Source organism: Glycine max, chromosome 5 (assembly GCF_000004515.6).
Source record: "Glycine max cultivar Williams 82 chromosome 5, Glycine_max_v4.0, whole genome shotgun sequence".
NCBI lineage: Eukaryota > Viridiplantae > Streptophyta > Magnoliopsida > Fabales > Fabaceae > Glycine > Glycine max.
The window spans coordinates 1407959-1549237 of record NC_038241.2 but is presented as its reverse complement, the minus strand read 5'-3'; the positions used below and the strand labels follow the sequence as shown (position 1 = coordinate 1549237).

The window sequence follows — 141279 nt, the reverse complement described above, 5'->3', positions numbered from 1 at the left end:
ACGGAACTGAAATGAACCACTTCTCAAAGCATTCCAATTTTCACGAAAAACCTTTACATTCCGCTGCATATTACAGACACCTGTGACAGGACCTTTTCCTTTTAATCTACTTAAGTAACTTAACCTATCAGGTAAAGGAATAACAGGAGATGACAGGTTCTGTTGTAAAGGAGATGCCCTTGGTCTATTAACCACCCGGCTGCCTGTTTCCCTCACAATATCAAAGATATTGATGGTTACACTTGGCTCAGCTGTTGGCGCAAAATTTTTGTTGGTCTGATTCTTCATTGATATTGGTCTCCCGGGAAATAGCACAATCGTGACAAAACCAATCACCATCAGAAACAGTATAGCCCAGGCCAACACAGTATGTGTGCGAAGCAGTATCACATAGATCACAAAGTAGTAGAAGATGCTCATCTGTTCCAGCATGACAAACACCACATTTGGTTTCAGTATAAGAATCAGCCGGACCAGTTGCCATATTTCCATGAGGATGATAAACCTACAAAACATAAGATATCATTTGCATATTAACATTAATGCATATACTACATAAATATTATGATACGAGCAGAGGAAAAGAGAGTTTCGGATAATGCCTTGGATTCGAGGTCAAGGTGGCCTCCTTCTAAAATATGTAAGTTTACTGAAATTTTCACTGATTTTATTATTGATGTTCCTCATGATTATATAGACTGCGGGGATTACAAGCACAACACCAATTTACTGCTAACAGAATTTGTGCTCCACTACCACACTACTAACCAACTATTCCATTACTAACAAACTTTGTCCTGTAGCTAACAAACACACTAGCTATTCTGGAATTGCTAGGTACCCATTATACATAGTCTTTGAAATGTGCTGGTTTGCTGGTGTGTCTCTTGGGCCAGCTAACACTGCTATCTTGGGCATGTATGTTCGTGTTGCTATCATATTAGCTCTTCCATTCTTTAAACTCATTGGATCACCAGCGAAAACTAATTTATAAATTAAGAGAATTATGATTTCTTTTAAGTTTGATACCCTGTAGGTCTAAATAAGTTTTATATCATCATCCAATTATATGTTACTACTTGTGACATCATTTAATGAGTTCGACAATATGAAATGTTTAACTCATTAAATGACAAGGCAACACATTACTACTTATTAGATAATCTAAAATTGATAATGCAACAAAATTAAATTCTACAAAAAAATTGATATGAACAACCAACTTTTGGTGGGCATTTCACAGCCACAAACAAAAAGTACACGGGGGTGGAATGATGTATAAGGACAGTGGGGCAATATCCCTCCCAAATTTCATGTTTGAGTACATACGCAACACAACATGGCATCAGTGGAACGTAATATTTTATTAGTGTATTTTAAGCTTTTTTTTTCTTTCTTATTCAAGTCACTTTATAAAGCTAAGATTATACTACCTCCCGTTCCTTTTTATAAGAAATAGGTTATAGTGTAAAATATACCATCACTAGTTTCCTATAAAAAGGAAAGGAGGTAGTATCAATTTCAAGAATAGGATTTGTTTCCAATTAAGGTTTAATATTAGGGGTTTAAATTTTAATAGCTAACTGATTGTGAACTTCAAGAACAGCTCTCTATTGATTGTGAAGCACATCTTTCCAATCATTCATCTCCTCTCCGATCCAGCATCAGGAACCCTCCACACTCTGTTGACCTTAGTTAATGTGAATTAGCATTAATCAATAATTAAAATACTACTATTATGCATTTCTCTCAAAATAATAGCTCTTCTCATACAAAACATTTTGATACTAAGTACCTATTTGTCAAAGAGAATAATTAAGGATTTTCAAACTCGGAGTGAGCATCATGCTGCAAAAAACAGCTGTATGAAAGCAATACTCTAACAACTGAGTTAAGTAGGTCATTTATCATCAACACCCCCCCCCCCCCCCCCAACACAATATCCATTCAAGGGATTGGATCATGTAATTTTCATTTTGACAATCAATTATCTACATACTATGATAAAATATGTATTCAAAGCACAAGATCTATGACCCAAACTGTAGAGCACCTCGGATACACAGGCACCAATATTTTTTACAGAGGAGTTACAAATCCACTTGCATAACCTTAATTTTTTTTTCTAATTTCATTCTTATGAGATAGAAGTATGAGCTGATTTGACTTTATTACCATATTTCTTATAGCATTATCAGATGCTGGGAACATTCTTACATAGCATATTTCTCTAAATTATTTATGCTTTTCCATATTCATTAGTCTTACGAGAAGTGGGGGCATGTAAGATCTATGATCTAATCCATATCGAATATCATTTCTACAACATTAAAGCTTATGTGTTTTAGATTGTTGATCAACACATGCTTTGACCATAATTGTTATTCTAGTTAATGAGTAGTTTTATGAATATTGTAATTGGGTATTACTTTGAGTAGTCCATTATGGGTTGAGTCCTCAGTTTTAATAGGTAGCCGAGATGTTCATATTGTCACCTGGTCAGTTACAAAAACTACCTTCTAGTTACACAATTTTCACACACAAACACACACTTATGCTTGTTAGGTTGGACAGTTCTCTCTCACAAACACAATGGTTTCTCTTCTCCTTCAGTTTTCATGAATTTTGGGATGAATTCATGTATGTGTCCTAAAATTAATCTATCTCCGTTACACAATGATGCTTTATATACTACAATTTGTGCCTATGAGTAATCTGATTGTTCTAAAATCACATTAAATAAATTCCCTTCAATTTAACAAAATTCCACCAACTCTAACAATGTTGCCGAGTAGTTAGTGTGGGCAAAGCACTTTATCATCCGCAAAGATGTTAATTTAGATTTCAATTTCAGTTGATACAACTTAAGCTGAGTTATGGAGAGAGATGAAAAGAACATGGTCACGATGAGGGACCTTAACGTCCCTGGAGGAAGAAAAGACGCCATGCATAGGGAGCCAGCGAACGTAGGAGAACCTTTGGCGGAAAATTGGGCCTATTCCATGATGCAAACGAAGCAGAAGTGGTGGCTGCAGCAATCGATTTCCCCTGTAATCGAAACCCCACGCTCAGCGTAGCAAATCCCGCAACAAACGACCTCTTCCTTATTCTCTTCTGCTGTTTGGGATCTCAGCCGCTTCTTCGGGGAACCCAACGACGACATCCTCGTCGGAATCCGAATCACACACTGTTCAGAACCAGGCGATAGTTCTTATACGGTGAAGACGACAGCGTCGGCTAAGTCCAACACTTGGCTCTGAACCAATTCATCATTATCTCGAGTACACTCTCGGGAATGGGCCCAAGACCCAATTTAACTTGCCCTAATGTAAATTAAGTCAATTCTTAACCTAGATAATATTTGATTTTTGTTAATTCAATTGACCAATTATAGCATCATAATTCTGTCCATCTTACAATTTCACATAAATTTAAGTATTTTATATAAAAATTTATTAAAATACTAAAATTATTAAAGTGAATATGTAACTTAATTTTGCAAATCTTATAATAATTAAAAAATATGTTATTTATGATATAAATTTGTTAAGAAATAATTATTTATATAAGTAACATTATGTCATATGTTCAAATGAAAAAAAAATTAAACAGATCTGCATTCTTATTAGAGATGTTTTTATAACTATTTATTATATGAATTATTTATGTTAAATCTTGACAAATTTTGGTATTAATATAAATAATTTTTATTTTCATTTTTTTAGAAATATACATGGTTTTAATTTTGACATATTAAATTAAATAATTTTCAATCAATGTCAAATTTTATAAATATAATTTATAAAATATGGTAATTTTTAATCTAGTGATGAAATTATTGCCGTTTTCAAATATATTTATTGAAATTATTTAATAACGTTAAAATTAATATAACTAGTTCCCTTGCATAATGTGTGTATAATCAAAATTAAAAAAGAAAATAATGTCTGTAGTTCCAAGTGGTAAGAAGCTTAGCTTTCCTTTAATATAATCTTGGATTTAAGCTATGTGAGCTGAGAAAATAGATACAGGAGAATTTTATCCCCTTAAATGAGTTCACTCGACTTAAATTATATGGAGGATTTAAAAAATATTACAGAATTACAATGAATTTTATTAATAACATTTAAATGAGATCTTAATATAAACGGTACGTAGAGTTCTTCTTTAAAAAAAACAAATCGTAGAGAACTCTCTTTGAACAGTAGCTGAGTTCACAGTTTAAAGTCTCAGTTTACGTACAAGTATAATTACCTGTTCTTTTGTGACTATCCTAAACAGTACGTAAGCACTACAAAACTGAACAAATACAAAGGAAATGGTTAGAAGTACGTAAAAACTAACTAACCAAGCGAAAGCAAACTACATATATATGCTTAAAACTTTGTACGTGAATCAGTTATTCTTGGGTGGGTGAGGTCTTGGAACATAATAATCAGCATTCAGAGGCACCAAACCAGACATCTTCACTCTCGTAGAACGCCCATTGCTCCTTTTACTGTCTTTATGTTTCAGACCCAAAATTCTTTTCCCTTTTTCACGGTTGCAGTTTCCAATCAAACAAAGCGCTTTCCATTTGGTGGTTAAGCCCTTTGCCATATTAGTTCCATTCTCGGACTCTACCACATTCAACTTCGAGAGTACTCCTCTAGACATCATCTTCCTTCCTGGAAGAAATCTTATTCCTTGATTTGTCTCAGCAACTGCAGGAACACCATGATAAATCTGCTGAAGACAAATTTTTGAATGATTTCATATATAAGTATAACATATACATGTGTCGCAAATAAATTAATGTATTAATGTATATATATATATGGGGACACGTGTATATTCTTACCTCTACGTTCACTGGACATCTTGGTGTTTCAAGTTTTGCTACCACCAGTGTCTTCTTACCTGAACAATATAAAGTTTAACAAAAGGTTAAGGAAATTTTTGCAACAAACACAAAGGTGAGGGAAATTGCATGATTGAACACAACACAACATTAATTAGGAACAAAAGAGACGGGGAAAGTGAAAAGTTAGTGAACCTTCTTGGTGTTGGGTGTGTGCGCTGGAGAATCTTAGAGGAAGCAAAATGAAAACTAGGAGAAAGGTGGTGGTGGACCTTGCCGACACCATTATTGCGAAGGGAATAACAAATAAGTGTGGTAAGGGTATGTCGTTGAACAAAAAGAGGAGAGGAATCGTGAGAAAGAGAAGTGGGTCTTTCTTTATAGGGGTCCAAATTTTAACCCATGTCAAAGCTTCTAGCTCTTGGTGCTTTATGAACAATTTAATTAAAGAATGAATATTTTTATTATTAGTATTTAATGTTGAGGGTTTCACAGTCTTTGCTTGGGAAAAGTAATTAATTAGCGATAGTAGCGAGAACAATGTTGTTGAAAAAGGTTTTGTTTGCGGGAGTGAAGTCAAAGTGTTGGAAGAAAAAGGTGTATGATCGCGTGAAATGGAAGATACGAGTTGTTCAGTGCTTGTCGGCCGTCATGCATGCAAACGAGGAAAACTTGTTTGGTCCTTCTTCCATGATGCTCCAGTTCCTATGAAACTACTACTTCATTTACCTTTTTCGATCTTTGCCAGTACTTTGAAAACGCATTTTAGCTCATTTACCTAACAAACATGTACCTAAGGTTTGTTCATATTTATTAATATTCTATAATTAAACAGTGATCTTAACTTAAGTTTTAAAAATTAACTGAAATCGAGTGGGGATAGGAGAAATAAGTTAGGGCGCGCTTTGTGGTAGTCTGTGTTGAATATGCATAGGAGCATAGAATAAAATAATAAAGGTAGTTGGTATAGACTTACAGTTGTATCTCATTCTTGGGGTTCTGAGCAAGGAGCGACCATATATACAGCTTTAAGCCTAGTCTCATTTTAACCGAGATTAGAGGGTACTTCGATACAAGTGTTTTGGTTTGACCATTACGATTAGCGAGTAATAATGTTATAATTATAGTACAGTATTTAATTTATTCAAAATGTAACTAAGTAGTCAATAGTCAAGTTTTTTTTTCAAAAATTAATAAGTCAATAACATGATAACAAAAGAAAAATATAACTAATAGTACAAATGTTTAAGAAATGAATGACATCACAAATTTGGTGATGATAAAAATTTCATTATTAAAGTAATTAATTAAATACAAAATCCATTTATGTCATTTTAAACTTATTAACTAGTTTTTTTTTATCATAAAGAAATACATTGAAAACAAACAAAAAAAACTAACACAAACGACTAAATATGGTGCCTATAGCATCCACACAAATCAAATGAGTTAACCCATCTCCTAAATAACCTTTGTTCGCCGGGCAGTTCGCGCAAGCATTTCCTTCACAAGAGTGTGTTGAAGGGTGATTTTCTAGGCTTTGGCAATGAGAGCTTTAATGGCATCAATATAAGAGGTGTATGAGGATGAAAACGGTGCACACCTTGAGAGATCATAGATCATGTGGAGAACACTTGTTAACTAGTTTAACAACTAATTTCACTATTTTTTTTTAATTTAATAATTGAATGTATCTATTTTTCAACTTTCAACATTTCAGTTTTCAATTAAATTTTAACTTTCAAATAGTATTTTATTTGTTAGTTTCCTAAACACATCCTAAAGGTATATTGCCATGTTAGTTAGGAGAGGCATGCATTAATTTGGCCTGTCATAGGTGCCCTTTATCCACACAAAAAGGGTCAATTGGTGCGTTAAACCAAATATTCTAAATAAAGGGGAAATATAAAAAATTAAAAGAAAACAAAAACAAGAACGATGCATACGTTGTAAAACTTTGCATTTCTTAACATTTAAATTCCCATTTCTTCACGTGTAACTTGAATTATAGTATAGTGTTTAGGTTCTTACTCATACCAAACATTTAGGTCAAATCATATTAGGAACCTTAATTATTACATTTATTTCTGCCTAGTTGTCGCTCGATAAGTTTATTCATACTTGTTCACAAACTCTTTAAGTTCAAAGCAGACCAAATGTTCGTGGTTGTCACATCACTTTCACAATGACAATGTTCCCTTTTTACTTGTCTATATTTCCCATACACGTGGACTTAACAGGATTATTTAATATTTTTAAGACAGAATAATTATTAATGTAATAAAAATTTAATTATTCATTTGATTTTTATAATTATAAAAAAAATTCTTTTACTTTCTATATTTAAAAATGTTCTCTATTGATAATATATTTTTAAGCTTTTTTAATTCTTAAATATATTGTTTTAATTTCTTTTAGTTGTAGGATCAAATAAATAATTAAATCTTTAACAAATACTAAGAAGCTAACCCATATATATACGTTAAGTAAATTATTACTCCGTACTAGTACCTCTTACTAAATTGTCAAAACCATTTATAATCCTAATTCCAAGCATCAATTTTCATAAATTTTGAAGAACTTATATGTTGTTGTTCCCTCTCTACATATCATTTATGTGCTGGGAAGCAACATCTCATATTTATTTCACGGGCTTCCATGTTGTTTACTATGTAGATTTATTGGCCAAGATTTCAGCTTTCTTCCTTTACCTTCTCGTGGCCCATAAGTCAAGTTTTATTCCTGTTGTGTTCCTTTATCCAAGATGCCCGTGGGGTGACCTAGGTCTCGCACTAAGGCATTGGTATGCTTGAATTACTTTAGCATCAACTTGACTTCATTCATTTAAAAAAAATTGACTTCATTTTATTTTGAAATTTATTTTTGAAAATTTAAAATAAAAAATTACATCCACCCAAATCCTTACAAATTTAAGGCTTACTCATATATTTACTAACTATTATTCTAACTTAATAATTACGTGTTTTGTATCACCTCCTTTTCCTTCCAGCTGTTATCCTTTTCTTTTAGTAATATTTTCCCTTCTTTCTCTTAACTACCATTAATTAGCAAAGGCATTTTAGTTAGGATATAAAAATATTTTATATTAATGAAATAGTTGTATTTCTTAATTTATAGACATTAAATTTGAACATAATATTTTTGAAACGAGAAGAGTAAACGGGGGAGTAGAGTTGGTGGCAACAAGATTAACAATAGCTGAGATGTATCGAATAGGATATGGCTTTGTGGGCTCAAACATGGGGTAAAGCCCACAAATTAGGCGAACTACAAGGGGTTGAGCTTTCCATGGGGTAAAATCAACTTTTGGGTTGGAATAATACGACCTAGAACAATTTTTGATTCATTCGTTATGCGAGGAGACCTTGGTTAGTATAAATCGAAAGGTACGACTTAGAAGTTAGAACTTCAAATTACATGAAATGAATAAAAGAAAATTACATCACAGTTAAGAGCGAGGAAGAACTAAAATAGAGTGAGGAAGTGTTATTTACATTTGTTCGGACTGCGTGTTTCGGAATATAAATTTTTGCAATCCGGATTGGTAATTCCAGATTAAAAAATATATGTTCCAGATTAGATCCATAAAAAGGGTAAATAAGACGGCTAGATTAGGCAATTTTTTCTGTTATCTTGTAAGAGCATCTGGTGGTTCTGGAACTTGATGTTGTAAATCTCCTTTACAGCATGACAAAAAAAGTGGGTGAATATCTCACATCAATGTTATTGAGCTGAGTGATGTTGAGTTTAATCTCTTTAACTAAAATCTCAAGACGTAGTATTATGGATTAAAAATATGCTGAAAAATAAAGATTTCACTAAAGTCACTAATAAGATTTTTTGACTGATATTAATCATTAATAAAATTAATAGATACTTTTAATGATAAAATAAATATGTTAGGTGAATGGAGAGTGCCAACAACCAAAGGCGCGACTTTTTTAGAATAATAGGTCTATATGACAGTTTAATGTTATGACATAAGTATTAAGTAATATAATTAATTTTTCAAATTTCATATTGAATATTATGCAACTTCCTAATATACCCTTTATCTTTTTAATAACTACTCATACTACTGCACAATACTCCCATTAAGTGTAACAGATTCCCATAATAATTGCTCATGTTACATCCTTTCATCTTCACCTAATTGCTGGCTTGAAGAATAAAAAAAAAGGCTTTGAACAGAGAGAGAAATGGTTTAGGAAAGACAAATTCCAAGAATTGAAAAAAATATTATTAATGCATGGAGTAGTATTGATTAAGAGTAGTTTTTTTAATAAAAAAAAACTTAATGCAACATTGGTTTTGTAAAAGACCTATAATTTGGAATAATTTTTTTCTCTAAAACGGAATGGAGGGAGTAATATGGAAGAATTTAATTTGTGCTAGGAAGGGAGTTTGTGTGAAATAAATCATGCTTTAGGTGGTTTTCTTTTGTATATCCATGTTTTGACATAAGGTTTTGGGTGGGAATAACATTGTATCAAGCTAGGTGAGTTCTATTATCGGTTTTGTCCGATATATCTTTTGTAAATCCTGTTTTGGCTTAGTTTGACGCACTTTGTGCGCAAACCTTGCTCTTATTTAATAAAATTATTTTGGCTGTAAAAAAAAGGAAAAAAAAACTGCTACATTTGATAAATCAAGAGTTGCTATATTTGTCAATCTCCGGAGTGAGCTGTTAAATAACAAACAATCCATTTAATCCTTGTTTTTATCACATTCACACTCCAAATCCTTGTTAAAATTGTTGTTCCTATAGTGTACTCTATTAATTTCCGGATAAGCTACTGTGTAATAAGGGGTGTGAAGGAGTCCATTGACTTAGGGGATAGAAGGCGAGACAGGAAGTTATAATAAGGTAAGGGCAACATGGAGATATTCAAAATTTTGGGGGTGCAAGAAGCAATTCTTGGAATGCAGGAAGTAAAGGCCGCATTTCAGTCCACTATACTAGTTTAGCGATGACCCATACCAAAGTCACTTGAGTCCATTGAACACCGAACGTGTTGTTTTTTGTTATTTTTACAAACCGAACGTCTTGTTGAGCAGGAAAAATTTGAGTTGAAAAAAAGGAAAATTTTAATATAAATTTTTTAAGTAATTAAAATCGAAATCTCTGCAGAAAAATGTTACCATAAGAGAAAAAATAAAATTAAGAAGTTGATTTGTTAAACAATATAAAAATAAGTGCTGAATAGTAAAGTACTTGTTATTAAGAGAAAGATAACACAATGAACAATACATTACAATTTTTTTTTTTTACAATTTAATGAGTGAAGTATATGTCAAATTTATTTGATAACTAAATTTTGCTTAAAAAATATAGATTCACTACTTTTAATAATATTTTTTCTCTTGATTTTTTTATTCATAGAGGTTAGTATTGTTAGTTTTTGTTATTAAAATTTAAACTCATAATTTCTTCTTTTTTTATTTTCATTTATCACTAAACCAACTTTATATTTTTCCTGGTGTAATTACATTTTATAATATAAAAAATGAAGTGCGAGTAATTAATTTTAAAAAATAATTTGAAGTAAAAGTATGAATTAAGAAACAATAAAGTGAAACCATAACGTGGCAAGCTTTTATGGATCGTAAAGCTTTTTAATAATATCCCATTCCTTTTCAGCTGAAATTTATTTTCTTTTATGAAAGAAGCAAAACCATAAAACAATTTTTAATGTTCCGTGAAGGGAAAGGAAGAAAGGAATGGAAATCTTCCTCCCTGGCTATTTGAGTACTTCCATTTTTTTTTTTATTAATTTTCATTCATCATTTCTCTGCTCCCACAATAAATTGACCATTTAAATATCGGCCAACAAATACACGTACTTGCAATATCCAACACTAGTATTTATTCCGTACCAAATGCTAATAGAAAATTTTGCATGATGTTTTTACATTCTCTTATTATTTGCATAATAATTTTTTACACACAATCAGAATAAAAAGATCTCGAAAATTATTTATATTTTTTCTGGGGCACAAGAAACGGTGTGTGGGTTCCCCGTAATCCAGAGGCGACAAGGAACGGACATTGAATTGCGACAGGGGCATTTCCGTCATTCCACAGAGCAACCCGTTATAGCCCCAAACCCCACACTTTCCATCATACCACACTTTCTAACCAACCAACCATCAATGGCAGATGTAACCACCTACCTCCGCCACCACCGCGACCCCGACCCCGACCCCGACGACGACGACCAAACCCTAATTCCATTCCCTTATTGGGATTTGGACTTTGATTTCGACCCCGAATTCCCCACAAACACTTTCTCCTTCACCGACCGCGAAAACCAGATCAATTTCGTCATGGATCTCTTCCACCAGCGCGTGGAGCAGTCTCAACTCACCGATCCCCTCTCCAACGACGCCGTTTTCGGCGTCATCGACGGAATCGACTTAGGTTTCCCCGCCGCCGACGACTTCTTCATCGGACGGAGATTCTCCGTCGGATCCGACGAATCCGACGGAGGACACTCTCACTCGCACGCGGGGATTGACGACGGTGTCCTGGGGTTCTGCGCGCATTCCGACGAAGACTACAACGAAAACGACGACGTTGCGAGCATCCCTCTCTGCTGGGACGCGCTTCAATTGGAAGACAACAACAACAACTACGATGACTTCGAGTGGGAGGAAGTGATAGACGAGAGAGACGTTCTCAGCATGCTCGACGACACCGTTTCCGTTAACCTCGGAATCGAAGCAGAAGCAGCAGCAGCAGCAGCAGAAGAAGAAGAAGCAGAATCAGAAGCCAGCATTTTGGAGTGGCAAGTTTTATTGAACTCCAACAATTTGGAAGGACCAAATTCGGAGCCTTATTTCGGAGACAACGAGGATTTCGTTTACACCGCGGACTACGAGATGATGCTCGGGCAATTCAACGACGATGCGTTTAATGGGAAGCCTCCGGCCTCCGCCTCCGTCGTGAGGAATCTTCCGTCGGTGGTTGTGACCGAAGCTGACGTCGTTTGCGCGGTTTGTAAAGACGAGTTTGGCGTTGGGGAAGGGGTGAAGGTGTTGCCGTGTTCGCATCGTTACCATGAGGACTGCATTGTGCCGTGGTTGGGGATAAGAAACACGTGTCCCGTTTGTCGCTATGAGTTCCCCACTGATGATGCTGATTATGAGCGGAGGAAGGCGCAGAGATCTGTTGTTATGTGATAATCATGATCATGGTGTTATTATTAGGGTCAGTTTTTTTTTCTTACTTTCAGTGATAGGGTATAAAAAGTATAGATTTTTTTTTTTGCTGCTGAAGAAAATTGTGCTTGTTGATTTTCCGAAATTTGAGTTTTGGGATGATGCTTCTCTTCGAATTGTACTTTTGGGATACATCACAGAAACGATTCATTTTTCCATCATGGAATCTGTTTATGTTGTGATTTCTTCATGTTCTTGTTCTTGTGGATTGCTCTGCTGCTATCTTGTATCGTTCTGGGTTACGGCCAGATTGGAATTCTGTGAAAGTCTTAGCTGGTTCCTTTGACGGATTTTATATCCTCTCATGTTTTGAATGTGTGTTTGCATTCACATTCGATGATCTATAATGATGTAGAAATACCATTTAAGTTCGTTTTAGGTAAATGTTCGTAACTTCGTGTGTTTGGTTCTGGATTTTGAATCTGAAATTGATTTTTGAGAAGCAGTTTTAAGTAGCTTTTTGATGGTGTTTTACAAGCGTAAATCACTTCATTTTGAAATTAATTTTGCGAACACCAGCCCAAACACATAATGAGTAATGTGATACTGTACAAGGTTTAGGGCCATCTCTCATCTCATGACATGGTCATGTTTAAGAGAAAAAAGATTGTTATAATTTTTCTTAGAACCTGTTAATAATTTGATAAAAATTATTGTTTCTTTGTGCATGATTTAGCACTTTGAGTTTCACATGTTAATAATCAATGGCCAACTTTGTTGTGGTCTCTTATCCTTTCAGCGCGTAGTAAAAAATCTCTGCTGGCTTTCTTTGTCTTAGGAAGAAATTTCTTATCTGGACCTTTGTTTGGCTGGACTGTGTTTTCTAAGACTTTTTATTGCAGTACTAAGCTTTTACAACAAGGGTTCAGCTTTATGGTGTCCTTTTATAGTTAAGGACTACACAGGATGAGATTTTTATTTGATTTTTATTACCACGATGAGATTTCCATAACAATGCCTCGGCCACTTTCTGATATAATTAGCATTTTCTTTGTGACTTTCTTAATTGTAATTCTAGTTACGTACAAACTCAAATTTGGTGTAGTTGCCTGAAAATGCAACAATGATAGTTGCTTGAAATTTGATATTTGTTACGGAAAATATTATTTTGATTGATAGAAATGTAGGTATTCTTTCCTTTCTTAAGGGTGTTCTTGTTGAGTTTCTTGCCGAAGATTCATTTGTTAGGGGCAGTATTCACTTCATTCTCACTTTTGTGTGTTCAGAAAATTGTTTTTAAATGATTTTTTTGTCAAACAATATTGTTTCATTTCAGAATCAATTCTAGATCCAAAATTAATTGAGTTTTTTTCAACGTGAAATTAAACACATAAAAATTTATGTAAAATCAATTTTGGATTCAAAAATAATATTCCAACATAAAAGAAAGCATGCACTTAATGTAGGTGATTATTGTCACACACGCCTATGCAAATTAATTTTTTTGTAATTATGTTATTTGTATAAAGGATCTTTGTCAATAATATCTGAAAAATCTGATTAACTACCTCTAATGAGGTTCTCTCCTCCTAATTGAATTTTTTTCATCCATGAGATTCGAATTGGAGATTTTACTTAAGAAAATCAAGTCTAAATCAACCACTTATTAATATATAATTTGATATATAACTTTTCTCTATGTGATAGTTTTTGATATGGTTTTCTTAATCTATTAATTTGATTTACAAGAAAAGAATAAAATGAACTCAATAGGAATAATAACAGTAGATAAGCAAGTTTTAAGTCGCTTTTTTCTCATGTATATAGCATATGATGTTACCCTTGGTTTTATCTGATAACATTGAGCAATAACAAACATATGAAGAAGCCTGGTTTGCAATGCACTAACAACACCCGAAACTTTCCTGTTCCATTAAGTTTTTGTCTTTTGCCAGACGACGCACTTTCTCCTTTAGATTAATGAATTTATAGTTGATTAAAATGTGTACCAAAATTAATTTCAGTCAGATCAAAACGTGTTATAGATTTTGATAAGAAACAGACGTGCGAGTTGAAGATGCACAGCACATATGACGCTGGAAATTTACTGATTTGAAACTCCACATGACAATGGTGGCAAAAGCTGGTGATTTCCTACGGATGGGAATCCTTATCGAAATTTATCATAGGCAATATTAGACTTTTAATTAGCATCTCCGCTATAGAAGCGAAATGAATAGGGAAGAAAAGCCCTTTGCAATTGCAAGTGAAAAATACTTTTTATATACGTATTAACCTTGTAAGCCAATGTCTTATTGTCATCGCCCACCAGGGAAAGTGGAAGACATTGTTTAAAGCGAAATCAATAGGGATGAAAAAAACACTGTTTAAAGCGTGAAGTTACTCTAAACAGTGTTTTCAATTTTGGAGATGTCCTTAAATATCACCAATTCTAATATATATTATTCATTAAGGTAAGTGAACTTTTCTTCAGTTTTTAAATTTTAGCTTGAAATAGATGTAGTTAAAGTTAACGCGCATTGCCATTTATTCTTGGGTAGATTACATAATTAAGACCAGAAATAGAAAAAAAGAACTGTAGATAGAGTCACCTAGCCAGCATTTTACTAAATTGGGTATGCGGCTATGCACTTATGTGGCATGATTTAATCCCCTGGTTCTTATTCAGGATAGAGAATCACTGAATTTCTTGCTTTCTACCATGTTTTAGGCATATTTAGTAAAAAGTCAATGGCATTGCCTTCCTAGCTATTAAACCACCTTGCTTCTCAATTTTCTTGTCTCTGTCAATTATTTCCCACCATTTTGCTGAGTAAAAGGTTATCTAACCATTGTTTGTTATTAATCTTGATCACATTGTAATCTTAACTTTCCTAGTATGCAGAATCAAGATGATCTACGGAACTTAGCACATCTATAAATACATAAAGCCAACTTAAATGCCCAGAAACACCCTTACCTACTTGTGCTCTATCTGCATTATGCATTAACTATCCAATCTTTTTAAAACCTGTAAGTCCATTAGTTCCATCTCTCTCTCTCACTCACATGAAAAATTGAGAAATGGAATGCAATGAAGATGATGAACTCCATGTAGCACCTTATGCTTCCTTAACACAGCGCCTTCACTATCATTCTCCAACCCAGAAACCTATCTTTACCTCAACAAACCTCTTGAACGTGGAAGCTGGTGAAGGCCATAATTTGAACCACATGGATCCACCTCATTGTTTGCATCATACTCCATTTTACTGCTCCCAATTTCAGCTTCCTAGCAACAGCAACAACCCAATTCAAATCCCACTCCATAAACCCTCTCCCAACATATCATCAAACAACAACAACAACAACAATTCTGACGAAGCAAAGGCTCTCCTTGATGACAGAAAGAAGAAGAGGATGTTCTCCAACAGAGAATCCGCTCGAAGGTCGCGGATGCGAAAGAAGCAACAAATTGAAGTCCTGCAGTACCATGTGGACAATCTGCAGACATTAAACCATCAACTGTCCCAAAAGATCATTTACTTGTTGGAATGTAACCAACAAATCCACCAACAGAATGCTCAGCTAAAAGAGAAAGTTTTCTCTCTTCAGGTAGCACTCTCTGACTTGTTGGCTACTTCTGGAAGTGCTGAGCAACCTCACCTCATCCCTAATGGCTTCCTAGCCGAGTCTTCGACTCGACCAATTGCGAGTTCCAGAACATAGCCATTTTGAGTACCATGTTGTGAGGTAGAGATACATACATATGTGCTCTAAGAAAACTTATAAGCATTTGAGTGTTGAATTTGAATCTGATGTGGAGACATTTTAGCCTGAAGCTGTGGTTGGCATCAGTGATGCAGTCATAGAAATTTAGCTCACAGGTAAGCATTGAACAAGAATAAGAGTTAGTGTGTAATATGATATTGATTAGATATATACTATACTGAATTTCTATTGAATGAATGGTCTCGACCCAGTTCTCTTAGCTATATACAAACTTTACCTCTCTTCAACCAAAAGAAGGGAAAAGATGAAGTTATAGTACACTGTCAGAGTATGAAATAACTAAACTTTATTTGGTGTTCTTGGATGCGAAGGCATGGTTTACAGTTTGATAGAAGATACACTGTTCTGGTAACAGTTACTATTTAATGCATTAAACGTGAATTTTTAATGAAAATATGTTCACAATCTTCGCGTCCAAAAATTAGGACTCGTCCGGCAGATAAAATGTCTAGAAAGCCTTTCAGAAGAGATGGGGGATATGCAGGCAATTTGAGCAGAGGTTTACGACTTTTTGATATAAATAATAACAAAAATTGAAATTATTTATTAAAATAAAAGTTTATGGGATTGTATTTTTGACACGTAAGATTCACGCCTAGTATACCTCTATTAATGTGTTTGAATTTACTTCAAAAGATACGTGTATGCTTCTATTTTCACATCCATTTTACTAGAAATATTAAAGCTATGATATAGAGTTCTAATTTGATGAGGACCACTGGGTTGAATTGCCCCCTTGATGGTTTAGAAATATCTATTATCTCCGTATATCCATTATGCTGTTGAGTCATATCCAAGGCATTAAGCATCTCACAGGATAACTTTGATGCAAGATATTTACAGACTACAGGGATAACCCACCAATCAATTGATATCAATATTATACGTTCTGATACAAAAGATCCTCCAAAGAGACGAGTGTAGAGCATGCTAGCTGGTGAGAGTTTCAAATGATAATCATTATATAACTCAGAGTTTCAGAGATGTTTAGAAAAAAAGTCATTTTAGTAAGAAGAGAGTATTATTTGATTCTGTGTGCCTCAACATACAAACTTATCCCCTTTATGGGAATGAACACTAACATACAAAGTCGTATCTGGGAAAGGATAAGATTATTACAACAAGAGATAATATAGAATCTACTTTATCAAAGATAAGATAAGGCTGAGTAGACTCAAGATAAGACAACTTCTAAACGACTGACACGTGGAACACAATGGCGAGGATATGATTATGTTGAAGATTACTCTCTCTAGAGCACACCTTTATACAAGATTTCTTCAGCAGTCACTAGTGTGAATTTGGTGGATAATGACAAGTTGTAATGTTGTACCTCTGACCTAGTGAGACTTCCGTACACTGGGTGATGATAAGGATATCGCTTTTTGTGTAACAATTTCTCCATCAATTGAGCATTGTAGTCTTCCTAGTCTTGTCCTAATGCAGAATAGTCATCAACCAAATCTTCTACCTTTCAAAACTCAGGTTCTCGGACATGAATCTCTGTTCGAATTTGACCTTCATTAGTATTCTGAAGTATTATCCTATCACTAGGATAACTATCCCTTGGCCTTTGGGATGAACTTGATAGATTTGGATCCAAAGGTCTGTATGAGTAATTGTTAACTTAACAGAGATGTCTTGCCAGCTGGTTTTGATAGTTTTCTTCTAAGGGATATGCTTCAAAAGTTCCTTACATTTGAGCTTCATTTCTAGATCAAAGTTGTCCTTGCTCCATAGGACGGTGAATAATCACAATATAAACTAGTTTTCTTATGTGATCTTCTGAGATTCCTCTTTGTCTCTCAATGTCTAGAATCTGTTTCAGCTTCATACACCACCATGCTAAAGGAGAAAATCACTCTAACATTGTTCATAAAAGATATTCATCTTTACATGGATCTGTCAAGATGTTGTATGTCATCAAAAGTTTTAGGGCGATGGGGATTGAATATTGTATTGTATTACACCAAATGACCCATATGGTTGGTTCACACAAATCTCATCCAATAACACAAATCTCAACCAAATGGCCCATATGGTTGGTTCACACATATGTATTGTATTGAATTTCAACGTTCCAATTTGAAAATCTTATTAGTAGGAGATTTATAAATATCTTTTTGTAAGTGCTATTTAAACCAAGAGCCGAGAAACATGCCCTAGTTATTTTTTTTTGTTTTTTTTTTCAATTGACAAATAAGATCGAAATTATATATATAATCGGTACCAGTAGTATCAAGTTCAAGATATAAAAAGAGATATATAAGAACATGACTTTTGCAGCCTTACAGCCTCCACAACATCTCAACCGTTCATAATAACAAATACTAATATACTTTTTTATATTCTATTTTAATAACCATTAGATGCCAAAATTAATGAGTAAGATAATTGCTGTAGAGACAGTACCGCGGCAGATGATCCAAACACCTTCGCTAAATTTTCTTAGAAACAAAAAAAAAAAAAAACACACAAACAAGGAAAACTTTATAAATAAGTTAACTAACAACTACAGGGAACTAAAGTAATCTTTTTATCGATGCCAAAATGGGGTTGTCATATGAATATCCTTCCAATTTCTCAAGCACGATATCGTCCATCCGTGCTTGGACTCCATCAAGGAGCTATGAAGTTCCTTAAAGCTGGGAAAATCAGGATTTGGAGGTCTCATTCGCGATAATCATGGTCGTTGGGTTGTTGGTTACTATGGTTCTTGTGGCATTTCGACAAATACCAATGCTGAACTTCAAGCAATTTATCTGGTCTTAGTCTTGCTTGGTTAGAGGGCATTCGGAATCTTCATTGTGAGTCTGACTCCACTACTACTCCACTTCAATTCATCGCGGATGCTGTGGTTCGTTCTCACCCCTACTACCCAATTGTCCTGAAAATTCAAAGCTTAATCACCCTTCAATGGCAGCTCCATTTTTCTCACACTCTTCGTGAAGCTAATAGCTGTGCTAACTCCCTTGCAAAGACAGGTGCATCTGAAGATTCTCATTTGGTGATTTTGGGGAATGCGCCGTCCAACTTATCTACATCTCTTATGGCAGATGCTCTTGGTGTTTTCTTCACCATGAATAGATAGTTCCTTATTGTTTTTATTTTCATCTGTATAAAAAAAAAGTTCTTATGCTTGCGAACTTACTACTAGGTTAAGGAATTATTTATCACAATTACCACAATTTATTTTCAGTCATTTCTCTCTTTTCTTTTCCAAATACAAACCTAAAGTTTCAACAACTTTAGCATCTGAAAACATCTTCGCAAAATTTAATTCGAGTAAATCAACATATCTTTATTTGTTTTTTGGAATTAAATTTTCTCCAAAATTATACACACAACATAGTTCCCATTGTGCGGGAGGAAGTGGAATGAGATATTCACACATGGGTATGTGTTTTCAGCGGATTGCATGCATCATTATACAATGAAAAACACAAATAGAAGGAAAAGTTTATAAATAACTACAGGAAACTAAGATAATCTTTTACCAATGCCAAAATGGGGTTGGCATATGGATATCCTTCCAATTTCTCAAACATGATTCCATTCGTGCTTGGACTCCATGGGAAAACGTCAAGTCCTGTAGTAATTCATTTAAAGTTCTGTCTACTCCAGTGAGAGAATTACCAAGACCACTTAAAATCTCGGGCAGAGAAGGGCTTGGTCTCGAGAGCTCCACAACATTAACCTGGCATAGCTCAAGCATGATTACCAAAATAATTGTCTTCAGGTATATAAGCATACACAATCTTAAAATAAAGGTATTATCAAACCGACCTGTCTGCGGTATATTGGCCTTCAATTTTGCTATGGCAACAGCTCGAGAAAGGCCACCAATAGCATCAACCAAACCGTGAGAAGCTGTGTCCTTACGAGTCCTAACCCTTCCTTGTGCAACCTCTTCCATCTTGTCTACCTTGCAACAGAACAGCAACTGTCTGTAACTTGGATTTACAAAGAGGTTGAACAGAAGGCATGAAAAATAGATTATTGAATTTAAAACATACAGTCATAGATTTGGACAAAGCTGCCTTATCTTGAAATTGTTTATAAGCATGCTGCGCAGACTTGGAAAATAGCTCTGCTTCATCTAGTCAGTAGCAGAGAGAGAGAGAGGATGATTATGAGTACGAACCCTCAAATCAATCAAAAGTAAAAGATTAGTGCATAAATGACAGCAAAAGGAAGACATTAAAGACAAACAGGCTATATAAAAATAACTCTTAGATTAAAATCATCACCAGCATTAGAAAAATTATATTCCTACACTGCAAGCAAGCCCTGGGCCTGCTTAGGGTGATCTTTAGTGCCTCTCTATTTCCCCTCTATTTCTCACATAACAGAACGTAGAGGATAAAGGCAACAAGAATGTTCCATGCATTTCTCTTCTTTTGCCATAATCCGCTTGCCAAGATTAAAAAACTTTAAGACGGGCACAAAACTGCACTGATGACAACGTGGGCAACTGCAAGTCATTGAAAAGCATCTCTACATGTTTTGTATCATAAATTTAGACTATCTGCACCCGTAAGTCATTGCTCTGGTTCTGCTCATGCTTTTAGGGATACCTTGATGCTCTTTTCAGGGATTATGAAAAGGGAAAACTATAATTGATACCAGTATCAACTGATAGATGTGGAATCTGAGCCAGGTTTTATCCATTGTCCATCAAACTCTCTAATTGATTAAGGAACTTCCCTAATAACTGAATTCAAAGAATGAGAAATATATATTGAAATCCAAAACTGGTCTAAATGAAAAGGATTTTAGCTGGATTCAAATACTGCCGCAAAAATGGAATTTCATAATCAGCTTATTAGAACTGAACTGGAGATTATTCAGACAGATACTTTGTGTTTTCCATTCGCAAACAGACAGTGCCTCACAGTTAGATATCAGATGGTACGGTGCACTGGTTAATATTCTCTCCAGCTCCACTAGAACTTTATAACTGAACGTTAACAAATTCCATTACCTTAAAGAACGCTGTTCAGCTGCATGGAGCTCAGCATATCTACCCTTTGATATGATTTCTTTGTTGAAGCCAATCTTCTCAGAAAGTTTCCCAAGGTTAAATTTTCCTACAAAAATATATGTTATAGTGCTATACCATCAAACTAAAAGATTACAAAACCCAAGGAGGCAAGGACAATATCTGGGGAGCTGATTGTTTATGAAATTACAATGTCTTCCCTCATTATCTCAGAGCTCAAATGAATACTTTCTTTTCAGCCATAATTTCCTTTGGTTGCATTTAATTACCATTTAAATTTCAAACTGCTATATTTTTCTTCATCATAAAATGCTATAAATTATATTGACACAACTTATACTATGCTATATTATATCCTGGTCATGGAAAGTTAACAGAAACCAGAAATATGTAAATTCATGCATATCTACTCTTCTTTTATTTAAGTTAATTTTCAAGACCAGTTAAGTTAAGTAGATTTGGAGAAATTTCAGTAAAGGGAAAAATAGCTACAAATCAGAACAATCAGTAAGGTTATCTAGTGATATCTTGTGTATCTAAACCACCAAGAGTTTCCTATATTGAACAAAATATCAATTAGGTTTGAAACACAGAGAGATCATCTATATCAGTTGTCAAACATACTGTGTATCTCGGTTTGTAATAAATCTTAATTTATATTAGCAGTTTAATCATCCATACACCCAGGTTCACCTGTGACCACTCCAATTGAACCAGTTGAGGTAAGACTTTCTGCAACAATAACTCCTGCTCCCATTGCCATGTAGTACCCTCCACTTGCTGCCACATCAGACATTGAAGCAATGACTGGTTTTGAGGCAGCCAGAAGCCTGATTTCTCTCCACATCCAGAAGATCATGACAAAAAAACTTTATACTTAAACAAGCGAACTCAACAAAATACTTGCACTTAGCATCATAATTTCATGACAAAGATCACATAAGTTTTTCAAATTTAACTAGATCATTAAAGCACTAATAACTCCTCTCCAATCTAAAAGTAGCATCCCAAAGAAGTTCTAAAGGAAAAAATCAAAGCAGTACAAGTTTTTACCAAGTATTATTGCTTTGGTATAGATCTTTCTTAAATGCATCCAACCAACCATTTTTTGTATGTCATTTTAACAGACTGCATTTTGAACAGTGGGGAATTTACCAGCACTTGCAAATCAGAAGCAAGAGCATCCCCTCCTGGACTGTCAATTCAGATAATAGCAGCCCTGTATTTATTTGACTCTGAGGAGAAAAAGAAGGCTCAATGTGACCTCCAAAATTATGACACAAATATAATAACCAAAAAGAATAAAGCATAATAACATTGCCAAAAAGGTTCAGGTTTGGCACACAGCATCATAGATGAACAATGAAATCCAACGTTATCCATGTTATGGAATGGAAGTGTCCAATGTAAAAGGTAAGAAACAAAAATGAGTGTTTTGAGGCCTTACAGGGTGCAATAATGCTGAAAATTAGACAAGGTATTAGGATAGAAATGAGTTAAATTAAATTGCTAGAATGACAGTGATTTAGGCCAAGAAATTGATGGACAACTTGTTGAGACGATGACTAAAGCGCTTCCGATATTAAGTTTAAAGTTCATGGAGCTAAAGCTTAGCATTTCCATGGCAAATCTCAAGGAGTGCTGGAGTTATGAGAAATTTCCTTATTTGAATTTTGAATTTAGAATAAGTTTTAGATAGTGTTTTTGTTATCTTTGCAGATTTTATCTTTTATGTTTGGTTTCAGTTAGTAAATTTAAATTTCAAATAAATCTGATGGCAGATTAGATTTTTTTAGGAATTTCAAATTGGTTGTGAGCCTATACATAGATATTCTCATTTTATGAATTTCAATGGCTATATTCCTTCAATTTTAATATCTTCATTTTCTCTGTAAGTTCCAATATTTCTATATTTTTATTTTACAAAATATTTCCAACAGAAATAAAATTTAGAGATGCCATACCTGATACCACAGGTTTCTATGTTTAAGTATCTGAGATCACAATTACAAAAAAGGTTTGAAAAATTAATGATGTCAAGATACAAGCCAAGTGATTGAAAAAAGAAAAACAAAAGGGATTGTTTGTGGCCGAAAAGTATCTACCAAGATCAAAGGGAAATTTTATCATTATGTTATATGATTGGATCAATTATACTTTATGGTAGTAAATATTGAACTTTAAAAGGACAACAAGAGAAAAAAGTGGGAGTAGTAAAAATGAGTATCTTAAGAGTGAAGTATGAGCACATGCGAAAGAACAAGATATACAGAATGATTGTATACAATTTTTTTTTACATGACACATGTTAAGGGAAAAAATGACAGGAAATCAATTAAGATGGTTTGGGCATGTGCAAAGAAGGTCATCGGAGGCACCGATGAATAGAGTAGATTGCATGGATAAGGGAAACAAAAAAGACATTAAATTATTAAATCCCTCAAAATAATATCCATGAGATTTTGGTTATTGATCAAGTTGAATGATGTCATGTGATTTCATGTAACTGATCTCATTTGGTGGGGTGAGGTTATTGTTGCAATTTCTTATAGTTTTTTTTTTTTGAAAGGCGTTGCAATTTGTTATAGTGTCATGACAATAGTTAAATAATGTAATTCTAATCAAATCAAGATAACTATGATGTTACACTAATGAAAACTGCCACACTAAAAGTAAATAGCCCCAAAAAATTCCACTAATTATGTGCCGATTTAAAGAAGGTGAGTTTATAAGATTGTGTGTACCTCTAACTTTGCGTATCTTCCCAATTAGCTTCTCTCCAATTATACCAGAGCTACGGGCACTTAAAGGACTCTGGATACGACGAATACTCCCTGAAGCTCGGATGATGGCTATTAATTCTTTGCCACCTGATAGTCCAAGAGTTGATTTCCTAACTCCAGAGTATTTTCTGCATTTGAGAAAAGAAAATATAAGTGTATGGTTAATGTGAGTTGTTTGGCATATTTTAATTTATAAAAAAGTATCTATTCACATTATAAATCTGTTGGAAAACAAGAAGCCATATAGTAAATAATATATTGCAGTGGCAGCACACCACCCATGCCGCTCATTAGCAACTGAGACATGGTGGAATGCTCTGATACCAATTGATAGAACCTTAGGAGAACCACACCACAAAAGCTAGTTATTGATACCAGTGTACATCATGTACCTTGTCATCATAGATTATGTCTGATATGAAACCCTCTTCTTTAAGTCTCTCTACTTGATAGACACCTTTATTTATGAAGTTCTCAATATCTTCTCTTTTCTTTCCTGTATAAAATTTGCAGAAATCCAGAAGTTAATTTATTGATTCAAGATTCGAGTAGGTCTTTAAATACACTTGCATTGCACCTCTAGCAGAAGAGACTTTGTCCAGCCAATTTGTATAGATATTATCAAGCAATGCAGTAAACATCTCATGATGATCTTCAGACATGGTTTTACGGGTAAGCTGATCTCCAACACTTTTGTATTTGCCAATCCTTTCCACTTCTGGTTCAATTCCAAGATTCTCTAGAACACATAAGAGAATTAACAAATGAAAAAAAAAATAGTTTTAGGCTAACTATAGTAATCAAAGAACAAGGGTCTATGTGATTTGAGAAAGTGTTTTCTATTTGCACTTTTAATTATAAAAATGTTGCCTTATTTTCACTTTTTCTAGTATAAAGATTTGTATATGAAATTGTATGCTTATTTCTCTTCCACTATTTCTCATACAAATGTTTGGAAAAAAAGTGGTATTTTTGTAACTAAAAGCAAAAACAAGAAATAAAAAAACCGGAAAAAATTCCTTATATTAAAAATGCCCTAAATTTATAAGGATTTAGCAATAAGTCCCCTACCAATATCTACAAGATGGACAGGAGGGTAGAAAACAATTTTTCAATAACATAAAAAGCATGAACAATTAGCATGCCATAAGTTTTATTTTATTTATTACTTTATAGGGTGCACCAGAATCAGCTTACCTCTGAGAAATGGGGCTCGAACAGTCAATCCAAACAAAGAAAAATAAGCACTTGGAGGGGTAAGCAATATAATATTCTTTTTCTCGACATTAAGGGACATAAGCCACAACAAATTTTCCTACAAGCACCATCAACTATCAAAGCGGTTCATAAGTAGAAAATATCAGAACTTATAGATCGGAATATTAGATGATTCATAGCTTTGTATATATTTAGTACCGAGAATCATCAAATTTAGGGGGCACTTGGAAGAGCTTATAGTGAGTATAATTAAGCTTATAAAAATAGCCTATGACTATCATAAGTTCTTCTTAACTTATTTCAATAAGTTTTTTGGTGTAATTTATCAACATAAGATCTTGTCAGCTTAGTCCAATAAAATTCAAGGTCAAATTTATGGCATAAGTTCTAATGTGATAAGAGCTTATCAAATAAGCACTTAGGACCTGCTTGGATAAGTTTATCAAAAGCACTTCTAAGTGAAGAAAAATAAGAAGAAAAAAATGAAATGAGTTTCTTCATAAGCTAACATAAGTTAAAAAACATGTTAGAGAAGTTATATGAGAAAACTTTTACAAATTAGCTTATGCATAGAATAATTTTAGCTTATACAAAAGTTCATTTTATTTTTTTCTTCTTATTTTTTCATGCTAGAGGTGCTTTCAGAAGAAATTATCCAAACATGCCCTTAATTAAGTTATTTACCCAGCCGAATCTTAATGTATATAAACTTCAGTTGCTTCACAGCCTCAGTAAACCACATATATCAGTGTTCTTTGGGAGAAAAGAAAACATACTGATTCAGGCAACAGCGCTACCTACTTGCCACTTTAATATCTTATAAAAAATAAAAAAAAAATCGTATTTAACAAATAAATAATTTTCTTGAATTTTCTCTTAATGGATACATGATTAAAAAAATAAATAAATTGGCGAATCATTACATCTCTGTAACCAGTTCACGAGACCCTAGTATATAAAACAAGATTTTAAAAACGGAAAGTAACATTTAAAAAAAAGTTACATTTTAACAATACTTGTTCCTGCATTCTTTTTTTTTTTTTTTTTTCCAGCAGAGCAGTAATTTGACGCACCTGAATTTCTGAAATTCAAGATATGCCTTCGAATTTCTTCGACCTTTGCCCAACCACAATTTAAAACATCAATATGGAGATAGATGCCGGATATTCGAGGATCATAAGCTGCCTTGAAGAAATTATCACAGATTTGAGGCAGAGATAATCCCGGAGAGAACCTACTCTTGAGCTGATCCGATATCTAAAGCGAAGAAATATGCAAGATAGTGAACAACTAGTCACGCAGGTGACAACAGCGTGAGTGATAAGAGAATTATAAGATTGACTTGGTGGTTGAACGGAAGAGAAAGAAGTTGAAAAGAGGAGACAGAGATCGTAGGTTCGAATCATCTCACTAACAACAACTAACATTTGCCGATACAAGAAATTAACGTGAGTGAGAAGTTAAAAGAGAGAAGGAGAAACCTGGCCGTGCAACTTGATTGTGAGGTTGGCAGTGAACTTTTTCCAGTCTCCAGTGGGATAGTGCTCTTCGCCATCGACTAAGTCTTGTTTGGGGGGAGATGAAGAATAAAGAAGAAGGTGGAAGTGGAAGGAGAGTGGTGCGCGCGTGAGATATTGTTGAGGGCATTGGAATTGGGAGCGAGTAAGTGCAAATGATGATGATGGTGGCGGAAGCGGTGGATGCTAATGCGAGTGCGTGACATTTCCGTGAGTTTGCCGCTTCACCGCGGCAAAACGTGGGAGGGAAAAGGGTGCCAGAAATTTGCTTGTTGTCTGAGAAGGTAATGCTAAACGAGGTTCTAGAGATTAAAACAGTAATCCCTCTCGACTCATATGAGAAAAATAATTAATTTTATACTAATTAAAAAATTAATTAATATTATTTAATTTTTTTAGTTTAAAGTAAAAATTAGATTATTTTTAAAATATTTTTTATTGAAACTTATAATCATGAATAAAAAAAATATTAAAAAATAAAATTAAAATTAAATAAAAAATATTTTAGGAATGATACCACAAAATTAGTTATATTTAATTTATTTATACTTAACTTCAACGTAAAAAAAAAATTATATAAGTCGAGAGAGAGTATAATTCTGGATAAATCATGTCAAGTTTTGGATAAAGTCAAGCTATTATAAAATTTGTAATAGAAAAAAAAAATATGATCCTCTTAGATAAAACGATGTGCTTTAGAAGATAAAGAATAATGAGAAACATTGATTAAAAAATAATAATTGAGATTACAATCAACTTTTAAATTCTTTTCATCTATATTGGATTTTATCATAATTTTTAATTGTTGGTTTTCAAATGAATAAGTGTGAGAGTATTTTAACCAATTCAAATAATTAATTTTATTTATTTAAAATGATTAAGTTTTGAAACAACTTGTATATAATTTTAAGGTGTTGATTGAGAAGAGAGATACAAAGTTTTGTACATAGATTTAAGCTTCACTTAGACAATTATAAATTATGTTATCAGATAATTAATAAAGAATTTTCCTTCAAACATTATCCCATCTTTCTAAATTTATACTTAAAAAAATCCTTTATATTACAAAATTGAATACTCATTCTAAAGAGTGGTTTATTTTCTTAATTAATCCACTTTTTATACATTCTTTCTTGTCTTAATGGTGTGAAATACATTGAAAAAATGGTATGAACCATCCAAGATAAAAATTAACTGACGTAAAATTATTTTAAGTTAATTAGGTCAAGTCTAGAATATATAATTGTATTAAATACTTAAAAAAAATGTATTAAGTGAAACATACATGTAATTTATATAAAAAAATCATATAAATATTTATAAAAAATAAGCTAACGTAAAAATTTACACGACACAATTATGTAAAATTTTAAAACAGTAAAATGCATACTTATCAAGAGGGTGTTTGAACTTATATTTCCTTTATGGGGAGACAGCCCAATATCAGAATCTATCTTTTTTAGATCTAGGGTGGTCTAATATATTTTTTCAGCCGGCAATATGAGACTAATTCCTCTGCTTATAAATGTTTTTGTTTTCATATAACTAAGAATCAAAACTTATTTCATATATGTTTAAAAAACTCAAGTTACTACTAATTGTGAAGAGAGGGCCCTACAATGGAATCTATCCTCCACGCCACCAAGGTTTGTGTATCAAACATTTTCAAAAATCGCGGGCATGCTAAGGAAATAGTACATATATATTATTGCATCTTATTTAAATGCCGATTTCTTTGGAGATTATGCCCTTTCCAAATCCAAATGGAAAGCGACTTCGTCCTCAAAGCACGTCGATGATTTGAATGATGCACTGACGAATATTAATGCTGGAACCTAGTAGCTAGCTACTAGCTAGCAGTTCATTCACATGTGGTGTCCTGCATAGCATATTAGCATTGATAATGTCAAGTAGCATAATACTATTTGCTACAACAAACTCCTGTACCAGCTCGAAGATCATACTACGGCTTCAAGCTTAAACCTCACATTAGCATTAACTCCAAGCATTTCTCTGTTTATGAGGCCTGTGATATAATAAAGGAGTCCTGTGTCCTTCTGAGAGAGCTACAGGACATGTTTGATTCAATTTCAATTTTGCCTAGATTCATTTTTAAATGTCCATTTTTTTTAAATTGATTCATAGTGTGGTGCGATGTTGTGTTGATATGTGTCATGTGTGGAGTGTGGCTGGGTTGACTTGGGTGAATATACAAGTTTAGTTAGTCATGATAAGGGTTCAAGGGCTATGGTTATGGTTACTGTTTCGTAAGAATTAAGATTAAGTTTTGATGACAAAAAGAATGGTTGTAGCATGAGGTTCCACATGAATAATTATAAATTTAATGTACTTTGTTGGCTCAATTTTATTTTTTTTGGGTCGTTGAACATATGACTACAATTGAGGTTTGAGAAAGTCTAAGTTAGAAAGGGTCCGTTTTTGAAACAGTCTTTAGTCATTAGTTTCAACTTTTTAAAACACACTTCAAATAATTTTGCATAAGGCAAATAAGTGCATGCTTTCTTAGCGGTTAAAACCTTGATTGCACGAATTCCTATGCATCTAAATGGAAAAGATACAAGAGAAGTGTTGAGGACAAATTGTGTTTGAGGGGGTGCAACAATATCCCAAACATGCTCTAAAACAGTCATAATATCACCTCATCATATTTATTACTTATTTTACATATACTTAATTATTGACTTACATTTGCACACTTAAAAATAAAAGGACAGTAAAATTAAGAAACAACAATGGTAAGGAGAAAAAAGTGTAACTCAAACATATCATTTTCATAAATGTTAAATCATAATGCTATTTATAGTGATGTTGTTGAACGAGATGTTTGGGTAATGTAATTTATGTGATTTTGCTTAATATATGCGTGTCGTGTCTCTTTTGACGCTATTCTGAATAGCTTATGGATCCGAAAAAATGATTCTCAATGGATATTTTTTCTGGTTTTCAATTTTATTTCTTTTTCACCTATCCATTCTCAATTGCATGCGTCCCATGAAAAGGAGGAATTGAGCAGAAACGTACTCACAGATAATAGAAAGAATACAAACAATGAACTGTGGAGAACTTGGAAAGCCTTGCAAAGAGTTTCAGATTTCAAAATCAAAACTCAAAAAGTTGTGGGGAACTTGATAGTAGTAGACAACCCTTTGCGGTTTTCAGCAACACTAAAAGGAAACCCATAAGGATAAATGTCCATCTAGTATTCTTATGGATGAAGATAATTAATTCATAACTATGGTCGGACTCTATTATAAATTTCTAAACACATTTTTCATAGGGCCTACTATTTTGACTCATTCTATCTCACTTTTCTTATAAAAAAAATTATAGTAAAATTACTTTTATAGAAATTAATTTTAATTACATAGTTAAGTTTTAATATATCACAAATTATTTTTCATAATCTAATCTTGCGGAAAGTAGTTTTCGTAATCTAACATTATTTTTGTGTTATATTAAGAATTATTGGTCTTTTATGTTTTTTTTTGTCACTTCACTACTTTATAAATACATTGTTATGATAATTTAGATTGCAAGTTTTTATTTAGGCAATGTATTTTATTTCACAAGCTAATATTTTAATTATTAATTTTACTATAAAAATACTTGTTATAAACCTACCTATTTTTAAAAAAATTAATAATCAGCATATCAATATAATAATAAATAATAAATAAAAATACACAAGATATGTACAAATAACCAAAACTCATTTTGATAATTACATACTCAACCAATTTTGATTCAAAGTATTCAAACAACATTCTCTTAAAAAATTAACTCTTTAATATATGTTATCCAAACAAAAATCATGTTATTTTATAATTAATTTTGATTATATAAAATCAATTTCATTCAAAATCAATTTTATCATCATCAATCTAAACACACACAAAATAAGTCATGTCATTCTATCATCTCATCATCAATTTAACATAAAGTTAATCTTGACTTACATAATTAAAATAGTGAAACATCAAATTTATAAAATTGAGAAAATGAAGAGACAAAAATACAATTAAGATTAATAAATAATGACACGCCAAAATATTAATTTAATAAATTAATTTAAAGAGTGTGATATTAATATAAACAAGTAAATTTTACTTGAGTCATTTGGGGTTGTGTATCCTTTACGATTATGATTATGTATGATTTGTGTAGGCGTGTTATAGTACAGTATGGTAACTAATTAATCCGAATGGTTCACTTTCAGTAGCTATAAACCCTTGCGTAGAAGACTTTTGTCACGGTATACAATTAGGACAATCTAAACGAATCAAAATTATTTTAGATCTTGTGAGTCGTCATTTTTCTAGAGAATCTTGGTCCTTCGAAGATGAACATATGAAGACTTCTTGTTTCTCGACAAAACTTTCCCCTTCAAGCTCCTCTCTTGACTAAATCAACTAACCGAATACCATAAATATTATTCAATTCTCTACAACTTGGTGGAGTCTCATGCAATTGGGGAAGCTCTACCTATGCCTTGTTTTACGAATATCAAAGTCTAAACATAAAAATTATAATAATAATGATAATAATAATAATAAAAACCTTCAATGTTTGTAATGCTTATAGACAGCGTACAAAAAGTAACATACTAGTACATATCTGAACAACATATTTCAGAACTAACCAGATATGCATCCATACCCTTTAATCCTTGCATGCTGTAGCTAATATAGTGAAATGGCCATTACTATCACAACAACTATGGAAATGCAATTGACTACACAGTAATTGCAGCTATAAATTAATTATTTAGTTCAAAAGAAAACCTAAGCAACAAATTAACCAGCTGTGGAGCAGGGAAGGAAATACACCCTATTTCCTTTTCCCCACAAAATAATTTTTTCTCACCTTGCCACAACCCTGAACTGGAGACTTATCTTTGCTATCAACCGGTAACATCCCTTTCTTTTCCACCTTTTCCCCTTCCATTTGCTTGTGTTGGGTTTTACTTGCTTTCTTCTCAAAGCAATACTTGTCATGATTTCCCTCTTCAGAATCTCGCCGGAAATCCGCAAAGCCATGATGATGACTTGGCCCAGAAGACGCATCAGAAGCCATAGAATCATCACTTTCATCATCATCTTGTGGATGAGCTTGAGTACCTTCTTCTTTGTCGTCGTCGTCATTGTCATCATCACCATCACCATCATCAGTACTATGTCCACCAGCATCATCTATAGAGGACCCAATATACATGGTCCATCCAGATTCACTGCTGTGACATTCCTCTGCACCGAATGGCTCCATCCTGAGGGAGTGCCAAGAAGGAGAATGAGAAATATTAATGGTAAAAACCAAAGAGCTTAAAATAGAAAATTAAAACAAGTATGTATCTGTTGATAGACACCTGAGAAAATACCACCACTTGAGATATGTATGTATGTGTGTATCAAAGACTCAAAGCAAAACGATCGGAATCTCTTTAATGACCTTGGGACAAGTCTTCACCACACAACACCACCTGGAAGTGCATTAATTCTCTGACTTACCCAGCACCAGACACAGGTAGAAGCTGTCAATGAAAGTGAAATTAACCCTCAGAAAGCATAAATACCAGAGTTTTATAAGGACATAGGGGTTGTTCAGTTAGTCATTGGGTTCCATAAGAGAAGATGCAATCATCATTATTTCTCTGCATAGGTCATTAAATATGAAAGATAGATTAAATGCAGAATAGGTGGGAATGCCACAGGGCACAGGCTACAAAAACTTGAGAGAATATAAGACCTCTTGTTTAGATAGTACACACATGACCTGATTCAGCTTTCAAACCTTTAATTCTCTTGTCCTCTCTTGAGAAACAAGCGGGACTTTTTTCACTTCACAAAAAAATGGCAAAATCAAACTATGCGTTTCAAAGGAGCTCTCTCTGTTTGAAGAAAAATTAAAATTCCTCTGCTTCTTTTTTGGCTTGTCGGGGGAGTAATCAAGTTATTATGATTTCATGCCTCAATTGTTTTTTTCTTTCTTGCTTTGTAGAAAGACATGGTGGCAATAAGGATTCTAATGTTGAAAACTGACTTGTACGTAAGCTTTTTATGATAATAGTATGTATCTAGGAAAATGTTTTATGCGACAAGTTTCTGAGTGACTAGATTGTTGTGTCTATCTATTGGGGAGTGCATGGTTATATAGAGATGCTCAATCCTAATTCCTGTTATGAGAATTCACATGCCCCACGTTTTATTCTTCTTCTGCAAACAGTGTCCCACCCACACCCTAATAATGTCTTCAAAGCTACCCAGAACGGAAATTAAAATAACAAGTATCTGTTTATAGACACGGATGTTTTTTCCATAAACTCATTTTGAAATTGAACTTTGAATAACAGTGTAGTTCATTTGATTGATCCATATGCATAAATTATTATAAATTTCCGATGTCTATCCTTGATTCTTAAAAATAAAAAAGAATTTGAGATTAACAAGGATGCATTAAGTGACAATAATTTTCAGTATAAAAATTTGATACCTTTAAATATTTATGTTGATTATATAATTATATGATTACTTTAAAAAGTTATGTGCATTTTCTTTTTAGCTTTAATTATATAAATAAAATTTAATAATTTATATTTATAATTTTCCTTGATCATAATAAGAGATGTTCTCATTTGACACACACTTGACATATTTTTAATCTAGTCCAATATATTTTTTAAAATCATTCTCATGTTTATCTTTTAAATCATAGTAAGAAGTATTCTCATTTTTAAAAAAATAGACCAAAAGTAGGCAATATTAAAACTTAAACTTGTGATGACTAATTAAACTAAAATAATTTTGTATCAATTAATCTTAATCCTCGCACTTAGTATAGAAGTGTTCTTATTTGATGCACACTTGGAGTATTTTTAATTTTATTCTAATATATGTATGTATATATATATATATATATTTTAAATCATTCTCATACTTATGTTTTATTTGGAACTAGTTTAGAACTGCTATGTAAGTTATGAATTTACATTTCCCATTTGAAAGGACATGTGTTTGGTCGCTCGAATCCCAGGAGCCTGAGCCAAAGTACATTATGAGAAGAAACCTATGCTTGAAAGATTTGCTCAGCTGTCGCCTCAATATGGTTTGGAAGAATACTTGGCACTTTGGCATGCAATCAGCAGTCCCCCACCATATTCTGGTGCTAATTGGCTTCTCCAAGTCACAGGAGGAGAAGGAAGTATCGTTGTGCATGTGCAAATGATAAAGACATGGGACCCTTCGTTGGTAGAAAGAAGGGAACAAAACGAAGTTTTAACAAGTCACAAAGGAAGTAGGTTTTGGACATGTCATACCCCACTATCGCTTTAGGATAGACTTAAAAATGCATTCTTATGCTTCGAATGGGTTAAAATGCTCCACTTACTATTAATTCCATGTGTTTGCCTTCTAAATAGCTCCACCTGCGGGTTGAAGATTTGGCTCTTTTCAATCTGGACAAAGTTTTCAACTTTTTTTCTTCGGTGCTAAGTGTGTTCCATGTCTTAGTTACATCTTTATCCCCGAAATGAACATGTTACAAAACAAATTACCGCCATAAATCGGAACTTTAACCACGCAAGTGTCATATTGTAGTTTCATCCTTATAAACATACTACTAATTTTAGCTAGTTTCTGTTCCGACAAGACAACACAGTCAAATCGTAATTCGTATTTGCTATTTGAAAAAAATTTATGCACCATTCGAACAGTCACGTTACATATATTGAAGTTAAAACTTCAATATAATTATTGTTACTTCATGCACTTTTTGTGTGTATCAGACACGTCATAGCTTGAAGTTGCAACTAATATTTTCAAACGCTTTTTCTGCACATTAGTCACGCCATAACATGAAGTTGTAATTCGTGATTGCAACTTTAGTTAAAATCCTTGATTAAACCTTTGTTGTCCAATTTAACGTGCCTCGACTTGCAAGTCATGTCCTCCATTAGCTTTTCTTTATATATATAAAAAAAGATATGTGTCTATGTAACACTAAAATCACGGATTAAAATTACAGTTTGACCTGACTTACGATTAAAAAAAAAAGTCCTGCCAATAATTAGTTTTGTAACATACCCATTTTTAAAATATAATATTTGCAAAAGTAATCCAAATGGGTCAATCAAACAATTTTACAATCTTACAAATTTTCATTTTTTTTACAAAATTTTCCCCTTTATAAAATATTGTGAAATTTTTCCGGTCGTAGAAAAACTGTTACTATTATGACAATTTTGTTGTGATTTTTCCGTTGAATTACGACAATTAAGACAAATTGTGATTCTTTATAATTTGAGGGGTAAAACTTATGAGAAAAATCATTGAAGAAAGAATTCACAAGTGTATAAAAAATATAATTAAGTCTTTAAAATTTTAAATTAGTATCATGTGGACATACTTGTAAAAGGCATTTTTATATCAAGAATTTTTTAAAAAAATAGTGAAAAGAACGATAGTTATGTTTTTATTATTCCCTAATCTCTAAAAATAAAATAAAAGAAAATAATATTTTACAAAGATTTATAAAAGATATCATCGAGAATGTAAATTAACTAACAACATTATATGCATATGATACAAACTTGACGTTACTTATTAAGTTAGAATAATTTTGTGTCAATCAATTCATATTCTTTGGGGCATTAAGTATTTGTTTAGAATTTTAATGAATTAACTTTTCACTGTGTTAAAAGAATAAAAAAAAAAAGTATATGTTATTTGGATTGATTAAAATAAAGTAAGAAAAAGCATTTGTTTACTTTGCTCTACCACCACTCCTAAATATTCAACTATAAGCCATGGCCACCACGATACCATCTCTAAGCCATTATTCATCAATCCAACTATTGTCCAATCACACATGCATAGACCAAAACCTCTGTGAAGCACCCCTCAACCAACACAGAATCAACCAACAAAATTTATTAAAGAGAGAGAGACGTATTGACGAAGAAGGAGAGTTTTGAATAGAGCCAATGAAGGAGAAGAGTGGGGGAAAGTTGATGAAGGCAAACACACCCACAAGACATGGGGTGAAAGTAGTGTTGAAAGCAGAAGAAGTAAGAGCAAACCCAGGGCATCCAAGGAAATGAGTGAAAAATCCAATTCCAATCCAATGAATAAATGAAAAAAAAATGAAATTGATTAATAATTTAATTAGGAGCACATTAAATTAAATAAAAAAAGACCACGATGAAGAATAAATGACTCTCTGGAACTTGTATAATTTTCTTTTGATTTAACACAATTATCCTTGAAAGCAGACCTGTTCAAAGTACCATTCAGTATTAAATGTGCATTTTTATCAACAGAAATTCCAATATTAGTTCTTTACGTTATGAGATGTGAGTCTCTTTTGGTATACTCAACCCCATTGGTTTAAATTTGTATAATTAAACTTATTATTCTCTCCATTTTATAATAAGTGTTGTTTAAAACGAAAAAGAAATAAATCTTAGAACAAGTGTCATTTTAGTTTTTCAAGATAATATTAGTTTATTTTTCATTTATAGCCTTAATAATACTTTTTAGAATATTGTTGTAGTAATAAGATTATTTTCGTAAAACTAATACACACTTTCATTTGCTTACTAACTTTTAGTCTGTGTAAAAAATTTAAGAGAATACTTATTATGGAACGAAAAAAGTATAACTGTTATCGGATAAATGTATTAAAATATTAGTTTCATACATATTTTCGTAGAGTTAATGAAAATATTTTTTAGGTCTGGTTAACTAGTGTTTTTTTTAAGGAATTCAAAATATTTTTTATTAGAATTTACATTTAAAATGCATTAGAGATCATAATAATATGTACTAATATTATTTTTAATAAAAAATTTCTATCCTTTAATTGATATCTTTATGTCATTGATTAACAATTGTCTACTTTTTATTCAATGAACTGTTTTTCTTGAACCTTGTCAAAGTTCCTCACACGAGAGAAACATTAATAACTAAATGCTCGTGTCAAAACTATAGAATCAAAAACAAAATACTCATGTTTTTTTGTTTGGTTGCTGAAAAATTGGAGGGACGAGAAGGATGAAATTTTTTTATTGTTCGGTAGGAGGAACAAAAAAGAGATAATATACAAATAGTAAAGCCTATTGTATTTTTTTTTTCTCTATTTTTACTTATATCGATCTTTATCTTTTGTCTCATCTTTTTTCAACTAAACACTTTTAGTTTATTCTTTATTTTTCACTTATTTTTATTTTCATCTATTTTAATTATCTTTTCTTTATCAAACACAGGAATTACCGCGTAATTTCAAAAGTCAAAACCCTGACCTATATGATTTCATTAGGCATTGCAAGTCTGCACTTTGTATCATTACACAAATTGAACGAACTATGGAAGTACATTATCCCCTTTTGCTTTTGTGAATCCATGCCACCAGCTGTCGAATGTTCTTCATGAATCATATGCCTCATACTCCATTAATAGAATTTAGAACCATGAAGAACACGTGTCATTGACTTATTTGGTAAGGATTTGTAGTAGAAATTTCAACGAGAATGAAGAACAAGAATGAGGGGACTTAGGGGACAAAGTTCACATCCATTGTTCACACTTTATGATAATCGAGTGCTAAGATTTTCTTTTTTTAGTGATTAAAAGTATAAGATTGTCTTGCAACTGTTGCATAAAAAATAAAAATAGTAAAATACGCCCTCTGTCTCAGAATAAATAAATAAAAGACTATAGAATCTCTTCTCTGTTTACAATTTTACATCAAACCTCCTCTATTTGATGATGCATGCACCAAATACAACTACTCCGGTACAAATAAATAAATAAAAACTATATATTTAACTAACCCACCATATGATAGAGCTGATTAAATTGATACTTTATGTATAAAAAAAAATTAAAATGATACTTTTAAAAATATTGAGATTGCATATAATTTTTTGTTCTTTTTAACTTTTGCTGTAATATTTCCCTTTTGTATAAGAATATAGGGTATATCGTGTTTCTTGAGTAATAAAAGTGAGTCACTACACTATAAAAAGTGTTAATGTAATACATTTTAAAAAATAATTAACGGAGCTTTTATATGTATATATAATATGGATAAAAAAAAAAGAGGATTGAAGAATTTTGACGAACTCTAAGGAGTATTTGTGTAATTTATTTTATATTATAATTTGTAACTTTCTATATTTATTATTTATAATACCCATGTATGATGTTTTGTAACGGTTTATATTATATATATATATATATATATATATATATATATATATATATATATATATATATATATATATATATATATATATAAAAGTATTTGACAAGTGTATTGTACTCAGTAAAAAAAACAATTGTATATTGTACATGATAAATATTTATTTTGATATAATTCAAATTTACAATACTTTTAAAGTATATAAGTTATATTCTAATTTTATAATAGATAACTTAAATTTAAATATAAAATTATTTTTAAATTGAAATGAATAAACAAATAAGAAATTTAAATGTATAAAATAAAGATAAAATGGTAATGTTTGAGATGATGGATAGAAATATTTTTTTTATTAGTTGCAAGGAATAAAGGATAGTGCATGAAACGCACCCCTGTTGGGTGTCCCCAAGTAGCAAAAGGAGAAAATATTTTAAAAAAATTAATTAAAAGAGTGAAAAGATTAAAAATTTAACTCTTCAAGTTGTATATTTCCATTTATGGTATAGGAGTAGATTGCATACCTAATAATATTAAAATACTTCGTAACTATTATTTTAAGTAAAAAATTAAGAACATCTCAGTAAAAATATGTTGATATTATTAGATGTTATTTTATATATGTATTATCATTTTTTTTCTCTTCTCATCTCATTTTAATTTCATGTTGCTGTGTTAACAAAACTGTATTAAAATGATCTCCTTTATTAATGTCTAATAAGTAGAAGTTTAGAAAGTCGATCTTATCTCTTATCAGCAACTTCAACCACTCCACAAAAGTAAGATCATCCCTAAATATAATATTAAAGTAAACAATCTCATCGCAATTAACAGATTTTGTTCATCTCCGACTTGTGTTTCTCTAGCTTTTCACTTCACACGTGTTGATCGAAAACAGCATTCTTCAAACTAATTAAGGATGAGTCATAGCAATGATCAAAATTGCCAGCCTCAAGGTACTTAGCATATATATTTCCATTAGACAAGGACGTGTTAATTTGACAACACGTTTCCCTTGAGATCTATATCAATATATTTGTACTTTTGCACTATATATTATATATTCTAATGCTGAATATTCAAACTTTGGTTTAGGTTGGAATTCTAGTTTAGCATATGAGCCGAAGGACATTGCACCGGGTCCTAATTATCAAGCTCCGCCACCTCCACCTGCTATTATTACTCACGAGGAGAAGGTTCCTCCAAACGGAGAAACTAAATTCAAGGGTGACGGATTCTGGAGAGGATGGTAATTATATCTCTCTCATTTATATATGCTTTCTTTCACAACCTGTACTTACCACCTGTTAGTGAATTCAACAGTGATATTTGACAATATTATAGAGCGTCAATAATTTCTATACAAACTATCATTGGATTCTAAATTTCTAATCTAACCGATTTCAAATTCAGACTAGTTATATTTCATATACTCACGTTTTTAGTTACTGTGTTAAAAAATATATGTATAACTAATATTACTTATTAAATTTAATTTCTTGGCAGTTGCGCTGGAATGTGTTGCTACTGTTGTTTGGACATTTGCTTCTGAGATTTCAGGAATACTGTGAATATATAGTATTGGTGTGTACTGATCCTGATCTACTACATGTTACATAGATTGGGTGAAAGAAAGGTATAATGTAATTTTTTTATCATTAAGTATAATGTGTTAGAGTATAAATTTGAGGTCAAATTTTATGTATCGTGTAAGAATAAAAAGTTTTTAAGTGTTATATAAGTAAAAATAAGATTCATAGACCCAACCGATAATAACCCTTATAAATATCCAATAATAACCCTTAGATATCCTAGTTCAGTTAGTCATTACCACCCTGGTTCATTTAGTCATTACCACCGATATGGTTTAGTATCTTGTGCTTTAGTATCTTGTAGCGTTTATAATGTAATTAGTTAGCTAATAAGATAGTTCTGCATCTCTTTTTTAGTTTATATGTAAAAAGTATGTTTGAGTGTGTACTGATATTATATAATATATAAGGTTTGGATATCTATACAATTTGCGTGTATAACTAAATTTTACTCCGGGTGTTTCATATAAAAATTTTCCCGTATCCTAAAAAAGGTTTACGACTATTTTCACATTTGTAATTTATTGTTAACTTTACTCAATTGCACATGCTTCTAAATAAATTAGGGTTGAGAAATGAATTCATTTGTTTATATGTAAAATTTAATCCAATCCATCTAGTTGTTAAAAGAAAGACTATGGTTTTTCTCTCCTAAAAAAAGACTATGGTTTATATAATTAAATGAATGGATGATAATTTATCCTTTCTTATTTTCAAACCTAATTAATACTTTGTGGATGAGTATTTAATTTTGATTGATTTGGGTGCAAGTTTAACCAAACTCAACCAAAAATATTTTTTGAATATGGATGAGAGAATATTTTGAAATAATTATTTTTAAAAATAATTTTACAGATGGATTGGATATCCATTAAAAAGAAATTGTATTGATTGGATGATTTTCATTAAATAGATCATAGACCAATTAATTTTTTTTAGTAATTTTTAATAATTTTTTTAAGAATCATGAATGAATCAATAAATTGTTTTTAAGTTATCTGTTATAATTTCAATAAAAAAATATACAATCTCATACTTCTATTCTAAGCGAAATATGACTCCGGCAATAAAAGTGTAGACCAAGAATATCTCGGGAAGTGTTTGATTTGACCGTTTTCTGTTTTTATTTTTACTGAAAATAGAAAATAATGATCAAAATGTGTTTGGTTGAATTTTTGAAAACATTTTCAGTGAAAATGAAAACAAAAAATAACTAGAAAATGAAAATAATAAAATCTCGTTTTCAGGAATCTCATTTTGAATAAAATGAAAATGCGATGACAAGGAATGTAATTTTAAGCAAATCTAAAAATACAAAAAAGATAAGTCAATATATAATAAATTTTCAATGTTTTTATTTCCTAAAAACAGAAAACAAGAAGTTAAATCAAACATATTTTTAGAATTCTAATCTTTTGAAAATGAAAACAGTTTTCAAAAATGAAAATGCAAACCAAGCACACCCTTAGGGATGTATTGGATTAAGATTTTAAATGATTGTTTTAATATAAATTTTAAAGATTATGTGTGAATATTATAATTTATTAGATTTCTTTACAAGACTTTTATGATAGTTTGGATTTTAATGGATTTATATCATAAAATTTTAAAGAATTTGAAAGGATTTTTATAGATTTATAAGATTTGAAAAAAGTTTATAAATTTTTAAAAATACATTCAAAATTACACGAGTTAGTGAAAAAAATAATAAAAAATGATGAGATTTGGGTAAAAAAAGTAAATCAATATAATTTTTTTAATTTCTTAATAGCTATATTGATTCTAACTTTATCTCATCGTATAATAATCTTTATTTCAACAACATCTTCTTATTTTCACTTTTGAATTTGAATAATAGATTTAAAATTATATGATAATTTTTTGGTTTTTTAATTATTATAATTATTTTATGATAAATTTAATTACATGTTTAAATGGGTGAAGGATGACTATCATGAAAATATTTTAATTATTACAATTATTTTATGATAAATCTAATGACCAACTAATAAAATATCATATCATCATTTAATGGACCATGACTTTCTTTATAAATCAAACTTTGTGTACATTAAGTACACTGCTAGTTATTGCCAAAAACAATACTAATAGAAAATGCAAACTTTGTGTACATTAACTACACTGCTAGTTATTGCCAAAAACAATACTAATAGAAAATGCAAAATTGCGGTCAAAATTAGCAATTAAATGCTTCGGTCGCTAATAGCGACGAATTTAGAGACGACGTACTTGGAGATCAAAATTGTTGCGTAGGAAAATGTCAATCTCTAAGGCAGTTGCAAAATGCTTTAATTTTTAACCAAACCACCAGTGACAGACTAATTAATAATAGCAACTGATTAAATAAGTAGGTCGCCAGAAGTTTAGCAAGTTAGTTTATATGGAACCATACTTTTCATCTAAGGACTATTTTCCAAGTTAGCCACTGATATTTTCAGTCACTAATTTCTTCTTATTACACCTCTCCATCTATCTTCTCATTATGATAGTGAAATTCTACAAGATTTAAGATGCATTCACTAGTTCTCGGAATGCACTTCCCAACTTTTCATCTACTTACATTAATATTTGAAAATTTGGATTGCAACAGATAAAAAAGGATTATTCATTAAGGGATTGAGTTTAATGTAAATTTGTATACTTAATTGTGAAATACATCAATTGAATTAAATTCTAGAAGAATTAAAATTATATTAGAAGAGAATTAATAGGACTCTAATACCATCATTAATAGATTCTATGAAGTTCATTTATAGTTTTTTTTTTTCGTTACAACCGTCTAAATATTTGTATTCTATTTCCATGCTTCTGAATATCCATTATACTTTTACCTTAGAATAATCATATAAATACTCATTTCAAGATTAGTTCAATTCGTAAGTTTTTGATAATAGTTGGTAATTGATGTCAAAGTCTTCGAGGAGTTATCTTTTATATATCATTGTATGATTTGTTGTGTTTAATGTACTTGCCAGATTTGGATTACACACATTTTTTTATTAGAAAAAATTCTTATAAAATTTAATCAACTTTTCTTTTTTAAAAGAATCGTGTGAAAAATATAGTTTCCCTTCTCTCTTTATGTTCTTTTCACACTCTCTTCCCTTTTCTTCTTGTTCTCTTATTATCTCTTTCTCTAGTAATCCTTTCCTCTCTCTCAATTTTTTTTTGGGCTTAAATGCAATTTTATTTTTATATATTTGTGCAATTTTGGTCCCATATTTCTAATAGAGTATTTTTTAGATATATGTTAAAATCAGTCCCTTTGTTAGTGTCACATTCAAATTGTAACAAAATTTATTGATATCAACCATTTCTTACTAATTGACATACTAATACAAGTAAAAAATTATTCTTTTCTCTATGAAATTATTCCAACCGTGAGACGAAGACGATGTGCACAAGAAAAGAAAAGTGAAGAAACTCGCATAAACTCTAATATGATTTTCTTTTTAATTATTTGATACGTCAAAGTTTCCATGTTCAATTACTAATTATACCTTTTTATTGATAAATATTAATTATTAGTTTGTTAATTTTTATTAGTGAAAAATTTGAACCCACTACCTATCTCTTCCTCCCTTCACCCTTTACTTACACATAAGTTGTCAATTAAGTAAAAAGATGGCTAATGTCAACATATTTCATTAACTTTTAGATACAAGACTAATGAAGGAATTAATTTTAACATATAATAAAAAATTAAAGGAGTAAAACGGGACAATTAGAAATATGTGAAGTAAAAATAGGAGGATCACAGTTATATTTAAAAGTCTTTTTCTTTTAGGTTAAAAATTGATATTTCTTAATCAACTTATATTTTACTTCCAAAGCTCTTATTTTGAATAATCAACTTTTGAATCGAATAAAGCTGGACAAACATAAGAAAAGAAAGACATTAGCACGGCAATTAATTACAATATATGTACGTATACATATACAAAAAAATGTAATGAAGCAACTATGCAATGCAACACGCAACTATGGTCATACAAAGTCATGTCATGGTAACGGAAACACAACAACTATGAAGGAGACAGTAGCAGCAGTGTCACAAACTCACACGGATAGGGGCTTTGCCAAATGAGTTGGGTGCTCTTCTCCGGCTAGGATTACCAAAATGTTTGGCCTTTCATCAACTTGAGTTATGTTTGTTAACTCTCTCGACCTGTTCACGTCAACGTTACGCACTGACTCTGTTGTTGTTTGAGACCTTCGATGACCCCTTGAACATGCTAGTACAAGCAACGCTACCCCAATCACCACAAAAATGGGTACTAGTCCACCGTACAAAAATGAATCTGAGGAGCTCCAGCTCCACCGCAACCTCCCCTCGCCACTGTTACCTATCGTGTCGTTCATCTATCTACTCAACCAAGTTTTACCTTTAACTTTTTGTGTTCTTGATTTCTCTAGTAGTAATGAGGTATTTTAATTGCGGTTTTGTAGGGAGGAGGGTATGGAGACCTATTATTTAATTTAGAGCAAGGGTTGAGAGATTCTTTTTACATTCTTGAAAGACTTTGTATGGATTATTTTTTAAATGTATAGAATCTTAGTGTAATTTATTTATAATTTTGGTGTGGCAGATTTGTGGCATGACTTTAGGAGTTGATAAAGGTTAAGAAAATAAAATAAATCTGTATAATTATTAAATATCTGCACTTTTCTTTCTATCTGTAATTTGAATGATGATGTGATGTTTGCCTCACCACAAATACAAGAGGACAATTGTTTCGTGCATCACGGTATTTTTATTTTTCTTTTGTATCTAACAAATTTTTGTAAAATTCGAAAATATTCTTAGTAATAAATATACGGATTCCTAATCTGTATACTTCATATGAATGGTAAATTCATATCTCCATTTAAAAAAATAATGTTTTAAATAAATTTAATTATAGTTTTTTTTATAATTATTACATTAAATAGATTTTTTATTTGGTCTTTTTATAATTAATTTTGATTTAATAATATTTTTTTTACATATATCAATTTTAAATAAAAATTATAGGTTTAATAAAAATTTATATATGTCAAAAAATTAATTATTAAATCAAAATTAATTGTCATAAAATTTATTATGTAAACTTATATGTGCATTAAAATATATTAAAAAAATTAGTGTTATATAAAAAAATTAATTATTTTATAACATAATTGATTTATTAGCTTAATTGATTAGAACGTCGTGTTAATAACGCAAAAGTTATAAATTTGAGTCCTGATATGATACAGATTGTCAATCTGGTAATAAACTTGTATTCACAATCCGTATGAATCATACGAATTATAAATCTATATGTTTATTAGCAGGAATGCTTTCAGAATTTTAAAAAAAAATTGTTGGGTACACAAGAAAAATAGTGGGTGCACGTAACAATTTTCATCCAAGACACTTGATTTGGACATTTCACTTGGGAATCTGGCTAGGATGGGAGGTTAATTGGGTACAGATAAACTTCGGTTTGAACTTCAACAATCTAGTTTTTTTTATATGGATAAATTTATTCATTTATCAGTTTTTAGAATTTGACCTTAATCCATTTTTTGATACTGTCCCTCTAAAATTATTGTAATGTATTTTATGCTGAGAGGAATCCACTTATCCACGTACTTAGAGGCGATGGAAAAAATTGAAGCCATCGTATTCTTTTCCCACTTCAATTTTTTATTCCATTTCAATGACTAGTCACGTGCTATGTTCCTTTTCTATTAGATTTATAATGAATTTAAGTTTCATACGGAAAGCAATAATGAGAGTGTTGGTTCCATGATGCAGATTGTTTTCACTCTAAAGCTGTAGATGGGTTCTTCTTCTGCTGCTGCTGCTGCACTGCAGCAAGCTCTTTTCAACAAGCAGGAAGGGTGGATATCAGCGAAATCTCTGACACATTAGTTTTGATTGGAGGTTAAACAGAGTAGAATAAGCGTTATGACTGGTTGATGAAATAGTGTTGTAAGCAGATTTAATAGAAAAATTGTTAATCTTAGAAAGACTTACTCTCTTGGAATCTTATTTGGAGAATTATGCACAAAACCCTTGAGATAGCCATATTGACATCCCCATTCCAACGTTAACGAAAAGTGATGGTCAAATACTTGCTCATTGAAGGTAGGCGAAATATGAACAAAGAACGTCAATAAATAAATGATATTCCATTTATGCTGATAAATTCTGAAGACACAGGGAGATTGGCCATTTCATAAATTACAAGAAACAAAATTATGTAGAAATGACAAACAATACTTTAAAGCCAACGCCCGACTACCTAGACTACCACCAAAATCGAAGATACATATAAATATATGGTTAACTCCGTCAGGCGAGGAATTGCTATTGCTTTTCTATCCATTAACATATAACTGGACGGCAAATGCACACGAATTTTTTTAAACGACTGCAACATAAAAATCTCAAGCCCCACTTCTCACTTCCATAGTAACTCATTGAGAGAACTTCGCAACTAACTTGTCAACATGGATAATGATATCATCTATCCTGGGCCGCATGGAAGCCGTTGGCTGAAGCATCCATGACACGAACTGATGAAGAGCTTCTGGATATGGAGGCTTGGGTCCTGCTGGCCATTTGACCTGTGCATTTACAATAGCCAATTGCAGGCTTCCACCAGACTCTCCAAGTGCATATTCAAATGGAGATACCCCATACCTGAAAATTTCAGCCAGGAGATATATAATAAACAATTAAAACGTGCACTGAAGTAGCCAAGATATAATTCTAACACAACACACACCAGGAAGAAAAACAACATTTACAGACAAGAATCATTATGATAGTACGAATGGAAGTAGTTTGTTGACCAAGCTATACTTGAAAGAGTAATATAAAATAGCACAATTATTTGTCATGAAAAAACACACCTCTACCATTTGATTTCTCTAGAGAAGAATCAATGTATAATGCCAAGGGAATAATCATGAGACAACAAAGCCAGTCTAGTGTGCACAGCCATAAGATTTCATTTCATGTTGACTATCAAAAGTAGTATTTGATATGAGCAATTGCTCCAAATCAATAATCTATGCAGAGTGACCCAGTGACTTTCACAGTTACACGTGTGTTTTTCTTTTGCATTTATTATTGTTGGTTGAATAACATTACTAAGAACAGTAATATTATTTGATAAGTTTTCTATTTTTATTACACAAATATACCAAAATTTTAAACCAGAGGCTCTGGCTCATAAGTAGGATTTTCCAATAAACCAAATGGCAGTTGGTCCCTGGCTCCTTTTTTTGCGCATAATGCTCTTAACAACGTATCTTTTATGACAAAAATTGGTCAGGGCATAACAAATAAAATAACTTATTCTTCTACTCCCCCTTCTTTTCTCCTTTTTTAGGTTACAGTTACAATCAAGGAACAATGAAATGTGAATTGACCAGATGTTGTTTCTTCACTATAAAACAAACCAGAGTCTGTCGTTGTTTAGTTGAAATTTTTGAGATTATATCTCACACACACACACACACACAAGTCAACAACCTTCTTCACAATATTTAAAAAATCATAATCTATATGTTAATCTGTAGGATCTACATGCACATCAAGGGTTCCAAATCAAATGCATTGAACATATGAAACTAATGATTTTGAGGAAACAATTAGAATTTAAAGAAAAGCCAATAAAAAATGACCAAAAGATGGTTATTATGTTGTATGAAGGCACAATTGGCAAAAGTTCTAAACATAGAAATTAGCACAATCACATGTAAAAGAAGGGTTAATACTCACATTATTGCATATAATGTGCATCCTAGCGACCAAATGTCAGTCCTCTCATCTATATCAGCTTGGCTTGGGCAATCCCACAGCTCAGGAGCTCGGAAAGGAGCAGAGCAATGTTCAGATGCCCATTCCTACATAGCAAGACAAGTAGCAATTAGCAGGTTAGAAAATCCAAACCAGGTGACTGAAATGAAACTTTGATCCTTCAAATTTGTACGACATATTCAAAACAAAAACAATTAAAGAATTAATATTGCCAACATGGAAACATAAGCTAAGCAATTGAGTATTTTTGAATGAAACGTAGAACTGGTTAATGTTCAGTAACAATTTAAAAGGTCCATTACAAGACTGATGGATCCTATGCACCTCTATCATATTAGGAAATACAATTTCACACACTACATATGGAGCAAAAACCTCTAAAACATTCTAAAATATGATATACTTTTACGCACCACATATTCTGAACTGTGTTAAAGAAATTCCCAGTAAGTGCTAAGTCATTAAAACGGTAAACAATCTTTATCAATAAACAACACTTCGTAAAAAAGTGGGAAGAAAGAAGCACCTGCAACTGAAGGGCCTCTGACCTGGAGCTAATTTGCTTCCTTGCAGGACGAGCACTGCCAAAATCCATCAGTATGGCAAGAGGTGGTTGTCCTTTTCTGTGTGTTATGAGAACATTACCAGGTTTGACATCATTATGTGCATAAGGAGGATCAAAACTGTGCATGTGCTTGAGTCCTGCACAAAGCTGTTGATTTTACAGGGTTAAAAGAGTTTAAGAACAATGCTTTTTTTTTATGTAAATTAAAAGCAATAGTAAACCCTAAAATGTCAAAAAGTATATTGAAACTATGGCAAAAAAATTGCTCCTCAGATTCTAAAGAAGCAGACCACAGAAATCCATTTCTCTTCTAAAATATGATTCTTAAGACAACAAATAACCCATGTCACAAGAATTGCTAGTTTGATATTAAAATATGTGTAAGGGTATGAGAAACCAAGAAAGGATATAATATATGTCAAACAAGATATTTAGCACTAAAAATGTTGAGCTGTGATGACAAAATGCATAATGGAAAGATGATTCTTACCTGACGAAATATTTGAAGCACATCTGAGGTGGAATAGAATTCTTTCTTGGCTTTCATTATTTTGGCATTGTCTAGCAATGTTCCATCCAAATGAACTGGAAACAATAAATATGCTTCATGGTTCCAAGATGTTTCATGGGTAGGCTGCTAACAAAAAGTACATCTTCAATGTTAATTAAAAAAACACAGAAATTGAAACAGTAGAAGGAACAGAATTAAACCAAATCTTTAATGGAGGAAATCAGAAAAACTAGACATTCCCACTTTAAGAATAGTGTTATTCCCACTGTAACAGATTGATCACTTTAACAGATTGGAACCCTTAAAGAACTATACGAGCAATGCCACATCACAAAACATACACAGTTCCCAACCAAGTTAAGAAAACCTAGATTAGGTGTTGCAACGTTAGATACAAGTCGGGTAAAACAGTACCAATGGTAGCTCTGGTACATAGATACTTTAAAATTGATATCGCATTTGTATTGCACCCATACCGGACACAAATGGAATCAACAGAAACTTTAAAATTGACAGCATATCTGTATTCTACTCAATACCTGTTCCCATTCAAATAGATTGGTAGTGATATTATATTTTCATAAGATATTATACTATACCAGAAGCACAAAGATTACTCTTACTGAATTGATCAAATTGTAGAATAATAACTGGGACCAACTTGACCATGACATGCAAAACTTCACCCAGTACCCAACCATATGAAAAGTTGTAATGGTGCCTTATTATAGTCTCTTCACAATCACATATCTCAATAAAAGAAGGTAAATGTTCATTAGGATTGTTGACGAAGGACCAGGTATACAAACTTCCAATATATCCAAGAATGACATTTTTTTTCAGATAAGCCCCAGGAAAACAATACAGCAAATTACATAATTTTAGTTCAGGAACAAATTTTTAAGTGACAGACCTTAACAGAAAGGACATGTGTCTTACCTGAATGAATCAGTGATACTCTTATTCTAGTGAACTTTTGTTAACGAAAAAAAAAAATCTGAACTGTGATATACCAAGGAGAGGAGTAAGTGTTTGCTGCAAAAAACCACTTTACCTTGACAGAAATGATTGCATGCTCAAGAAGCGGGAGCAGATTGGGATGATTGAACAGTGATGAAACACGGATCTCCTCCCTGACCAACTCCAGCTGTTCATTGTTCTGAATGAGGACCTTTTTCATAGCATAAGTTCCATCATCTGATAGTATAGTTAATGAATTAATTTCAATCCACAGAATAATACGGTACCACCGAATTTTTTTAGTTTCTACAATAACACGGCACCTTCATCACTGATAATCGAAATTGAACTCAGATTCAAAAAGACAGAACCTCCTATTTTTCAATTGCAGCAAGGAAAATTAAACGCCATATCAATTACTACCACCAAAGCGAGAAATAGGACATTCATCACATCTTACAAAAATAATTTCACGATTGCTGCAACAACAACAGAATTGCATAAAAATCGCTAGGAACAAGCACAAGCTCCAACGACAGAATTCGATAAACATTAAAAAAAAAAAAAGCACGAGTCAGACAGATCCGAAAATGAAATATCCACGGGGAGACGATTCTAACATTTGGCCAAGGAAATGCCATCACAGATCGAGAAAAAAACGACACAGATCAAACAGATCAGGCCTAACGAGGTCAATTTCAGAAAATAAATAAGAAAAAGAGTGAGGGAAATCGAAATAGGTTAAGGAAGGAAGCTGACCGGAGAGATGAGAGGAGCCTTTGAGCTTCTTGGCGAGGCCAGCGGCGGCGGAGTCGTCGGGAGCCTCCTTGACGAGGTAGACGTAGGCGAAGCCACCTTCTCCGAGCTGGCGCACGATGCGGAAACGGTTCTCGTTGATCCAAACATCACCTCCGCCGTTCACGGAGTCGTAAAGTGCGTTCAACCCGGAGAATGAGCACCCCATTTGCTTTGATAGTGTGTGTTTACAAATACAAATAATAATTATTGAGAAGAAAAAGAACTGAAATCAGGTGTCCAAAAGGTGATTTTCGTAGACCTGATTTCACGTTAATTGAGTTTCGTAAAATGGAAGTGTCAACCCCCCCTTTCCCTCTAATTTATTCTTACGCGCCCCTCTATTCTCAACCCAACGCCTGTTTCGTTTATTTGGTGCACACATCCCCTATTTTTATCCATCCATCATACATTTATTTACCTTCTATTCTATAATTTAAATTTTATTATGCCAAATTCTTCACATTACTATTAATTAATGGGTAAACAGTGACTCTGTACTGATATTCTAAACGGTCAACTATTTAAAATCACTTTATAGAAATTATTTTAAAAATTAATAAAATTATTATATATGATTATTTTTTATTAACTGACGGTCGACTTTGTAAAATCTATTTACATTGTAACCCATGTATCATTTACTCATTCCAAATTGTTAATTATTATAATAATTACTTTAAAAATAATTTTAAATTAATCATGTGTTTAATTTCTGATTACACAGTTAATTAATTTTAAAATGTTGATAATTTTACTAATTTTCACAATAATTACATTAATTTATTTTTATTTCTGATTAGTTTATATGTTAAAAAAAATTATACACTGTCAGCATAGATTTTTAACTCATTTTGAATTATATGATAATTTATAATTAATATTACAAAAATTATAATTTTATTTTATATTTTTTATATGTAGGAATAAAAGATAATTATCAGAAAATTTATAAGAACTCAAAGAGCTTAGTTAATCAATTGAGTTATACCTCTTAATAATTTCAATTTACTTTCTTCGAATTAAAATATAAGAAAAAAAATTGAATCACACTTATCAGAAAAATTTGTTAATATCATTTAATTTTGATAATTTCAATAAAAAAGTTAGCTTATTTTTTAAAATACCCTCTACATTAATTACACAAGATAAAAAAAGAAAATGTTGTTGGAAATAAAATTTTAATTAAATGAAAAATATTTTGAAGATACTATCATTAAAAGAGATGATATGATTTTATTTATATTTTAATCCAATACACATTGAATTTTATTTTTTTCCCTTATACTTCAGTTCGGAAGAAATATTTTAGTCCAATTTTCAAAATTCACCTTATTTGTCTATTTTGTTTTAATGAAACTTGCCCAACTTAGGTTTGATTCCAATGTTACGAGTTCAAGATCAAGATTCAAAATTGATAATGAACCCAATAATAATAACTGTGGACATGCACCTATTCACCTAAATGTGGACAACATTCTACAGACTATACTTAGCAATTGTTCAGAAGGATTCACTAATTCAACCGCTGGGTGAGTGTACATCAGTCGCATTAATATGCCCAAAACAATATCTTAATTCCAAAAAAAAAATATAGAACAAAGGCTTCATTGAAGAATTAAGTATGTGTTTTAATATATATATATATATATATATATATATATATATATATATATATATATATATAAGTAAAATAAAATTTAATACAAATATTAATATAAAATTCAAACTTAATTACAATTCTCTGTTTTTATTATTTTTATCATTTCTATCAAATTCCTCTAATTAATTGGTATATTTAATAAATAAATATATGACATTCAATCACATGATTTAATTTCATTATATATTTCATGGCATTCAAGTATAAATTTATATATAAAAATAATTCATTTGAAAAAGCAACCCCGTTTGCTTCGCTTTCTCCTGTGTGCGTTGTTGTGTTTACATTTAAGAAAATAATTTTCATATATAGGCCAATTTTTATTAATTAATGGGTAGGCACGCCAAGGCCCGAGATTCAATGCCCAATAACCACTTTCTATCTTATTCTTAGGTCTATGCACCGACACGGCGAAAGATTTTTTATACAGGCAAATAATTAAAAATAATATTAGAAGTAGATTTAATATAATTTTAATAAAAAGCCAACAAAATTACTGTAAACGAATTTTTTTTAATTAGTTGTTAAATTTATTTATTCTATAAAATACTGGACTTATTTATTATAATTGAAAGTTATTAGATGATATAATAATTAATAAATACTACAAAATTATAAATATTTTAAATATACACTAAAAAAATTACTATTATTATTTAAAACATGCTTATAAATAGAAAAAATAAATGTATACTACTAAATAAATAGATTAATAAATATATAAATTTTTAACATTTTATCTCTTAATTACTCTCCTAAATTAAACTACATACCTTGTCAGACATTAAAAAAAAATTACTATTCATGTAATTTTGCATAATTTATACAAGTCATCCCTTTCCCTCTCTAACCGAACCACCAACTTATAAAGGATTAACAATCTCCAGTAATTGAGGAATGGTGAAAAAATCGGTCTTTCTTAATTCACCACACATCCAATAAGCTTCTTTCAGAAACATTTACCTCGACAGCCCACCCTCTAGATGCGATTACGAATCAAAGAAAGAAAAAGAAGATCAAAATCCTAAACCCTGTAAATTGTAGAGAACTATGACCAAAGAGAAGATTCTAAGTTCTAATCAAGATTGCTTCAGCCATCCTCATGGTAAAGCCATGAAGTTGTATTGATCAAGGCAGTGGTAGACTAAATGACAAGAAAATGATAAGCAAGACAGAAAAATAATAAAATCCACACATCAATTGATTGTAAGGTACACTAATACCACATGTTAATCCAACTGGAACAAACAGTACACATACATGTGTGCTTGTTTCAAAATAGTGAAGTTGTAAGCTCAGTAACTTCCGACACAACTTGATCATAATCTGACTTTAGTTTCTCTTGTTCCCCTTGCTCTATTTCTCCCTTTGCAGGCTTTGTCTGTACCAGAACACAGCAAGTAGGCCTCTTTGTTGCTCCTGCGCCTGCAAGATCCTGGAAAACAATATAAATAACAAAAGTTAAATGAATTAGCATAGTAATTGGACTTTCTTGAACATGATATATGAGATAGCATGAACAAAAATAACCACAACAGTTATAGAAAAATATACTTGTTTCTCCACCTCTTACACCCACATTTAAAATGAAATGATAAGTGATAACATAATGATATATTGTGTAGGTTACAGAAGCAACAAAGAATGGTATTGTCAGTAGCACTTTAAGATAGGTATGTTATTTAAAAATTCCCTACAAGGTTCAAATCAGTTGAAAATTGGATATGCAGGGGCAACTAACAAGACCCTTTGTTTCGTAAACTGAGTTAAAAGTAGTTTAGTTTCTTCTTATTATGCAATTCACTGGGCTGGACGGTAGGTGAATACTCTTCTAGTTTAAACATTAGTTTGTTTAAGAACAGATGCCAGAGATATACAATTCAATTCACCGTAGGATGGGTATGTATTAAATTAAAAAATAAAATAAAATTGGACAGGTCAGTTGTGCCGAATTCATTATGACAATTACATTAGTGTTGCTATGAGTGTTAGATGAACAACTAAAAACATGCATTCATTCAAGTTCCTCCAGTAGATGCATCTCACTCTTATTTGGTGCTTCAATATTTCTAATTTGGGAGGGATAAACATCAATGAAAATAAATTGCAAATTGTAATACTAAATTAAACAGAGAAGACATACGAGTAAAAACTAAGGGAAAAAAATATAAGAGAACAATACGAGTAGTCCCTAGAGTGAAATAGGTAAACAAGAGCAAAAGCACATATAAGCATAAACATAAAGATAAGGAATGTAAAGTTGGTAGCGTACTTCTTTAGATGGGACATAAATATAAGGAATGTCAGAGTCTTCACAGAGAATAGGAAGATGAGTGATGACATCAATCGGCGATATGTTCCCAGCAATCACACACAATCTGCATTCACAAAACAAGAAAATTAGGCTAAGGCACAGTGAAAAATGACACATGGGAGAGAATGAGAAAACAGACCCTTTATGACCTCTCCTTATGCTTTTAACAACCTCCTTCACTCCTCTTTTCAGGCATTTGTGTTCGGCAGCTGAAAGAACAGAATATAGTTAACACGAAGCAAATGGAGAAATAAAAAGGCAAATTGAGAATGCGAATGGATAAACAAACCTCTACGAACAAGTTTTAGGGTTCGCTTGCAAAGCTTCTTTCCGGCAAGGGGTTTAGCAATGGGAGCGAGCGCAAGCATCTTCTTCTTCTCCTTCTCTGCCTCGCTGTCACTCCCCATCTCTCTCTGCGATCTTAATTGGAGAAGAAGAAAGAAGCTTCAGAGCTTTAAACCCTCTCCTCTAGCTAGGGTTTAATTTAGGATCACACGCTATGGCGCCGCGCGTGACTTATCAAATGTTTATCACTCGCCCCACTCCATGATTTGATCAGACCCAGCCTCATATTCGCTAGGTGTGGCAACCGGCCCGAACTCGTGGGGTCCATCCTGATTTTGATGAGAAAAATTTGAGTTGATTAGGATCGTTGCGGGTCAAGGATGAGATTATTAATATCAGCTCCCAAATCTATATATATCAATGAATCAACCATGATTTCCTTGTGCATATCATGGTGAGATTCATTAGCTAAGCCATGGTAATAGCAACATCCTGCCATGATTGACACATCAACAATATCAACAGGAAACAAGTTGGCAATGTGTTAAAAGCTACTTCCCCTAATTATAAATTGTCCAAAACCATAGTTGACTATACAACATCCAAACAAAACTCACAAGATTGCAAATATTTAGCTTAGGTAACTGCCAAATTCCCAAGTACTTTGCAAATTGCAAATAGTTGAAAAGTAGCAAACATGTGCAGTAACTTTGGCAGGTATAATTAAAATCTTCGAAGGGGGGCTTGCTAACAAAATTTGTGCCAGATTTCTGTCCTCGTGAAGAACCATCCTTTGTTAAGGAAGCATCTTCAAAATGATTCCTATAATAAGATGATATAAGAATCAAATGAAGTCAAATGCTCTATGACCTATAAAATCAATTATGGAAACAGGAGCAGGAGTCAATTTTGGAACGACCTAGCCAAATCCCAATTAAGCAATAACTCCTAAATAAAGTCTTATTAAAATAAGATAAGTTCCAAAAATCACCAAAAATAGGAAATAACAAAATATTCCTAAAAGAAATAATTGTTCAAAATAACAATCTTGAATATGACAAAAATCAATAAAAATAAATGCAACAGAACATACCGAAATCTTTGTCTGTGTTTGTTACATGAAATATTCCATTGTATATGGATCCATTTTTCAGCTGGACTTCCACCTGGTGCCCGATAAGACATGTTGTTACATATACTAATCGGTCATGTGAAGGGCTTTCATAACTGCCACCTTTACTGCCAGTCACTGCACCTGCGGCAACTAACAAAAAAAATATCAACATTCTGAATGTTGTGACAAATAAAATAATAATAGATTATGCAACTTAGAACTTTACCTGTATTTGTCAATTTGTTGGCATTTAATTTCCCAGAAAAGATCTTAATGTTCATATAGTAACCAAGAACATGGTATGGGTACATCATGAAGTTCATTATAGTATGTGGTTTGTCACCTTTTACATTATTATCACAAGTCTTTCTTTAAAGTGAACCTAGTAAGCAGTACACAAGATGGTGAATTCAGTATCTAGGATACAAGGTTGTTGATAGAACCCAATAACCATTTTTGCAATAGTAAAGATATATGGGAATTGGCATTCATGCCATTGTTAAAATCACCACTACATTCATTGATATTTTATAGTAGATTTAGAAGTATTTAAGTTAAATACAGTATTTCACGTAACTTAATTTCAATTACAATAAATCATCAATTTGCATAATAAAATTCTTCCAAATATAAGATATAAACCAGATCATACAAAAAATCAAACAAATGAAAAATGTGAGGTGAAAAATGCAAAACCAGTGAAGAAGATGCACATGTATCAAAATTTATATTTATATAACTATACAATTTAAAAATTTACTTGTAATTCTAATTGACATTTATTTTTGAACAAAACTAAGGCAATGAAATTATAATTGCCATTTCTAAATGGTCTTTAGCGAGGCTTACATGGCACATGTTAAAAAATAAATGACAAACACTCTGACTTAGTGGAAAACTAGAGGGTTAGGGGGGAAGTATGCCTTCCCATACACGACGACAGTGCGAGATTCAGGGCTTTCAAGGCAACAAGGGTTGGACGCGAGACTACAGGGTTTCAGGGCTTGGGTGCCATAGTGAGATCGAGTTAATAGTTCAGTGATTGAGAACGAAATTAAAACCTGTAATTTTTAGAGAAAATAATCACGATGATTGCTCTAAAAATCGTTCTTAACTCATGAAATAGACAATTTTTTTAAGACAATTTTGATAAGAGAATGGTTAATGTTGTGACATGAAAAATGTTTTATCTAGTAGGACTATTCAGTTTTTCTAAATTGATTGGAGTATTGACCTAACCAATATATTAATGATACCATTAATTTGGCAAGTATTTTAACTGAAATTTGACAAACATTAATTTCAATTTCTCACGCTGATTCAGATGATACCATTAATTAAACGAAAATTAGGCAGATTATGCTTTTATGTGCAAGATTAATTTACTAATTCTCGTTAAAATAGATGGGAAAATAAAAATGACATAATTATCCTAGATCTACTTCCTTTTAATGTAATGTAAGATATAGCTGACAAAAAAAAAGAAAGAAAAAACTTAAATAAAATATCTTGAGATAATCAGAATTTATGATAGACGGGTTGTTGGTGTGACAGGACAAGCTAAGGTATGACTCGTGTCCTTGGGTCATCCTATGATGGCATTCCACGTGTTGTTTTCTAACGAAAATAAAAAATAAAAAAGCGAGAATCCAACAGCCGCCGGCAAATTCCGTTCAATTCTGCTCATTCCTTGGCACCAACTTGACTTGAACTCAGGCATCTCTATTCCTCTTAATATTATATTATTATTATTCCAAGAGGTTCGACTTTGCTGTTTCACTTTATCTACTACCTTCTTTTGATTGCAGTTCATTCTATTTATTTAAATTGGTTCAATATTCTGCTTCATTCTATTTATTTCAATTTCACGTTCCTATTTAATGCGTCGTTTCGTTTGGTTGAAGACTTGAAGTCAATTCCTGTAATGTTTTCCAGATTATTATTATTTTAAATCCATAACAAAAAATAACTGTAATTTATGCAGTTTTGAGTCATCATTTGTCCCAGTTTGGTTCCCATCTTTGCCGTATCACTTTCATTGCAATTTTCCTTTTTCTGCAGCACATGACTTGAACATCTTTGGCTTCCCCTAATGGCACAAGATACTGTTTCTGGAGTTGACTCGCCTCGGGGACGTCTATTACGAGATCAGGTTCAAGTGGTTAAAAAAAAGGATTCTGATCGCTATGAAATTGTTCCTATCCAAGATTCTTTGTCATTTGAGAAAGGATTCTTCATATTTATCCGTGCATGCCAGTTGTTGGCTCAAAAGAATGATGGAATCATATTAGTAGGAGTTGCAGGTCCATCTGGAGCAGGGAAAACTGTTTTCACCGAGAAGGTCCTCAATTTTATGCCAAGCATAGCTGTCATAACAATGGACAATTATAATGATTCTAGTAGAATTATTGATGGAAACTTCGATGGTAAGTTTTCTCTTCTTCTATTTACTTATACATAATCTATAATGACTGCATGCATTTATTTTTCTTGTTACCCGTGACTTCATGAGTATATGAATTTGAACTTGTATTTTGCCAAAGTTATTTCTGCTGCAGCAGCATTATTGCTATGAAGTTCAGAAGAACACACATACACTGAGATAAGAAGTATGGGAAAAAAAAATTAGGGCTCAAAGTGATATTTGTTTATTTCTCTTTATGTTCTCCCTATGACTGTGTAGTAACTATAATATAATGTTATAAACTTATAATTTCCGATTTATTAGTCGTATTGTATCTTTTTTTAAAGCAATGTTCAATGATCTCACTGTATTTTTTTGTCTTCTCCAAATCTTGAAATGGCTTTATGCACATTTTGTTGATTTTCCCTGGACCAATCTCAAGCTTTTTTTTGTTAAGTGAGGGCTAACAATAGCATTTTATATCTCTAGCTTAGCTTACAGGTTCTCTATAGCTGGTGGCAGAACTAGTGTCAATATTTTTTTGGTGTGTGGGGGTTGGAATTGATGAACATCTAGAAGAGGTGGGTGGGGGTTTCTACTTTCTTGGCACATAGTAGATTGCAAGGCCTCTGATCTATTACATGTTCAACATATATTTGAGTTAGAAATCAATTGGCTTTAATATGAAACAATAACATCAATGAGAAATCGTTACATACATTATATATTTAACATAAGTTATAAAATTGGTTTGGTGGTTGAAGGCGAGAAGGAGGGAAGGCGAGGTTGTGGGTTCGAATTCTTCCCACTAACAAAAAAACTAACAAACTAACAACTAACATTTTATATATTTAGAAAATTTTGAAGTAGAATACAATGATGGAGTGAGGCAAGACAATTGCTAAAATCCCTGACAAATCACCACTACTCTCTACGGCCATCTCTTTTTGCTGTCTGGTTAATAATACTAAAATAATTTTACCACACTTAGATGGAGCAACTTTCTAATCATTAAATTTATTGACAGCTGTAGAGATTCCAGATACATTGCCATAATTTCCATGTCACATATGGAGGCCTAGTAGTAAATATTAATTCTTTTGCATCCACTACACAACACACACACACACACAAACAGGCTTATCATCTACTATTGGTAATATGGACGAGTTTCCCATAGTATCTAATCTTATTTTACTCTTCTAATTTCTAAGAAATACTTTTACTCGTTTATCATATTAGTCAATATTCAAGAAATAGGAAGGGATGTTATGCAACACAGTTTTCTAATGTCATTTTTATTTGAAACAGACCCTCGGTTGACAGATTATGATACCCTGCTCGAAAATATACAGGGTCTTAAAGCAGGGAAGCCTGTTCAAGTTCCAATATACGATTTCAAGTCTAGTTCTCGCATAGGTTACAGGTTGTGTACCTTTTTAATTTTCTCATTTTTAGAATATGCATGAGTCCATTTTGTAGCTGTGCCACCTAGGTTTAATCTCACAAATTAGGGAAACTTGGAAAGGAGAAAACAAAACCTAATGGATATGTAACTATGTTTACTATGGATCAAGTTATTAGATTTGAAATGCTTTACGTGAAGAATTGGAAAATCATGGTAATTTCTGCTTCTCTTTATGAGAGTATATGTTTAAACTCTTTGTTTAAAAGGTTCACTGTCTAACAGTAGACCTGTAATAGGCTAGTTTTTCTTCTATAACTGATTTGTGTCTCTAGTTAGTTATTGAGTCTAGTCAGTGCTGAGTAGCTTCTTTCGCACTCTTTGTGTAGCCTATAAATATCTGTACGATCCTCTACTCATTATAGAAAATAAAATACACTCAAAGTTAGTTTTAGTTTTTCTGTTATTCTGTTTGGATCTTAGATTCTTTTAACCTGCAATTTGATTATTTTTGGATTATCTGTGAATAAAAGACTATTCAATAATAGAGTGTGATAAAATCAGCTTCATGTTTGGATATTGTTGAAAGCATTGCCAAACACCCGCCTAATTAATAGTTCACAAAGGCATGTATATTATCAAGAGGCAACATATTGTAGTTTGCTCTCTCTCTCTCTCCCCGTCTCTATCATTAATCATGAGAATCTCTCTCTCTCACTATTATTATCTACTTTGCATGAGTAAATATGCACCTATGTGTGAATTCACCTTTGAACATCCACATACATGCACAGAAATGTCTATTGTGTGGACAGATGAGGTGTGGGACAAAATATGTAAATATGGACACTCATTAGCACTAGAAATGTCATCATTTATTCCAACTCAGGATGTTAGTACTTTTATGTTTATTTGGTTGATTTCTTTTGTACTGAGGGCAAACCCTGTCGCAACGGTAAAGTTGCACCTTGACCAGTTGGTCATGGGTTCGAATCCAGAAAAATCTCTTTGTATATGCAAGGGTAAGACTGTGTACAATGACCCTCTCCCCTAGCATAGCAAGGGCCGAGGAGCCTTTTGGCACTGGGCTATGTTAGTTTTTTGTTGATTTCTTTTGTACTGTTTTCCTTACAGGACTGTTGAAGTCCCTGGCTCTCGTATTGTAATCATAGAAGGCATCTATGCCTTAAGTGAAAAATTACGACCTTTGCTTGATCTTCGTGTTTCTGTCACTGGTGGAGTTCATTTTGATCTTGTCAAGCGTGTTTTGCGGGACATTCATCGTGCCGGTCAAGAGCCTGAAGAAATAATTCATCAAATCTCTGAAACGGTTTTTCACTGATCCCATGTTAGATTTGTTGTCTTTAGGAGTTTTGAAAACTTGCATCTTTAAGACCAAGGCACCTGCTATAATTCTTAACTATTATTGTGTTTCCTTTTGTAGGTGTATCCTATGTATAAAGCTTTTATCGAGCCAGATCTCCAAACAGCCCATTTAAAAATTATTAACAAGTTTAATCCATTCTCTGGATTTCAGAATCCCACCTACATATTGAAGGTGAGCCTATATTATGTTATCATAGTAAGATTCTTTATATTCTCAAGTGTCTTTTTGATGATACATTACATTGATTGTTTCTACCATTTTAGTCAGCAAGAACTGTGACAGTTGATCAAATAAAGGCAGTTATTGCTGCAGAGCATACTGAAACTAAAGAGGAAACATATGACATATTTCTTCTACCCCCTGGGGAAGACCCCGAAGCTTGTCAATCATATTTGAGAATGAGAAACCGTGATGGAAAGTACAATCTCATGTTTGAGGTTAGGTGATTGAAAACTTTTTAGATTGTTATAGTTATATTATTTTTTAAGAGAATGTCTAGCAAGGCATAAATTTGAATTTGAACTTATGAAAGAGGCTTAAGACCTTCCTATAAGTTCTTTTCAACTTATTTCAATAAGTTTCATGTAAAAGCTTATCAAAGTTCTGTTTAGCTTATTTTAGTAAACTTCATAGTCAAGCTTATGAATAAGCTCTTATTAAATATGTGCTTAATCAAGCTGTTCACCCAAATGTTGTCTAATTAGCTAATATTCATTTATTTCATGCTACCGCTTCACTCATGATAATGTCATATTGTATACTTAGTTAAAAGTTTTTTAAAAACCTTCTGCAAGGAAAAACATAGCTACAGCCACTCCATGGTATTGTGACACTCAATGATGATGAACTATGGAAAGAAAAAAGAAAACACTGATAAAATTTTCAAAAGCTGCGACTCAAACTTTTTTTTGTGGTGTATATACCTGCAACAGCTTCTTTGCAAATTGAGTCCTTGTAATTAATGAAACATGTATTCCTGATTTCCTACTTGTTTCCCTCCTTTTACTGCCTTCAGTATGTTTGTCTCAAACCTCTTTCTTTGGTTGATGCTTTTTCCAATGATTTGTGGGTTATTCTCTTTTCTTTCTACCTTTTTTGTTTTATCTCTATGGTTGTGTTATGCCTTTTGTGTGTATGCATATGTGCTTCCAAAAAAACATTGGATAGAAGAAGCATGAAGATTGTTTCAAGAAGTTTGACAAATATTTGAAAAACCCGTGTTTCACAATAGAGCATTGTATTGACATTGCAATTTTCAATCTCAGGGCTTTGCAGATCTTATCTTTCAACATTGTTCCTACTCCTGCCTTCTTGAGTTTGAAATTTGCGGAAAAGTTTGCAGTTAGAAGCAAAATTACTGAAAAACCTCTATAATGTTAGTGCATTTTTGTTTTCAGGAATGGGTGACAGATAGTCCATTCATAATATCACCTAGAATTACTTTTGAAGTCAGCGTGCGCCTTCTTGGAGGGCTGATGGCCTTGGGATACACAATTGCAGCTATTCTGAAAAGAAGCAGCCATGTCTTTCATGATGATAAAGTGACCATAAAAACTGATTGGCTAGAACAACTTAATCGCACATATGTTCAGGTATAACAGCATATCGTTCATATCATTCCCTTAACATTTTTTTACACCTGTTGATTCTGTGATAAGTTGTTTTAATCTACCCCTACTGTTTGTTGTCCAACAATGGTACTATCACCCATACATTCCTGTTCTTTATCTGCAGATATAATTTGTAAAAGATTAAATTTTTCAGTACTAGCTGGACCCTATTTATGGCCTGCTATACACATATACATCTGGTTTACTTTCCCCTTTGCCCCCCTCCATTCTTCTGTTGAGTGTTGTCCTCCCACTAGTTAACACCCTATTTCTCCATTTTTGTAATTAAGATTTGACCTGCTGGTCACGATTCTAGTTGTGGAAACTGCTTCTCCATTTATGAGGGCAAGGCTTTTTAATCCTCCCCTAGACCCCACAAGGCCACAATAGTGAAGTCTTTTGCCTTGGGCCTCCGTTTTTGTTTTTTCTTTATTAACCTTCATTATTGTAAATCACATCTTGCCTCAGGATTTTGTTACATGTGCTACAAACAATAATTATCAGTGTTCACTCTCTTTTCCTTTCTTTATTGGCTTCCATCTTCTCTGCCATATGCCTTTGATTGGGAAACATTTTTAATATATTTATGTGGTGAATGTCAAACAGCTGGTGCTTATGAAGTACATATGGAAGAAGGACCGAATGCCTGTCAAACATATTTGTTGGTAGTTCATAGTATCTTATTGGTTTACCAAAAGAGGCAAAGTATCTTGTTACTAATACAACATCTTACTCTAGAAGATATTGATATATTACTTGTATAAATTGACTTTATTTAGAAAATATCAACTATGATGTGTTTCCTTTTGTAGTTTCCATGGTTGATTCACAGCTTTATTTTTTTTTTTTGATACATTGATTCATATTTACTAATTACTATGAGTAAAGGTTTTAAAAATATGGTCTCTGTTCTGGGTTTCTGTTATGGTCTGGTCCCTTATATTTTTGGTTATAGGACCTTGAACAGTAAAGTGTGGCTGTAAATCACCAGATTTCCTACTTCTTCGTTTGTGGCCTATTTTATTAGTAAAATTTGGGCTTGTTAAATTGAACCAATGATCTCCAAGAGTAATAAGTATTCGAGAACTTTTCTGAAAATTTCTGCACGTCTTATTTTTGCTTCAAACTAGTTAATATTAATATACATCCAAAACCAACTGTTCCAAATTGTCCATCCTAAGAAATAAAAGTTATAGAAAACTGCCCTTCCTAAGTAAAATTAGTTATAGAATTATTCAAACATAAACTGCCATACTAACAGGTGATTGTATCAGTCATTCAGTCTAACACACTAAATTATTTATCATCAAAGCATAAGATTACCTAGGAATAATAGTTTATACTTATTTCTTCAATTCTTTCATTGCCTTCGTTGATAAACCTTGTCAAAAGGTACTACTTTAGCAATCGAGTTTAATTGATCAGAGACCATAACAGTTCCATTCACCGATACGCCCTCACCTGTTTCCTCTCTGAAAATGCATCAACTGTTTTAGTTTCAATATGAAAAGTTATCTCTGAATTGAAATTAATAACAGATGTGATCTGTTCTGTTAAAATGAGCATCTTGTTTGTTTACTGTTGGCAATATTCTTGTGTGGTTTATTGTTGTTTATGTATAAATATCTTTCGTCTATCCTTATTGTTTTCTTTTCTCATGTTTGTTGTTGCCATGTCACCTTGGTTTTGATTAGAGTGGTCACAGGCTAGGTTTAAACATTAAATTAACACTACAGCACTAGCCTGGCCTATATCTAGCCCTGTTTGTGTGCGTAATAAAGCCCAATCTTGGCCACAACCCAGCCCTTATAAATGAATACATGTATACATGTGTGTGTGTGTGTATGTGCAAAACATTATATGTAGCTCAGGTATCCCCTGTTTGTAAATTAGCTCAAAATTAGGCTATTTTTTTTAGCCCTTGGGGACTTATAAACCCAGGCACTTAAAGTTTTTGGATTAGCCAAGTTGTTCCATGGAGCTCGGGACAAATGCCCATACCTATTACATGTTTGTATTTGTTTCTTTTATTGTCAGTAACCAAATTCTTGTTCATGTTGTTTTTAAGGTGCAAGGGAAAGACAGAAACTATTGCAAATTTTTTGCAGAGAAACTGGGGTTGGATGGTTCCTATGTTCCTCGCACTTACATTGAACAAATTCAGCTAGAAAAGCTTGTAAACGATGTGATGGTATGAGCCATCATACAACCTTTTGCTTGTTGTTTACATGTTGTATACTGAATAGTGATCTGATCAAACTGCAGGCATTGCCAGATGATCTTAAGACAAAACTCAGCATAGATGATGACTTGGTTTCAAGCCCCAAAGAAGCCCTTTCCAGAGCTTCTGCAGATAGGAGAATGAAGTATCTTAATCGGTACTTATTAATTTTCATTACCTAGACTTGCCTTATGAAGAATATTGATATGTTTTCTACTTGCTTTTCATGTTTGGGATAAAAAAAATTTAATCTGATTAAAAATTTGTTAAAGTAAGGTTCTTGTGATTTTTTTCTCATGTTTGTCTTCTGCAGCGGTATTTCACAATCCTATTCAACTCAAAGGGACAAGATTCTACCTAAGCTGACTAAACTTGCTATAAATAACAGAAGATTTGATGGAAGAGCACTAGAATCCCCTGCACCAATTGCTAACCAAGTAAGATATATTTGCCTTGAGAAGTCATTCAATTAAAATAATTTTGGCTTCTTCATTCATCAATGTATCACTTAATGTATCTTATTTTGTGGAACATGGAAAAGCTACTTGTTGAAGGTGCTACAATTGATAAATGTCTGCTTTTGTGTCTAAGTGGTTTAATTTTCTGTTTATTTCTCTGCTCATCTAAATTATTCTTCTACTGATATTTGCTCGAGTTGTCCAGGGAGTCATCACTCAACTTTCTGATCAAATTTCAACATTAAATGAAAGAATGGATGAATTCACCTCCCGTATTGAAGAGCTGAATTCAAAGTTCGCTATCAGAAAAGATTCAGCAGGCAGTCAACAAAACTTGGCTTTACAGGCTGAGGCCTGCAATGGCTCAGGCCCCACTTCCTTCTTTGTAACTGGACGAGGCAATGGTTCATTGACTGGATCATTGCTACCTAATTCATCATCATCTTCTCAGTTGGCTAAAGAGTCTCCCCTGATGGAAGAGGTAGGTGATATATCCCCTTATTTCGAATTCACATGACAGTAATAGTGCTGTAAATTACATTTATACATAGTATTTGTTAGAGCTATACGTTTACTAGTCAGTAGAAAAATTTGGAGTGGTTTTCTACTTTGAAATTCCACCCAAGACAATAAAACATATTCGGCTTTTATTTTTATCATTATTATTTTGTCAAAATAGGTATTAGTGATTGCACGAGGACAACGTCAAATCATGCATCAACTAGACACTCTGAGCAATCTTTTGCATGAATACTTTGGAGAAAGGTCACGCCTGGGAAGACCAGACCATACAGGAAGAATGCGTGAAGCTGAATCCGTCGCCGTCCCCCTGCTTCTGACTCTGGCCATTGGTGCTGTTGGTGTGCTTTTGTTCAGAGGTTTGACATCCCAAAAATAATGTGCATATATTTTGTTTCTTGTAAAATTGTCATTACCATTTAGGAGAGAAGCCTCATAAGTATATCTAATGCATAAAGGGTTTATGAAAACAATTGCCAATCTGTGAGGGGCTGCCTCACATTAAGTGGTAGTAGTAGTGGACGACGACCTTAATAGGTATATTTTGGCATTCACTTAAGCTGTAATATATAAGCTTCTGTATATCTTTTTTTTTTTTTTCCTCGTTAAATAATTTGTCAACTTGGTGGAATACTGAACTTGCATATAGTATTATAATTTGTTCTTTATTCTCATTAGCTTTTCCAGTTGACATTTCATTTTATGACTTATGTGAATAGACGAACCGCTTGATTGTTTTAGTAGCTCACCATTCTAGTAGTTTGTTTGCATTTTTCATTCCTTTGCAAACAGAAAAACACTGTCGACTTAGTTTTTTTTTTCTTAGGCGCAGTTCCTTTTCTGGTCGGGGGTTGTTGTTCTCGCCCCATCTCTTTTTACCCCTTATTTTTACAAAAATGTAGCAAATTACCATTTTACTAGCCATTATTTTCTCTTTTCTTTAATCCTTCTGCACATCTCTTGTCCGTCAAAATACATAATCAAAATATATTTTCATTATGTATTGTTCACATGGAAGATGTGCTTCCATTGTATTAGGGGTGCATCCTCCATACACGATAGTGTTTTTATTGTACATAATATATAAAGGAAATGTGTTTTCAGGGCACACCTCTAATGAGGACAATTGTCCATCTTTATACATTTGATAAAAAAATTGCCCCCATAAAAAAGCAAGTGTTGCACCCTTAGCCAAATCTAAGAGATTAAAGAATGAATAATTTGATACCAATTTTATCATTTTATCTTTTTAATTTTTACCATTTTGCTCCTATAATACTAAAAGCATATAGAAAGTTAGCAGCAAATATACATCTTGACTCAATTGTAATTTGTAAAAGCTTATGAGTAAGTTGGATTTTTTTATCATAAAATTGTATATTTTCTAAAAATTTGTAATAATTTTCCTCTTAAAAATGTAACATATTGTTTTCTTGCTTTCACTAAACAAATTTTATGGATCCGCCCTTGCCCCTAATACAAGTATACAACGGAAACACTTTGTGTATATTGTATAACGGAAAGGTGGGGGTATTTTCAGAAAAAGAAATAAAACAAAATATAATGTGAAAATAGCAAAATATTGGGTTGGAATCGCATAGCGCTTTCTGGTCCATTAGATAGGCCCAAGTTTTAAGGCCGATATGAGGCTGGGTTTGATCAAATCATGGAGTGGGGCGAGTAATAAACATTTGATAAGTCACGCGCGGCGCCATAGCGTGTGAATCCTAAATTAAACCCTAGCTAGAGGAGAGGGTTTAAAGCTCTGAAGCTTCTTTCTTCTTCTCCAATTAAGATCGCAGAGAGAGATGGGGAGTGACAGCGAGGCAGAGAAGGAGAAGAAGAAGATGCTTGCGCTCGCTCCCATTGCTAAACCCCTTGCCGGAAAGAAGCTTTGCAAGCGAACCCTAAAACTTGTTCGTAGAGGTTTGTTTATCCATTCGCATTCTCAATTTGCCTTTTTATTTCTCCATTTGCTTCGTGTTAACTATATTCTGTTCTTTCAGCTGCCGAACACAAATGCCTGAAAAGAGGAGTGAAGGAGGTTGTTAAAAGCATAAGGAGAGGTCATAAAGGGTCTGTTTTCTCATTCTCTCCCATGTGTCATTTTTCACTGTGCCTTAGCCTAATTTTCTTGTTTTGTGAATGCAGATTGTGTGTGATAGCTGGGAACATATCGCCGATTGATGTCATCACTCATCTTCCTATTCTCTGTGAAGACTCTGACATTCCTTATATTTATGTCCCATCTAAAGAAGTACGCTACCAACTTTACATTCCTTATCTTTATGTTTATGCTTATATGTGCTTTTGCTCTTGTTTACCTATTTCACTCTAGGGACTACTCGTGTTGTTCTCTTATATTTTTTTCCCTTAGTTTTTACTCGTATGTCTTCTCTGTTTAATTTAGTATTACAAGTTGCAATTTATTTTCATTGATGTTTATCCCTCCCAAATAAGAAATATTGAAGCACCAAATAAGAGTGAGATGCATCTACTGGAGGAACTTGAATGAATGCATGTTTTTAGTTGTTCATCTAACACTCATAGCAACACTAATGTAATTGTCATAATGAATTCGGCACAACTGACCTGTCCAATTTTTTTTTTTTAATTTAATATATACCCATCCTACGGTGAATTGAATTGTATATCTCTGGCATCTGTTCTTAAACAAACTAATGTTTAAACTAGAAGAGTATTCACCTACCGTCCAGCCCAGTGAATTGCATAATAAGAAGAAACTAAACTACTTTTAACTCAGTTTACGAAACAAAGGGTCTTGTTAGTTGCCCCTGCATATCCAATTTTCAACTGATTTGAACCTTGTAGGGAATTTTTAAATAACATACCTATCTTAAAGTGCTACTGACAATACCATTCTTTGTTGCTTCTGTAACCTACACAATATATCATTATGTTATCACTTATCATTTCATTTTAAATGTGGGTGTAAGAGGTGGAGAAACAAGTATATTTTTCTATAACTGTTGTGGTTATTTTTGTTCATGCTATCTCATATATCATGTTCAAGAAAGTCTAATTACTATGCAAATTCATTTAACTTTTGTTACTTGTATTGTTTTCCAGGATCTTGCAGGCGCAGGAGCAACAAAGAGGCCTACATGCTGTGTTCTGGTACAGACAAAGCCTGTAAAGGGTGAAATTGAGCGAGGGGAACAAGAGAAACTAAAGTCAGATTATGATCAAGTTGTGTCGGAAGTAACTGAGCTTACAACTTCACTATTTTAAAACAAGCACACATGTATGTGTACAGTGTGTTCTAGCTGGATTAACATAGTCAGCAACCTGGGCCTATATTTTGTAATTTTTATTCAAAGAGCAAAGAACCAAATGAAGTGCCATGAACTCATTATTTAGTGTAACTCACAATGCAGACAAGCAAGTTGACGAAGAAATTTTGCACCATCATGTTTTGTCATCCAAAATTGCTATATCACCCATTTAAAAAATTTGAGGGAAAATTTTAAGATAGAAATGTATTCTTATAAACTTGCAACAGAGTAGAATAAAAAACAATGAAAAATAGATAAATCAGTGGTAGATTTAACAATGAATTTGAAGTTTGTATCTTTCGGAGACTATGATAGCACACCAATTAAAATTTATGTTCAATTGATGTTTATTTGTGAGATATATGGAAAACCAGAAGCATTTTGGATGTGGCTGGTAACTGTAACGTGTAGGGCTCCTCTTCAAACTTTTTGCAGATCCGAAATGGTCCATAGTATGATAAATTGATAGCAGTATGGAGCTTATTTCTGGTTGATCCTTTGGGCCAGAGGTTGTTTTCTTGTGGGCGTAGAGTTTTAAGATTGTCCGTTGTGGGTTGATGAATAGCATTCTTTTTAAATATACATCCTGATTAAATCAATATATTTGTTCAAAGTGCAAATTTCCGAACACTTATTTAAGGAGAAATATTCTTATTTTTAAAGGAAAAAAATTCCAATCTACAAAACAAGCTAAACCAAACATATACTAATATACTATAATGACCAATATAATATGGTTTAAGTGGTTTTTTATTTGATTTTCTTAAATAAGATTTTAGATTTGAATAAGAAAATATATTTGAGAGAGGAGATTTCACTAAAGTGATAAAAAAATACTATAAACTTTAATGGAGGACATTTTGCGTTTCAGTGTTGTGTACGGCACGAGAGAAATTAGCTCGTTGGGGAGTTACAAGGGTTTATGGATCTGCAACAAAACTACAAAACCGACAATCTCTACTTCCTATTATCGATGCTTCAGTTCACATTTCATTCAATGCACAATCTACACATATTCTACTTTCCCCATCGATAAATCCTTACTCACAACAAACTGTGAGCGTTTCTGACAGTAGGCCTTGCTTAATTGTGTGTCTTGTCACCACTCACGAGGTTGTTACAAGGTTGTGCTCTTTCACGTTTCCTACTATTGCCTATATTGCGTTGCATATGGCATTCACATCACATATTGCCTATAAATATCATCATTGAATACTTAAGTTTCGTGCCTTACATCAAACATTATTGAATAGTATTAAGAATATGTTGTCAAACATTGCAACAATGATAGCTATCTCTGCAATTTTTATGATTTTCTTCTTGTGTTCGCCATCAGTGGCTATATTAATCAGCAGGTTACCACTACCGTCACCGGTGACAGGCCCTGAGTCCGTAGCATTCGACCGGAACGGTGGAGGGCCATATGTTGGTGTTTCTGATGGAAGAATTCTCAAATATGCTGGTCCAGGCGAGGGTTTCAAGGAATATGCTTTCACTTCACCAAACAGGTAAACATTAGTAATAATTAAGTGATACACATGATTCATTCTTTGGTCTCGACTAATCTCTATGTGACACGTGCATTTTCTAATTTACGAGCTCTGCTCTACTACATGTTATGCGAAGATTAATTACTGTTTTTTTTTTTTTTTGTTGGTCTAATTCAGGAACAAGACAATCTGTGATGGGCTTGCTGATTTCTCAGAACTCCAAGCAACATGTGGGAGGCCATTAGGATTACGTTTCAACCATCAAACAAACGAACTATACGTAGCGGATGCTTATTCTGGGCTTATCAAGATTGGACCCAATGGAGGGGCTCCAACCCAATGCTTTAAAGATATACAACCACAACAAGAGAATGTGAACACTACTCTTCAGTTTCTCGATGGCTTGGATGTAGACGTCAACACTGGAATCGTTTATTTCACCCAAGCTAGTGCTAACTACGGTTTCAAGTAATCAATTAATTCCTTCCTCACACTTCACTCTTTTTTCTTTCTTTTTTTCTTTTACTTAAGAGAAATGCTAGTTGAAACTCTTTTCAACACTTGTTTTGTGATCAGCTGAAAATTATTAAAGATCAACAATTTTAATGAGTCTCTCTTGTCATTAATGATTCTATCTCCTAATTTAAATATGACATCAACCAAAGTTGGTGATTATCAACAAATTTTGGTCAATCACATAAACAGTGTGAGGAAGAGTGTCGGTAACATTCTTCTTTACTTAGATACTAACTTTGGCCTAGGCTAGTAAATTAACAAACCTGACACTTCATTTTTACAGGGATGCTCAGGCACTACAAAGCAGTAGAGACCAATCTGGGAGCCTATTCTCACTGGATCCCAAAACGAACCAAACAAGAGTGTTGATGAGGGGTCTTGCATTGGCATCTGGGGTGGCAGTAAGCAGAGACGGGTCATTTGTGCTTGTTAGTGAATACTTGGCAAACAGAATTCAGAGATTTTGGCTAAGAGGGCCAAGAGCAAATTCTTCTGAACTATTCTTGCAACTCACTGGTAGACCAGACAACATTAGGAGCAACCAGAGAGGTCAATTTTGGGTGGCAGTGAATGGTGTTTTAGGACCAAATCCACCTCCTAGGCCCACTATTTTACCTGCTGGAGTCAGAATTAGTGAGAACGGTATCATTTTACGGATTGTTTCTCTTGTCCAGGAGTTTGGTAGTGAGGCAGTGAGTGAGATTCATGAGCATAACGGGACACTCTACTCTGGCTCCTTGCAAGCTTCCTATGTTCCCATTTCTGCTATGATCTAGTTTTTCTACATATGCTGCCTTTGTATGTGAGGGGAACTTCAAAATTATTAATGAATAAAGAATCTATTGATCCATATATTCTTTACTCCTGGTCTGATCATCACTCGCCATCTTTGACTATTTTGAGAACACGTTAAATATTAACAAATATAATTATATAACTATCACATGAATGTTGACTATCATTCAATTGAAAAACAAATATAGGATACACAACATCTAACTATGAAAAGTGAAACTAACATTCACATCATAGAGCTGATTTTGAGTTGTGATTATTGAGTACCACTTTGTTAACAAAGAAAACCCATAAAAGAGTAAAATGAAGTGCAATAAATTTTGCGGCTATGCTGGATAGTATCAATATAATAGTGATCATAAATTGGCAATATAACATAGTTTTACTGATGAAATATTGTTGGTATAAATTTTAAGATAATTATTGCAATTCAATCTAAAATTAAAGACAATTTTTATTTTAAATGTTTGACAAAATTAGCTGAAAATTAAAAAATTATTTTATTGAATTATAAGTGTTTGATAGATTTATCTGTTGAAATAATTAAAAAATATAAAATTATATAAATAGACATAATTTTTTTATACAAATTTTAACATAACTTTTTTAATAAAAATACATTTGTAGTATTTATAATTTTAGTATTAAAGTAATTTTAAACACCTGTAGCTTTTTATTTGTAAAATATATAAAAAAAAACTACATAAACTTATTATACATCACTATCTATATCATATAATAAAAAGGTAAAAATGAGAAAACCCTATCATATATAAAAAAAAAGGGGTAAAAATAATATATTTTTACCTTAAATATAAAAGATTAAAAAAGAAAATTTAATAAATGTTTGAAGACAAAAAAGAAAAAAATATAAAAGGCTAAATTTAACGTTTTAAAAAATGCTACTTTAAGTAACATTTGAAAAAAATGCTAGAAACTACTAAAAAGATCATTTATCAAACAAGTTTTTTCAGTTATTTAAAAAGGCTAGAAGCTTACTGAATGTAAAAATTTACATTTTAAAAAGGCTATTTTGGAATGTAAAATTGGAGGTACAGGGAGAAACATTGGTAGTGCAGGAAGCAATTGCCCGCCACGCCTTGGTGGGAACAAGAAGCCCAAAGACAGTGATACCCAGGCTCGCATTGAGCCTAAAATATTCGGCCGTATCTAATGAACCCGAAAAGAGGCCCATATAAATACCTAAGGCAATGTATCCATCGGATTCTGAACATCTCTTTCTCCGTCGTGGTTGCACTTGTACTCACTCAATCCGAGACCAAAACGGCGCCATGCCTACCGTCAGTGTGGGGCGGGATCGCCTGTTTGCGGCTCTAGGAAAGACTTACAGTGAGCTTCCATTCTCCATTGATCTATCTGTTATGTTATCCCTCAATTTTCACAAGGACCTCACTGAAACGTGCATTTTGTTGTTGCTTTTTTTTTTTCTTCAGCGCAAGAGGAATTCGAAGACTTGTGCTTCAGTTTCGGGATCGAGCTTGACGACGTCGTAAGCACTTCACCGCCTTTATTCTCATCCAAACATTTAGCCTCAACTCAACCATTGCGCTTTCCAGCTAGTAATTATTAATTGATAATTATAGTAATTATTATCACCATCATCTGATGAATTCAGTGTGATTGTATCAGACGACGGAGAAGGCAATTGTGAGAAAAGAGAAGCATTTGGAGGAAGAAGAAGCTGATGAGGACGAAGAAGTTATCTACAAAATCGAAGTTCCTGCCAACAGGTACCACTATGATGATATCTTTGATTATTTTTTTTTCTGCATGTGGGAATTGAGAAAATGTTTTAATTATGTTCACATTTTTGTTTTACTTATTCTGTTTTTGACTCTTATGGTTTAATTTACTTACTGTGCTTCCAGTCTAGAGAATTTAATGATTTTCTTGATTTTTCATGCTAATTTTCTTTTTGGATTTGGAATTGTTAGTCTATTGCATCATGAAATCAGCTTTGTATACTTTAGTGGGAGATTCACAAAAAAATTCCAGCGTGTTGTTTTTTCAATAGGAATTAATGCTAGGTGGATTATATACTGTATAAAAACGAAGTTACAAAAGTCATAATGAATGATGTGGCACACCATTCTCTTATTGCAATTGCAAATCCACTGAATTTTAAAACATGCTTGTTGGTTAGTGTATAACCATTCAAAGCATGGTATTACACCTTGGCACAATTCATTTTTTTTTCTGACAAATATCATTATCTTTATTGCAAAAAATGGTTCTATTTTTTATTTTTTTTTGCATAGATATGACCTCCTGTGCCTTGAAGGGCTTGCTCAAGCCCTCCGAGTTTTCTGTGAGTTCCAGGAGATTCCCACTTACAAACTGTCCAAGATCAGTAAGGATGCAATGCTGAAAATGCACGTGAAGCCGGAGGTACTTATGCCATGCTTGTGCTTTTTTTTAGTATGGGTCTTTGCTAAGTGGAAGATGACATGTTTCTTTTCTCTTGAATCATTGTAGACTTCTCTGATTCGTCCATATGTTGTATGTGCTGTATTAAGAGGTATAACTTTTGATAAAGCAAGATACAACAGCTTTATCGATCTCCAAGACAAGCTTCACCAAAACATATGTCGGTAATGTGATTTGACTTCCTGCTTTGTTCATTTTGAATAGCCTTTCAAGTTTGAATGCACCGAGTTTTTGATAAAATAGATGTGTAGTTTTCAGGATATAAAAAAAATCCTCCATGTTCTAAGATGAGTTTGATTAATACTACCTCCGGTTTTTTATATAAGAAACAATTACCTAATTCATCAAAACCAATAAAAGAAGTTAGGTTAGTTAACTTGTCATAAATTTTAATTTTATTTCAAGACTACCCATTACACTAATGATTAAAGAGGGAGGTTATTTTTCAAAAGATAAATTTTCAACCAATGAGAATGTCTTCTTTTGTTGACAACTCAATAAATGCACTCACTTTCATGGGAAAATGAGTGTAATCATTAATAGGCCTTACAATTAATTAGGGGTAAAAAGGAAATTTAGCAATAAAGTAATCCTATGTTTCTTATAATTAGGACCAAAAAAATATTTCCTTTTGTTTCTTATATATAGGACTGGAGGTAGTATATTGTATATTATTTTTTGAATCTCATGCTTTGCCATCTTTCGTAGAAAAATTGAAAAATCCCTTGTGCTGGTAGGTTTTGGTTTACTTTTATTTCCACATTATTCTGTTCTTTTCTAAATTATGTTTTCTTTTTCTCCATCAGTTTATCTTTATGTTGGTTTTGGTCATCTCATGTCACAGCATACTTAAATTTTCTCAATGAACTTTCAGTTGATTTGTTTTCATTCTTTTCTATGTTTTAGCCGAAGAACCCTTGTTGCCATTGGAACCCATGACCTGGATACATTGGAGGGGCCTTTCACCTATGAGGTTAATTTCTTTTATCAAATTGTGGAACATGAAAATTAAAATGATTTAAATTGTGGATAGATAACTTACAACTTTAGGATTTAGATAGAACATTTGGGTGCTATGTTTAAGGAAGCGGGAAGCCTACAGCCTAGTGCTCATTAGAAAAGTAAGTTGTTGCCTTGGCACTTTGGTTGATTGTGATGGACATGCATCACTGTGCTTTGACTCTGAAGTTATTGGTGTCAAAGGAATCACAGTGCTGCTTGATGTGATGTACTGCTGTTTATGACCCAAATGATGTACCTGGATTTTTCTAAAACCAATTAACAAGAGAGATCTTAATACTTAATGACCATTTTCTTGTGTAATTTAATTATCTTTAATTCTCTACATCTTCAGTATCAATGACTTCAGTCTTATGTAATTTCCAGGCTTTGCCACCTTCAAGTATAACTTTTACGCCACTAAAGCAGGTAATATGTTTTTTTTTATTACCTTCAATTTCTTGGTAATCAAATGTTTGAAATCAGGTGTTGCCTCCTATAGTACAAAAGCACATGATTCAACTCATACTTTCTCACCTAATACTCTGCAGATAACATTATTTACTGGACTTTGAATATTTAATGTGAATTGCCAAGCTCATCTTTAGTATTTTAATCCTTTTGCTTTTGGCATGATAGGAAAGAAACTTCAGGGCTGATGATCTAATGGAGTTCTACAAAGTGAGTTTTGTGTGATATTTCCCTTTCTGTATATCAAAAGTTTTTATAAACATAGCAGAAGTAGGCTTACAAGTTATTATAGGCCATCAAACCCAATTATGTTTTTGTTTCATCCGTGATTATCTTTTTCTGTGTGGAAGTGCTTCCTTTGAGATGTGGCTGAATATTTGTTGATTTGTTTGACAGTCAGATTTGAAACTCAAGAAATTCTTGCATATAATTGAGGATTCCCCTGTTTTCCCTGTTATATATGACAGTAAGAGGTATGATGTTTTCATAGAACCCTTATATTTAAATTTTCAAAGATCTGAAATCTTAGCTCTCATTTGCGTTATGCTATGAAATAGTATTGTCCAAGATGTTATTCTCATTTATTCTGGTTATGAAGATTTGAAATCTTTTATCTCTCATTTGCATTATGCTGTTAGAGTCTTGTAAAACTCTTCAGGTTATGTATTTTGCACAGAATATTTGTGTAGTTTTAAAAATTTAAATTTAACAATTAAAAATAAGATTATATATATGTATTATATTTCTGGTTCATATCACATTCGGATGGGGATGGCAACCCTATGAGGCTGTTACCAAGTTGGGGATTTGGGGAGGGTAGATGTATGTAGAGTTACTCCCAACAAGCTGTTTCCAAGGGTCAAAGCAGTAGCTATATTGTTGTGCCAACTGCCAGTGCTCACCCTCAAAGTTGAGGAAATATGCGGAGAAAAAATTCAGTTAGAGAATGTAAAGAATAATGATAGAAATTCTGGCATGATAATAAAAGATTACATTTTTATATGTGATTGATCTGTTGGCTACTTAGCTGTCTCAAAGTTATATTTAGACATCTTATAGGTTGAAATTCTAATTTATAAAATTAACTGACAGATTCTGAGCATAAAATAAACTCATTATATGCAATATTGCAATGTAAAGGTGTTGGAAGTTATTCAACAAAACTCTCATATTAACTCATGAAACAAGCACACCCATGCACACTAGCCAGTCGCCTTTGTACGGATGCATAAACTGAAAAGAACTTTCATGTTTTCATCAACGAGATGCATTCCCAGTTTTCCACTTAATTTTGATCAGGTTAACTTGCTGAAATGCTTTTATAATTGCTCCTTGTATAATTTCTATTATTTGTGCGCTTTATGAACAGAAAACTACTGTTGTCAATTTTCTCTAATATTCTTCTTACATGTTGAATTCAGCTATTAATATTCTATAATGTTTCGACAGAACTGTGTTATCCTTACCCCCAATTATTAATGGTGCACATTCAGCCATCACTCTGGAGACAAAGAATGTATTTATTGAATGTACTGCAACTGATCTGACAAAAGCGAAAGTTGTTTTAAATACAATGGTAGAGTAGTGAGTTTCATTGTATGTTTTTCTATTTGCATTTTGTATGTGATACAATTGGTTAGACGATGACAGAATATTTTGTTTTCTTTAGGTAACAGCCTTCTCAGAATATTGTGAAAACAAATTTGTCATTGAACCAGTTGAAGTTATTTCTTCTGATGGCAAGTCAAACATATACCCTGATTTATCTGTCTACAATATGGAAGTTTCTCTATCTTACATTACTGGATTGATTGGGGTATCATTGGAAGCAGAAGAGGTAATTATTTTGCTGCTTCATATGAGTGGCGTGATCCTGTACTTGCAAATTGACTATTCATAAATCATTTAGGCTTATTATTAACATATTTAATATCTGACATCTGAGACATTCATGTTAAAATAACGAATACAATTAAGACAGCTTTCTGCCCCTGTTCTTTCCAGATTTTAATTGTCATTGGAAATTTGCCCATGTTAATTTATCTTAAGGATTTAAATTCTGTACGTATTTGAACAACCAAGTTTTTTTTATACATTTACCAGGTGACTGCTTTCTTTTATGCAGCCATTTTACTTCTGTGGTTGAGTTGTTCTTTTGTTCATGTGAAATTTCCTTAATTTCTATCTAGTTAATCTTTATATTGCAGTTACTTGTCTCTAATGCAAGATTCAATGCTCTCATGTTTGTTTTTAACAGCAAGTGAAACAAATATTTTTAACTTGTTATTGTTTGATAATCTTCCCACCTTCCTTCAGGTCACTAAGTTCTTAAATCGGATGCAGTTGCATGCCAAACTGTCTACATCTGATAATAAGCAGTGTAACTTTGTGGTATCTGTACCTCCTTCTAGAAGTGATGTTCTTCACCCATGTGATGTTATGGAGGTATTGATAGTGACAGGCTCTGTCATTTCTGAATGCATATTGGATCTATTATGTCATTGTGTGTATATTTCACTGACAAGGCATGCCTTTTTTATTCTTGTTTTCTTTAATCTATAGGATGTGGCAATTGCTTATGGATTCAATGCTATTAAGGATCAAGCAGTAGTAGATAATAAAGGCTCAAAGAGGTTGGCTGCTTCCTTGACTCTACTTCCTCTGAATGAGCTCAGTGATCTTATCAGAAAAGAGGTATAAATCAAAATAGCAGAACACATTACTCCTGTTATTGAAGCAACCAAAATTCATTTTTTTGTTAGATTTTATCACATTTATTTTTGTTGAATTCTGTGAATGAAAACGAATAGTTCAGTTAATATTTCATGCTTTAATTTTTCTGAAAATGTGGATCATTTTATTATCTTTGATTAAACTGATGCGATAGAATAAATTACTATAGCATAGCATATTCATGAAGGTTACTGTTAATTATTTGAAGTGCCTAATTATCTGAATCCTTTTATTCATAACTTGTTTTCAGGTTGCATTGATTGGTTTCACAGAGGTCTTGACATTTATACTCTGCTCTAAAAAGGAAAACTTTGCCATGCTTAACCGCAATGATGATAAATCTAAAGCAGTTATCATTGGAAACCCTAGGTCTTCAGACTTTGAGGTTCATACACTTTATCTTCCTTTATCAATGACAATACAATGTTAAGGTTTATAATGAAGTTTATTTAATTGCAATGAAGAGATTGCATGTCTTAAAAGAGCTTTTTTTTGTGGCATAGTTCTTGCAAGAGGTTTTTATTCTTTCCAGTCATCCTTTCAAGTTTTTACTGTTTCATTTGGGTAACTCTTCTGAGTTCTGATAGCTTTTATTTATATTAATATTTACTTAGATACACTAATCGTGCTAAATTCTATTTAAAAAATAAAATTAAAAATAATAGCATGTCACAGCATGTATCTTAGAGGATAGCAGTGCTGATGCATCCAGGCTGCCATCTAGAAATCAATGTGACAGCTTACTGATCATCTTTACTCATTACATCAGACTGTTTTATTTGCCTTTTTTGTCTTTATGCTGCATGGACATGGATTATGTTCCCAGTATTGAATTGCAATCTGAAGTTGCGCATTCCCAGCTTACTGAATTTGCACCTATATTTTGTCTGCTGTCTGCTCTTTAAGTTTTTTAACTAGGATAAAAATGATATATTGATATTATTTTCTTTATTTTTTTACTTGAATTCATATAATTTAATTTTTAAATTTAACATGTATTCAGGCTGTGCGGACTAGTCTTATGCCTGGCATTTTGAAAACTGTTGCTCACAACAAGGATCATCCAAAGCCCATAAAGGTACTTTTTCAGTTCTTCCTTTGGGTGATTGATCTTTTTATCACCGGTCTTTTCGACGACCATATTTTCTATGATGGAAGTGTGATCCTCACATGGTAATTCAGTTCTAGTTATAGTAAATTATATGGGATTGTTGATTTTTGTTATATCATTTTTAATGTTACATTTTATGAATGTTTTAAAAATTATTTCCAAATCATTATGTAATTTTCACATTTCTATGATTAGAGATAACATTGAGCATGCCTTGGTAACCTGAATCCAAGGTTATCGATGTCGGATAGAGGAATATCACATTATCACAGAAATTCCACCATATAAATATGTCATTGCGGCCTATTGTGCCTCTATAGGGGGCCACTCAGTCCAAATTTTACCATGCATTTGATATTCAATGTTCTTGCCGAAAATGTATTTTTTTGCTTCTATCGGGCACATTTTGTATAAATTGTTGGTGTGTATTAACTAATGCATATTAGTATATTGCCTTGTAAGTCTTCTGCCAAATACAATTTTTTTTATTGGCTCTAAATTGCCTTAGTCCAGCAATCAATTGGTAACCAAGGTAGTCTAGTCTTTTCTCCTCAAATGAGTTGTTAATTAATTAACATGTGCAATTCATAGTCCTTGTCATTACAAAATAAATTCAATGCCTAGTCTCTTCTAAAGAAAGATTCAAACTTCAATGCCTACCACTTTGTTGCTAGTTTGTAAGTATAAATTTCTATTATAAAATTGTTTCAGATTTTTGAAGTGGGTGATATAGCAGTTTTGGACGACAAAAGAGATGTTGGTGCAAAAAATCTTCGCCAACTTGCTGCTCTGTACTGTGGTGCTAATGCTGGATTTGAGGTATACTAAATAATGAGTGCATGGCACTTCATTTGGTTCTTTGCTTTTTGAATATAGGTTGTTAAATGTGCAGTATTTGATGTATCCTTATCATCACGTGATTAATCAGAGCTCCAGAAGAGATTAGAATTTAAACTGGCTTTAGTCGCAACAAAAATTGATATTGAAAATAAATATTACTACTCTTCACAGTTAGAACTTATTCTTTCTATACATGGTAAAAATAATTTGATGATTGTATTTTAATGTTTATCCAATGATATGCAGATAATTCATGGCTTGGTCGACAGAGTAATGGAAAAGAATGGGGTTCCCTTTGTTTCACCTGGCGATAAATCGGGTTATTATATTGAGCAGTCAGATGTAAGTGTATAACACTGCATAGGAGTTGTCTGTATTTTATTTTGTCCTTCTTTTGCAAGGAAGATTCGTTCTGCTTCTGATAATTTGTGTATGAACTCATTTGCCTATTGAAGGAGCCTGAGTTTCTTGCCGGTAGACAAGCTAGAATCATTTACAAAGGAAAACATATTGGCACTTTTGGCATTGTTCATCCAGAGGTACTTTTGATCCCTGAAATTATTGTCTGCCTTTTTTAATATGACCAATTGTTAGCTCATAATTTTCAATTCCTCTGTTCTTTTAATATTTTCTCTGTAGTCAAAAGCTATATGTAATAGGGATATTTTTTGTATGCGTAAAATAATTGCTAAATAGGGATTTGCAGAATGAAAATCAAGTGATCCATATTTTTTGTCGAATGGTTGTTTCTTACTGGCAATAAATTATCTGTTACGCACGAACCTGGCACTGTTTTCTTCCTGTGATTTTCCTTAAAATATCTTGTAACTTATTCTTTCAAAACGAAGTATTCTTGGAGTAATATAATACATTTATAATAATTGTGCTTGTTATATATTTTCAGGTATTAAACAACTTTGACATTCCTGATCCCTGCTCCTTTGTTGAACTTAACATCGAAAGTTTCCTATAAAGATTATCTGTATCAATTGGTAAGTGTATCCATCGAAAACTATTTCCTTAGTCAGTCTGTCATGGTGCAGTTTGTATTTTCTCCATGCTGTTGCTCGTGTCATTCACCTTTCTTCCCCTGACTTCTACACTACATTATCTCCTTCCTCGGGGGTAATTTTGGTTAGGCTGATTGCTGATATGATTTCATCTCTCTGTAGGTAGGGAATCAAGATGCTCAACTGCTTGAGTGACTATATGGGAATCAAAACACTTCGTGGAATTTAGAACTACACTATAGCTGGGGAGCGGAATGTTACTGATGTGCCCTAAATTTGGGTGTTTAGTTTGATTATATACCCGTAAAATTTTCCTAAGTTTCTCCGTTGTTAAATGTTTAGAACATCAGAAGCTACGAATTGGTTAGTAGGGATAATCTCGACCATAAATTATAGTTATTTTTTAAAATAGTTGATTTTGGCCTTAAAACCAAGATAGCAAGGATATTTATTCGTTTGAAAATTTTGTCAATACAAAAGTGAGTCACAAGCCACATGTCTACTTCAGCGATAGTTTGTCATCCTTGTCTTTTGACTCTTGGATGTTTTATGTTTGATAAATTTATATTGACGTGGCAAAACTTAAGCGTTGTCTTAAAAAGATGTTATGGTTTTTAGGGTAATTAAAAGTTTTTAAACTAGCGTGTCACCAGTATAATAATTTTTCCATATATGTGGCTATAAATCAAGTAATGATATAAACTTTTAATGACATCAAGTATTACTGTTTTGAAATTGAAAGTAAATCTACATGCTTGTTCAATTGTAAACTCAAATGGTAAGGATGCTAACGAGCTAAATTTTATCTTTTTTTTTAAAGGTTTAATGCATAACACTAGAAACAAAATACTACTCGTGGGATTGTATAGGTAAGAATCAACAAAGTATTTTTTTTTCAAGTAGTTTGGACACTTGTTCCAAAATGACTTTCGTGCCCATTCTTTGATATTGTATATTTAGACAAGTTTTTTTTTTTTAATTTATTAGTTTTATGCCTTTTTATTCACATGATTTTTTAAAATATTTTAAAAGTGTTTTAATCCATATAAATAACTTATTTTTAATGAACTTGAATAATATGCACATATTATCCAATAAAACAATACTTTCAGAATCTAAAGAATATGCGATCATATCTTTTAGCATAAATATATTTTTGATTTATAATAAATATTTAATTTTTACGTTTATTTTCTAATATTTTTTGTTGTATTAAATCTTATTAAAACAATATTTTTGTTTTATCATTGATATTTTGATTTATTCTCCCAAAATTTAATGATTTTTTTGTTTGTTCCATAATAAATTAACAAATTTTATTTTATTACGGATTAATAACAAATAAATATTTTTATTAGGAAACGGAAATAAAATTGACTAATTTATCAGAAACTAGAAATAAGTGTCAAGAATAAAAAAAAAAATTGTTATTTTATTAAGTACTCAACACAAAACAAAAATTTATTAGAAAATAAACACAAAAATTAGATATTTATTAGATATCAAAGACATTCAAGCCTAATTCTTTTTTATATGCTTGATGACTTAAAGCTTTTCAGCCCGTTGTTGGACTAATATACTTCACTTATAGCACAGCTTTATTGAGAGGACAGCAACCCACACTGCAAGTGGAACTGGAACACCTTGCATTTAGAATGAGCAACAGAAAGTTCTGCTTCATAAACTCATTTAGCAACCACTGAATAGTTTTAATATACAGTATATAAATCACGCAAATTCAGTTTCATAATTAAATTTGTAGGTAGTTATACGATTCATGAAATTGCCCACAATCGTTTCAGCATTATTGGGGCAAATTCCAACGATCAGCGCGGAAAACGATTAGTGTGTACAACAATGGGTAAAACAGGCAAATTCCAGTCCAACTAGATTGATGAAAAAGACAAGTTCACATACTCTTCATAACACTTACAAAATTCTTCAACATCGTCTAACTTCATGTTTGAGAGGCCTGCAAAGAGGAATGATCAATTCTGAACTAATGAGTTCAACCAGCAAAAGTTAATGCAAGTTGTACTACAATGAGGAGTGTTTTGGTTACCTTTAACAGGATTTATAGCAGATGGATCCATTTGTGTGCTGTAAATCCTTTTAGTTTTTGTTTGGTCAGTCTCTTCAATCATGCTGGAGTTTAGCTTTCCCATCTTCGTTCCAAGTTCTGAGGCGGTCGTCACAATCTCTATAGGAATCAATAGTTTAAAGATGTCAACCTAGACACTTAATATAAATATCAGCTATATTTCGACAATAATTTCAACCAGAAAATACAAAATTCTCCCTGCCTATCTCTATAATATTTCAATCCATGGCACCTAGTGTGGTGCCCCCTAAATACTTGATGCGGCTTTTAAGAAGCTATAAGGAAATAAAGTAACTTTGCTTACATTAGATAAGAAATGATGTATAAAACTCGGAATAAAATGACAGATGTTGTCATGAACGTACATCATTTGACAAAATGATAGGGTATGTAAAAGAAAAAACAAAAGGAAACGACCTTTGCAAAGACTCCTAAAAAAGAATTTCTAAATAATCAAATCACATTCTAACTTAACTGTATGTATCCTAAGCATTCGATGTTCTTTTGCTTCATCAAACTGCACATAAAAAGCAACATACAGCTGTTTTGAAACACAGATACAGTTTGAAATTGGAGTATCCCCTGCTTAATTATAATGGAAAGCATACGTTTGCTATCAAAATAAGTTCAGTGGAACAGGATTGTATATATTGAAGGTCAATATATGAACAAGAAGATGGTGAGCAGCTCTTTAATTACCCTGAAACACCTCATGCATTGAATTTTGCTCATACAATTGTACAGCTTCATTGATATGTCCAGCTGCATTGACAATAGACTTTCTTTCTAATGCTTGAATTTCTTGATTAAGCATTTCAGACTCCTTCCCCACCTGACAGTAATCAGTATCAAGATAAATTAAATGAGAAGCAGCAATAGTATCAATTCTGCAAAAGAAAGAATTTAGCAATCAGCATTGCAGTTACCTCAATTAGTTTTTCTCTCAATGAATCCAACTGGGCATCTATATCTGGATCAAAAGGAGCGCCTGAATCAAGAGCATTCTCATTTGCATCATCCTGGAAGTACACATTCTTCCAAGGTCAGATAATCAACCAAGAATGAAAATCTATACTAAGGAAGCAATATTTCTCAACTAGAACATATACTTGTCATATTAAATTGCATATATACTTGGCAGGAGAGAAAAAAAATTAAAAAACTTTGTGCCAAAACAGCATGAAATAATACAGAACAAGTTTCTTTAGCATTATGATATCTTTCCTATGTATCATGCATTTAGGATTTAGAAGTCTGGTTTTCTGGTATGCACTTCAAAAGAGACATCCACCATAGTCAATGCTGCTTATGTAGTTATGTAATCTTCTCAGAATCCTACTCCTCTATGGTGCATATATTATTAATTTCATACATCAATATCGAAGAAGGCATATATGATCCTGGGTCATATTGACAACCAAATACTATGGCACTGTATAAATCTGACAGGAATTTCATCATAGTCTATTGCAATATCTCAATCACAAATGCTATAAAGGTCAACATCAACAAATAACATAACATACTGTGTTTGGCACACGAAAACCTTGGGGAAGAGCAAAACAGTGACGAAGGATGTAACTCTCCCAAGTAGCAAGCTTTTTGTCCAAAACAGATTGAACTCTCTGCCGAACGCAATCAACACCCTTTCATAACACACCGTTATAATTAATTACCCTAATTATTGTGTCCAATGCAAAAAAAAAAAAAAAAAAAAAGACTAACCTTTTTCAGAAGCTGGGACCTTTGGGTGCTTTCGATGTTGAGCTTCCTCGATGCGTCCCTGCAAAGTCGTATGATTTCCCCAACCAAGTTAAAAAAAAAAAAAAAATAGAAGAGAAAAACAAAAGAAAGGAATTGGGGTGCTACTGGAAGAAGAAATTGAAAGCTTCTTGGAGCACATCGTCGATGATGTTGAGAACTTCGTTACAGAAGAGTTGCGGGTTCAGATAAAGAGCACCAAACACGGCCTCACTCTCACTCCCTTCCATTCCCGCCAAACACTTGTGCGTGTAGGGCTCTGGAATGAAGTTTAGAAAAAAAAAATGAGGGAGAAGTTAGAAATTTAAAAGCTTAACACAACAATTATACCATAAATTCATTATTCAGATAAAATATGTTTTATTTTCTTCTTTTTTTTTTAAATGCATGATTGTTGTCTTTGAACTTTTCGACGACGGATATTGATCCTCAAACTTTTATTCCGTCATATTATTTTAGTTATTTTGGTTTATTTGAATGAAAAGTAATGACGTCACATTTATTTTATTATTATTTTACTGTTTCATTTTTTGTGGCTATAATTCGTCACGAATTGGTTTATGAAACTGTTTAGTGGAGAGGTTAACTGCACCTTGAATATTACTAAGAACTAAAGTTATAATAAATCCTTATGCAATTAACTTTCTTAAAATAAAACATACGTAATTAACTTGCATTGAAATTAACAATGATTTGAAAAGAATAGTACTAATGAACACCGAATAACTGGTAAAAATAATCTAACTCATGATCCCATCGACAATATTCACATAAATCAGCATCATAATTAAGCATCGTCTAGAAATATCCATCGACCTTTCTTCACACTCCACCAGCATTCCATTATTTTTCCATAAAGATTTTGCAAATTGTTCTACCTTTTTCCTACATTTTATAATACACTTGTTTTCTCAAATCAATCATCATCTTGGGAGCAGAATAAGATCATACCATACACATATTTTGCTTCTATATGACCCTTTTCAGTTGCCATCTTCAGTTCTAAAGGCCACTAATTAATGTTTCCTTTCGGATAATTGAAAAATTCCCGCAACCCTTCTCTGTACAAGCTTTCAATATTGTTGGTACACACTCTTTTGGAAGTGATTTTATAGGAGCTGAAGAAGAAGATCCATTAATACAAGTGTGTCGTATCTTGTTGCTTGTCTTCTTCATCATTCTTGAATTAGTCGTGTTTGGATTATATTGAGGTTGAAATTTGAAACTCACAAGTGAGAATTGTACGTTGTGGAAGGAGGGATTTGGTGTGTTTATATTTAGGAGGCTATTTGGACGTTGTAGAAGAAAGGATTTAGTGTGTGTATAGATAGGAGGCTATTTCCTTTTTTACATGGAGATGTTAAATTCTATATCTTATCTTTTATTTTATTAAAGCTTTAATATATCAATAGTTTATGACAAATAGATCCCGTTAATCTTATTTTACCAATTAATCTTTATGATAAATTCTATCGTACCTTATTTACCAAATAATATTTAAAATAAAATAAAAAACTGAAAAGAGAAACAAACATACGTTAAGTTTTTAATAGGTTTCCAAAATATTACTAAAATTTATAACTATTAAGACGAAATTTTCGATGATCAGCATGAGCAAAACTCCATTGATGTTCCTGTCTTTTCTTCAATTTCTCTGTTGAATAATTAAATCCGAGCACCCAATAATTTAAATATCCACTAAGATTCATCATTTATCTTTATATCTCTCTTTTTATTACAATATATAATATATTATACTTATATTTCTATTAATCAATTTTCTTCTCTCGTTCCTGCTAAGGTGTACATTAAGGAAAATGAAAACCATTATACGAATAGGCATAAGAAGAAAAAGATACAAACATAAGTAATATAAAATAATATTGGGTTAGAATACTCGACCGACATCCCTAATAAAACTAATAAAAATTAATTTAATCGGTAAGGATTAAAAGATTAATTTCTGATCATGATGATTCTATTATCAATATAAAAATTCTTTTTATGAACAATTTATAAATATCTTATTTGTAAGTTTTTTTGTGAGTATTAAGATATGTTCTTACTTGATGAGACTCCGAAATTCAATTTACTTAAATTTTTAATTCAACAAAAAAAAATATTTGTCAGATTAAAAAAAGTACTATAACTTGATGAAAAAGAAAGATGAAAGAGTAAAAAAAAAATCTTTAAAAAATTAAGGAGAACAATGAAATGAAAGCCCATTCTTTCTGACCCAACCCAAGGCAATAGTGGACTAGGAGAAATCATACAATATAACTGACATTGCTGACGTGGTTTATCCAGAATGTGCCACCTAGGACACCCCACACCATCACCATGCAACCGCTTTCGTTCCTTCCCACTTATAAAACAGTTACTATTCCATCCACAACCTCCTCTTCTCTTCTTTCATGCAACAACCCTAACTTCATTTACTCATTCCATGCTTTTGTCTCCTCAACCATATCACATCCTCGTTTGTTCCGATCGAGCATGTTCCGCATAAGTAACACCGTGGTCGGCGCCCTCAACGTGCTGTCCCTGCTGCTGGGCATCACCGCCGTGGGCTCCTCCGTCTACATCCACGTCCACGGAGGCTCCGACTGCCAGAAGGTGCTGCAGGTGCCGCTCCTTGTTGGCGGCGTCTTCGTGGTGCTGGTCTCGGCCTTGGGAATCGTGGGGTCGCTGTGCCGCGTAAACGGGGCACTCTACGCGTACCTCTTCGTGACGTTCATGGTAATCGTGGGGCTGGCGTTCTTCACCGTTTTCACGCTCTTGGTCACCAACAGGAAGGTGGGCCGGCAGGTTTCCGGCAAGGGCTACGGCGAGTACCGTGTCGGCGACTTCTCTCAATGGCTGCAGCGCTACGTGGTTAACAACGAGAACTGGGACGAGGTCAAGAGTTGTTTGATGGACACCCACGTCTGCCAGAACCTCGCCCTCAACGGCGGCCGCAACAACGACTCTCTCATTTTCAAACACTTTTCTACCACCCAGGTTCTCTCTTATTTGATTTCCTTTTAAGTAACTGAGAATAATGATAGACAAACATCTATATTTTAAAGATCCAACCAACGTCCATAATTTATTTCTCTCTCAACATGTTATGTTATAATATCTATATTTATTAACTTAACTAATTTCAGAATAACATATATAATACATGCATTTACACCATCATCTATGATTACAAAGTATCATATATCATGTATATGATAAATTTGTTTATACATATATATATATATATATATATATATAAACTACTTTATATGTATGGTTCAGTGTATAAATTTTTATATATTTTTTATTGTTTAGATTCTTGTAATAGTTACTTAGTTTTATTGTTTAGATTTTGAGCAATAATGCTCCGTTGTAGAAGTCTTATGATACTTGGGACAATTGTTGCAAGAATTGAACTAACGAACACTGAATTACGCTCTGATTTTTTCAAACTTGCTATTCTTTAATTCTTATTTAATTTTTGGCTAATAAAATATAAAAATGTGGCTTTTTAATAAAGGAGTCTTTGAAAGGAGTACTCTAAAATTTTTGAAATGGATGTCTTAATAAGAAATTAAAGAAAGGAAATCTAGTGATTAATGAGTATGGTTGTGACATGCAAATATATTAATTTGAATTTCCGGTTCTCTCTCTATATATACGTAGCGGTTACTTAATTAATTAATTTGTTATTTAATTTGGTCAGGCTGGGTGCTGTAAGCCACCAGCGTATTGTGGATTCATAATGAAGAATGCTACGTTCTGGGAAGTGCCAAAGAAGGGTCCAGCAGTGAATAATAATAGTGACTGCAACACTTGGAACAATAGGCGGGAGAAACTGTGCTACGATTGCAATTCATGCAAGGGAGGAGTGCTGGCCAACATAAGGAACCAGTGGAAGCGTCTCACCGTATTCAATGCATGTGTGCTTCTGCTCGTCACCGCCATATACGCCTTGGGCTGCTACGCCATCAAGAACAACAGATCCCACTCCCACTGCAACCACCGCAAAACACCCATCCCTTGATTAATTAATTAATACATGCATATATATATGTTGATGAAGCAGAAAACTAGTTTTGTGTCTTGAATATCTATCTAGGTTAATTAATTCATTAGTTATGTTTCAAGTATATTCAGTCGCTTTTAGGCTTCATGTATTATGTGTGTATGGCTTTGCGCTTTTGTATGTTGGATCTAGTCATTCGACTTCTCTGATATTTCTTAACATTGGTGGCATTTAGCGCTTAGATCGGTTAAGTTTGTAGTATTGTGTTTCTTCAATTATTGTTCAGGTTCAAGATTTCAATCAACGCTAGATAAATAGAAAATGTTTAGCGTTCGTATGTTTTCTACGTAAACTCCCCATGCGTCTATCATATTCATGCATCTTTCATTTATTTATACATGATATCATGCAAGTTTACGTTATTAAATTAATCATTTAAATGACATCAGATTAGTTCACTCTGAAAGAATAAGAATGGACATATTAATTGCAGTAAATAAAAGAATCGACATTGTGAAAACTTTTTTTTTAATAAAGGACATTGTGAAAACTTTTTTTTTTAATAAAGGACATTGTGAAAGCTGAACGAATTAAATATAACTTCGTCCAAGAATTGAAATGCGAGTAACAAGCTATGGTGATCTTTCAATTACCTAAACGACATACCTTGCCCTTAAAATTGATATTGAAAAACTAAAAATGCTTCTTAAACATTTGAAAGTTAACACCAAATAAATCTTTCAATACAATAACTGTTGCTCGACAAACCTAGTTAATAATCCTAGCAACTACTTCATTCATTTTCCATCTTTCTTTAAATTGCATTTAAAATATTGCGGGCGTCAGCCTACAAATTCCATTTGTGCACAAGTTATTTCTAAATCAAACAACCAAGTTACGGGCAGAGAAAGGAATATCGGCGATTGGAGGTTAGGAACTCGTTATTCACCTCCATCTGAATAAAATTTATACTTCAATATCTTTTTATTCTTTATATTTTAATATATTTTTTATTTTAATCCTCATAAATTATGTTTATTTTATTTTTTTATTCTTACAACATTTTTTTAATGTTCAAAGTACTATCTAAAGTATTTTAAGGGTTAAAAATAAAACAAACATAACTTACAAGAATTAAAAAAAAATTATAAAGATAAACCTAAAGATTACAAGATATTATAAACCTAAAGATTAAATTACAAGATATTATAAACATAAATTACAAAAAAAAAATTAAATTACAAGATATTATAAACCTAAAGATTAATGCTAGTTAGTCACAAATTAACAGAAGAATAAGAATAAGATTGAAGTCACAAACCACGGTGGAAGAACTTCTTGCCCCGTAACCAACGGAAATTTAGGCAAGGAGTTAAGGCTCGGTAATAATATATCTGCTGAATATTGGCAACTCAGACAATTGTTTTCATAAAAAAAGACGACACTAAACAATTTGGCTCGCTACAACAACAAAAACAAAAAAATTGTTTGATCACCTATAAACTCATCACCGACTATAACGTTGAAAGAATAGTTTCCACTTCACTTAAGAAAAGTACAAGCAACGAACAAGAACAAATAAACTACCAATGACGTTAAGAGTTCAAGTGTCCAAGTTGGCCGCAGCAACATAGATGGAATATTAGGTACCAGCAATGAACCAGAGACCCATCCAGCCACTAGAGCTCCAAACCTATAACAGTGCAAAAATAAAACAATGTAGACGGTGATGGCGAATAGTAAAAAATCAGAGGAAAAACATAAGTTGAATTAAGTTACACCACTTACCCAATAATGAATGCTCTAGCCAAGCTCTTTGTCTTTTCGTTGAGAAAATATATGCAAGCAGCCAAAGAGATTGCCACCTGTAGCAAAACAATAGTTCAGTCAACAAGCAACTATTCATGCCACAAAGGAAGCAGGAAGAGGAGGAAGAGGAGAGACAGGCACAGCAATGCAACTACTTCAAGTCTTCAGTAATGTTCCCTGATTACATGTATCTTGTAGAACATAATCACCTTAATATGTCTTAAAACACTTGTGAAAAAATGAAAGGATAAGTAGACATGCATTGACAATGGTAATATTACCGAAGTTGATTGATCCAAGTAGAAAGCAAAATCTCAAGTTCAAGTCTTTTATGAATGGGTATGCACGCACACAGAAGGAGCACAGTGTCGCTTAAATGGGCCCCCACCTGATTCTATTTGAATTAGTTGGGACCCAAAGTGACTACTTATAATACTCAGGGTTTTAGACCAAAAAAGACAATATTGACACTTTATTGAAAATACTGAAAACCTTAAATATGGGAATGGCCAAGCTGCAAATTAAGAATAAAATTATGCTTGATGGTTAAAGTACTAAACACCATAACCTGAAAGTCCGGTAGGCAGAAGACATAATCTGAAATTACTAAGCAACCTTTGACGATAGTCAAAGACATACCTTGTGTATACCAGGCATCCTATAGCCTTTCAAGCAAGGGTGAAGGGTATAATCTAGAGATTGGTAGTTGACTTAATCAAGCAGTAAGGAGAAAAACTCTGTTAATACATGCCTATTGATTAAATAATTTGGTTCTCTTTTAAAATTTATGGTTGTCACAATCCATATGTTCTTATAGAAAATGACACCTACAAAGTTTTTTTTCTTTTTGAAAAATAAAATACAGTTTTATTCTAAAATAATTATGCATTTGATTATACACCACAGAGAAGTGAAAAACATAAGAAATTCAGAGCAAACCTGAAAAGCAGGTCCAGTTTCAGCAGAATTCATAATACTCCAGCCACCCATGAAGCCAAAGAGAAACAATCTTCTGAGGATAACTTCAGTTGGTGGAAGTTCAACAAAGCTTAGCAAGTTCTTCACCCATGGTGGAGACTCTTCTACTTTCTTTTTCAACTTGCTTTTCAAATTAATTTTTGTTTTCCTCCTCTGTACGAAACTTGCCATCAATATTTTTTCAAAAGCTGCTTCTATTGATTCTTCACTCCTCTCGTGCCCAGAATATTGTTGCAACAGAAAATTTCTTGATCCCCAGATTTCTTCTTCAGAGGCATCAGGGCTAATACCAAGGCGTCGGTAAGGATTCCAGACATTGATTCGAGGGAATTTTTGGGCATTCCCTGCGGGCAGAGAAGAATTACATATAAATACACATAACAATAGTTTAATCCACAAGGTGGAAAATAATAAACATAAAAATAAACTAAGTAGCACAAATGCAGACTTTACGAATTAATATGAATCATGATCCAGTTCAGTTAAACTTCAGCTGTCAGACAATGACCAATGACCTAAAAGTTATCAGACCTTTTCAAATCATTCAACTAGCTATAAGAAGGGGAATAGTACTTAGTAAAGGCATGCAGTACATTGGATCAAGTTCTAGAGCCAAAGTTTTACTACTAGGTGCAAAAGATATCTCTCAAGAGTTGAGACAGAAATATTTATGTATCTAATCGACTCAAGCCTGACTGAATACTCATACCTATATGCCCCACCCCATCTAATCAAGACGACCAAGCTCCCCTTAAACAGAGAGACAGTTACATCCCACAAAAACTCATAGACAATGAAACTGTAGTGTTTATTTTTTTGGTGAATCAACACTACCTTATTTCCCAACCATTGTGTCTCACCTCAACCTTTAGAGATGAAGTTTCTGGTGAATGTTTCTATAAGTGCCGTCCACCTTAACTTGGGCTTTTGCCAGATCAATTAACAGTGACATTCATTACTTTTCTTTATTTCTCACCATGTATTTAGTCAGAAAACAGTAATACATCTGAAATAGTTCAGGAACATTGCTGAAAATTCCAAACATTTTAGTAATTAATATATTGAAAAAGGAAAACTGTATTAATTCATATTAAATGTCAAAGTTCGAGTATAACAGTTACATCTGAAGGGGAAGAGAGGAGAGGGGAGAACAGAGGATGACTTGTTATTGGAAGTCCTATAAATAGGAATACAATCCATCTCAAATTCCCATTTCCCTACCAAAGCAAAGCAAAGCCTACCTTGGATTTTCCTTTTACTTATGCACAAAAGGGAACCTGGCTTAAGCTAAAAATAAAAAATAAAAAAATCAGAAGCTTAAGCAAGGACTAGAAAACTAAAAGAGTGGACAACTGAATTGAAGCCTAAACAACCCAGTGAATAAACAAACACATTATGATGTACAATAGCGAAACCTAACTAAGAAAGCAAATTTACCAGCTCGCGACTATCTTATTAATAGGAAAAAAATGTTATACAATTGATAGAGTTGGGTGTTTAATTAAATGAATAAATTTGAGAGGCTTGAGGTGATACCTCCATAGGGCGTGTCCACCGCGCATCTAAAGCGAAATGAATTGTTGCGAAAGGTCGCTAGCTTCACCGTGTGTTCTCGGGGAGGCCTAAAGAAACCCAAATTTATGGGTTATGGACGAAACCGAAACAAATAGAATAAAATCAAACACAGATAAATTTGAAAATTAAAGCCAATCGCGCAAAGGAAACAGAGAGAGAGAGAGAGAGTGGCAGCGTACAGCTTCTTTGCGAGGAGAGCGGTGGAGAGGCTGGGAGATGAAAGCGAGAGAACAACCATGTTGGCCGTTGTTGAAATTAACGGAGCGAAAACAAGAAGAAGCCCTAATTCCTAACCCTAATTGAATAGCATGGTGGAGTCGATGGAAAGTTCGAAAAGCAGAGGGAAAACCGAACGTCTTCTTCGTTTGGTTCCACCAGGCAGGGTGGAGCAATAAGAAGAAGAAGAGGAATAACGATAACAGAATACTTGTAATCCACTTCCTGCTAGGGTACGCACTACGCACCCGTGCGCAAACTACAACAAACCTCCTTATTTCTTAACAAAATTATATATTATGTTTAATCTCTTTAATGTAGTACTGTTTGATTATTACTAAATATATTTTCTTATTGATTTGTCGCCATTTTAGTTTTATTATTTATATTTTCAAAATATATCAATTAGTTATTTTTTTATTTTTTCGTTTAAAAATTTGGTATTCTCTTAACATTTAAATTCTGGAATAATTATTTTAACATCGCCACTATCTTTGTTTTACTCTACTTCATTCATCCCAAATTAAAGCAAAACCAGTAGCACATGGTGCGTCGGGAACAACAAAACGAGAAAGAAAGGAGTATGGACTTGCGGTGGTGCGAAGAGTAAGAGGTTGCGGTTCAGGGTTCGCGACGGTGGACAGAAAGCGGTGCTAGGAGGTCCTGCGGCGGATTGCGTAGCGGCAACGGGATGTTTCGGGGTTTCAAATCGGGCTCTGATTGTAGGTTGATAGTTCTATTGCGTTTTTGGTTAGATCTGTTGCAGGTTTTGGCTATGAGTCTTCCATTATTTTTAATTACATTTTTTTCTTGATAAAAAAATACACTTAATTAATTTAGGATTTTTTAACCATTTTATAAGAAAAAATACAATTGAAATAATTTGTATGTTAAAAAATTAATTTGTATGAATTTTAATTATATGAAAATAAATAGTACCATTGTAATTCACTTTTGTTAACATACTCACTTATTTTTTCTAGAATGAACTAGCTCCACGTACAAAAAAAATATTAATTTAGGACAAAAAAGATTGTTTCTTCTCTTTTAGTTAATTTCTTATAGAGATATTATAGTAATTTTAAAATTTTAATCTTAAAAAAATATTTCTTTCTTATCACTCTAGTAAACATGACCTTTTAGATGTTTTATCTTCAAATGCACATACAATTAATTTCTTTTAATTATTGCAATGGGACACAAGGCTTACATAAAAAATCATACGAGGGGTAGAGACCCTGGAACTATTAGTTAAAAGCAGTTGCCTCGAACAAGGCAAAGGCTGCTATTACATCATAAACTCAACTTCCAACTCGCCTGCATTTCAATTAGACTAATTAAGTTACTCTGCCTCCGAAAACTCATCACCATTTTAGTGTTTTAGATTTCAATTAAACTACATTTCTAAATATCCTCTCATTCGCAATCAAGTCATCAATCAACCATTCCTCAAATACACAAAGTGGTACAGTTGGGATTTCAACTCCAACCCCTTGGTTTAATATTAGATTGAACGGACACACATTCTTATATATGTCTTGTGAGAATTAAGAATTTGAAGCTTTTGATTCAACGGCTGTTTGGAAACCTTCCAGTTTTAAATCAAACACACACCCACTTAAACATCATCAACTTCAACCTTTTGGCATTCTCCACAGTCGTTGCAACTTAGGGGAAGACCACGTAGCCGTAGCCACTCAAAACACCCACAGAGGGAAAAAGGTTGGAAATAAAAGACTTAGACATTGATGAAATAATTATGGGAAATAATCAAAATAAATATATTGGATGACTCAAGCATGCACAAGAGTGAATTTCTATTTGCACAAGATTTTAGAACAGAAAAAAGTTAGTCAGCCCCAGGAAGAAGCTTCGTGCTAGATTGGCTGGTTGTGCCAAAACTTCTCACAGCCGCAGGGATGACCCTAGACGGTGACAGCACCTCTGCAAACGAGAAGTTATACGAATCTGTTCCTAATCTACTCTGCAACCACCCTTTGTTCCCAGAGAATCCATCAGCAACAATCCATGTGTTCTTAAAGCCAAGGCTGGTTAGCGTTCTTCCAACTGTTTTTGCTACGTCCGAGTACCTAATATTATCACAAAAGGATATAAGTTGATATGAAGAAGAACAGAATCCACCACAAAGTGAAAATGATGAAAAGCAAACTTGGATGGTTAAAATAGGGTAGACATGGAAGGGAACTCACGAGTCCAAGATCACAACATTGGTGCCTTTGTTGATTTTCTTGAGATATGAAATCTTCAAAGCGACTATTTCAGCTTCCAATTTCTTAACATTCTTGACCTGCCCCCTGAGCTTGCTTTGCAGTTCTTCCAAACTGAAAGGCCACAACAAGTGATAGTGGGTGTATCATGATAGAGTTTTGATTATTTTTTTGTCCTAGTAAGTGCTTGGTAGTAGATAAGGAAATAACTCAAAAGCTAAAGTTTTAGACCCTGATTTAAATTTTTCCACAAATACTTATTGACGAAGAAAATAAGAAGGTAAAATGAAATAAATTTGTCTTCTAAGCTAAAACTAATTTCTGCATGAGTTAAAATTAACTTTTAGATAAACTAAATGAGAGAACTCCTTAGTATGAGTAACACTTACGGAATGGCAGCCATCCTGTTTTTAGCATTAGAGGGAAGGCGAGGGATACCAGCCCTGTCCTTATCTTTCTCTGACCTAATATCAATCAAAACGTAGTTCTGTGTAGATATCAAATCAAGGGCTTGAGCAGGAGTTAGGTCTCCTACAAAGTAATAGAAGCAGAAGTGTTAGACTCGGTTAAAGAAAGATAAAACAAAAACTAACATTAGTTACTCCATAATGAGGTTGTGGGGATTCAAAATTCATCAATATGAAACAGTTTTGTTCAACCATAGAAACACGGTAATTTGCATCAAATCATGTCTAAGGTACCTTTGTAACCACGAAGATTAGACAAGATGACAGACCCGATAGGAGGAATTAGGAGGTAAGCAACAAATAGTGCTCCTGCTGTTCCAGCAATCACAGTAGGGTCTGAAGAAGATATGGTTTCGACGGTTGAGGAAGCTATTGGCTTGGCAACTTCAATCACCTTGGTTGTTTGTTGTGCAGCATCTGCCACTGTCTGAAATCAAAGAGAGTATCCTGATCAAGTTGATAAACTTGGTTCTTCAAATGTCAAGCAAATTACCAAAATGGTGAAAACTTTCTGAAAGTTGAGACAAGTCTTTTATTGGGTACTTGGCCTACGCAAGTTCAATTGTTCTACAAAGCCTCAGTTATAACTATTGATTAAATCAATTGTTAAAATTATAATAAAATGCACACATATAAGATATAAGTATATAACGAATAAAAAAAAGTAAATAGTTTATACAGCGACAGTGTAAAGGATATTTACATTGTAATTTAATTACAAATTGTCATTAGCTTAAGTTTATTGATTTTTACTTATCTTAAAAGTCATATGTATCATGATTTTTTATAGGTTCGAATTGTATAGAAATTAAACCCATTATCCTCTGAAATGCATCTCTTCATTTTAGGAGAGTAAAATTAAAAAAATAATAATAATGGTTTATCCAAACTTATTAGGGTGTAATTGGCAGGCACAACTAAAAGTAGAAAAATGGACCTCAAAACCCATGATTGGTTTCCATTTTCCAACCACTAAAACCACAAAAGGGGAATGCTTTTGCATCCCAAAAAATTATTTAGTACACATCAACAATGCAAATATCTATAGTTCAGTTAGTGCGGATACAATCATACAACAAATGTTCCTATGAAACAAAGCTTAACCACAGAAATTGGGCTCAAATAAAGTAGAAAGAGAAAGTTGAGGAATAAAACCTTAGCAGCAGTGATAACAGGTTCAGTATCAACACCGGAGCTTTGGAGTGCTTCTTGGGCCTTCTTGGAAGCTTCGGAGATGGCAGGGGAAGCAATTTTCAAGGCCTCTTCTCCAGCCTGCTGCACTATCGGCAACGCCGTTTCGATGCCAGGCTTCAAAGCGTTCCCTATCACTTCAGCAACACGCTGTGCCGTGTCCAGCACACCCGAACCCATTTCCTGAACCTGATCCAGCGTTTTCTCCACCTATAAATAAATTTAGAATTTTTTTCTAAAATAAATAAATAAATGAAATTATATTCCTTCTGGCTAATGGGTATGCGTGGAATTTGTTAGAATTACTTGGGTGAGAGAAGAGACAATCTGGTCCTTGGCGATGCTGACAGCGGCTTTGGCTTCGTTTGGAGGGGCGAAGAGAGCGAGCAATGAAATGGTGGTTGAAGTTGGTAGTGCTATGTGAGAGCGTCTGAGTTGAGGTTTGCTAAAGGTGGTGGTGACTACTGTGTGTGGAGAAGTGGAAGGAGTTGGAAGAGAAGGTCGTGGAGGAGTAGCTGAAGAAGCCATGGCAGTAATTTCCATTGCTAGCTGCTACTCACTCACTCACTATTCACTGACTTTGGAGGCTGGTTGGTTGATGAAGAATGATAGATCAACGAAGTGGTCTATAGAGTGATCAGAGATGTGTGGCCAAAATCCAAAGGGCTGCCAGAGTTTTCATTGCTTTTTATGTCCACCTATGCACCATCTATATTTGAGGCTCCAAAACTATCACCACTCCACATGGCATGCTCTTTGGTGGACAAAGGAAAATTCTAATATCCAACTTGGAATAGACACTTGTGCCAGTTTGAGTCTTGATTATATATTAATATATTTTTGTTTTAGATAATAAATATAAAAAATTGATCTAAAGCTAAAGTCTTGTGTTTTGATTCTAAAATCTAAAGCTCTTTACAAGGCTTTCAAGTCTTGTGTAGTTCGTTGCTCGTACTCTTTTTATTACACGTGGTGAGTGTGTTTCTGCTCAACTTTTCCTTCCCATGAGACGCACGCGATTGAGAATGGGTAGGTGAAAGAGGGACAAAATTGGAAATCAGAAAAAAAATATTCAACGAAAATCGATTTTGTCGGATCTATATAAGCTACTCAGAGTAGCGTTAAAGGAGATGCACATGTTTTAAACAAAATCACGTAAAAGGAATTACTTAAACATCTCGTTCAACAACATAACCCATGTTTGACTGAGATGAACGCATGTTTAATGGATAGTAACACAGAATCAAACATACACTTAACTCGTTGTTGGTCTGCCAATGGAGTCAAGTTAGACTAAAAAGATATTGACTAAATAGAATTGGGTTTAATTTATTTGGGCTACTATGACCTTGTCGAGCTAGATTAGGCTCAAGAAATATATGTTTGAATTTAATCGACCTATTTTGTCTTTAGGTTGACATATAGACTCCCAAGAGATAACATGTGTCTTCTTGAGGTTCACATCACTACCCCAAATGAAATCTTTGCAAATTTTCTCAATGTCTTTACACACCAAGACTGGCAACTTGGACGCTTGAAGCACCTATGCAGGAATATTAAACAAGCAAGCTTGTGCCAAAGTTACCCTGCCAGTCGTGGATAGGATCTTAGCTTTCCAGCTAGTAATTTTTCGCCAGATATTTCTAATATGGGGTTTAAACAGCTACTCATTTCTCTTATGATCCTATACTAGGAAACCCAAATAGGAATCAAGATTATTAGTAATAGTCACCTGAAGCTGTTGACTAAGCTCCCTCACCTTAGCTTATGAGACATTAGTTGAGAAGAGAACCTTTGATTTGCTCATGTTGATCTTCTGGCTAGATGCATTAGCAAAAGGGTTTAATATCTGGTTGACTTCCCCAGCTGCTACACTGAAGCTTCAGCCACCAAAATCAGATCATCCGCAAAGAATAAGTGTGAGACATTAACCCACCGAGAATGGATGCGAGTTACCATTCTGAACTGAATCTTGGATGAGATGTGCCAATCTCTGAATACACAACACAAATATATAGGGAGAGAACGGGTCCCCCTATCTTCTCCCACACATGGGGGTGAAAGAATCAAAGGGAATACCATTCCAATTAATCGCCATAAATGTGGAAGACATATGAACATGAATGGCATTAGCCATCCAAGGCGGAATACCAACCTTGCTGAGGGTATCAAGAGTAAAATCCCATTCCACCTTATCATACGCCTTTTGAAGGTCCAAATTCAACACCATGTAACCCTCCTTACCACGCAAATTCTCAAAATTAATGAAGCATGACAAAAAGGTTAATGAGTATTTTTTTTTTCAACTTTGGTTAAATGATATAATAAGTTTTGGGGGTCAAATTCCACTACCTAGATTGCATTGAATTGCATTCCAGTACCATGCAGTTGTTCTGAAAATGTGGAGTTATAGGGTTGTTTTAGTTTGCCGATTTTCTATTTCCATTTTCTCCGAAAATAGAAAACAAGGTTAAAAATATGTATAGTTCAAATTTTCAAAATGATTTTAAAAAACAATGGAATTTTGAAAACAATAAAAATTGACGTTTTTGGAATTTTGACTAGAACGTCAACAACTCAATTGAAAACACGGTGACATTTAAAAATAAAAATTATTTTCAGAAAATGAAAATAGAAAATATTTTCTCAAACTAAATAATCCTATGTTATCAAGGCTAGTTTGTACTGTATTAATATCAATCATTTCGAGATACATCTATATAGGATTTTAGGGATATTCGGGAGTTCAGGTCCAAATATACAAAGTTAGATTTTTGATGTATTAGATCTATCTCAATTAAGATCAAATCATAAAAAAGTTAAGAAATATTTTTTTTTTAACTCGATCCAACCTATATCATATAATTAAATTTATTATTATATATAAATTAATTATTAAATATAAAACACCTTAATTTTTAACTCATATAATTTATTAAATTAAATCACATATGATTTTTTTAAGTTGTTGTTTTTATCTCTTTCATGATTTTGTTTATGTTTTTTTATGTTAATATAATACTTTATTTTTATCTAAAATTAAAATATCGTATTAGCATTGAAATCATTTATTCTATTAGTTAAATATGATCAAAATTTGATTTCTTTTGAGTACATTTAGTCATTATATAATTATAAAGTTTTAGGTAAAAACAAATGATTATTCTAATTTTTTGGTACAAAATAAAAAAATATTTTTAAATATGTATACCTAATTAACTCAATTCATTGGTTTGGATTGGATTAAAAAAAAATTACACAAAACTAACATGTACAATTTAACCAAATCCAACCGTGATAAATGTCGAATTTAACCAATGGCGGGATTTATACACTAATTTTAGGCTCAATAAAAATTTATTTACTCGATGAACACGCTTGCTTTAGATTTTGGCAGAAAATCCGGTGTGTATTTGACTTGAAATGTAAATTTGGACCGAACAAGTCCGTGATAATAGTAATAATAATAAGATAAATAAAATGAAATAAATATAGATATGATAAAAAATGATTGGATTTAGTGTAGTTAGGTCTGTAGTTCTAATGCTATGTTGACCAATAATTTGATTACTTTACCACGCGTTATAGCATTTTATTTTAGAGGATGGGTACTAAATTTTACATAGTTTTTAGTTATTCAATTAATAAAATTTTAAAACTATAATCTTACTAATAAACAGTAATATAAAATATACTATATAATAATTTAATTTAATAATAAATATACTTTAAAATAGTATGAAGTTTTTTTGAGACCTTAAATGATTTGGGGGCCTAAGGCAACTGGGGCCTTACAGTTGCCACCGCCCTGACTATTATTGGACTTGAGACCTGGACATGCATGAACCTAGTCCACAGCTTTGTGGAAATTACTTTGCGCACCCAAAGCTTTTCTTGTACATCCAACACTTTTTCATTTTTTTCAAAATTACCCCTTTTTAAAAACAATTGGATTATGAATCCGTATGAATTATATGGATTTGCAATCCATGATGGCAAATCCGTAAGGCCATTACCTTTCCCACCTCCTCCTCACCAACTCCGCTATGCCACCTCTGTCACACCCCAGCACCGCCACCTCCTTACCACTGTCATCGCCCTTCACTCCAACCTCACCACCACCACCACCCGTTGCTCCAACCTCCGATGCGCCGCATCACCGCCACCTCCTTCATGGCCATCGCCCTCCCTCTGGTCTCGCTCAATAACATCACCACACGGGAGTCGCTCGAGGCTACTGAGGTCACTGCCAGCTCCTTCATCGTCGTGTGAGATCACCGCCACCTCCTTCATCATCGCATGAGGTCACCTCCTCCTTCCTCATCGTCGCATGAGCGCCTCCCCCTCACACCTCGCCGTAGAGTGTCTCCCTACGCTCCAACCTTGCCGTGGAGTGTCTCCCTCTAACACCACTTGCGTACTTTGTCGCCACCAACCTTGTCGCAAAGGTCCATGGTCTTACGAATTGTGAATCCGTAATGACCTTACGGATTGACAATATGTATAGGTCATACATAAGAATGTTTTTTATTTTTCACCCTAAATGCTAAGTGTACAAGAATAAATGCTGGGTGTAAGAAGAAAGAGGTCAGCTTTGTGCATCCTCGGGAGTTTCTCTTTCCTTCCAATATTCTTTCTTATATATATCACACATATAGAGAGAGAGAAAGAATCATAAGTTGTTCAGATTCAATTCGTTTGCCATACAGTGCCATTTAGATGGCTGGAGTTCTTACTCTTTAGCCTGCTTGACCAATTGGAATACTGATAGTTTTTAGAGTTTAGCTATCATATATATATATATAATTTTTTTTACATTTATTCTATACAATAAATTTAAATACTTAATTTAGAAAGTGCTATTCCCAGTCACATCATCATTTTCAAACTTTTTTTTTACTGTTCTCTCTTTTTCTTTAGAATATGCGTGCATTTATGATATTATCTCGTAATTAATAAAAAAAAAACCCTCTAGGATCATCTGAAACAAATATCTTTTCTTAATTAACTATCTATACAATTAAACTTAAAAATAACAAAGGTTAGATTTATTAGAAGGGATTAGTCTCTCATAATGTGATGAACCAAATCAAAAGGTTCAAATCTCTGGGAAAAGAAATATTCATATTTAGTGTTTAATTATATCTCAAATATAATTATCTCCAAAGGAAAAAACTTGTAGGAAACAAAAAAAAAACTTAAAAATAATCTTATACCACACTATGAATTATTTACTATAAATGTAAAACATAATCTTCATATGTAAATAATTATTTGTTATGAATTTTAATAACAATATAATATATGAATAAAAATATTTATTTATTATGAATTATATGTAATTATATAGAAATAAATATTTCTATCTTATACGATACATAAATTAAAATACTAGTTATTATAAAAATTACGTAAAAAAAATTATACTAGTAACATGTTAAAAGGAAAATCTAAATAATATATTGTATATTTTTTTCTAAATGCAATGATAAATTAATTAGTATGAATTAAAAATTATAAATCACTTTTTTTTTTCTTTTGAAATTCCTAATATAGAAGAAAAAAGAAGAAGAAATCATTCTCTGTCTTCTCCTCTTTCTTTCTAAATTGTTAAATAAAAAGGTTTCCAACCAAATATTGAGTGGAACAAGAACATGGTAATTAACGTAGAGCTACTAATCACTTAGTGCTTGCATTAATGTCTAGTGGTTCTCGACTACTCTTGTGACAACGACTGGGAAGAGCTAGGGGATTAGAGTAGAGTATAGGTTATTAATCTATCACTATCAATACTCAAGAGCATTTCCTTAGTTCTATGCAACGTCGTTTTGTGCTGCTCGTTCTCTCATGCACGCATGACGCATGGATATGGTGCATGATGCATCTTCAATCAATTTATAAATTGTTACAAATATTGATGCGAGTTTAAAGACAATTGCTTAGTGATGCTTGATCAAGGGTCTTCATCTCAGCGTACAATGATAACACAAATTAATCATCTGAATTTAAGAATCTTGTACAATTGTCACAAGCTCTCGAGATTTGCTTTATTTCTATTTCATTAAATTTCGCATTGTTAAATTAAACACTTCTAGAGTATATGAATTAATTAGAACTGAATTCATTTTAAGTGAATGATTGTATAATTAAGAAGGTTAGTCTTTCCAAGTTTGTCAAATGTTGAGGGAGAAGAGAGGTCTTCATGACTTCTACTATAGGAACTATCACTCATTGTTTATAAACCTAATTTATAATATTTATAATTTAGTCGGTCCAAAAAATGTTGAAATATCATTTTCATTTGGTACGATTTTACATTTTTTTAGGTCATTTATGTTTTAATGTTTTTTTAATAAGATTTTTTATGTTTACGAAAAAACTCAAAATGATTGTTCTATCTATTAAATAACAATGTGACTGTTAATTTTATTAGTATTATTTCATTATATTTTTTACAATTCATTTTCTATCAGATCAAAACCATAAAGAATTACTTGTCTGAAGCATTTGATAGGTATTAAAAAATTTAATTAAATTTAGAGTATAACAATTTTCCGTAATTTTTAATCATAATAAAATAATAAAATTAACACCACATTATGAAATTAATGGAGGGAAGGACCATGTTAAGTGCATTGGGCAAACATAAAAGAGCAAGACAAAAATATAATCAACCAAAATCACATCTTAGCGGATTAAAAATACTTCTTTGGTCTTTACACATTAATTTGAATAATAATTATACCCTTAAGCTTTTAACTTTAATTCTAAAATATTTCACTTTATTAAAGCCTATACTATTTACACAGACCACAAAAAATTAATAAATGAATGATAGAGAGTGATAATTTTATAAAATTAACTTTATTAAATAAATGAAACACAATAATATTAATATTAGATTCAAAAAATAACATTTATTAGGGGTATTGGTGGAAAAAAAATCCATTAATGCTACATTGCAAAATCAAATGCAAAACTTATTCGGATAATGTTTTTTCCAAGTGCAAAACTTATGATGAAGGAGGGAAAAATAAGATTAAATTATAGTTTTGGTCCTCTCTCATGTCAAATTCATGATCTTGGTCTCTTATTTCTAAATTAGCACATTTAGTTTTTATATTTATCAAAATAATCAATTTTAATCCTTACTTGATCGTTTAAAGTCAAACATTAACTTTGATACGATGCATTGGTGTTGCCATAAAATTTATGTAAGTTATTAACATGACACATATGTGACACTTATATAAGAGTTGAACTCATGACCTTTTTTATTCAGATAAATTGTAATAAATTACTAAAATACTTATTTTATTTAGTTAACTTTATAAACATTATCTTGTATGTATCATAAGTAATGAGTTATTAATTTATTTTTAATTATAAAAAATTATAAATAAAAAGATGTTTAATATAAAAAAAATTTAATTTAATTTTATATCATTTTATATATTTTTATTTTGAATAGTTTAAATATTTTTATTTTATCAATTTATAATTAAATTTCATAAATTAATATATAAATTATTTACATAAATTTTTATGAACTATTTTAATATACAGATTATTTTTACTCTAATTATATAAATCAATATAATTGCATAAATGAATATATAAATTATAAAAATTAATTAAATTTAATTTAATATATAAATTATTTTTATTCTAATTATATAAATTAATAAATTTTAACATTTAATGTTTTAGGAAACGCACGTGTTAATATTTTCGTTTTAACCATGAAAATTATTTAGTAAATAAGTTTTTCAATACCAATTATATAAATAAAGAAAATTAGATAAATTAATAGATAAATTATTTTATGTAATTTATAAAAATTATGTAAATTTATCAATGTATATAAATAATACATAATTTTATTTTGACTATAAAAGGAAATAAATTTTTAATTTTTTAGATTATTTAAATATTATTTTAAATTGAATAATTTTTTAAAAAATAATAATAGAAAATAAAATAATTTTTGTATATAATAATTTATTTTAAAAAAAATTATAACAAAAATAAATATCTTTAAATATTAAGTATTTCATTTTAATTTATAAGCTTTTATAATTTGAAAAAAAAAAAGTCTTCACTAATACATATAAAATAATATTTAAAAAATTAACTAGAAAAAAAATAAGTATTTAATGATTTTGTTTATTTGTTTTTAAATAAAAGGTTATGAGTTTAATTCCTACTAAAATTACAATTTAGTCTTCTAATAATTGCAGAAGCTGCCACACATTGAATTTAATTCCAACATTCTAGGCTTCTTAAATGGATCGATTAGCTGGGACTCCAGCCACTAGTACACAGATTTATGTACTTTTTATTTGAATTATTCTTCTTGTCGCAATAAGTAGCTTATTCAATATATATAAACAGAGTTTCGCAGTAGGAAATTTGAGGTTTTGGTATTAACTTCTGTGGATTGTGTAATATCATAGCCTTAAGGGAAGTAAGACAAAGGAACTTTGCTTACAACAGCAGGTATAATTGAAGCTTGGCATCAACCCATATGATTTCTGTCCCAATTGCATCCTTTCTCGCGTCTGTACTATCAGATTCGGTCATTAGCGTTGTTTTATGTAATATACTCGATAGCATATAGTGATATACCTCATACTATACTAGCGATGTGTCAGTAATTGCAATTGTTGGTCATTCAACAGAGTCAAAACAAAAATTTACTATTAAATTTTACATATAAATCAGGATTGGCAAAGGGTTTTAAATGTATATAAACAGAACTTTAGATAATCCAACAAGAAAACTACCCACTGATTCATCTGATAATTTGCAGTGTGCACCAGAATTGAGAGGCTATTTTTATAATTGAGAATAAAAGCATACTTGGAGGAACTAACAAATGACAACAAAGACATCCATTATGTGACAAATGTTCCATACTAGTTTTTAATTTGAGTATGAAATTAAAAGAAACACGTGGGTTCTGTTTGTTTTCGGGCTTTTGAGGTGTGAAGTTTGTTTTTAGGCTGTTGGAGTTTTGCCTCGAGGGTACTTGATAGCCAAAGAGTTTGGTTTTCAAATATATTTATCAGAACAAAAGTTGCTTATATCAGCTCATTACCTTGGATTTTTCTTCAGCAACTTGAACCATAGCTCCATAAGAAATCGCCTTCTAGTAACAGGTGTCAAAGTACCATCATGCCCTGATTTTCGTATGCATGTAAACTGATAACCACCCTCGTATGGAATTCCATAAAACAAGGAGAATTAATACACGGGAAAATACTAGGTAGTTTTGGACCCTATCTATTTATGGTCTGGATCAACCTCTGTAATACGACTAAATTTTCAAGTTACGAGAAATAATTAACGTGTCATATGGAGATTAGTCTAGATCATGATGGTGTGAAGATAACTTATAGTTTCTTTTAATACACAAACATAATATGTAAATAGTAATGTCTTTCAATGAAAGTTTTTATGTCATTGGATTGAACTTAAAATATTGTTCAATAAAATTTTAAATTAACTCTGAAAATACCTTGAGATTTTTCCTTAATTATGTGGTATCCGTGTTTAGTTGCCCGGAGTAGGTGGGAGAAGTATAAAGAAAAGATTGCTCTTCTTATTTTTGGTTTCCTTTGCGGACAAGAAAATAACCTTAGGGAGATTAATTTTTCAGGGGAGAGGCATGAATCGGTGAAACGTTGTAGTTGGATTGCAAAACTATGTAATCATGTAATGTCATAGTTTCTTTTATGACTTCTGTTTATTCTTGCTATAGAAACTATACTCGGTAATAAAATGGTCCAATTATTACGTAAAACAACTTGGGAAAATGGAATTACAATAAGTCCGTAAGGGATAGTATTAATTTGTTGAGCTGTCAAAATCATTTACCATGTTCTTGCTAAACTGGCATGTTAATTGTTCTTGAAGCCTCTTTTGGAGGACTCAGACTCAAAGTTAAGAATATAGCCAATGTGTTAACTCAACATCATCAACATTATCAATAACTTATTTCACAAGATTGACCTTAGAGCCATTTCTCAAACCTCATCGCGTATGTCTTAACCCATAGAGGAATAAGATAAAATAGGTCATAGAGGCTCTAGGTACATTTTTTAACTTTACACTCATTTTTCTCTTGAAAATATTGACTTAAAAGTCAAAGTTTATAAAGATATACCACTGAAATTTAGCTTGTACCGACCTAAAAAGATTTTATTAGGATATTCCTCCGTCCTGATGAACTGGTGTTGAACATTAACAATTTTGTTTATTCTAATGTTTATCTTCATCCAAAGGCTAAAATAAGCCTAATTCCCCCCTGATAAATATTTATACTGTTCAAATTTATGCTTTATAAAACCATGCCACATTTTAGATGCGTCCATTACAATTTAAAACAGGAGTTATAGAATCTCTCACTATTACATGTTTCCAATCTGAATCAGATGCCTTTTAAAAAATATTTCTTTCTGATAAGATTCCACAATTCTTCTCTTTTATTCGCCTTTAATTATTTCTGTATAATAACCTTTGGAGAAGGAAACAAACCCAAATCCGACAAGTAGCATGCTATTACCTCATCATCGACTTCATTGTTACATCAAAGGCTTTATTAGTCATAAGTGCTCACCCTCTTCTCTTATCTATGCTAAAATTCAACCCAACCCTTTTTTTCTTCCTACTCTCATGGAAAACATAGACCCCTCAAAATTTTCACACCAATCTCAAAACCAAAACAAGAATAATCTTCCCTTGATGCCTATTGAAATAGACAAGTCCTATAAGAAGAGAGCCATAAAGGTTCCAAAAGTAGCAAACAAGAGTGAGAAAAAGTTTCTTGGGGTGAGACAAAGACCTTCAGGAAGATGGATTGCTGAGATCAAGGACTCCTCACAGAAACTAAGGCTTTGGTTAGGAACTTTTGACAAAGCAGAAGAGGCTGCCCTGGCTTATGACTGTGCTGCAAGGCTTCTTAGAGGGAGAAATGCCAAAACAAACTTTCCAAACCATGGAACCATGAACACTCATGAAGAAGATTGCAGCCTTTTGGGTAAGAATCCAAGGGCCTACCAACTTCTTAAGCATGCAGTCATGAAGAACCATGCACTTTCATCATCGCTTTATTCCACAGTCGTGCCTTGGAAAAACCAGATCATGATGAGAGACGAGTTTGACTCCCTTGTTGAGGAAACTATAGTTTGTTCCATTCCTGAACAAGGTTCTGGGTGTTGTGGAATTTCATTTGGAAGTTCTAAGGTTTATTCTTCTGTTGTTGTAGCTCCTTCTTTCAGTGCTTCCTAAACTAGTATGTCTTATTGCAATTATTTCTTTTTATGTCTTCCTTCAGCCCTATTTTGCTTCACAAACAGATATCAAACTCTAGTTATCTTCACTACATATAACATATCTGATATCTGTTACATGCATGTTGTCACCAGATGATGATATAATATAATCTACTCCCATGTGATCTTTTTATTACTTATATGGGCGGGCTAAACATTTTTACTTTCATTTCTTGATGTAATATTGCTGTATGTATCATAAGATTTGTCATATTTCATATTTACTTTTGGAATAGATGTAGTGTAGAGTCTTGTCTTCCATTGCATATATATGGAGCTCTTCTTTTAATTTCTAAATTATAGCTAATACTGGCAGATGGGGATGATGGTTACATTGGGCCAAATCAGTGTGCTCATTCCCAAAAGACAAAAATGAGGGAATGAGATACACAATATATTTATTATAGTAACTTATAAAAATTTTAAACCGAGCTGGAAGGCCACTACATCAAAGGTTTCATGCATCCTACTTTTGTTAAGTTAGAGTTGTTATTAAAGTCACTTGTTATCATTTCACCTGATAATCTCATGTTTTGAAACCTTTGTATCCCCCCACATTCTTTCATCATAACTATATACGATTATAATTACTACAAATAAGATTTACAATTGCACAAGTACAAGAACAAATAACTTTTAACTGTCATACACAAAATCAAATCGTTACATAAACAAAAGACTTTTGCCAATTACAAATTAAAGGTTGTTTTGCTGCAAACCAGTGCCGCACTCTCCACCAACTCTAGACCCATATGGAAATATTGACCATAAAAGACACAAGCTAGCCACCAATCCAGGGTATAAACGTGTGCAATAAATTTGCAGTTGATGGCATTCTTTTTTTTTATGCAGTTGATGGCCTATTCCATTCAAATGTTATATACTACACTATGGTGTAACTCTTTCAACGGAATTATTTTTTGTACATAAGGCGTGAACCCAAGAGCATTAAGGAGAATACGACATATATATCGCCTAAACTAACGACCCATTGATGGCATTCTAGTATAGAATATATGGCTGGTTATAAGATTTTAACCCTTAATTAAGATAAACTGTCTTCGTATGATATCGTACTTTCAACAAAATATGAATTATTGCGTGATTAATTTCAACTTTTTTGTAGAATTTTGTTGCTTCAGAGGTAGCTTAGCTCCAAATAACTTTGACTCTTTAATAGTATGCCTGTCCAAATAAAACCACTCCCGAGTCACATATTTATGTTTAAAATAGGTTATGTAATAACAATGTTTATATTATTATTCAATTATAAATTACTATATATATATATATATATATATATAAAATAAGTTTACTTTATTAAATATATGATTTTGGTGCTGTAAAAATGGTGTTTTATTTAATTTAGTCTTTTAAAATTTAAAATATTTTTTTTAGTTCTTATCATCAAATAACAATATTATTTCATCACGACATATCAATATTATTAAAGAAACAGTCACATCTACTTTTTTTTATTTATAAATTATGTTTTTTAATCTTCATCTACAAATACTATTTAAAAAAACAAATGACTAAATTGTCAAATTTCTTAATGACATAACAAGTTAATAGGTCACAAATATTGTTGTTATATAATCATTTAATGTTATTACTTGCCAATAAAGATTAAAATAAAAACAAAAACTTAAAAAAATTAAATATTTAAATGTCTAAAATCAAAACTCTCATTGTAGCCACTAAGGATCAAAATATTATTTAAGTCTTCATTAGAAAATAATTGCAAGATATGGCATCAAAATTATTACCTCTCACATTGAATTTTTAAATTTCTGAAAGAAAAAAACTCGTGTTCTTAGAAACCAATAAAAAATAATGATTTTTTTTTATAATTGTAAGTATTTTTTACTAGAGACAATCTTATTCAAATGAAATAAAATTATTATAAACCATAAAACTCTTTCTAAATAAGTTGCTAAAACTTAAACCAGGTATCATTGATTAAGCGAAAACAATAAATCTTTTATTATCATGGTTATAAGGCACCCACATAAAGCACTGATATAAATATTGCTTATAGTTTAATAAGTTACTGCTATTTTTAATGAATTAAACGCAACTATTTAATTCATTACCCTTAAATTTAATTGGCGTAAATAGTTATGTTGATACCAAATGTTTCATGAACTAAATTATTAAGTATGTCCACGAACTTCTCTATTTCACAAGTTTTACAATTCAAAGAACATAATCATTCATATATAATTCATATACCCTTAAATGATTTTTTATTGAAAATTGTCGTCAATACAACATCGAGAAGTCGTATAATCATATAAAATGAAATGAAAAATGGTAATTATAAGCAAGTTAGTCAGACCACTATTTATTTTTTCAATTTTTCTTCGTAACAAATAGCATCACTGTTGAAATTCTTGAGTTATGGCACTTGATCTATGGAGAAAACACTCCAATTTGTGCCATATAAGTTACAACTTTTCGTCATTATCACCATTTTATAAATGACAAAAGGCCGTTGTGATGGAATTTGACATCTAGTAATGGTCATTTTCTTTGGTAGCAGCCACTGCAACCGCAAACCCTCTTCTTAAAAAACAAATCCTTGTTATTTTCATCCTCACAATGATCACTAGCTTCGACTTATTGCCCCAACATAGCAGACACGATTAGCATGCGCCAAGTCATGGCCATCATTGCATATATATCAAGGCCTAAACCACCACTGTCTCTTCAATAAATAATACGTAAAACAAAAGCCTAGAAGTCACTCAGCATACAGCCTGGCATACGTAATATGAAAATTTTACATTTTAGTATCGTTATTTTATAATAAAAAAATAAACAAAAGGCCCCAAGGATATCAAACTTTTTATTTAGTCAATATAAGTTGCAACCCGATTTTAACGATCTTTAAATCTCTTGTACTCTCTTGGAAGTGAGACTTCAATAATCATGAATTGTTACAATCATGTTCTCACTTTAAAATTTGTTACACTAAAACATACTTCTTACTTTTAGCTAAAATAGTAAATATAAAAGAAAACTTATTCCCGTATGAATTGATGTTGAAATTTAAGTTTAAATCCACTCTAACAAAAATCATATATTTTTTTAAATTTGAATCTTTAGGTAATTGACTCGTTCGTAACTAAATGCAGGAGGAATGACAAGCATCTAGATATTTTCAATTTTCATAAAGAGCCTTCAATATTTGTACAATCTTACCACTAGATATTTCCATAAATAATCCATATGTACATACCAACTTATATTTAAATTACTGTTAGATTGCAAATACTAATAACCAACCCCTTTTATTTTTTGCCAAAGAAAAAGTTAACAATTTATTGTTGACAAACACTGGATGCCAATTTTTTGGTTACTTTGTAGCACTACTTTTACAGGATTGAAACGTAACACGACTCCACTATTAAGCGTAGGGGAACAGAAGGGCCAGCGAGAAGTGAATATGAATATATTATGTTAAATAGAACATGAGAAAATTGTGAAAAAGGGAATACGAACATGGGATGAAATGTCAGAATATCCTTGAATTGATGACGCTTCCCTACATTATTACCCTACTTACTCAATATGTACACACCGTTCCTAGAGTCAAAATTTGTGCTCCGAATAATACCCAAATTGCCTTATCCCATCCTGCTTTACTTCGATTTCATTCAACAAATGCAAAGGAAAATTTGATACAAGATTCCCTTAAACATCAGCTAGATGATTCTCTGGCAAGTTGGACTCCCTTTTTATTGACTTTCATGCAGCCAAGACCTACATACAGTACAACTAGGTGGAATGCAGTGTGTTGCCTATCACTTGGAAACCTACATTCCATATATACCTTTTCAGGAAAGAAAAAAGCAGAGACCTTTAGATCACATGGTGGAGACAATGGCATATTTATATTAAGGGACTCCCTTGAGCTTCTTCAAAAAGCTCCAAGTAATAAAGATTCTAACAAATTTCTAAAATGAATATAGACATTTCTTCCGTTTTGTTACATTGTCAAACCAAAGGTTTGTCTCCACTTATGTGTAGAGGTACACTTTAGAAAATAAAGTACAATAATATAATAGCCATTGATTTCAAAATCAACCGTGGTAATTGTGATCACATCAATTGATTTTCAAATTAACTGTTATTATTGCTATTTATTCTCTAAAATGCACGAAAAAATCAGTATTACGAGCATCGGAATAAACCGGAAAGGAGAGTGCATATCCATTTCAAGTATCTGGTTCACAAACTCCAACCAACCAAAACAGTAGTTCTTTCAATTACTGACTGTGAAAACAAGTGAGTCACAATTTATCACCATAAATTATGCTATGCACACTAAGGACTGAAGTTTCAGAGGTGTAATTAAATCCCCTCTTCAATTGTAATAATACCACTAAAAGGATGTATAATCACAAGGAAAGGTTATATAACTTCTTCACAAAGACAAAATAAAAAACATGCGATTCAAACATGTTAGCCTAGCGATTTATGAAAAGGAAGACCTCACCGAACAGGCAAGAATGTCCCATTAACACAGAGCTGAAGTTTTAAAGGCTTGGGAAGCATTCCTATTTCGGATAAATGGGTTGGTTTAGGGAGAGAACAAGGAACATAAGCACATAGCCATAAAAGAATAATCTGCAACTGCAAGGACACTACAATCTCACTAGGACTTAGTTCTTGTTAGGAAATAGACTATTTTTACTTCCTTTTTAGAAGCTTTCCAAAAAATGAGATTATTCATTATAAAAAAAAAATTAATCAAACAAGCAATTACTTTAGAGTTTAAACTAGTTAATCAACGCACAAGGAAAGAATACTGAAATGGAAAAATTAACAGAATATTCCTCAAAATTTAGCAGCAATAAACAATAACGCATTCTGTTTAATACAACAGCCGATATTATATTTATTTATTTTTTCCCTCATCTCATAGCAAAATCACCACAAATCAGAAAATTAGCAGCTGCAACACTACAGGCATTATCTCGGAAGAAAGCGCAAACGAAGTAATATAAAATTATTTCAAATAACAGCAGAGGCATCTAGATTTGAGTACTCGCTACGAAGAAGAAAAATCTTTCATAGAAATGCTGATACAGAGAATTCGTGAACGCTAACTAATTTTTCCATATGAAAACAAGAGGAAGCATAAAAACAATGTTATTTAAGAGAAGAAAGAGAAAGGAAATTGCTGGTAAAGAGAGGCAAAGTGAGCGCTGGATGCAGAGGTTTATCGACCGATTCTTGCTTTGTGTTCTTCCACAACCAAATTCAGGAAGAGATCGATGAACCGCTGCCTCCAGTGACTTCACCTCATCTCGATACACCTCCAAAATTAAAATTATCCGTGAAATAACAAAAATCAAAACAACAAACACAGCTTTGTAATTTTTTTGTGTGTTTTTGGATGAGATATTGGACACGCAAAGACGGTAGCTAAAAACAGCAAATACGATCCGTGATGTGAAAAACATAGATCTGAACATAAAGAGAAAATTAGAGCCAATTTCTCTTCCATCACAAGTCACACATACACACACACACCGGGGGGAAATATGAGTAATAGGAAGCTAAGCAATAAATAGTATTAAAGAAAAGAAAACAATATGATACAGAGGGAAGAGAGAGAGAAAGAGGAATATATGTAATATGAACCAGGAATCTGTGGAGTCACCATTGCCGCAAGTGTGTGTATCGCTCTCTCTCTCTCTCTCTCTCTCTGTTTTGAGTCACAGATCCACCACAGTGACTTTTCAAAGGCCGAATCCTTCTGCATTTTTTGTTTGTTTTTATCGTAGCATGAGAATTACTAGACGGCACCCTTGTTTTCTTAACTCAAATCCGGCCCTACTTTTTCTGTAATTAACGGCTTTTTTTATCCGATTGAAAATATTTTTAATTTAATACTATTCAATTACATAAACACCCCTAAGGTTTGTAAAAATTTTCTCACTATTCCTCATTTTTTTACCTATATTAACTATTTTATTGTTTAAAAAATATTACACTACCACTCTTTATACATTACATTAATCCATTAATTATTTTAAAACATCACATCTTATGCCTCCATAAGGGAAATCGTTATAAATGTTAATAAAATAGGAGACTTGCGTGTAATTTTAAAAAATGCTAGTGTAGTTTATTCTATTAAATGTGTATTTTTTTAAAAATTATTAAATAAAAGTAAGTATTATTTCTTAAAATCAAGATGTGTATTTCAAATCTCAAAGTTGTATTTAACTGGAATTTTAATTCAAACAAGAGTAACTTTCATGTTTTTATTAATATTTGTAAGAAAAAAAAATATTAAATATAAAAAATAATCTTAAATTTTGAATAAAAGTATGAAAAATCTAAAAATATTGTTTAATTATTAATTATTTACATATTATAATTTAAAATAAAATAATAATTTCATATGAATATACGATAAGTATTATTATTTGAATCGAGTTGCATGAATTTATTTTAAAAAAATAAAAATTTCTCAATATTTTTTTCTATTAAAAAAATTTGAATCCAAACCTTTAATAGAAATAAATGGAACTAATTGTAGTAATGTATAACTTTATTTGAAAAATAATAGTTTTTTTATAAAAGTTAATAAAAAGTTCATAATTCTAAAAAATAAAGTCAAAATTATCAAATAAAGAGACTTATTAAATGAAAATTATTGTTTTTATGAAAAATAAAAACTAAAAAATTTATTGTGAGAACATGTTTAAATGATCGAGATTAAAAAATAAATGTTAACTAACTTTTAATCTTGATGATCCATCTGTAGAACTTAAATTTATAATTCATATTTCTTATAATAACTGCCTTTTTTTATATAAAAAAATCCCAGTCCGTGGTGTTCCAATAAATAAATCAATAAAAATATTGGCATGGCTTCTTTAGCCTGTCATAATTAACACAAGTGTAAAGATTAGAGTTAGTATCTTTTTTAATAGCTTTTTCTATAAGTACTTTTAAAAAAAAATTAAAAAAATCCATATGCCAAAAATAATTTATGGCATATGGATTTTATTTCAAACTAGCTTATCCAAAAGTTTATTTTAATAATACTAAACACAATCAAATTTGTGTTCAATCGGTGGAGAAAACTCAAATTCACATCCAATTGTTGTAAGTTTAACTCATTTAATCTCAACTTTTTTTTCTTTCTCCAATCCAAAAATCTGTAGGGTCCATTGAATATGTCCGTCTCATTCATGGTAAAAGAGAAGAAGTAAAAACTATGGTTTGATTTCTACCACTAATAAAATACTAACAATTAATAACTATAAACATTTGACATAAAAGAAAAATGTCCATCTTATTCAATTTTCAACCCTAATTGTTGCTAACTTTCATCTAAACAATTTTGTACAGCATGACAGTCCCCTTTATGGTTAAACCAAAAGATCCAAAGCAGCTTTGTGGATAAAAGAAATTAAACAGGACACTGGTCAATTGTCACTACAACAGACAAAACAGCAACAGTTGGAGGCTTGGAGCTTGAAAAAATTAATGGATCTACTGGGATGGCCAGATGGGTATCTCTTTCATTCATCAAATAATTGAGTATTTTATTTAAAGATTAAATTGTCTTTATTGATAAATGCAAGAACCCAAGACATTAATTATAAAAACTTCTTTTCATTTAAAACTCATAAACTCAATTCCATAAACTTTCAAAACACGCATATATGCTAGTGTAAATTTAACCATTTTTACACGAAAAAAGTTTAAATGCTTTTGCCATTTATAAGTTAGCATTTTTTTTTATTTTTGATAACGGTAGATTATTTTTTGTCATTTTAGTTTTTGTAAGTTGACATTTTTTCAACTTTGATTTTTATAAGTTTCCTTTTTCATTTCTAATCCTTGTATGCTTGTATTTTTCAATTTTAGTCTATTTAAAATTTTAATTTTTGTATAGTCTCCATAATTTGTGTTTACAGGGACCATTGGAAAAATATAAACTTACATGAATTAAGAATAAGCAAAATATCTTATATGAATTAAAATTAAAAAAATATAAATTTATAAAAAATAAAATAAAAAAAAACGTTAACTTACACGCGTTTAAAAATATATTTAAACCCGTAGAAAACTACTTGCTGAAGTTAACACACGCACTACGTTTAGGGTTTATCCCACGGCCCCACACACGAGAACTATGTGGCATTGTGTTCCATACTTCCATCTTCACGTCTTATTGGTCAAGGAATATGATAAAGACATGAATGTTAAAATCCAATTTAGAGTTTTAAATTATTAAATTAATTTAAAGAAAAACCAATCAAATAATTAAGTAATATAATAATTGAAAAGAAACGTATATTTTTTATTCATTTTGTTTCAATTTCTTTTTTTACAATCCAACTGATCTATATCGAATTACATCTCCTTGTAATACTTACTATACTTTTCCTATAATCATTATTTTTTTTACAGCTCTTATAGTCATTGTGGAAACAGCAAATAAGGTCTATTCAATTATTATATGTTATAGGAAGGTGGTTATAGTAAAACTGTAAAAGTGAGGATATGAGTCTGCTTGTGACCCGTTGGGTTTTGGTGGTTAGTATCTATTTATATTCTTGATTGGCATCTTAATAAGGACTTTCGTCCAATCAATTAATCTCTGTAATGTTATTTACAAGCTGATAACTAAAGTTCTTGTAAATAGATTAAGATCGTTTCTTGAGGATTTAATTAGTCCCATGCAAAGAAGTTTTATTCTCGGATGGGACACTACCGATAATGTCATCATTCTATAAGTAATTATTCATTCTACGTCCAAGTCAAGAAAAAAGAAAGGGGATGCGATCTTCAAATTAATTGGATTTGGAAAAGGCATATGATAGAATTAACTGAGATTTTCACAAGGAGAATTGTGAGCTTAATTATGCATGGTATCTCGTCCTCCTTCTTTGGAATGGGAAGAGATCTAATTTTTTCCTTCCTAAGAGAGGCTCTCTTTTTGTTGTGTATGGAAAGACTGGGCTACATGATCAAAGAGGTTGTGGATAGTGGTGTTTGATCAGGAGTGGCCCTAGGTCATCTCATTTGTTCTTTGCGGATGATGTACTCCTCTTCACAAAACTCATCAAGCCTTCCACCTGGGGGAGATGCATCAACTGATTCTTGCGGATGCTATGAACATGCCTCACATGAGATTCCAGCTTTTTGTTTTTCTTATCTTGTTTACCAAATATTCTTGATTGATACAAATGGTTTCTAATTATGTAAAGCTCTTGTTTTTTGGTTTACTTGTATATGGGTTACGTTCTCCTTGTACAACCATTAATATATTTTCTTTGCCGTTTTAAAAAAATGTAAAGGTTTCCTAAATAACATATCATGTACAAACAGTAATTGTACTGTACAAACTTACATTTTCAAAAGAAAAAATTAAGCATAAATTTTTTAGCACATATTTAATATAACTACTTCATAATAGTCAAATTTGACTTAAACACCACTGTCTCTTCTACTTCTAGAGAATACATATGATTTGTACTAAAAGACTTCTACTTCTAGAGAATACATATGATTTGTACTAAAAGAGGAATATAAATTATCAATAAAGTATAAACAATTAGTATAGATAAAATTTACCTACACCAGAAAGCTCAGAGCATAAAGCCCAACCATATACTTAATCTCTTTTAGTATTTGTTGCATTTCAAGATTTTTCTATTTTGACTAATATTTTATGATAATTGGTACTTTAAATTCATATTATATTATAATTATTATGTACTTTGAATTTTAAAATATTAATAATAGATTTTAAAAATAAAAATAAAAAACAACTTTTACAATCTAATTCATGTTGGGAAATTGGAGGGGAGTAAAGACTTTGTGGTAGCGACATTGTATCCCACATTTTTAACTCAAAATTTTAAAATGTAAGTTTATGGGTCTTTTCCTTATTTATATGGTGCTCAATCTTTTTACTTTATTCGATATGTGACTTCAACTCACACTTATATTCCAATAATTTAGACCGTTAATAATTTTATTGTGTTACATGAATTGTAGCTAGCATTGGATTTGATTTAACAATTTAGACCGTTAATAATTTTATTGTGTTACATGAATTGTAGCTAGCATTGCACTTGATTTAAACTTAATAAATTATTTTTAGGATTTCATCACATAATTTTTTACCTAAAAATTTATGCAAATTAAACCATCTATGTCACCCTAGATATGTGTTAGAATATAAACAATAAAATGTGGCTCATTATCAGAATTTGATATAGTTGTTACAAGTTTTAAATTTGTATATTTGACTTTTAGTAAAGGAGTCAAATTAAAGAGACAACTACATTTCTAAGTTTTATGAAGAGATATCTTGCCCTCTGATGTTTGATTAATCAAAAATCCTTTAGAAATAATGACCCTAAATTAAATGGAGGTACGTTTTCGGAGTTTAGTCTTTTATATTTTTATATTTAAGAGTGTTTTTATTCTTACCATATGTATCACATTAAAACCAATAACAAAATAATGAATATATTTTTGTATTGAGATCCAAGAGGTCATCTGTTTGGCTGTGAGACTTTGTCATATAATGAATTAGTGTCTTTGGTTAAGTTTTTCCCTTTTACTTAAGTCCTAACATCATCAAAGGCCACACAAAACAAGCAAACAACAGGACAACTTCAAAGTACTCCATGCAGCCAACATCTATGTAGTGAATGAAATATAAAAAGGATAAAGAAAAAAGATCACATCTCACATTCACATGCAGTGACGTGGGTGTGGCTCACTTGGAATTTTGAAGTTTTAACCAAGGTATCGAGGCCTTTATTATTTATGATAAAATGAAGAAATTAAAGCCCTACTTTTCGCCTAAACTAGGGCACAATGCACAATGAAGTAAGGAAGACATGCATGCATGTAAACCATCTGCAAAAGTGGAAAGTTAAAAAAACAATCAAAAGGAGTCTCTGCTTCATTTATCCCTTTCCACTGTTTGCTTTTCACACCCCGCCAAGGAAGCTATATACAACTTTCTTATATTAACCAACCATCACTTCCCTTTATATATATATATATATATACGCACACACTCACCTCTTACGTTGATATATACTTAGCAATTAGCATAGCTAGATTACTTCATTATTAATGCTAATAATTAACCATGGCAACAGCAGCATTGTCTTCAATTGTACAGCAGCAACAAGCAGAGCCAGAAGCTGTTGCTGTTCCAAGCCCTAGTGCGTGGAAATCCTCAGGATCTTTTGGTCCATTCTTTGCCGTCATAACTGTGTTTATAATTCTCTCTGTTCTTTCGTGCTATTTGGGTCGCAAGTGGAACCGAAGGCCGATCGAAAACACCATTGGAGAGTATCAGAGGAAGTGGCTTTTTTGAGTGGCTAAAGCGCGTGTTAAGGGAACGTATTGGCAAAGATGTTGAAGTTGGAGGCGTTGGGGCGAGGGTGATGACCATGAGGAAATTGATCATTGTAAGGTCAAAGATAGTGAGGTTGCTCCACAAAACACAACCCAAGTTTGATTATATGTTCCAATGTAATTAACCGTGTACGTGTTACTACTTGTGGGTATCGAACCTATGTAATTCGTGCACGTTGTCGACAATTTAATTAGATTTGACCATTTATATATATATGTCTTAGTATAATGTATATTTTTACTAGTAAGATTTTTAGTTTAAATCAATGAGGATTTTTTTATTTAGGGATGTAGTATATCATTAACACTTGGGAGTATAGTATGAAAAACGTTGCTAGATGTTAAGTGGAGGTATTTAATTTAGATGACTCATAACTCCAATTGCATCTGCCCGTTTCTTTTATTGAAGACTTTTTAATAAATACAAGAAGGTCTAATTCATTAATTAGATTGAGTAAAAACAATAATTAATGCCTATAAATACTTCCAATAAATAGTCCAATAGTTAATACGCAATGTCTTCTATGTCTCGTGAAGGTGATACGTATAAGGCTTGAGAACAAGACATAATCATCGTTTTCTCGCAATAAAAAAAGGAGATGATGAAATTAGTTAAGAACGCGCGGCAATTTGCTGTACATGGAAACGTTGGTGATTTGCGAAAGAACATCATTAATGCTAATATGTCTTTGTACATGGTGTGTACCTTACTTACAATAATGAACGATTAGATCGGAGACAAACCCAACTATATATGCTTTTCTTTAATTTCAATGAATGATCCATTTTTCTAACAGAAAAACAGAGTATGAATATAAAGCCAACTCAACCTAGCTGTAGACATCAGCTGGTATAGAGGGAGCATCACATGGATGGTGATTGAGGATGTGTCATGTGCCGTGTCACTTTCATTCAAATATGATGAGTATAGTAAAAGTATTTAGTACTTGATTATTTGGTCAAACTTGAAACCAAACCAAAGCCGAATTAACCATTTAACTGGAAGAACGTCGCATACTTACGGATTTATAACGATCCATGTGCGGCATAAATATTACGTACTGTTATTTTCTTATTTACTAATCCGATTAATTATTCAAATCCATATTCAAACATATATCTTAAAAAGAATTGTAATTTTGGTGGCCTATAATTTGTAATTTGTAATTTTAATTCTCCTATTTTTAAATTAAGATATCTAATCTGATATTTATTATAATAAACAATTTTAATCTTTGTATGTTTCCGTTAATTGACCAGTAAAAAATAAAGAGATATTATTAGGAGTTGAATTTATGATCTTAAGATAATAAGTCAAATATTTTGTTTAATTAACTTTATAATCATTACTATCACTAGTGAAGAGTTATTAATTTTTTTAATTATAAAAATTTATAAATTAAAAAATATTTAATATGTAAATATTTTAAATTTATTTTATATCATTTTATATATTGTTATTTTGAATAGAATATACATATTTTTATTTTAATTTTACCAATTTATCATTAAATTTCATAAATTAATATATAAATTATTTACATAAGTTATTTTGTAAATTGATTTTAGTATATAAATTATTTTTACTCTAATTATATAAATATAATTGCATAAATTAATATGTAAAATATAAAAATTATGTAAATATATTTTAATATATAAATTGTTTTTATTCTAATTATATAAATTAATAAAATTTTATTATTTAATTTTGTAGGAAACTTACATGTTAATATTTTTGTTTTAATTATAAAAAATTTATTTAATAAATAATTTTTATTAATACCAATTATATAAATCAAGAAAATTACATTAAATTAATATGTTAATTATTTCATGTAATTTTTAAAAATTATGTCAATTTATTTTATATATAAAAAATAAAATTTTATTTTAATTATAATAAGTAATAAATTTTTATTTTTTAGATTATTTATATATTATTTTAAATTTACATAATTTTTATAAATTACATAAAATAATTTTTTAAATAATCTATAAATTATTTTATGTAATTTTAAAAAAAATTATAATAAAATAAGAACAAATTTTTATATGTAATAATTTATTAATTTGTATTAAAATAAAATTTTATAATAAAAAAAATTCATGTAAAATTAAATATTAAATATTTTATTTTATAAATTTTTATATTTAAAAAATTAATAATTTTTTTACTGATGATATATTTAAAATAAAATTTATAAAATTAAATAAATCAGGTAAATATCTCAGTGATTTATTATTTTATCCTTAAATAAAAAGTCACGATAAGTCTGAACTCAAATTTCACTTAGCAAATTTTAATAATAATATACATTTACACAGCAATTCCACCTCTCTTTACACTTTTTTTTTTCTCTACCTCTCTTTTTCCGTCATATTATATTAGTATTACATATTTTACACCTTTTCTCTTTTAATTTCTTTATATCTCAACAAGTGTATACACGCCTAATCGCTTATCACCGCAGGGCGGTGGAAATCTCCTATATATAGATGGTCAAAAACTAGTATTTTATTTCCTTTTTTTGTCTGTCCATCTGAATTCTGACATATATAATTATTATGGACATGCATACAAGATATTTAAAATTATTGCCCTATGCGATTCAAAGAGCAAGGTTTACCATGACTAGCTAACATTAACTATCACCCTTTTAAAAAATCGTAAAAGGATCCCAAAATTACGAGGATGACAATTATCGTGATTAAATTAGTACTACTATAAGAATTATGGAGTCAAAAAGAATCTAAGACAACGGTGCCTCTGAGTTTCCTAGAAATCGCACATGAAAAGCTTTATAGTTTAGTATTATATAATCTTACATACATGAACCACCGACGACGCGTTTTCCGTTCCCACTCTTTACCTCACATATCCCAGGATACTAAAATAAGCCACATGTCCTCCTCTTCTCTTCTCAACATAACTGTTGTTCCCTTCTTTGCACTGCAAATTCCCTGTGCATGTATTAGTTTTTGATTGATTTTTTTTTCTCTGAGGGGGGCACATTAATTGTGCTCAATACTCATACATTGCGGTTCCTTTATTATTTTGTAATTCATTACATTGATATTGATTAACATGTCATTTGTCAAAAAGAGTCTAATTTAGTTGGTTGATCAGAGTGTGTGATAGTCTTCGATTCCACGGATTAAAAGAAAAATTAACATGTCATCAAAGCTTCAAGTTCAGCAGCTTAATCAGTTAAGGGAGATTTTCGGTCGATTTGACATGGACTCAGATGGAAGCCTAACAATGCTAGAGCTAGCAGCACTTCTTAGGTCTCTGGGGCTGAAGCCCTCGGGTGACCAAGTCCAAGCACTGTTAGCCAACATGGACTCAAACGCCAATGGCAAAGTGGAGTTTGATGAATTGATAAGAGCCATATTACCTGACATAAATGCACAGGTTTTGCTGAACCAAGAACAGCTCCTAGGGGTGTTCAAGTGCTTCGATCGCGACGGCAACGGTTACATATCGGCCGCAGAGTTGGCCGGGGCAATGGCCAAAATGGGCCAGCCACTCACGTACCGAGAGCTCACGGAGATGATCAAAGAGGCTGACACGGATGGGGATGGTGTTATTAGCTTCACTGAGTTTGCCACTATCATGGCTCGCTCTGCTTCTGATTTTCTAGGCCTCTCGTTCTGCTGACCGTATAACATATATTCATTTCATCTAAGTTGTACAATATTCTTGATTTTTTTTCCTTTTGAATGAATGAATCAATCAAATAATGATATTTGGTTTGTACTGGGTATTACTAATACTAATTACCCACAATTCCTGCCAATTTCTAGCTTTTTTTAAAAAAATTTAAATTGTAATTAAGCTAATTATATCAAGGTTTATATATGCTTTGTAAAGAAATTCGTACTAAACTTTTTCATACCATTTAGAGTGCATTTCTTACCGTGTGTTTGAAATGGCTACATATTTTCAAGTCAATTCAGAGAAAGATGTGAAAATGAAAGAGAATAGCTTCTATGTTAGCAGACACGCCGAGCTTAATTCATATAGTCGTGTTTCTATCAGTTTACTTTTAAGCCATTGGCTTCGGTGTTTTACTTTGAATAATGTTATTTTATATTTAACAATATTTTGTTATCACTCTTATTTACACATTTTTTTTTTCTTTTTTTACCTTTTAGTTGAAATTGTTGTTAAAATATAAGAGTAGAATAAAATAACTCTTATCATTAAGCACGCAGATTAATTGACACATAATTATTTCAATCTAATTAATGATCTTATGTTTGAGTTCTAAAGTATGTGACTACTTAAATTCTCACCTCTTCAAGGATAACTAGTTTGTAAAAAAATAAAAACAACTCTTCCCTTTCAATACAAAACTTGTTGGCATATATGAATTTTATTGTACAGGATGATCCATCCTCTTTCTGATGATTAGAAATTTAAAACTAATGGACCCACTTAAGAAGTCAAACTCCTAAAGTATGAGTGATTTATCAATTATCAATAAAGCGTTTTAAAATCAGTGTCAGAACTAAACAGCTTACGTTAGTGTTAGATCTCATTCAGGATTTGTCCAATTGTTCTCCAGGCTGAAGGTATAAGTGTTCCTGCATGTACGGGTAGGCGATTGTGTTAGTACGTGATTTTTTACTTTCTTCTTTAAAGAAAATTCGGTATAGAATTCGTGACATGGTGAATTTGATGCGCACGGCAGAATTATCGAGAGATTTAAGTAACTATGCAATTGCGATCCTATTGTTTTCATTATAATAAAGCCAATTTGTGCCTTTTAAAAAGCCAGAAAAACTTTTGGGCTTAAAAAAAAATCGGTAATCCTATTCAGCCAATGATGGCATGACAAAGACGCAGAATGTTAGGAAGTTGAGAAGAACTTAGATGTGAAGCCAATTAGAAACTATTGATTATTATTAACCAGCAAATTGCACCTAAAACAAGCCGGGCTCAAATGCCACTACATTTGTACCATGAAAGAATGAACCAATTCTGCTATCCTACAATAACATACCTTCATAGATTATTTTTTTGCCATTACCTTCTTTCTAATCTTGAAGCCGCCAAATTTTATCATAATCTTCTGAACAAAAAACCAACGAACAGATTGCTTTATTTTGCTTCCTTTAAGGATTCTTGTCACGCAGCGGAAGGAAATCGCTCCTTTACCTTAAATATGTACAAGCTTTGTAACCTATGGAAAAATTTACACCTCGTTTTGACTAATGAATTTAACATCCAACAACAACAAAAAAATTCGGCTATCTGTCCTCAGACTTCCCTTGGGAACGTTTGGAAGCTTCAAAAGGATTGAATGCTTCAACTCTTCTGGATGCTTCAAAACGTTTGGATGCTTCCAAACGAGCTGTGAATCCAACTGTTGTGTGTCTAATCGATCGCTGCCTTACCACATTACAGTATTCTGGATCACTTGTTTGCCTGTCGTTTCTCATCCACTGAATCATTTGGTGATACATAGGGAAGAAACGCATTTGGATGGAAGCATAGATGAAATAGGGAAGGAGGGAAGCAATCAGAATGAGCAAAGTTATGATCCAGAAAAATGGGGCTGGTGCAAGAGCTTCAATGAAGACCTTATAGGCTGTGGTTGAGAAGGAAGGGTCTATGGCTCCATATGCCAGGAGGAATATATACCAGAATAGAATGCTTCCCCAGATGAATATATGTTGTATGTAAGTGAAGTAACTGATAGATAATGCCATTTGGCAATTCACCACCCACACAACACAGGTGTACATGGTGGCACCAAGAACTTCCAGCCCCATGACTTCACCGCCTTTACGGAATGCCTGGTATTCCATACTACGGATGCAAAAGAAGAATACGATGGCAGAAGTCACAACTCCATTCAATGCCCAACCGATGATCCGTTTCCAGCTAAATAGGATGTTTTGGACGCCTTCTTGATATAATAATGGAAACTGAAAAATGAAATCAAAAGAAAGGATTCATGAGAAGTGAACAATCATGTAGCTTATACTTATATCACTGAGGAACTGAATTTCAACTATTAGCCATCATGAAGCAACTGAGATTGGAGGCCTACCTTGAGACATAATTTAGAAGAGACATCCTGATCAAACACTCCCAATGCAATTACAGGAAGTGAAGTGAAGAATACATTGTACAGCGACATGAACCAATCATTGTATGCAGCTTGCCCTGAGAATGAGGCATAAATCTCAAAGAAGAACAGAGTGAAGCCAAAGGCAATATTCTTGTAAAAGAAATAGCAGATCTGCCAAACAAAAAGTCAAGTTTGTCAGAAACCTAAATAATTTTATTGATCTTAGTTGAACTAAGACTTTGCAATAGGTTACAGATCAGTATAAATATATGCCAAATAAAGAACTTTATGATATATTATTTTGTAACATATGTGAAGACAAGACAAGATTGTTACCATTGATGAAATCCTTCTGTAACACCAATGTCCATGCACAAGAAGTAAGCGCTCTAGAAACCGAAATTGGGCTATTGCAATATCACTTGACATAACTGCCTGAAAGTTTTAATGAAGTAAAAATGTAAGAGACAAGAAAAGTAAAAACAATACAAATTTAGGGTCAGGGTTATAGAAAGGTATGGGGGGAAAAGAAAAGAAAATAATATGCAAGATATTGCAGATTTACCTGCATTCCTTCCACGCCACTGATACCAATTCCAATGTCTGCTTCTTGGAGCATTCCAACATCATTTGCCCCATCTCCGATAGCTAGTGTTGTACTACCAGTTCTCATCTTCACCAGTCTTGTAACCTGCATTATTAGGTAGAAGATCTTTCAGAGACTGAGCATGAAAAACCACCAAAGGATGACACTATGATTTGCCCTTTTTAATATATTGCTTTGCAGTAATATTCTCTTTGCCTGTTGATCATTGTAAACTTTTAAGAGATTTATGTCAAGTGAGACATCAAATCCAAGCCTAACTGTAACACAATAATTAGAAGCCAAACTTGTGCAACCTGAACTTTTACCTATGAAGAAAGAAAGGGCAAATACATCGCTGGATTAAAAAAGGAAAACTCACAAGTGCTTTCTGTTTGGGAGATGAACGACAGCAGATAACAGATGCACAGCCAATGGCAAGTTCAAGAAACAAGTCCTTTACATCATCTTCTAGTGCATAAGTAAGAGACTTCCCATCAATGATCAGGGCTAAGGCCTCATAGTTTTCATCTGATGTCGAAAGTAATGCTTTTGCCTCCCTTAGTTGACGAAGAACACTTGATTTAATCGCCTGAATAATCAGTAAGATTCCATCAAATTTGAAGCCATCGATATATATTGAACTATAAAAACAAGATAACCTCTACCCCACCCCACTCCCAATCCAACATGTCATGTAATCTAATTGATAAGTGTGGTGCATGTAGATATAAGTGCTATATATTCAGTTTCGCGAGTCCTTTTTTCATGCACTCTTATTCATATATGTTATATACGGGATTTCCTTGCTGCACTTGTGTAAAATAACAACCTAAAGAGCAAACAATCATCCCATGACATGCTAAATGGAAACCAGTGCCCGTTGACAGAATTTAAGGATCAGAGTTGTTTACCGCTTCAGCAGCAGACTTGTCCTCCATTTTCTCCAATGACTTAGTTTCTGGAGTATCTGAGCTAATTATAATTTGTTTCATTCCTTGTCTAAGTAAACTACAAGCAAATCTGCAACCACAGAAATTTGCAAATCAGTGACATCAAATCATTTGCACACACAATTCCAAAATTTATTGATAATCTTTGCAATTACCCAATATTAATTGCTGTCTCCATTTTATCACCAGTTAAAACCCATAGCTTAATCCCAGCCTGTGCTAGCTTGTCAATGCATTCAGGAACCTGTGCAACATGAACTGATTCATAAGAACACAACATATAGAACTACTATAATCAAGTTATTATAATAGACTAGGACAAGGATAATTTCAAAAGATAATGACTTGACAAAGAGGGAAAAGGTAATAACTCTGTGATTATTAAAGTGATTTCAATTATGTGTACACAAAATTATGAGTGTAAGCGGATTGGACGCAATCTGTGAATCTGCCCAATCCAATCCAATTCAATTAGATTTTTGAGGGTTGGATTGGGTTATTGGATTTGATTGGTTTTAGTTTAATGAACCTGATTAAAATTGGATTGGCTAATGGGTTTGGAGCTGGGGACCGACCAAAACCCAACCCAACCCTCATACAATTAAAATTACTCATGTAGAAATCCTAAACTAAGCATACCTCATTCTTAAGGTAATATATTGTTTATCTTAAGATAATACATTATTTGAGTTTATCTTTTTTTGTTTATTTTAAAATAATAACATTGTTTTGTGAATGATAGTGTGAGTACATATTTATGTTTTTTTTATGTTTATCATATGAACAGTACAATGTTTTATAAATATTGATTTTTAAAATATTCTTATTATCCTGTCAAAAAATATTCTTATTATTTTTTACTTTGAGGATTTTTAATTTTTTTCTTAAGACTTAAAGATGTAACATGTTTTTAATGGTCCAACCACCAATCCAATCCAATTTTAATTGGATTGGATTAGATTGGGTTGACAAAATAAAAAAAGGGAAACCCAATCCAATTAAGGGTTGAAAAAATAGACAAAACTCAACCCAACCTGGACCACTTACACCCCTACACAAAATTGTATTAGGTTGAACACTCCGGCATAAAAAGAGAGCAAGCCTTGCTTCCCTCTACTTTCAGAAAATAAAACAGTATTTAGAGCATACCCCATCTTGTAGTTTGTCTTCAACTGCAGTAGCACCAAGAAGAATTAAATCCTTCTCAATATTTTGTACTATCCCCTCAACAATCTGCTCCTGGTCTTCACTTACTAAGTTCTTGGCCTCTGTAAACTCTTTACTAAATTTATTGTACTCTTCCTCATTAAGTTCACGATATGCAAGTATCAAGGTCCTCAAACCAGAATCAGCATATTCACTAATGTGCTGCTTTGTTTTCTCTTCAAAATCCCTTCCATTCTTTGCAATTCGTTCAAACATTACACTGATTGTGAAAGCCAGAAAAGTAAAGCAATTTAATGTTATGAACTTTTAAAACAAATTGAATGATGCTCACAGTGTATTTAGCATAGCCAAACATGAGATTACAAACCTGTCAGCCCCTTTGCTAAGTAGCAATAGTTTTCCCTCCGCATCTCTCACAATTACAGACATCCGCTTTCTTGCACTGGTAAACTCTAATATATTCAAAAGTTTGTAGGACCTGCAAAAGTGAAATTATATGCAGTTTTTAATACATAACTCAAGCTTCAATTTTATATGTATATGTATAAAAAGATATTAGAAAATTAAACCTTCACATATAAGAACAATAACCTGACCTGTTGATTTTCTGGCCTGATATGGGGTCCAATTCATGCAGTGAAATAGTTGTATGTGTCCTTTCATAAAATTCAAATCCAAGTTCCCTGGCTGCTATCACAAAAGCTGCCTCATCTGGTGATTCAGCTTCATATGAAACCTTACCTGTTTCTTCATCAACTTCAGGTATTGCAGTATGGCATACAGCCAGCAACTGTAGGAAATTCTGGATTACATTGGCATTGGGTTCTTTGATCCAATTTCCATTCATGACCCTTTCATCCATAAAGTTAAACCCTTTAATGGATGACTTTGATTCACTGATCTTTTCCAACACTTGGCCTGGATGTGATTCATGTCTCCCAGATAGAGCTCTCTCAACTTCTGTAACTCTTTGTCCATAAGCAACCCCAGCTATAGAACACTTAATGAATTCCATAGAATTGCAAGTCAAAGTTCCTGTCTTATCTGAAAGTATGGTATCAACTTGGCCAAGTTCTTCATTCAAATTTGATGTACGAGCATGTGCTGGCTTGTCAGTTTCCTCATAATACATGTGCACATCCTGGTTGATGAAAACGCTTTGAAGAACCTTTACAATTTCAATGGATACATATAAGGAAATTGGAATCAAGTAACCATACAACATAAGTGCTGTGAAGAAATGCAGAATTGCTGCAGCTACTGGTTCATTTGGATCATAGTAAATTTCGGTATCATCTGGTCTAAGGTACCATCTCTTCATTCTTCCATTTTCAAGGTCATCATTTGTTGCAATCCCAAAGAATATGGACCCAATGAAAGAAATTAAAATAAGTACAAAGAAGAGGCAGTAGATAATCTTATCCATCCTTTTCTCAATTTTGCTTCTCTTGGATGGAGGATCTGTTGCATTCTGCATAACCTTTGTATCATGTCCAGTAAATATTACCACGCCATAAACAAAATCTGTGTTCCTCAGCTTAGAGTCCCTAAGCAGTAGCTGTTGAGGTGCAAGAGGGTACTGTTGATCCTCGAGCTCCATACTACCAACAAATGTGTACAAATTTGCATTTGGATCTTCACATTTGATGACAGCCCTGAAATTCTGAAAGTTTGAGTCTTCATGCAACTTTGAAGTTGCTTCCAGTGCTTGTTTCAGTTTCAGATTTGTCTCGCCATCAAGATTCATGGTCTCAACATAGCAAATTGCATCATCGTAGTTTGATGCAAGTAAGATGAGATCAGCAGGAAAAAATTCATCTTTTTCCACCCTCACTACATCTCCTACTTTCAAATCCCTCCATTTAGAATAGTCAAAAACACCACCTCCACGATGCAGTTTAACTTTTCTGTTATTCATCTCTATATCCTGATGAAATTATAAAACAATATTAAACCTAGGATTAATCAAGAGTAGCAGGAAATATAACCTTTATGCGTTTTATGAAACAAAAAAATTTACTAACAATAATGCAACACTATTTACCTATTTGTCAAAGAAATTCTGCACTTGCTAGGAAGAAAAAAAGATATCTGGCCCAATGTGCACATTAATCTTAACACAATTCGAAGCATGGATTTAGCACAGAAACCACTTTGCCTCTCACAATTTCCTTACCACAACAACTCTCATCATAAATTTCCAAGCCAATTAATAAAGATTATATTTCACAAATCTGCAAAGCAATCAATAGCCACATGTTCTAGTCTAGAGATAATGAAATGAACATTGCAAAATTTCTAGCAAAAAAGTCTATATCACAGATATGCATTAAGATAAGAGAACACCATATGAACCAAAAATTTGCAGCAGAATGAATCTGATGTAACAATTAGAGAACATTACCTGTTTTTTCCTACTAAAATCCTCAATGAACTCTTTGACCATTGTGGCGGCAACCACAACCAGTAGAGGGACAACGTTACTGATGCCTGAGTAAGGAGACACCGGAAAGAAAGACAAAACTGCACAAACGAGGAAGTAGAAATTGGCAACCCTCCTGAACTGCTCAAACAAGGACTTGGGGAGGAACGTGGCCAATGTATACTTAGTTGTTCTGACATAATTGTCACCATAATTGAGAAGACTCGCTGTGGCATGTTCAGGGTCATTGCAATAGACTTTCCTTGAGAAGCCAGGGCCTCCTATTAGTGAATGCTCCTCTTTCATAGAAGCTCTCCCACACGTGAATGCATGGATTCTGCTGAAGTGGTGCCTCCTCCTTCTCCCCCCAGCCATTCCTCCAACTATGCCAAAACCTCACAAACTTGTGTGATTCACCCTTCAACTTACAAACCAAGCTCCAATGACTCAAGTGATCCTCGAAAACCAAGTTTTGAAAACCCAAGAAAGAGATGGAATGTTGAACCAATGAAGAAATGGAACCAACAAACAAAAGAACAACCTTAACACAAACCAAAACAAAAAAAACTGTTTTTTTATATGTATCTGTACAAAAATGATAGACCCAGAAATGAAAAAAAGAAAAACACAGGTTCCCTGGTGAGAGCTGAAAGGTATAACTTTGGAATGAAACTGAAGAGAAACAAGGCAACCTATTATGTGTTTGATTGGGTTGGAAGCTGAAATCTGACTGTCATCCCAGTTTGACTCGCCGTGGCTAACAAGAATAGACTTTTCAACATGCACACGGGAATTGATCCCTCTCTCTCTCTCTTTCTCCTCCAAACTCGGTTTTAAGACTATAAACTACTAATAAACTAAATAACTAATATAACAAAAACTAATAACTAGTAATATCTATCTAATGCTTTGTTTTATTCTTCTTGAACCATATGGGAACATTTCGTAACAAGTACGAATCAAATGGGAGTGTCAATTCAACATTTTTTTGATTAATTAAAGTTGTGTTTTATAAATTAGCTAAAGAAGTATTTTTGGCAGAAGAAAAAAAACAAAGAGTAATTATTTTCTTGAGAAGAAAATAGTGGTAGTTAATAGGGATGCGTGGAATCTGCTTTCGGGTCTCAAAATTTATGAAAGTCAAGCCTGATGCCAACTGTGAAATAAAATACTACTCGCGGCCAAGGCTACAAACGGAGGCTTCTAGAAAGTTTTTGTTTAGAAAATAAAACAAGGCGAGTTCTTAGTTTCGGAATGATTTCAAGAAATAATTTAATCAATAAGATAAAACTAATTGTAACAGCTGGGACTTACAGTTTTTTATTTAAATTCTGTTTTGTTTTGGAAATGTATAAGAGAATTTACTTAAATACAAATTAATCGTTGTAATTGTTTGACTTGATATTTTTTCCTATTTAGTTAAGCCTCTTTTTTTCTTTCTTAGTTAAGCCTTTTACATTTGTCATGGATGATGAAATAAATCACAAATATATCATGAGGTGAATTCATCTTTCATGTGTTTCAATCGTGAAAATTATTTTATAAGCCAATTTAAATATTCTTTTTACGATAAATTCCAGGGACGATAATTAATTTCTGACTAAAGTAATGCACTTATTTCAAATCAAATTAAGTTAATTTCAAATAAAACATTTTAGAATATTCATTAGAAATTTTATCAAAAGAATATTACCAGAAATGAAAAAGAATAGTTTTTTTTTCCATGTTGATTTTTGTTTCCTGGCCTTTCCATGGTTTCATTTGGTTTTTCTTCCCTTTAATTTTTTCAAAGCAAGTAATATTATTTGAGGGAAAAAAAGACTATGCAAAAATATGTAATTAATTTGATCGTATATATATATATATAGTGAACTCTATGTATATATATAAGAATCAAATTAAAAATGTATAAAAGAATCAACGATCAAGATGTGATCCTAGGGATCAAATTAATAATTTTTGTGCATACAATAATGTATATAATAACATCTGTAGATTAAAAAAATAGCACATTTAATAAGTTTTTATATATAAGTCAAAACTGAAAAAAAAAATTCAATGTAATAATAAGGTAAAATAATTTTAGTCTGTTATCTAATAAGAACTCATGATAAATTTATCTATTATTAGAAAATTATTTAAAAAGTTATAGAAACAATGATTACTCAAATCCAAAATATATTTAAAGAAAAATAAGCATAATTGATCATTTAGTTGTGTGATACAGACGCGCACGAATATTAGATTCAGAGTTGAACAAAACCAAGTGGATGGATGGAAAGAAAAGGTTTTATTTTCGTACTTGATGGCTGCTGCTAGAAGAATAAAGAAAAGTTGTTGCAGGAAAAGCGAAGAAATATACTAGTTTAAGGATGCGTGGGAAAAGTTCAAAGAAGCCCTTCACATGCTCTTATTACTATTCTATTCAATGATGCTCTTGTTACTAATCAATGAATTTCTCTCTTTTCGTCAATTGGATCCTGCTAAGCTTATGAACATCTTTAAAGTTTAAAGTAAGTGGTATTACTAATTAATTCACTAAAGGCTTTACCCCCAAATTTCATATGATAATGCATGGATGCTTCTTTAAATTAAAGGTTTAATTATTTATTTGAACTTATAATTACCAAAACTTTAATTTTTAGTCTCTAATCTTAAAAATATCTAATTTTAGTTTTTATACTATTTTTTAGTCTTTATTGTAGAGATAAATGATTGAAAATTATATGTGTAAGAATTAAGAGATTAAAAATGATAGCGTAAGAACTAAAATAGATCTATAAGAATTAAAAGATAAATTTTTTGTATCTATATAGATCAAATGATGAATTAAATCTAAACGGAAAAATAAATAGATAAAGGTTCTTGTTGGTTATAGTAAAATCCATTACGAGTGAATATAGAAATTTTGAGCTAAAAAACTTACATCCACTTTTCGTATTCTTAAAATGTAAAATTAAAAAATTAATAAGGTGTTGTTTGTCTTAGATATGATTTGATCTTTCTTCCATTTATAAAACTTGTTTTGAGTAGTCAAATCGAAATGTCTAAAATCTTATGCATATAAGTTATAAATAAACTCACTTTTAAAGCTTTTCCTACGTAATTAATTTTAAAAAGAAAAGCAAAGAAACACCATCTTAAGAATTCTATGAAAAGTCCATTTTAAAAAAAAAATACCAAGGACAACTTAACTCTTTCATTTGCAATGCTCACTTTTTTGTACTCGTGTGTTTTAACATTAACAGTCTAGGCACAAGTTGTACTTAAATCTGTTCTTTAATAAAATTATTCATTTTGCCTTTAAAAAAACAATTTAACTTTTACAGTGTCTTTGGGTAAGGAGAGAGAGGAAAGGAGAAAAATATGAAGGCAATGATGTATTTTCTCTTATTCCATCAAAGAGAGAAGAAAAATAAAGTTGACATTGAAAAATAGAAGTTTTAACTTTTTTTGTTTTATTTTTTCTATTCATTTTTAATTTTAAGTAAGTCCCTCTCTCTTTTTAATTTTTTAGAATGTTATTTTGTTCATGAGTTTATTAATTTATTTGAGATTTAAGCCTCCTTTTAGTTTTATTGTTTTCACCTTGTTCTTAGATTACGAACTAATTTATTAATGGTTGTGGATTAATAATTAATAAAGATCTGTCACATGTTATTTAGCCAAATGTTTTAACAAAATACTGGGATGATGTCATTAAGTGAGAACTCTTATTTCGAAGGTCGTTGCATTAATTTTTTTTTATACAGTGCACTAAATATTTTGAAAGACTTGTATTATTGACAGAGATATATATGAAGTTTGGACTCAAAAATAGTAAACTATCAGTTTCGGACATATATGAATACTAATATTTGTATGATACGAATATGAAGTTTGGATAATGATCTTTATTTTGTTAAACATACAATGGCAGCAATAAGAATCCGAGGGTCTTTATTAACAGCGCGAACACAATTATTTATACTATTTTTATAAAATAAACTTAACAATTTTAAAGTTCAAGATTCATGCAGTTTTGAAAGCAACTCTAAAGGATCTAAATCACGCTTGAATATCTGTCTAAGTAACCACTTAATTATTTTTTCTCAAAACAACATATAGGATATATGAGTTTTTTCTTTTTTTTTACTAGCATGTTATTAATATGGAATAATCATCAATTTTACCAAATATTAATCTCAATTGAGAAATCATGTATTGGATATGACTTTGATACAACTTATATATGACTTGGCATACACAGAAAATACAGTGAGTTTTAAATAAACAAAGTAACATTTTATTTATAATAATAGTATTTGAAATGAAATGAAATACGGCGTCAAATATTAAGCTGATGTCAGCTGTGATTCAGTCTGCATTAATTATTTGACAATGTAAGTGTCATTTGAGCATGATTATTTAATATTTATTCTCATTCTTTAACCATATAGTATTATTTTATTATGTGATGGAATAATATGAGGATCAGAAAATAAATCATACTGTGTTTCTTGGTTTTTCTTTGCATGCAAAAGAAAGTTGAAAGGGTCGTTGGTACCCATTGAGTATGACCATGCCAACTTCAAAAACAAACAAACAAAAAGACAATAGATCCATTTTACGCGGAAGATTACGTTTAATTGCGGATTCACCACAACTAGTAATACAATATAAGCAGAGAACCACCCAGCAAAATAAAAAGTACAGGCAACAGTCAACAGTCAAATAAATGAATCAATCCTCTCACAAATCCTGATTACTGAATTTAGTTTTCTTCAACAATGTTATGAGCAAGTTGTGAATAAAAAAATTATAATTACAAGATAAGATCTATTAAAAATAATCAATCAAATTTATTGTCAGAAATTAATATCATGAAAATTTGTGATATTTTGGATCAATGTCATTATAATAAATAAAAAATACCAATCAACATGCGTAATATTATAGGCCAATCTCTATTTATCTAGTTAAATTACTTATGTTTACAACTCAACCTGTCATTAATGGGTGATACGGAAATAAATCCTTGTTAAAACTAATTATTTAGATTAGACTGAAAATGAGAAGAAGAAAAAATGTCCTCTCATCATAATTAATTTTTTAAGAATTACGTAATCAAATATCCTTAATATTAATCACATAGCAAAACATAATGTCCTTACAAACAATAATAAGTGTGATTATAAATTTTAGAAAAATAAACTTATATATACGTATGGTTGTAAATATTCTTTGACTAGATTAATATTTTTATCTCTATAACCGTTATTCTTATCTTACATCCAATTGATAACTTAAATTAACAGCAGCTGCTAACATGAAATGCTATTTTTTTTTATTAATCACTAGCTAACAGTACTAACAACAGGTAAAATTGTTAGGATAAAATGTCAAATTTTAATTGAATAACATCGTTAGGCCTGCGTCTTTGAGAATTGGTCAATTAATACTGATACTGAATGAGAACATCGTCCATTCTTATTAATTGATCAATAGATGAGCTCAGGATGTTGCTCAAATTTTACTTTGATGCTTTCAAGAGAGAGAGAGAGAGAGATTCTCGGACACATCATGCTTAAAATAATATCTTCACACAAAACTATCAAATGTGTATTGAACTTTTATTTAGTTGATTCATAAAAATAAAAAATAAAAGTGTAAAACTGAAGAAAATACACAGTGTCAAATAATTTATACTATAATTATCCAAACACAAATTTATTAATTTTTATAAAAAATCACGCTAAAAATTTAGCGGTAATTTTTCATTGGCATATAATTATAGGCAATTTATTAGAGAAAACCAATTTACACACAAGAAATACGAAATTGGCTAAACAAAGAATACATGATCATTAACTCTCAAAAATATTTCTTTTTTGTTTTTTATTTTTCTGGTGCAAATAATTAATACTCTCTCTAAACTCTAAGGAAAAAAAATATTATATGATGGAATTAAATATAAACAAATTTAACTAATTTTATCCCATTTAATGCTATCATTCCTAAAATATTTTTCATTTAATTCTAATTATATTTTCAATTACTCTTTTTTATTTATGATAACAATTTCAATGAATGATATTTTAGAAATAATTTTTTTAAAGATTAAAAAAAAAAAATAATATTAATTAACTTTCTCAATTAATATAAAATTAGTTATTTTTACTTATATATAAATCTAAATGGAGTATAAATAGTATTCACAACACCTACACTTTTTAATACACTTATTTTAATATACCTCTTACCATTAGTTAAAATTTATTAAAGTTAAAAATAAAGTAAGAGTACGTGATAACCATTAAATAATATGTAGAATTTATAAAAATTTATGATTTTTAATAAATTTTAATTAATAATAAAGCATATTACAATTTGAATCATTTATAATAAATTTTAATTATCGAAAAATTAACCTTTATAATACACGGATTCAAACACTAGTTTAAATTATTAAAAAAAAAACTAGTAATTAAGGAACGGTCAAAATTGAAATGCCGCATACTTTTAGTTAGTTTGAAAAATTAGTAATGCTACTATAACTACAAACCGGTACATAATCATGTTTTGAGTCTGGCTTAGGTGATCTGCCACCTCAAAATTTCAATGGCTGCTGCTGTGGAAATAGAAAGCCCTATTTGGTGTACTTGGCATCATTCTTGAAAGGACGACGTTAATGATCTAATGATGAGATTGATAGTAGAAATCTATATATCTAGAAAATTATTCCATCAGTCATATATAGTTGCAAGTAATCTATCTAATCACAACTACTTATAAATTAGTCATTAGATGTCAAAGATTTTTTCAAAAGAAATTGTCCACCAAGTTAATAAAAATTGGATATAAAAAACAAAATCACATTTATAAGGAAGGTAATAATTTATACCAAACCCTTAGCCGTTTGTGTGAACCATGAAGTGATGTGTGTGACATCAGTTTTTTATTTTTTGAATTGTAGAAAAGATATTTTTCAACTGATATCTAGAGACTTTTTTTATAAAAAAAAAAAATAGAAATCATCAAAATAACTTTTACCTCTTCTAACAATTTTTTTCTATGTGCACATTGCACAATACGAAAATTAAACCCTTGTGAAGATGTTTAAAATTTTTAACTATCGAATTAGATTGTGTCACTCTTTTGATGGTGATGGACACCGCGTTTGATGATATTGGACATGCACAGTAACGTCACATATATTACTCCTAATACTTAACGTGCTCTGTTATTAATTGAATTCCAAGGAATGTATATAGCATTGCCAACAAACAAACCTTTAATTTCTCAATCAACGCGTCAGACGAGTTAGAAATATAGGGATAAGCCCAACCCTAGCTAGCTTCATGTGTAATTTATCACAATTCGTGCATGCTTTATTTGCTGTTAAAATTATTACAGCGCATATTTCAATACAATTCAACAAATAAAAGTATAATGAAAATAAAAATAGGAATCATGATCATTTTGTAAAAGGACTTTTACCAACTTTTACCTCAAACGTATTTTTTCACTTAATTTTCAATCATCATCGATAGTGCAATGGAAATCCAACGCCTATTCTAATGATACCCGTTTTCCTCATTTGCTTTAGACTGGACTTTGTGAAACCTTCTAGATGACGAAAAATCATTAATTAGCTTGTCTGTAGTTTTATTGTTTTCATTAATTTTTTGACAGAAAGTTTTCATTAATTTTTATATATTGATGTAACTGATATTATTAATTTTTTAAAATTTTAAAATCTAAATTCATGTTATATAAACGATAATCAAAACATAAATATCTGATTGAAAAAGAAGATTGAAAATATCATTAAAAATAATCAATCAAATTTTTTAATAAAAATTATTTATTATTAAAGTCAATAAATATTTTATATTAATATTATAATAAAAAATATTAAAACATAGACATTCAGTAATCTTAAACTACCTAATTTCTCATAAATGTCTCTGTCTTCCCTCCCCAAACACATTCAATGTCCTGCAGTCTTGTTGCATTTAAAGCTCTTATACTTCGCAATGAATGAGGTGGTACTGCTTTTTGACAAGTATATTAGATTAGATTGTTCATGTAATTAAAAAGTAGAATATTATCATGTAAGGATTAAACGCAACTAAGCATTTTGTGGTTAAATTAGTATGTAGGTATTTATATTATTACAAATTTTTATAATTGTGAAATCTGTTATACTTGCTAGAATATTTTATTATATATATATATATATATATATATATATATATATATATATATGGATGTGAAATCAATACACATCATGTTAATAGAAAGATGTAAATTTTAAATCACAAATTAATATAGAGGTAATTAAGGAGATGTAAATAATATTACAAACAAATTAAGGAATAATCATACATTAGAGTTAGATTATGATTTGAGAGATAATGGTTAGGTTGAAAATGAAATGCGAAGATGTTGAAATATATTAGATAAAAAAAATTAAATAATTTTATATGTAATGACAACATCCTTAAACTAACATGAAATAACATTTGACATGATCGTGTGTATATGATTATATTCTGTTAAGTCTAACATATTTCTTATAACAAATTAACATAATGACTTCAAAACAAATTTAAAATTAATATAGGAATTCAATTAAAAAATAAAATATAAAAATCTAATTAATTTTTTTTATAATAATTTGAAAACCTACATAGTAATTTAATCACATTTTATTAAACTCACACTAGTTGGACTAATTAATTGAATAGATTGAAGGGATCTCTTAAAAAAAATCAAGAAAATATAGAAAATTAACAAACAGGGAGATTTAACAAAATTAACACAAATTCTATGTAAAAAAAATTAAAATGTATAAAAAATAAAGTTACACAAATTCTAAGTCGTTCTTCAGATCTAAGCAAGTAGTGGAAGAAAAATTCAAATTCAACCTTCAATATGAGTTTTCCAACTCAATCGAGGCTCCAAAATCAGCGGAAGGGTAATTAATCAAGGAAGCAGTCAGCATCAATCAGACTTCTCAAATCAAATGAAAATGAACCACCAAACTGTAGATTAAGAAAGCAGTCAACATCAATTAGACTTCTCAAATCAAATAAAAATAAATCATCAAATTATACATCAATGAAATTATTTTAATTTAACAAAAAAATTAAACATTTAATAAATAAATTTGTCACTTATAATAATTTTACCTATACCTAGATCAAACAATAAACAAATTATGAAAATATACTATGGTTTATGCCAAAAAAAATCAAAGGAAAATGAGCTTAGAATTAAAAATCAATATATAATTGATATAATTCTTAAGAAATTGTAATACTATCCTATAAATAGTTCAGTTATAATCTACGCAAAAACTAAAAAAAGGAGTAAAAAAAAAAAGAAGAGGGAAGTCTATCAAGCATGATTGATGGAAAGATCACTATCAATTTTCAAAGAGAAGCTTCTTCATCCATCAAGAAGACCTGATGGACTCTTCCTTAGGTGGGAAGAAGGATGCGTTACAAAATGTAGATGGAGAAATATTCTTAATTTTTTTATACTATTTGTCTTTTTAAGGTGTTGCAAGTATTTTAAGATAAGGAGCAAAATCTGTTTTTTTTTTTCCCCAGCTTTTGATGATTTTCATTTTCAACCTATAAATAAAAATTTGATTGGCTTTAGTTCTTATACAAAAAATTCGTGTTTATTTTTGTACTTTAGTTTCTGATGTTAGATATCACCGATGACATGACAATCACATTTATAATTATGTCACGTACTAATCTAATATGACAACACATGTCAAATGAGATTCTTACTATTCTCACCCTATTAATTATACGTTTTCAATATTATTTCTCTTCACTTCTTTATATGTGTGGATTTAGTTCAACGCTCAATGCCGCGAAATTCCAATACTTAAGGCTGAATATTAGTAATTATTACCTAACCCTCAAAATAGATCCTTGCAGTCATGACCCAATGCCTAACATTATATTCTTTTTTGAAGAGTAACCCAATGCCTCCTAACATTGAAGCTTTGAAAGGCCTAGGAAATTTTCCCTTCTTTATATCATTTCATTAACTTCCTTTCCATGTGACTTTCAAAAACATAAAAATACCTAAAATAG

General features: G+C 31.9%; 17 protein-coding genes, 2 long non-coding RNA genes, 2 other non-coding genes and 1 pseudogene across 37 annotated transcripts in view; 11 read left to right on the top strand and 11 right to left on the bottom strand.

Annotated features, from left to right (window-relative positions):
* Positions 1–3291, bottom strand: part of LOC100500148 (uncharacterized) — a 4744-nt gene extending 1453 nt beyond the window's left edge. For 4 of the 5 annotated variants that reach the window (XR_005891700.1, XR_005891699.1, XR_005891701.1 and 1 more), the window contains exons 1-2: positions 2916–3291; positions 1–505 (exon numbers count right to left, since the gene is read on the bottom strand). The exon at positions 1–505 is cut by the window's left edge. This is a non-coding gene — a transcript (uncharacterized protein). The remainder of the gene's footprint in view (positions 506–2915) is intronic. The other variant, XR_005891703.1, reaches the window with a different exon arrangement.
* An 852-nt stretch (positions 3292–4143) lies between these two features.
* Positions 4144–5166, bottom strand: LOC102663554 (uncharacterized). 2 transcript variants are annotated; one of them, XM_041015858.1, is made up of 3 exons: positions 5036–5166; positions 4841–4899; positions 4144–4728 (listed from the first exon to the last, which is right to left on the bottom strand). In XM_041015858.1, the coding sequence occupies exons 1-3, from the start codon at positions 5124–5126 to the stop codon at positions 4396–4398; spliced, it is 483 nt and encodes a 160-aa protein (XP_040871792.1). In that variant the 5' UTR covers positions 5127–5166; the 3' UTR covers positions 4144–4395. The 2 variants fall into 2 exon arrangements, with proteins under 2 accessions (XP_040871792.1, XP_006579706.1); XM_006579643.4 differs by having other exon boundaries at positions 4144–4725.
* Positions 5167–10856: 5690 nt separating this feature from the next.
* LOC100794303 (E3 ubiquitin-protein ligase CIP8) lies at positions 10857–12243 on the top strand. The gene has a single exon (XM_006579644.4). The coding sequence runs from the start codon at positions 11015–11017 to the stop codon at positions 12041–12043; it is 1029 nt and encodes a 342-aa protein (XP_006579707.1). The 5' UTR covers positions 10857–11014; the 3' UTR covers positions 12044–12243.
* Positions 12244–14894: 2651 nt separating this feature from the next.
* LOC102664001 (basic leucine zipper 43) lies at positions 14895–15943 on the top strand. The gene has a single exon (XM_006579645.4). It carries the CDS (start codon positions 15107–15109, stop codon positions 15749–15751), a length of 645 nt encoding a protein of 214 aa, XP_006579708.1. The 5' UTR covers positions 14895–15106; the 3' UTR covers positions 15752–15943.
* Positions 15944–19094: 3151 nt separating this feature from the next.
* LOC100794820 (uncharacterized) lies at positions 19095–26665 on the bottom strand. Of its 6 annotated transcripts, none has more exons than XR_005891695.1 (12): positions 26299–26664; positions 25891–26074; positions 24797–24914; positions 24177–24338; positions 23992–24095; positions 23561–23727; positions 21972–22051; positions 21510–21655; positions 20799–20904; positions 19831–19913; positions 19601–19739; positions 19095–19511 (listed from the first exon to the last, which is right to left on the bottom strand). It is a non-coding gene; the product is annotated as an uncharacterized lncRNA (long non-coding RNA). The 6 variants fall into 6 exon arrangements; XR_005891696.1 differs by having other exon boundaries at positions 21510–21646; XR_005891698.1 differs by having other exon boundaries at positions 19601–19735; positions 21510–22051; positions 26299–26665.
* A 4195-nt stretch (positions 26666–30860) lies between these two features.
* LOC102664423 (protein SOB FIVE-LIKE 1) lies at positions 30861–32455 on the bottom strand. Of its 3 annotated transcripts, none has more exons than XM_006579651.4 (3): positions 32098–32455; positions 31718–31882; positions 30861–31618 (listed from the first exon to the last, which is right to left on the bottom strand). In XM_006579651.4, exon 3 carries the CDS (start codon positions 31615–31617, stop codon positions 31183–31185), a length of 435 nt encoding a protein of 144 aa, XP_006579714.1. In that variant the 5' UTR covers position 31618; positions 31718–31882; positions 32098–32455; the 3' UTR covers positions 30861–31182. The 3 variants fall into 3 exon arrangements, with proteins under 3 accessions (XP_006579714.1, XP_006579717.1, XP_006579712.1); XM_006579654.4 differs by having other exon boundaries at positions 32143–32455; XM_006579649.4 differs by having other exon boundaries at positions 31718–32455.
* A 5888-nt stretch (positions 32456–38343) lies between these two features.
* On the top strand, positions 38344–39541 carry LOC100802597 (cysteine-rich and transmembrane domain-containing protein WIH2). The gene is made up of 3 exons (XM_003524450.4): positions 38344–38501; positions 38641–38794; positions 39052–39541. The coding sequence occupies exons 1-3, from the start codon at positions 38465–38467 to the stop codon at positions 39095–39097; spliced, it is 237 nt and encodes a 78-aa protein (XP_003524498.1). The 5' UTR covers positions 38344–38464; the 3' UTR covers positions 39098–39541.
* A 4954-nt stretch (positions 39542–44495) lies between these two features.
* Positions 44496–45151, top strand: LOC121174941 (uncharacterized). Of its 2 annotated transcripts, none has more exons than XR_005891692.1 (2): positions 44496–44608; positions 44941–45151. It is a non-coding gene; the product is annotated as an uncharacterized lncRNA (long non-coding RNA). The 2 variants fall into 2 exon arrangements; XR_005891691.1 differs by lacking the exon at positions 44496–44608 and adding an exon at positions 44695–44805.
* Positions 45152–45298: 147 nt separating this feature from the next.
* LOC100803659 (probable serine/threonine-protein kinase DDB_G0291350) lies at positions 45299–50171 on the bottom strand. Its single transcript, XM_003524452.5, has 6 exons — positions 49752–50171; positions 49087–49229; positions 48012–48155; positions 47483–47668; positions 46918–47042; positions 45299–45831 (listed from the first exon to the last, which is right to left on the bottom strand). The coding sequence occupies exons 1-6, from the start codon at positions 49954–49956 to the stop codon at positions 45606–45608; spliced, it is 1029 nt and encodes a 342-aa protein (XP_003524500.1). The 5' UTR covers positions 49957–50171; the 3' UTR covers positions 45299–45605.
* A 2459-nt stretch (positions 50172–52630) lies between these two features.
* On the bottom strand, positions 52631–54856 carry LOC100804186 (H/ACA ribonucleoprotein complex subunit 2-like protein). Its single transcript, XM_003524453.5, has 5 exons — positions 54667–54856; positions 54054–54378; positions 53904–53973; positions 53723–53828; positions 52631–52885 (listed from the first exon to the last, which is right to left on the bottom strand). The coding sequence occupies exons 2-5, from the start codon at positions 54169–54171 to the stop codon at positions 52724–52726; spliced, it is 456 nt and encodes a 151-aa protein (XP_003524501.2). The 5' UTR covers positions 54172–54378; positions 54667–54856; the 3' UTR covers positions 52631–52723.
* Positions 54857–56779: 1923 nt separating this feature from the next.
* On the top strand, positions 56780–65835 carry LOC100803122 (inorganic pyrophosphatase TTM1). Of its 2 annotated transcripts, none has more exons than XM_006579655.3 (12): positions 56780–56923; positions 57225–57589; positions 58879–58993; positions 60107–60302; positions 60417–60530; positions 60623–60796; positions 61757–61951; positions 64038–64160; positions 64235–64347; positions 64504–64627; positions 64854–65129; positions 65328–65835. In XM_006579655.3, exons 2-12 carry the CDS (start codon positions 57256–57258, stop codon positions 65544–65546), a joined length of 1983 nt encoding a protein of 660 aa, XP_006579718.1. In that variant the 5' UTR covers positions 56780–56923; positions 57225–57255; the 3' UTR covers positions 65547–65835. The 2 variants fall into 2 exon arrangements, with proteins under 2 accessions (XP_006579718.1, XP_006579719.1); XM_006579656.4 differs by lacking the exon at positions 56780–56923 and adding an exon at positions 56932–57084.
* Positions 65836–66955: 1120 nt separating this feature from the next.
* LOC100499993 (uncharacterized) lies at positions 66956–68580 on the top strand. The gene is given in 4 exon segments (NM_001248398.2): positions 66956–67093; positions 67174–67243; positions 67319–67424; positions 68258–68580. Coding segments are annotated over 4 exon segments (456 nt in total). The 5' UTR covers positions 66956–66975; the 3' UTR covers positions 68420–68580.
* A 1074-nt stretch (positions 68581–69654) lies between these two features.
* Positions 69655–71321, top strand: LOC100804714 (protein STRICTOSIDINE SYNTHASE-LIKE 12). Its single transcript, XM_003524454.3, has 3 exons — positions 69655–69971; positions 70131–70421; positions 70753–71321. The coding sequence occupies exons 1-3, from the start codon at positions 69727–69729 to the stop codon at positions 71243–71245; spliced, it is 1029 nt and encodes a 342-aa protein (XP_003524502.1). The 5' UTR covers positions 69655–69726; the 3' UTR covers positions 71246–71321.
* Positions 71322–72460: 1139 nt separating this feature from the next.
* LOC100805249 (phenylalanine--tRNA ligase beta subunit, cytoplasmic) lies at positions 72461–81370 on the top strand. Its single transcript, XM_003524455.5, has 20 exons — positions 72461–72614; positions 72719–72774; positions 72915–73015; positions 73544–73673; positions 73761–73876; positions 74619–74685; positions 75099–75140; positions 75351–75392; positions 75579–75655; positions 76632–76758; positions 76852–77019; positions 77499–77627; positions 77745–77876; positions 78166–78300; positions 78919–78993; positions 79738–79845; positions 80113–80208; positions 80322–80405; positions 80771–80858; positions 81039–81370. Exons 1-19 carry the CDS (start codon positions 72476–72478, stop codon positions 80837–80839), a joined length of 1893 nt encoding a protein of 630 aa, XP_003524503.2. The 5' UTR covers positions 72461–72475; the 3' UTR covers positions 80840–80858; positions 81039–81370.
* Positions 81371–82532: 1162 nt separating this feature from the next.
* Positions 82533–85177, bottom strand: LOC100805787 (protein MIS12 homolog; annotated as a pseudogene).
* Positions 85178–86758: 1581 nt separating this feature from the next.
* LOC100795354 (tetraspanin-11) lies at positions 86759–88930 on the top strand. Its single transcript, XM_003525585.5, has 2 exons — positions 86759–87738; positions 88448–88930. The coding sequence occupies exons 1-2, from the start codon at positions 87079–87081 to the stop codon at positions 88766–88768; spliced, it is 981 nt and encodes a 326-aa protein (XP_003525633.2). The 5' UTR covers positions 86759–87078; the 3' UTR covers positions 88769–88930.
* Positions 88931–90057: 1127 nt separating this feature from the next.
* On the bottom strand, positions 90058–93642 carry LOC100806315 (cell growth defect factor 1-like protein). The gene is made up of 5 exons (NM_001255642.3): positions 93292–93642; positions 93074–93159; positions 91499–91881; positions 90539–90615; positions 90058–90443 (listed from the first exon to the last, which is right to left on the bottom strand). The coding sequence occupies exons 1-5, from the start codon at positions 93348–93350 to the stop codon at positions 90293–90295; spliced, it is 756 nt and encodes a 251-aa protein (NP_001242571.2). The 5' UTR covers positions 93351–93642; the 3' UTR covers positions 90058–90292.
* A 1453-nt stretch (positions 93643–95095) lies between these two features.
* LOC100806845 (calcium sensing receptor, chloroplastic) lies at positions 95096–98014 on the bottom strand. Of its 2 annotated transcripts, none has more exons than XM_003524457.5 (6): positions 97521–98014; positions 97179–97424; positions 96258–96450; positions 95946–96087; positions 95539–95670; positions 95096–95418 (listed from the first exon to the last, which is right to left on the bottom strand). In XM_003524457.5, exons 1-6 carry the CDS (start codon positions 97755–97757, stop codon positions 95178–95180), a joined length of 1191 nt encoding a protein of 396 aa, XP_003524505.1. In that variant the 5' UTR covers positions 97758–98014; the 3' UTR covers positions 95096–95177. The 2 variants fall into 2 exon arrangements, with proteins under 2 accessions (XP_003524505.1, XP_006579720.1); XM_006579657.4 differs by having other exon boundaries at positions 97179–97403; positions 97521–97999.
* Positions 98015–107736: 9722 nt separating this feature from the next.
* Positions 107737–108694, top strand: LOC100807374 (ethylene-response factor C3). The gene has a single exon (XM_014776071.3). It carries the CDS (start codon positions 107772–107774, stop codon positions 108504–108506), a length of 735 nt encoding a protein of 244 aa, XP_014631557.2. The 5' UTR covers positions 107737–107771; the 3' UTR covers positions 108507–108694.
* Positions 108695–113756: 5062 nt separating this feature from the next.
* Positions 113757–113866, bottom strand: MIR162B (microRNA MIR162b). The gene has a single exon (NR_048772.1). It is a non-coding gene; the product is annotated as a microRNA MIR162b (primary transcript).
* An 8819-nt stretch (positions 113867–122685) lies between these two features.
* Positions 122686–123761, top strand: LOC100795885 (probable calcium-binding protein CML15). Its single transcript, XM_003525586.5, has one exon. It carries the CDS (start codon positions 123147–123149, stop codon positions 123630–123632), a length of 486 nt encoding a protein of 161 aa, XP_003525634.1. The 5' UTR covers positions 122686–123146; the 3' UTR covers positions 123633–123761.
* A 1092-nt stretch (positions 123762–124853) lies between these two features.
* On the bottom strand, positions 124854–132015 carry LOC100796405 (phospholipid-transporting ATPase 10). Of its 2 annotated transcripts, none has more exons than XM_003525587.4 (11): positions 131162–132015; positions 129354–130684; positions 129125–129235; positions 128740–129016; positions 127746–127834; positions 127552–127660; positions 127020–127229; positions 126620–126745; positions 126391–126489; positions 126034–126225; positions 124854–125908 (listed from the first exon to the last, which is right to left on the bottom strand). In XM_003525587.4, the coding sequence occupies exons 1-11, from the start codon at positions 131552–131554 to the stop codon at positions 125228–125230; spliced, it is 3618 nt and encodes a 1205-aa protein (XP_003525635.1). In that variant the 5' UTR covers positions 131555–132015; the 3' UTR covers positions 124854–125227. The 2 variants fall into 2 exon arrangements, with proteins under 2 accessions (XP_003525635.1, XP_040871790.1); XM_041015856.1 differs by lacking the exon at positions 131162–132015 and adding an exon at positions 130802–131014.
* Positions 132016–141279: the final 9264 nt, after the last annotated feature.

What these genes read in the sequence shown, in the direction of transcription:
- LOC100803659 (XM_003524452.5), bottom strand. Translation starts at nt 49,956, where the DNA reads ATGGGGTGCTCATTCTCCGGGTTGAACGCACTTTACGACTCCGTGAAC. An exon ending in AGGCTCCTCTCATCTCTCCG is followed by an intron (nt 49,230 to 49,751) that starts GTCAGCTTCCTT and finishes CTATACTATCAG; the next exon opens with ATGATGGAACTTATGCTATG. An exon ending in ATGCAATCATTTCTGTCAAG is followed by an intron (nt 48,156 to 49,086) that starts GTAAAGTGGTTT and finishes TTTTGTTAGCAG; the next exon opens with CCTACCCATGAAACATCTTG.
- LOC100796405 (XM_003525587.4), bottom strand. Translation starts at nt 131,554, where the DNA reads ATGGCTGGGGGGAGAAGGAGGAGGCACCACTTCAGCAGAATCCATGCA. An exon ending in ACAGAAGGATTTCATCAATG is followed by an intron (nt 126,226 to 126,390) that starts GTAACAATCTTG and finishes TTTGTTTGGCAG; the next exon opens with ATCTGCTATTTCTTTTACAA. An exon ending in CTTCTAAATTATGTCTCAAG is followed by an intron (nt 125,909 to 126,033) that starts GTAGGCCTCCAA and finishes TTCATTTTTCAG; the next exon opens with TTTCCATTATTATATCAAGA.
- LOC100805249 (XM_003524455.5), top strand. Translation starts at nt 72,476, where the DNA reads ATGTATCCATCGGATTCTGAACATCTCTTTCTCCGTCGTGGTTGCACT. An exon ending in GGCTCTAGGAAAGACTTACA is followed by an intron (nt 72,615 to 72,718) that starts GTGAGCTTCCAT and finishes TTTTTTCTTCAG; the next exon opens with CGCAAGAGGAATTCGAAGAC. An exon ending in CTTTTACGCCACTAAAGCAG is followed by an intron (nt 75,141 to 75,350) that starts GTAATATGTTTT and finishes TTGGCATGATAG; the next exon opens with GAAAGAAACTTCAGGGCTGA.
- LOC100795885 (XM_003525586.5), top strand. Translation starts at nt 123,147, where the DNA reads ATGTCATCAAAGCTTCAAGTTCAGCAGCTTAATCAGTTAAGGGAGATT.
- LOC102664423 (XM_006579649.4), bottom strand. Translation starts at nt 31,617, where the DNA reads ATGGAGCCATTCGGTGCAGAGGAATGTCACAGCAGTGAATCTGGATGG.
- LOC100806845 (XM_003524457.5), bottom strand. Translation starts at nt 97,757, where the DNA reads ATGGAAATTACTGCCATGGCTTCTTCAGCTACTCCTCCACGACCTTCT. An exon ending in TAATCTTCGTGGTTACAAAG is followed by an intron (nt 96,088 to 96,257) that starts GTACCTTAGACA and finishes ATTACTTTGTAG; the next exon opens with GAGACCTAACTCCTGCTCAA. An exon ending in AACAGGATGGCTGCCATTCC is followed by an intron (nt 95,671 to 95,945) that starts GTAAGTGTTACT and finishes GTGGCCTTTCAG; the next exon opens with TTTGGAAGAACTGCAAAGCA.
- LOC100802597 (XM_003524450.4), top strand. Translation starts at nt 38,465, where the DNA reads ATGAGTCATAGCAATGATCAAAATTGCCAGCCTCAAG. An exon ending in TCAAAATTGCCAGCCTCAAG is followed by an intron (nt 38,502 to 38,640) that starts GTACTTAGCATA and finishes ACTTTGGTTTAG; the next exon opens with GTTGGAATTCTAGTTTAGCA. An exon ending in GACGGATTCTGGAGAGGATG is followed by an intron (nt 38,795 to 39,051) that starts GTAATTATATCT and finishes ATTTCTTGGCAG; the next exon opens with TTGCGCTGGAATGTGTTGCT.
- LOC100803122 (XM_006579655.3), top strand. Translation starts at nt 57,256, where the DNA reads ATGGCACAAGATACTGTTTCTGGAGTTGACTCGCCTCGGGGACGTCTA. An exon ending in AGTTCTCGCATAGGTTACAG is followed by an intron (nt 58,994 to 60,106) that starts GTTGTGTACCTT and finishes TTTTCCTTACAG; the next exon opens with GACTGTTGAAGTCCCTGGCT. An exon ending in AGCTTGTAAACGATGTGATG is followed by an intron (nt 64,161 to 64,234) that starts GTATGAGCCATC and finishes ATCAAACTGCAG; the next exon opens with GCATTGCCAGATGATCTTAA.
- LOC100804714 (XM_003524454.3), top strand. Translation starts at nt 69,727, where the DNA reads ATGTTGTCAAACATTGCAACAATGATAGCTATCTCTGCAATTTTTATG. An exon ending in GCTTTCACTTCACCAAACAG is followed by an intron (nt 69,972 to 70,130) that starts GTAAACATTAGT and finishes GGTCTAATTCAG; the next exon opens with GAACAAGACAATCTGTGATG. An exon ending in AGTGCTAACTACGGTTTCAA is followed by an intron (nt 70,422 to 70,752) that starts GTAATCAATTAA and finishes TCATTTTTACAG; the next exon opens with GGATGCTCAGGCACTACAAA.
- LOC102663554 (XM_041015858.1), bottom strand. Translation starts at nt 5,126, where the DNA reads ATGGTGTCGGCAAGGTCCACCACCACCTTTCTCCTAGTTTTCATTTTG. An exon ending in ACACACCCAACACCAAGAAG is followed by an intron (nt 4,900 to 5,035) that starts GTTCACTAACTT and finishes TATATTGTTCAG; the next exon opens with GTAAGAAGACACTGGTGGTA. An exon ending in GATGTCCAGTGAACGTAGAG is followed by an intron (nt 4,729 to 4,840) that starts GTAAGAATATAC and finishes ATTTGTCTTCAG; the next exon opens with CAGATTTATCATGGTGTTCC.
- LOC100806315 (NM_001255642.3), bottom strand. Translation starts at nt 93,350, where the DNA reads ATGGTTGTTCTCTCGCTTTCATCTCCCAGCCTCTCCACCGCTCTCCTC. An exon ending in AAACTGGACCTGCTTTTCAG is followed by an intron (nt 90,616 to 91,498) that starts GTTTGCTCTGAA and finishes GTTTTGCTACAG; the next exon opens with GTGGCAATCTCTTTGGCTGC. An exon ending in GCTAGAGCATTCATTATTGG is followed by an intron (nt 90,444 to 90,538) that starts GTAAGTGGTGTA and finishes GCACTGTTATAG; the next exon opens with GTTTGGAGCTCTAGTGGCTG.
- LOC100794303 (XM_006579644.4), top strand. Translation starts at nt 11,015, where the DNA reads ATGGCAGATGTAACCACCTACCTCCGCCACCACCGCGACCCCGACCCC.
- LOC100795354 (XM_003525585.5), top strand. Translation starts at nt 87,079, where the DNA reads ATGCAACCGCTTTCGTTCCTTCCCACTTATAAAACAGTTACTATTCCA. An exon ending in AACACTTTTCTACCACCCAG is followed by an intron (nt 87,739 to 88,447) that starts GTTCTCTCTTAT and finishes TAATTTGGTCAG; the next exon opens with GCTGGGTGCTGTAAGCCACC.
- LOC102664001 (XM_006579645.4), top strand. Translation starts at nt 15,107, where the DNA reads ATGGAATGCAATGAAGATGATGAACTCCATGTAGCACCTTATGCTTCC.
- LOC100807374 (XM_014776071.3), top strand. Translation starts at nt 107,772, where the DNA reads ATGCTATTACCTCATCATCGACTTCATTGTTACATCAAAGGCTTTATT.
- LOC100804186 (XM_003524453.5), bottom strand. Translation starts at nt 54,171, where the DNA reads ATGGGGAGTGACAGCGAGGCAGAGAAGGAGAAGAAGAAGATGCTTGCG. An exon ending in CCTAAAACTTGTTCGTAGAG is followed by an intron (nt 53,974 to 54,053) that starts GTTTGTTTATCC and finishes CTGTTCTTTCAG; the next exon opens with CTGCCGAACACAAATGCCTG. An exon ending in TTTATGTCCCATCTAAAGAA is followed by an intron (nt 52,886 to 53,722) that starts GTACGCTACCAA and finishes ATTGTTTTCCAG; the next exon opens with GATCTTGCAGGCGCAGGAGC.